Source organism: Mytilus californianus, unplaced genomic scaffold, assembly GCF_021869535.1.
Source record: "Mytilus californianus isolate M0D057914Y unplaced genomic scaffold, xbMytCali1.0.p SCAF_6, whole genome shotgun sequence".
In the NCBI taxonomy this organism is placed as follows: Eukaryota; Metazoa; Mollusca; class Bivalvia; order Mytilida; family Mytilidae; genus Mytilus; species Mytilus californianus.
The window spans coordinates 97,924,254-98,066,310 of NW_026262712.1; the positions used below are offsets into that span (position 1 = coordinate 97,924,254).

General features: G+C 33.0%; 1 protein-coding gene, 1 long non-coding RNA gene and 1 pseudogene across 2 annotated transcripts; all 3 read right to left on the reverse strand.

The window, feature by feature from the left end:
- Positions 1-6,424: 6,424 nt before the first annotated feature.
- LOC127706684 (rho guanine nucleotide exchange factor 39-like) lies at positions 6,425-17,614 on the reverse strand (annotated as a pseudogene).
- A 12,558-nt stretch (positions 17,615-30,172) lies between these two features.
- On the reverse strand, positions 30,173-37,646 carry LOC127705394 (uncharacterized). Its single transcript, XR_007983863.1, has 3 exons — positions 37,584-37,646; positions 32,812-33,150; positions 30,173-30,238 (listed from the first exon to the last, which is right to left on the reverse strand). It is a non-coding gene; the product is annotated as an uncharacterized LOC127705394 (long non-coding RNA).
- An 8,215-nt stretch (positions 37,647-45,861) lies between these two features.
- On the reverse strand, positions 45,862-95,834 carry LOC127705376 (peroxidase-like protein). The gene is made up of 13 exons (XM_052209680.1): positions 95,775-95,834; positions 73,820-73,998; positions 70,561-70,726; positions 69,276-69,478; positions 67,956-68,144; positions 57,152-57,203; positions 55,879-55,979; positions 54,152-54,253; positions 52,742-52,828; positions 50,399-51,116; positions 49,208-49,377; positions 48,025-48,127; positions 45,862-46,219 (listed from the first exon to the last, which is right to left on the reverse strand). The coding sequence occupies exons 2-13, from the start codon at positions 73,995-73,997 to the stop codon at positions 46,138-46,140; spliced, it is 2,151 nt and encodes a 716-aa protein (XP_052065640.1). The 5' UTR covers position 73,998; positions 95,775-95,834; the 3' UTR covers positions 45,862-46,137.
- Positions 95,835-142,057: the final 46,223 nt, after the last annotated feature.

Genomic DNA, 142,057 nt, shown 5'->3' on the forward strand with positions numbered 1-142,057 from the left:
ATATGCCGCACAGCCCTATATTTTGACCTTTGAATAAAATAGTAGTGCATATAAACTTTCCGTTCTGGGATATTATTTTTCACGAAACTTCATAGTAAAAGTGTCACAGTTTTAGCCGCAAAGGGAGTTCCTATGGGAAATTGCATTGTCTGTATTTACAGAATTGCAACCTATATAGGGTTAAAAAATAGAACATACAGAATTTCACAAAATCTGGTTTATCTCAGAGATTTTAAAGAATTTAACTCAAATATGAAGTTTTATAAATATTTCATGAAGATTGAGAAAATCCTGGGCCTTAACTATGATGACTCAGCATAAATTCACAGTTAACAGTATGCATGGTTTACTTAAAGCCCTGAATTCAAAATAAATTCATAATATATGCCTATTTGTAATTTAAATTGTTTAGAAGTGCTTATATTTACTCTTCGCAGTAATTGCAACTCATTGATCCTTCCTAAATATTTCTGGTGGGGTGTTTTTGTCCTGTCGATAACCCAAAAGTAAGCCGTAACGCCTAAATGTGCTTTTTTGTGACTGCGGCATAAAAAAGTACAAGCTAGAATTACAAAAAGACCTCAGTAAAACTTACAATAGTGTGTTCTATCCTAAATATGTAGTAAATATTCCACATTGCTAGAAACAGGGAAAAAAATTAGTAAATGTGAGGCCCCAGGAGCAAAACACAGAGAAAAATGCCTACCCCTGAGTCATAAAACAGATAATTTAACTTGTAAATGCTATGATTTTTTTATTTTAAAGGTCTTTTATAAAGTAAACAATAACTGTGCTAGGAAGTTATGCAAAAATCAGATGTAAGCAGTCATTTCAATCAAACCTTTAGTGAATTTATGCACCAGACTGATATCTTCATAAATACAACTTTTGCAAATATGGCTTTGTTTAAACACTTCTAGGACATATATTAACTAACTTATGTTAGATATATGGTTAGGGATGATACTGTTGTGACAAAAATTCTAAACTGACCATTTGAGGCAGAAATTGTGAACTTTCATTGACAAATAGGCATACAGTAAGATGTGGACTGGAGACACAGGCAGGATTGGATACTTTGTATAATCTTGAATGTTGGAATGCTTAACTACTAAACAATACATTTATAGTATTCTAAAATGCTTTCAATTTGTTATCAGAATAGTTTCAAACAGGTTTTAGACAGTTCATGTCAGAAAACATGCACATAGGGTAAGCTGGCAATAATTAGAGTCTTGTTTTCAAAATCTTTAAAAAATTGAAACAGGGGTAGGGGTATAAAATGTATTGTAAAAGGAGACTTAGAGTATATGCAGTGATTTCTTTAAGGCTATAATTCTGATAAATAAGTATTGTTGTGAGAAAAAGTGTTTTTAGAGAGTTTTCTACTTGAATAAATGTTTGTATAGGTTGCACTTTGTAAATACAGCTGTTTCTCAAACCACACCTCTTTTGGGGAGATATTTAATATTCATAGGTATGTTAATTTGTTAACGTACTGGTTCCCATTGATGATCTCTGTGTTTCATCTCATAGAGACATCACTTGGGAATGTAACCAGTATAGAAAAACATGGTAGCGGCTAAATTTTAATTCTTAGGAGGTCCAAAAATGGAGGTAAGGGTAGTATAGAATTTTATTATAAGTTTAAACTCTTAGAAGTTCAGGGCATATAAATGTTGAAAATATGCCGCACAGCCCTATATTTTGACCTTTGAATAAAATAGTAGTGCATATAAACTTTCCGTTCTGGGATATTATTTTTCACGAAACTTCATAGTAAAAGTGTCACAGTTTTAGCCGCAAAGGGAGTTCCTATGGGAAATTGCATTGTCTGTATTTACAGAATTGCAACCTGTAAATGGTTGTCTGGTACATCTCTGACTTTTTTGTTCTCTGTAACTGTTAGTATAATACACATGTGTTGATGTCTTTTCATCATTGGCTTTAGGTTGACAAAATGAATTATTGGTGACCTCTGCCAGATCGAGGTCATCCATCGTGACCTGCATGAACGTGTTTTCAGTTGATGGAGTGGGAGTAGTATTCCAACCATTGGTATCCTCAAATACTTCAGATGTCTGAAATAAATCAATACATAGAAGTGTGCATTCAAACAATAAATATTCTTTATCGGCAGGTTTTGTCAATCTTAATAGGACCTAATAGCTGAAAACCAAGAAATTACAGAGATGCATTTCTCTCATGTATCCTAGATTTGCACCATAATCTATAATAAAAAATATAAAAATGACTAGCCTTGACTACATGTCAATAGAATATATGTCATATGTAAGTTAGGAAATGCTAACCCTCGGTAGTACCTGACATGACTATATTATAGGATGTACTGTCCACATTATGAGTTTGTCTATTTTTGTATGTGTGCATGTTTATATTGCTACAGAAGTAAATATGGCTGCATTTTGGTACTTAAGGAAAGACATAAGAATAAAGAAGAGGTCTCATACATTATATTTGAAATGCTTCGTTTATATTAGCAAAGTCATTCCACAAGAAATACACAACAAGAAAATGTGTCCATAGAACACCATGCCTCACTCACTATATCACATTTCCATGTTAATTAATGAACCCCAAAAACTGGATGAAAACCCAAATTTGGAATGTATTTAAAAAAATTGTATAATGTTGCATTGAACCATGTGTTTCACCTGGGACTGCTATTGTCAGTGTAAAATTGTATGATGACTGATAAATATCTTAGTCCATTTATCAGTTAAATACAGGAAAATAAAAAGAATACAAAACTTCTTCAGATATTGTTTCTATATCATGAAGAATCTTCTATCAAATGTCTTTAAAATTGTATAGGATTTGACAAAAAAAAAGAAGAATCTCTGAAGTTTTGACAAAGATAAGTTTCAAGTTGATTTGATTACCACTTCCTAGTAAACTACATGAAAACCAAAATTTCAAACTGATTTGAAACAGAGGGCACCTGGACAAACACACAAACATGAAAATATTATGTCTTTATTTGTAATAAGCTAAAACAGGGGAAGTAACTCCAAAATTAATTTCTAACACGTTTACTGTTTGCTTGTCGCTCACAAGTTGAGATGGACGGCGTTTTTTGTGAAGGCATAGTTGTACTTTGATGACTTAAATTCTATTCTAAATTCATAAAAGTCTTCATTTATACACTCTTCTTGGAGATCGAAAATGCCGACCCAAGCTAAAAACACTCGCTGACACATTCATCAAATGTATGACAAAAAGGTACATTGTCTTAATTAAATTACCTAGTTATTAACACCTTTTAAGTCTTATCCACTGTAATTGATTGTAATGACATGATTAACCTGGGGGCAATCACCTGGTGTCATATATGTAATTTAACTTTGTGATAAGAAATCGATGAAACAAAAAACAATTTTACCAAAACGGCACAAGGGTTTTTGGGAAAAAGGCGTCAGGGCAGAAGGGCGCTGATGAAGGCACCCATGGCGCGACTGAGGGCGCCCTTCTATTTTGGGCTAACGAGACCACTGTCTAAAATACCAGATAACTGATTGACAGTAAGTGACAGTATATTGGCTTTACTTTGACCTTGATGATCTGACCCTAGCAACAAAAATTACCCTATTGTTTTTTTTTTTTTATTTCATTCACTTCTTTAATAATAACATATCTAATCAAATTACATAGAATTCTTCAACATCATAATGGTTTTTTTTTGTTATTCTGTAAACATTAAATATTTTTAAAAAAAATATAGTTAAAACTTAAATTATTTTTTTTATTGTGGACATATGTAATAATTATTTAGATAATAATACTTTAGAATAATGATATAAGCAGATAAGTACTAAAACTAAGTATTAAACTTCTTTGGCAAAATTTAATGTTTTATTTTGTTATATTTGGCACAATCACTAAACACCAAAATATCCAATAGATCAGGATGTTTAAGGGTTTATTATGAAATCTAAAGTTTACGGAGATACCTTATGTTTCTATTTAAACATATCAAATAAGGTAAATTAAAATTAATTGATAGATTTTCATCCCTGCCCGCCCCAATTTGATAATTTTTTTTCTATGCCTCTGCCATGGCGGAGGGGGCATTAAGTGCTACCCTTGTCTGTCCCGTCCGTACGTCCAAAAAATTACTTTCTCTATTCTCTAACTTTAGCTTGCCTCAACCAAATGTTATAAAACTTACACACAATGCTTATTACCACAAATAAAATTAAGAATGGAAATGGGTAATATGTCAAAGAGACAACAACCCGACCAAAGAGCAGAAAACAGCCGAAGGCCACCAATGGGTCTTCAATGCAGCGAGAAAATCCCGCACCCGGAGTTGGTAGATCAAATTCGAAATTGGGTGGCATAACTTTTACCGTTCATGAGTTATGCCCCTTTATAAACATAAAAATTGCTGAATTTTTCATTTCTGTTCTCTAACTTGAGTTTGCCTCAACCAAATGTATTGAAACTTATACACAATGTTTATAATCACAAAATGGTCTTACCTATGCGAATCCTGCATCTGTATGTGGAAGCTGACTCATGCATATTTACAAGCCGGGGAATCTGTGGCCTATAGACACATTCTCCATTTATTTAAATATTATTTTGTTCACTTCCATTACCGTTAACCGCCGATAATTTCATTTCATTCACAATTTCCTAATGCAAATTTCAGTTTTCTTCGAGTAATTTAACCAAAGAATTTAGTCAACATATTCTCTGGCACTTTGATGACAAAATTATCTTCCAAGAATAGAGATTGATTATGAGAAGGGCATGAAGTGTCCAAGAACGTAAATCCTTGTATGTTACAAATTTCAGTGATTAGAAAACTGTTTTTTTTATTCATACAATGAATTTGTATCAGGAAATTTGGACTGATATCCAAAGCGCAAGAATCATGAAACACATTGGTACAAAAAACATGACTGCAATAAAAATTGACACAAGCAAAAACTTGAGCAAACGAACTTGTGCAATTTCTGATGACTGTATATTGAGTACAAAAAGTCAGCCAACATACAAAATGTATAACAGAAAGCCCTTAGATTTACACCTAGGCTGTTGTTTTTTGTTGCCAAACAGCAAACACCCACTGTCCCCAGTCCCTCAATAGAGCCATTAAACAACTTCTTTTTGGTTAAGTTCATGTTTTACATTAAAATTGTAGTTATATTTGCACCTTGCATAAGAATCTTAAAGGCATCAACTCTAGTATTTTCAACACCGTTTGAGGTTATATTTCACTCTGTACTCATAATACTTGTTTTACATACTAATGCATATATGGTTCATTTTATGGGCACTACAAAGCATAGCTTAGAAAGCAAAATAAATTTGATGTAGATTGTCTAAAAGAGAGCATTTCTCAACGTTTTTGCTATTTATTGAAAATAGGTTTCTAAAGTGGCAATTACATGTAAAACAGTGATTGCCAATCAGAAATCTTTATGTAGAATTCCTTATATATACATGATATAAGCTTATCATTACCCTTGAATGCATATGAAGAAAACATTACAAAAGGTTTCGGAGGAAATGCAAACTAAAAAAAAATCCTCCCACCCGTACCATTTTTTTTTTAAAATCTGGATGAACATGATGAAAATCTACTAAATAATTTTAGTTGGCCTAAACAGATGCATTCTTTTTAGTCAACATCAATTTCATCTATAAAATTTGAAGCCACCAACCTGACTATATTCTGATTCAGACAATGGCCGCCTCGTCAATTTTTTCGACACAGGTGAACTGGAATCGGCATCAGATATGCTAGCCACACCTCTTTTCCTTTGACGGGGAGGTGGGTGTGGTGTATTGTTTTTGTCATTTTCTAATTTTCTCCTTTTAGGTGACATACAGCTTTTAAAATCAGGGAAAGTCTTTTTAAAGGGAGATAATCCATCAGGTAAACAGGGAGATTCTGGACATGTTGTTGTATCATCATTTACAGGTTGTAATTTAGCTTTAATCTACAAAAAAAAGCACATTTTCACTTATATATCCATAAGCTATATTGTAGAATTCTGTAACACATTTCAGCAACAAAAGAAATTTTTAGAATTTTGGACTGGAAAGTTATTGTTGAATTTTTCATATGATATGTACATGTAGAAATAATAATGTGGAAAAAATGTATTTCATTTCTTTGTTTTAAAAAAATCTACACACCTTTACAAGCCTATAAGAAATTTGTAAAATTTTAAAAACCTAAGGTTGTGTTACAACAATACCCCTTTAAAAAACACTAAGAATTAGTATCCCATAGACAAATAACAAGCATTTCAAAACATTTTCCCAGAAGTGCAATTTCCTCAAAGACAGTTAGAAATGAATAGGGGTTGACAGGCAGTGTAATTATGCATAGCCATTTAAAAAAAACCTCAAGGGGTTACAAACTGTATGAAAAATTAAAAAAAAAATGTCAAGACATTTCTCTATAGTTAACCTTTTTGTCCTCCATCTTTTCTTGTTTTTTCTGTCGCCATAGTGATTTTCCTCTCATTGGTAGTTTGTTGCTGCTGGGTTTTCTCAGAGTTGATCTGTTATTACATAATTTTCTACAAAACAGAAAATATTAACAATAATGTTATTATTCATTTCTCAACACTATTTTTGATAATATAACATTTTCTTACTAAACAATGAAATTTATCCATCTGCATGGTCTTATTTTTAAATATTAAAATTTAACTGTCTCCAGTGGATAAATATCATATCACACTTGATGCAGTGGTAGAATCTATACGTGTCTGTATTTTAAATGATTTTCACTTCTATACTGGAATTCAATATATCTGTTTATGTTATGCATTTCACAGGATCTTCTTTTTTCTTGCCCTGATATTAATGAAACTCATTATTCACTTATGACAGTAAGTATAATTAATTGCAGTTTCAAGAGTCGTAACCGTTTGCTGAACATTTTAAATCTCATGACATGTCTAATTATTCAACATTATTTATATTATATAGTGCTATTTGACCCTACGATATCTACTTGTTTGACATTTTGCAGATCATGTGATATTTGACCATACAATATCTACTTGTTTGACATTTTGCAGATCATATGATATTTGACCATACGATAACTACCTGTCAAATTTCCTTTCTGAAGTTGAAGGTTAAACTTTTTGCGACATTAGTCTTAAAAATGTCCAGCAAAGAGAAAATTGTGCAACTATTAAACAATAGATGCTGGACCTTATCTGCAAAGCTTTGGATGACAGATTTGGACCAACTGTATAAGATCCATTGTTGCTTGCTGCTGCAAAATCAGGACATTCTCAACAGAAGTGGTTGTGACCTGGAAGTTATCAAAAATGAATGGACTGATTTCAAAGCATACATCTACAGACGCAAATCAACAGACATCAGCACATTTTTTATTAATGACAATCTTAAAACTTGATTCAAGAATCTGTTGTTCTTGCTGGAGATCATCAGTCACAGATTTCAATATGGACTCAGTTTTCATGAGGTGGTGGTCTACAGGAAGACCAAAGCATCCTTGGTTTAACCCATACGACTGCAGAATGGATAGGTCTATAAGAGAACCCAGTGATTTGGGAAGGGATGATGATTAAATGATCGACACATAATAGTGACATTGAGTCAGAGAACTCAGTCTTGCAAATAATTTATCTTTCAGTCTGAAAAAAATAAAAGGATTTTAGAAATAGTATTCTTTATTTAGTTACAAATAAATTCATGTAGCATAACAAATTGCTCCCTTCATAAGGTACGCTCAAAGCTCAAATGTTATTGGTGCATATCATCAATATGTAAGATTTTCTATTTTGAATTCGGACAAGAGAGTTAAGAGTTCAGACAAGTTGATTTTCTTGCAACTTGTCCAAGTTAGAAAAAAATAATAATGTAGAGGCCTGCACCCACTACCAGACATTTTGTGGATCATGTGATACCTACTTGATAGCAGACTCTAAAGTTTCCACCCACTGCCAGACATTTTGTGGATCGTGAGATACCTACTTGATAGCAGACTCTAAAGTTTCCACCCACTGCCAGACATTTTGTGGATCATGTGATACCTACTTGATAGCAGACTCTAAAGTTTCCACCCACTGCTGGACATTTTGTGGATCATGTGATACCTACTTGATAGCAGACTCTAAAGTTTCCACCCACTGCTGGAAACTTTGTGGATCATGTAATACCTACTTGATAGCAGACTCTAAAGTTTCCACCCACTGCCAGACATTTTGTGGATCATGTGATACCTACTTGATAGCAGACTCTAAAGTTTCCACCCACTGCTGGACATTTTGTGGATCATGTAATACCTACTTGATAGCAGACTCTAAAGTTTCCACCCACTGCTGGACATTTTGTGGATCATGTGACAGCAACAGTAAACTCTCATCTTACATGCGATCTAAAATGAAGAAACAATTCAGCCATATCTTTAACATTAACTGACAGGTCAGAGAAAATATAAGATATAGATTTTATAAAATTTCATTATTTCATTATCAAGGTTTCCTGACCGCAAATCAAAATTGCCCCAAATATTTGAGGCAGCCAGAAATTTTCTAATTATAGGATCTAATTGTAGACAAGGGTTCATTGTCAGAGAATAAACAGGTCAAAATTTAGTACATCTTCTGTTTAATATAAATAAACAGACATAGCACTCTTTTGAAGCATAGAACATTAGTGACTTATGTTTGTGATTATGTCATTATTGCAACAAAAAAAAATTGATCAGAAAATTAACCTCCATTTAATAACAGGTTTCTACTAGCAAATGTTGATTTTTCAATGAAATGATAGGGAAAAAAAGCAAATTTTGAAAATTATTCAACATTTAATTAAACAAAATAAAATTTCATTACCTCTTTAAAGTTTGAATAGCTACAAAAACCCGGAATATATGAACATTTTGGAAACAGCAAGGAAAATAGTATGTTAAACTTTACTGTCAGCTCTAAACTTCAAATCACTTACTTCATATTGCCTATGAATTATTGAATCATTATCAACTGTAACATGTATGAAATATATTTGTTTAAAGAATTCAATAGCAACTTCCGACTATCTGTTTTACAAAAATCATACAATACCAACGTTTTAATGCAGATGCCTTTTGACATTTAATATATCAAATTGTATAAAAAAAACTTCCAATTATATCAAAATGTTAGATCACTAACTTTTAAAATATTCCTGAAATTGGGTAACTGTATTTAAGATACGATTCAGACTTTTTTTTCAGAAACTGGACAACTGCTTAAATTGCAAATGAAGACCATGTAAAATTTACTTTTTTAGTTTTGGATGAGGAGTAATGATTGTTATAGCTATCCATTATAAAGAAGCTTTAAATTAATATAAGGAAGATGAGTGTCTTGTAAATGACAAACAAACACATAAGAAGTTTTTTTTTGGTGTACAATTATCTTTTAAAGAAGTTTGAAGTAGTTTTACTCACAGAAAACATGCCTCCGGTTTCTGTCAGGCTAGTGTTACTATTCTTACTATGTCCAAACATTCTCTCTACTTGGCAGTGTTTTAATGGTAGTACACAACAACACGAGTAGGTATTGTTACCACTGTCTAAAACTTAGCTTTCCCATAAAGCAACATGTCAGAAAACAGGAAAAACATTCTGTCATGTGAATTTCCACCTTTTCTTGAAACCTGTCAATAAGTATACAAAGAAATATATTTATGTAATGTTCTGCAAGTTTCAGTTAATTTATCTTATCTTCAAGACTGTTATTTTTGTAATTATTCCTGATATTAGTTTTATGACCTGGCAGTTGTAAGTGTGGTTGTTCGGGGAAAAGTCTTTCCAAAAAGATTGTCTAAACCTTAATTTTGTTTTTAATCACATGAAATAAAGATAATTGGCAGAGTCATTTTCAGTGAAAATCTATTTGTCGATTAGTGTGGTTGGATATAGAAGGCTAACACTACCTCTACCTCAGAGTCATAGGTGGAAGTGAAGGAAAAGAGGTGAGACCTTAAAGAAATGTACTTTTTCACTTACAGTTCTACAATCTCTTTTTATGATATTACAATTTAGCCATTTTTATCCTAATATTTCTTTCCTTTAGTACTAATCCAATGGTTTATTTGATGACTTTAAATTTTATTTAACTAAATTATTTCCACTAGTCTGGCATTGTACTACTAATTCTTTCATCTATGAATGAAATACATGTATTGCCATTATATCAAAACACAATGTTACTGTTGCCAAATGCTACATTTTGAACACTTGGGCTACATTATAATCGTTTAGTGGCTTGAAAACTCAAAATCAAGAGCAGATTTAAATGAAACACCAAACAGTTTGTATCAGTCTACATAATAAAAGAAAGAGTGATGCCAAACAAAAGACATATTCCATGAAATGCTAAACTATATATTTATTTATATGCATATGTATTATCAGACCCTCCTTTAATTTACCCTTTTCAGTACTCCTTCTCTGAGAAACTCTCTACCTGGAGTCAGTATTTTAGGTGCTGAGCTGTCAAAACACTTCTGAATACTCAACATTTTCTGGAAGTTCTCATGTTGTTTTATATGTTCATTTATATTACTGGCTATTTCTCCTACCTGGTGAGGTGATTCTGGAAATAGTTTTATATTATATAGTTCATTATTTTAAATGTGGCATTTGAAATCATTCCAGTTTTAGGAGAAGGTATGTGTTGCTCAGTCTTTCGTTTTTAAAGTGTTTTGTGGTCTGTTGTTTGTCTTTACATAGTTTTTTTACCTTTTGTGCCATGCCCCTCAGATGTGAGACGACTACATCTGATTTACATAGAATAAATAAATATATTATCCTTTCACTTGTTTTAAAAAGAGCAGTTAGTTTTGATAAAACAGAAATAGTGTCATTATCTCAAATTTTCCAGATGCAGTGACACTTTCAGACGATGATTTATAGTTATGGATTAGGAATGAAATTTTAATTACTGCTATTTTTCTGTCAGCAAATTGATACCTTATCACTGTTTTTGTATGGCAATATGAATCACTGTACTATCTTGTCTTTTTCTGGTTTAATTGCCAAAACCTGAACTTTTTGCTGATAAACGATAACACTTCTATGTAAATTACCAGTCCTAAAAAAAATTTAAATGTTCAACATTTAAGACACATAATTTATGTAATCAATTACAAACAAGATGTTTCATTTCAAAAATACATTTTGTGAATAAGAATGACTTCAAAACAAAGATTAATTCATCACACAGTTGTATTAAATCATTTAGATTGTGCATCTTTTAAAAGTATGAGCATGATGAATAATTAACTTTTGAGATAATTTGTACTAAAACTTGGATTTGGGAGGGTTTGTGAATGCGTACAAGTCTTTTTCATTACCCATTATGTTCAGTTATTGGAGTGTAAAGCTAGTTATCTTGTTTTTACCTTTAATCTGTATATAATCATGATTTTCTTCTGTTGTACACTGTAATAAGTCTTCTAGTAACAGTCTATACCTGAGGAAAAAAATTATATAAATAACATAAGAGGCTCGTATCTGGCAAGACTCCTTTCCTCACTTTTTGAGTCATTAATCATTTGATCTTTCCAAAACATTGGTCTTATAGTTTTAGGCAAAAAAAACCCTTAAGACTTGCCCAACTAGAATGTAATAGGGTATTTACTTTCAAATTTCATTCTTGCAAGCAAGTTTAATAGATTTATATTTGGGCAAAAATTTTAGAAAAAGATATTATGACAAGAATCTGTTACCAAAGGATAACATGCCAAGCTCGCACTATTTTTCTTTGTTCAGTGAATCATGAAATATAGGTCAAACCCCTATTTTGTATATAATCAAAAAATAGATCACATCATAATGAACATTGGAACTAATTTTTCAAGTTAAAGTGACCACAACTTTATGGTCAACTACATCATCCAAAAACTTTAACTTGAGAATGAATTTATTCACACCATCACATTTACATGTTCACTGAACAGTGCAATCAGGGTAAAAACTGTAATTTGCCATATAAATTTTAAAGTTCATTTCATAATGAACATGTGTACTAAGTATAAAGTTGATGTGACCTTAAAATTCAAAGCATCTGCAAACTGGAAGCAGGCTTAATTAAGATCCAAATATCACTCACCTGTTACAACTCACAAGTGTCCAGCAGATGACCAAATATTAAGCCATTCTGGTCAGTAGTACTGAAGAAATGTGTGATGAAAAATATTTAGTTCATTCAACATATTATTTAAAGTATTTGGAAACAAATGTGCGACAGATTAGAAAAGTGGTCACACTTCACAACTCATCACTGTTAAGCTACTGACCAAATATGAAATTGTTCTGTTCAATGGTTCCTGAGAAGAGTATGAAAAAAATATCTGCTGTACAAACAAAAAAAAGCACAGACAAACCAATGGAAAATCTGATCGCAATATAGCCCCAAATTTTAGAGCGGGGTATTGAATATAGTTGCATATGGTTCTAAAACAGTAGAACTCATTGATTTGATGCAACTTCAAATATAGTGTCATATCCTAGAATCTTTTTTCCCAAAAAAAATTACAATTAAAATTGATGGTAAGTTATAGTCATTTTTCAAGTTTTTTATTTTTGGTTGCAGAAAAGATCACCTGGATGCTACTCCTATTAAGATAAGGTACCTTGGTATTCTCTGTACAGAAGTTATCAGTAAAGCATCCAGTTTGAGACCATTTAAATCTGAACGTTCTTCTTGAGTCTGAATGAAATCTTTAATTTCTGTGCTCTTCTGCAACCATTCCTGTTTAAAATATTATTCATTAAAAACATGATATGATATAATTTTTCCTAGTTGATGCGAGGTAAGTTAAACATTTATAAATATACGTGTACATTCTTTAAAAACATGATACTCCAAAAGGTCTGAGGACACATTTGTTGTCCTTTAACTTTCGATGTCTACAAATATAGTCCCTAGTGTAGACAGTGTATAACTTGCAATTTTTTTTATATACACTTTCCAAAATTATTACTTTATATTTTATGCAGGAAATATTAAGAAGGGGGATCAAATTACAGGTTAAAACAAATTGGGTAATGAATTTTTAAGTCAAGTAGTGATATGGTCTAGTTAAAAAAAAGTCAAAAGTAGTACACTACACAGTAAATCTTTTTGAGATAGAGCAGGTTCGATTTATTTAATTAGGATTTATTGTCTAAAAGAAATGCACTACAAAATATCTGTGTTCTCTGTCCAAAACAACCTAGAGAACTGTAATAGCAAGATGTTTGAATAAATTGTTTAGAATGTGAAATATTTCTGGCAATTTAATCTTTATAATAGGCCAGCCTATAATAGCCTGGGTCCCTAACCCTTAACTAAATTAAGGTTGCCAAGGCAGTCCAAGGCCTGCCTATAATAGCCTCATCTTTTACCTTTAACTTAAGTAAGCCTAAAAGGAACATTAAGGGCATATCTATAAATTAAGTTGTTTGAATAATGTTCTGGTTACCTTACCTGTAAAGCTGCCAGGACACTAAAGGTATGATTCATATAATGTTCTGGTTCTCTTACCTGTTAAGCTGCCAGGGCACTAAAGGTATGATCCATATAATGTTCTGGTTCTCTTACCTGTAAAGCTGCCAGGGCACTAAAAGTATGATCCATATATTTTCTGGTTCTCTTACCTGTAAAGCTATCAGGACACTAAAGGTATGATCCATATAATGTTCTGGTTTTCTTACCTGTAAAGCTATCAGGACACTAAAGGTATGATCCATATAATGTTCTGGTTCTCTTACCTGTAAAGCTATCAGGACACGAAATGTATGATCCATATATTTTCTGGTTCTCTTACCTGTAAAGCTTCCAGGGCACTAATGGTATGATCCATATATTTTCTGGTTCTCTTACCTGTAAAGCTGCCAGGGCACTAATGGTATGATCCATATATTTTCCTGGTTCTCTTACCTGTAAAGCTGCCAGGGCAGTTTCATGGTTGTTAGCATATGATGAGTATAACTTTAGAAATGGTCCTAGATAGTGGAAGGCCTGGCCTATAGTGGTTTGTTCCATATACTCTTGAAGTGTCTTGTTGACCTCCCATATCTGTTCTATATTACCAAAGATCTTACTGTGGATGCTGTCTGGGATTAAACAGTTAAACCTCAGTGGATAATCAAAATACTGAAATAGAAAAAAAACTTTGTGGAAAATCAATATATTGAAAAGGGAAAGAGACATAAGCAGAAAATCCAAGTACCCTGTTTTAACAATGGACAAGTCAATTAGTTTTAAATTATTTCTCTTGACACTCATCCCCCTCCTTTCAATCTTGATCAGTTTAATAACAAAGCTACATAGATATTTATACCATAAAAATCAGCTCGGAATAAGCACTTAAATCTATAACATGAAAATAGTAGACAATATTATCACAGGTAAAAGCAAAACAATACAATGAATAATACCTTATCAAAGATTGCTCCAATTTACTTAAAGCAGGCTCAAAATACCTATAAAACTGCTGATTTATAAATCATCCTGTCCTACAATCTTATATCAGCACCTATACTACAGAGAAGATTTCTTACATTACTGTCATGAATAGGAAAGGAAGACACAAAGTTATGCAATGCCCGAAGTAATTTTGTTCTTGTAAATCTTAGAGAAATATGCTTCAGACGACTATGATACCCATAAAGTGTTTAACATGCTCTTTGTTTTTGTTTAAAGTGTGCTTTTAATACATTTAATGGAAATAACACTTAAAGGGGCACTAGCTGTCAAATTCATGTTCACCGATTTGACTCAAATTCTCATATTTAATGTATAACAATGTAAAACATTTATCCAAATTATAAAAAGTCTAAGATAAACAATTTTCAGGGCATACTGTGGATATAATGTAGCTTCGTTTTGTGTGTATTTTAGTCTAGACGCCATCTAATTAACTGTCGAGTTGACCTCCCGAAAACCACAGATGCCCATATAAGGTATATAAACATAAATAAAGATACAAATAGATAGCGCAACTCGTGCAAATGGATTCTTCTAGGTCTCTTTGATTTCATTTATAGATTAATATATGTTAATCATCATTTTTACCTGTATAAAAATGAATTTTTTTGAGGATCGAATCAGTCAATTAAATGATTAACCTTTGTTTCACTTTCAATGTTGAATTCTTTTCCTTTAAATAATCAAACATGCACACAATTCATGCATTTTCCATCTTTAGCTCAGGGGTTAAATTGAAGTTCACATGAATACGGATTCAATGAGGTCGAATTATTTTTTCGCTATTTCACTTTCATTAATGATTGAACAAAAAAAAATCATATTTTATAATTTTTGTATATCTCGTATACGTAGCTAGTGCCCCTTTAATATGTTTTGTGTGTCAGTAGCGGTTTTCTGGATTAGTTGTCATACGCGATGCTCAAACCTAAACATTTGAAAACCAGGGATGTTTAATTACATCGGAGCTGTGTGACCAAAAGATACCTACATTGTGAAAAGGACAACCAAATTAACCTACTTTTATGTTCTTTTTAAGCTTCCTGAACTTTTAAAATCTCAACAGAACACAGTAAACATTATATCACAGTACATCTAATAATACTACTATTATATCAACTTTTTACCTTGTTCACTAATTCTTGATGATTCAGATATGTCTTTTCTGTTTCAAACAATTCTATTATCACTTTCTTTCTTCTTTTCTCTCTTTTTTCTGTTGTGACTATATCAATCCGTTCCTTGTTCTGTTGGGCTATCTCATTCAATACTGTTACAAAATAATCAAAATAGAGGACTATGCAAGTAATTGTTTTAGATTTTCATTTCAGGCCTTTTATAGCTTACTGTACAGTATGGGTTTTGCTCATTGTTGAAGGCAGTACTGTGACCTATAGTTGCTTACTTCTACATCATTTGGTCTCTAGTGAAGAGTTGTCTCATTGGCAATCATACCATGTATCTTTTTGTTTTTGCAAGTAATTAAATGACAACTCAACAATATCTCAATAGTTTGTCACTAACAATGACAATACAACATAGGTTAATCTCAATCAATCGTCATTATCATAATAGAATCTGTATAATTAAATAAATGACAAAAACATACTTTTTAGCAGTTGGGAAAAAAACATATAACAAAAAGTCATGTATACGTATTCAAAGTGCTGATCCTTCGTGTGAGTCAACTGTCAAACTTCTTAGCATTGACCTTGATTATGAGTTAAATTTTGATACTCATATCAGTAAAATATGCAGGAAGGTATCTCAGCAACTTAATATTTTGAAACGTTTGGGAACTTATTTGAACAAGCGTTAGTAAGCTAACTATATTCCATACATTTATTTTGAGCAATTTCAATTTCTGCCCTTTGGCATGGCATTTCTGTACTGAGAAAAATTCAAACAAATTAGAAAAAGTGCAAGAAAGAGCACTAAAGTTTGTGTATGAAGATCATTCAAGCTCATACCATCAGTTGCTTAAAAATGCTAAGATGCCTTCACTGCATATTGCAAAGATCAATGGCAATTGAAACTTTTAACATGTGTAGTTAGTAAATTAGCACCTGTCTGTTTACATGATCTATTAAATCTAAAAGATTGTAAATATTCTTTCAGATATAGTAATATACTGATATTTCAAATGTAAAATAAACACAGGTTGGTAAGAAAAGTTTAAGATTTGCAGCTGCTACTCTGTGGAACAGCCTACCTGAACATTTCAGAACCGAAAATAGTTTTTCACAATTCAAGAGCCTTATTCAGTCCTGGAATGGATTGGAATGCCGTTGTTCTGCATGTAGATAATGTATTATTTTTTAGTTTTAGCTCTAAATGTTTGCATTATGCCTTAAATTTTGCATGTGTGCTTTACTTTTTATTTTGTGCTTTAAATTATTTTTGATTCATTTTTAGTTGTGCTTAAAATTTAGTTGCTTTAATTTTAGTTATGCTTCAGTTTTAGCATGTTTAGATGTGTAGTTTAGTAGTGCTTTGCATGTATTTCAATATGCGTGTGCTGTATCTATGCATTGAAATATATGCTGCTTATATATCTTATCTGCATGCTCTCTGTTTTAATGTTATGTAAATGTTATTTATATTCAATAAAAAGCTCTCAAGAGTTTATGTTTGTACTGTCATAGGTGAACGGAATCAAAATAAAACTTTCGTATATCTAGATCCTGAATTTTAATAATAATCATTAGTGCAGTCTGTTTTATAGAATATATCTAAAATTTTACATTTTTAACTTCAATATAGATATTTTAAAGGGTGTACATGTCCTGTCATTTTCTTTATGTTTATATTCAGAATATTCAGAAAATTTATTCTTTTCTCTAAAGACATATCATTACATGGAACTTGACTATGCTAAGAGCTATATAAATTCTACATTGTACTTCCTGACTGCCAGGTGCACTTTGTTCAAAATAGCTTGTCACTGTCATAGTAAAACATATGCAATTTCAGTATTTAGCATAAAAATAGGCAACCTGAGCAATTTCCATGGTCCACCAGTTTCAGACTCATGATAAATTACAAGTCCATTTATAGGAGTAAAAAAAGGGTTTTTTTCCCAATTTCCATAGAAACAGTTTACCTTTGAACCTACTCCTTGTTGTCAACATTGTTCAGATCCAAGGCATCACCAGTTAACCTACAAAGTGAAATACAAAATGTCATAAAAAAATATTCTCTGATCCAGGATGATCCCAGACTATATATCAGGTTGTTAGTTTTCATTTTTGATTTGTTTCGGTGCCTTTTAAAGCTGACTATGCGGTAGAGGTTTTGCTCATTGTTGAAGGCTGTATTGTGACCTATAGTTGTTAACTTCTATGTCATTTGGTCTCTAGTGGAGAGTTGTCTCATTGGCAATCATACCACATCTTCTTATTTTTATTTATATATAGGCAGTCTGTTTTTATATGTCATTCAATATAAAAGAAAAAAAAATGTTTCAAGACCTAGTTCATGTTTTCTTATTGTATTACATGTTCAATTTTTGAGTTTAAGTAAAAGCAACAGTTCAACAGACACAGCAAACTATATTTATTAGCCCAAAATTGGACTTGATGAACCTTTACCCTCAGACTTTCTTTGTACAAGAAGTAAAAGATATATATATATATATATATGCAAAAGAATGGATACACAGAGCAATTTCCTTAAGAAATTTCCTTAACAAAAAAATAGAATCCCAGACATGCTAGTGGTTACCGAACACAATTCAGCTAGCTCTGGAGTGCCCAAAAAAAATAGCAATCCTTTGGTTCATATAAAGTTATAAAAAGAGTCCAAAAAGAAAAATAAAAGCAATGACATGAGACCGACACAAACATTGTGTCCTGGAGTTTTAGCTTATATGAATTGCTTTGTTATCGAGCCATTATTTTTTAAACTTTTCAATTTTTTACTCTGCTGACATGCTGTAAGGTGACCCATAGAGGTGCTTGCAACATGAGTTGCTGATGTTTTTTTTGTGAAAGTTTTATCTAAATTTTTTAATAAATTTATAAATTTTTATATAGGATTGCTAGAGATGTGAAATTTTGCTTGTTGCATGGATTTATCCAGGTGAGCATCAGATGCTTTGCTTTACTTGTTTAGTAAGGATACATTTTTATATTCGGTAAAAAGCTCATCAGAGCTTATGCAGACCTGCCAACTTTTGAAAATCTCCATGGGGGATTTAGTGCGCGTCCAGATTTTTAAAGGTTATAATTTTTGCGGTGATTCTGTGTGCACTGTTTTTTAATTCTTGAAATAGTCTCATATCTCTTCTTTTTTTTTTTGGTATACTGATTTTGAGCTAATAAGCCTTGATTTCTTTTATTTGCATGATTCTTGTACTTATTAATTGCGAAAATAACTTATATAAGTTATGAATAGAGAAAAATGGCATTAAAAATAAAGGATACAAAGTGAAGACCCATCAAGACCCCCCTTTTCCCCCTCCAAAGACCTAAACCTAAATGTTCTAAAGTTAGAAGGATGAAGACAGACTTTGAGTTAGTCTATCAGTATTAATGAGAAAAAGGATAACATTTATGTTATCTTTCTTTGTGATCAGAGGTGCTCTTTCTTCTTCTTCGTCTTCTTCATTATGTAGATCCCTCCAGCGTTGGGGCACACACAGCTAGCTGTGTTCCCTTAACGGATTAGTTTTTAAAAAATGTTAACGTATTCACAATTTGTTCTAAATTTAAAATGTTGAAAAGAAATCCTCCACCGGAACGTTGCACATGCACAAAATTTATTTACAGAAATGTACATATTATATACACGAATAACCCATACGTTCGCCAGAATGTAGATTCGATGATAAAAGCAATGTCTAGCTTAATAAAATCTATGAACAGTCGGCACTAGTTTGGCTGTTGAAGAAACTGGATAGAGTTTATGTGTTAAAAGACATCATTCATATGAAAGCCTAGTAGAATAAGTCTAAAAAACTATGCTTTTCGAAGATGTTAAAGATTGATATTTTTCTAGATAATGTTGACATCTCCGTTAATAAGCAATGATATATTTTATGCGTTATAAAAGTTAGCTCTACTCAGATTTAAAAAGTCTAGCTATACGCACATTCAGGCTTTTATATGTTGTATATTAGATTTAAGCAAGCAGATATTAATGCTGCAGATAGTTAAGCATATAGTTCACACTAAAGTTTTAAACGGCTACTATTTTACTATTGATAATATATATCACATAGACACATAGGTGGTAAATATTGTCGTTGGTGTCTTAATGGGGAGCTGTGAGAACCAGGGAAGCGTGATATCTCTGTGGATAATCTCTTTTTGTGAATTTCATAACAGTATATTCTGGACATTTTTTCAATCTTTCGAAGTATTTCTGGGTTGTTCGGTATAATGCCCAGATTTGCAAAGTTCTGACAGTCTTCTTTAAGTGTAGGTCTTCCGTTTCAGTTTTACAATTTGGATAAAACGGGTCTACTTCGGCCTGGTTAAATCAGCTGTGTCTATGAGCTTTTAATAGATAGGTTCCCGTTTACATGCGGATTTTTGTAATTGCTTTTCTGATGTCAGAGACTGATGAGGAAACTGTAGCCAAAACAGGATGTGTGAGTTTGAAATTGCTAAATTTTGTAGAGTTGATTTTTCTTCACATTCTAAGCGTAGTTTGTTTGTCCAATGTTTGTTTATTGCTGATTTTGTCAGTTTTTGCCATTCTATTTTTGTATACTTCTTTTCGAATAATTCAAGAAAGAAAGGTAGGTTGTACATCTCTAAAATTTCTGCTCATTTTGGTAAATAAGTTTGTTGATCTGCCGGACATATATTGACGCATAGCTAGTGATCTAATAGTTTCATTGTTGCTGTTGAGAACACCAAATAAGAGGCTAAGTTGTCTTTTTTGGATGTCAGCATTAAGCGGAAGAGTTCCCAGAAGTAGGTATACTGATGCACATGCTGTCCTTTTAGGAAGAAACTGTAGTTTTCTCAAAATATCGAGGTGGAAGCTTGATAGAAGCGTCATTTCTTTAGAGTTCACATGCAGAGTTTCAAGCCCGTATAGCAACCTTGGTAGGACGTATGCTTGATAGATCCTATATGATGATTTAGGGTTTAAACCATCTGAGCCATGTACACCGGTCTTTATGAGAGAATACAACGTTCTTCTTGCTAAACTGATGCGATCTTCTACATTTATTCTGGTTTCATCTTTTGTTGATCTTGTGAGCACTAGATGAGTTGTACGATCAGAACAATTTAAATCATTGTTCCCCATTTTAAAATCATCGCTATCTTTAATGATCTTTATGGTTTTTTTTCCCAGTCTTTATTATAACATTACTCTTTTGCGGATGGATGTTAAATCGATGATCTTTTGAGTAGTTATCGACAATGTTCAGTATTTCTTGCATTTCTACTCTATTGAGGGATTAAAGTACGATGTCATCTGCACAAGTAGGACATCCCACATAATTGTTGCCTATATGAGTACCTAGATTACGTTTTTGCAGATCTAGAAGCAGTTCATTTATGTAGGCCTTATATAGGTGAGTTAATAGGACACCTCCTTGACGCACGCCCTGGTTTATATCAAAGCTTGTACTTGTTTCTCCTTTCCATTTTACTGTTGATGTAACACCGCTATAGCTCCTCAATAATGTTCCACAAATTCAGATTTAGCCCGTAATGATATAGCCTGTCCATCAGTATTTCGAGACTAACAACGTCAAATGCCTTATGACTGTCGAGTGTTGTGACAAAGATGTTTGCTTTCCTGAGATCTCCGAGCATGCCTCCGAAAGTATTAGGGCTGCCATGTTTGGTGATAATCCTTGTGTAAAACCAAATTGTAACGGAGGTTGACCAGATTTCATTAGGTTGGCTTTATCCAAAATGATATATTCGAATACTTTTCCAATAACTGATGTAACTGTTATGCCACGGTAATTTTCGACTTCATAGAATGCTTTCCTTATTTTTTTTTTAAACCACTCCTTAGTACAAAAGGGCACATATTTATAAGATTTGCAGAAACTTTTTCAAAAGAACTATACGTCTATCTGGTAATACATTAACAAAACATGTCCATGCATTTTTGAATATACATAAACTTCAATCTTCTTTTTTTTTAAAAAAAATAAGAGAACCCTTCTTTTAGAAAAGATGTTCCAAATGTAATGAATTTCCCCCCTTTCAAGTTAAAAATGCTAAGTTTTTCTTTTATTCTTTTCTACCAGAGGAAATATATATATATGGATAGTCGACCTTTGCATGGAAAGAAACAAGTGCCTGTGAAAGGCTTGCAGAATTGGTACAACAAGCTTTCTCTGTAGACAACCACCAAATCCAAATTAAATCATTTGTTCCTGGTCAAGCAATGTTGCAAGGTTTCGGCTTATTTTTCCTTTGGGCTTACGCCTAACATACATTTTACCTATTCCTGATTCACTTTCCCTCCATCTTTACTTTAAAGGTAAGGGTTGGTGCAGATAACGTCGATAAGGATTCACACAAAAAAACAAGTCCTGTCGTTGTGCGTAAATTTAATGCTCATTTTTTATATCTAGGAAAAGTTGTTTAAATCTTCAAAAGACATTATAAAATTTACGTTTTTCAAGACGGTAACTAATGTTTTTGAGGAAATTTATTTGCATAGATATTCGTTCCAAATTTTGGAACGCATTTCAAAAGCCAGTGGCATGGATTGATGGAGTAAAGGAAAATAGTTCCGGAACTGAAACGATCACTGTACGGAGCTTGTACATATTTATAACTGTGAATGAAGCATGATCGGTATTAGTAAATGAGACAGAATCCTTACGAAACATAAGTAACAATACACTTGAGCCCAACACAAGACATTTACCGGAAGAAGAGTATATACAATCTGACTTGCTCTAAATCTACTCTAACTTGTGATTTTTCAACGTGCCTACTAATGTACGTGTGGGTGCTTGGTGTACATATATGTGTGAATGTTTATTTACATGGACACTCCACACCTGTCCAGTCTACATATATAAGATGGTAGGCGATATGACATTTTGTGGTTAACTGAAGTGTGTGCCCTTGAATCTGCGGATGATGTATAAACAAGATAAAAGAGACAACTTTCCGGATCCTTGTTGCCTTCACCTGTCTGGTACAAAAATCTTCATACCTAAAAATAAATAATAAACAGATTTATCATTTCTCAATTTGTATTCATTTTGGCTGATATGACGATAAGAACATGATTATATAAGATATCTTTTATGTTATATGAGATATCTTCTATATTATATAACATATCTTTTATATTATATGAGAAATCTCATATAATTTATAAGATATCTTACATAATATAGAAGATATCTCATATAATATATAAGAGATCTGATATAATCATGTTCTTATCAGAAATTTTATAAATTATATGAGATATCTTATATATTATATAATATATCTTCCATAGTATATAAGATATCTCATATAGTTTATAAGATTTCTTGTATACTTTATATGATATCTTCTAAAGTTTATAAGATATCTTATAAAGTATATAAGATATCTTTGTTTTAAATAAGATATCATATCTACTTTATAAGATAACTCATATATTTTATAAAATATCTTATATAGTTTATAATATATCTCATATAGTTTCTAAGATATCTTATATAATTTATAAGATATCTTATAAAGAAAATTATATGAGATATCTTATAAGAAAATTATATGAGATATCTTATAAAGAAAATTATATGAGATACATTATAAAATATATCAGATTACTTATACACTTTATAAGATATGACATTTTGTGGTTAACTGAAATAAAAAGTAAAACAACAAAAATACCGAACTCCAATGAAAATTCAAAACGGAAAGTCCCTTAACAATTGGCAAAATCAAAACCTCAAACACATCAAACGCATGGAAAACAATTGTTATATTCCTGACTTGGTACAGGCATTTTCATATGTAGTAAATGGTGGATTAAACTTGGTTTTTAAGTTAGTTAAACCTCTCACTTGTATGACAGTCGCATAAAATACCATTATATAAAACAATGTTTGAACAAAACAAACAGACATAATAGGTAAAAATGTCAAAAATAGGTGTACAGCAGTCAACTAAAGAGAAGCCTTCCCGGATCCATTTTGCCTTCACTTGACTAGTACAAAAATCTTCATGTTTCAAAATAGATAATAAACAGATTTCTCATTTCTCAATTTGTATTCATTTTGGCTGATATGACGACAAGATAAACTGTTATATATATATTTAATTAACTTCATTTTTCTCCAACTGGTTTTGCACCTTTGTGATAATCATGGATGATAATGAACATCTAGTTAATTAAAGGATGTTTAGTACATTTCGAACTTAAAATTTTTGTATGTATTATATATACACGTCTAAAAATGTGACAACTTAATGACATCGGATAACACGTGGTTATACAGGGCTAACACCATAATATTTATATAATTCGTCTCAAATTTAGCCCAACAATGTTACGTCTTCAAATTTGCGTTAGCAAATTTTTGTTCCTCCCTACATATGCCAATCTAGTGATGGGATACCTCGAGATTCAGATGTATAGGAGATTACAACGAAAATTTGGACATTTATTTTATAAATTTTTGATGGAAAATTGGAAAAGATACTTAGATGACTGTTTTATTTTATGGAATAACAGCTTAGATATGTTAATGAAATTCAAAGATTTGCTCAATGAAATAAACGAGAACATTCAATTTACTATGGAATACAATAGTAACAAATCACCGTTCTTAGACATTCTTATCATAAATAACGGAACAAACATAGAAACCGATATTTTCTATAAACCAATTGATTCCAAACAATATCTACTTTTTACTTCATGTCATCCATAACATACGAGAGTAATTATACCGTATAACCTAGCTAAACGCATATGTACACTCGTTTCAAATCCAGAATTAAGGGATACAAGATTAAATGAATTAAGATAAATGCTTTTAGACCGAAAATATCCGAAGAGAATAATTGATGACGGTATAACAAGAGCAAAATCTTTTAGCTTACAGGAATTAAGAAAAACTAAATAATATTCAAAAGAAAACGTTTTACCGAACATTTCAACTCACAATCCCAGAAATAACGAAGCGTTCAATACGATACATAATAATTTACCATTTTTACAGACCGATCAGAGGATGTTGAAATTATTTAATTCGCATAAAGTAATTAAAAGCAAACGGCAACCGAAATCATTGAAAAAGTTGCTGACCCGCGCCACATTCCAAACTGAAAATAGCCAATTATAAGTACAAAAATGTGGACGACCAAATTGTGAATCTTGTAAATACTTATCCGAAGGAACAGCATTCGTTTTTTAAATCCTGACACATTTTTAAATCAAGAACAGTTTTACATGTGCATCGGAAAACCTATTATATATCATAACTTGCAGTGGTTGTCAAAAAATTATATTGGACAAACCGGCAATACCATTAGAAAACAAATGACAGTACATAGACAGCAAATTCGAGTCCCGAGCACAAGAAAAATCCCACTTAGCGAACATATTGATTTATGCGCTGGATCAAATCATCCAAATTTCTTTATTTTTCCATTTTATCAGTGTTCAGATAAAGCAACGGAACCAATGAGAATAAATAAAGAAAATTATTTCATTAAGAAATACCATCCAAAATTAAATCGATAAAATGAGAATCCGGAAGGCGTTTCTCAGGTATATAATATACAAGGTTATAGATCCAGTCACCGTAACTCTCACCGAGCTGTGTGCGCATGCGCAAGAAACGCCCTCCGAATTTCGTACTTTCATTTTTGAAAAATCTTCTATTTGGAGATAGATTTGTACGCATTTATTTACTTGTATCGGCGAAAAGCTGAAGTGACCCTCTTTCCAGTCCCTAATAGCACACATAACGCATAAAACATTAAAAAACAAACATGCGAAAGGTATGAAAAATGTTGCATTGAAACAATGAAAACATACATCATATTTGAATGCAAGACAGTTTAAAGGAAGAGATGCATTCACCCCAACTCCCAACCCAACCCCCCAACCCCCTTTCCCTTTTCCACTACAAAATGTGCTCTGGTTCAACAGACCATAAATATCCTTCATGTGTAGGAGTCAGGTCAGTGAAGTGTTCTTAGGAGACGACCAGTTGATTTTCTTGGGGAGGCCAGGATGATTTTAAAAATGATTGCTTGGGGTCGTTCATTAGGGTAGTAATGGGTGTACCTTCATGACGAATATCGGTAAAAATTCCTGCCAAATGACGTTAACAGTAATTTTTGGTGCATGACGATAAAATGTACAGTTTCTTTTAGACGATGAAAAGAAATCTACTCACGTTATTTTTTCCCCAAAATAACTGTAATGATAAATATTTGAGATCTCTGACGAATAACAATAAGGATATTTTGACAAATCACGGTAAATTTGTAACCAATTTGAAGCTAACGGTAGCCGAAAATGAATCTTTGACGTCTGACGATAAAAGGCTTTACTACCCTTGTACATGTATTTGGGCTACCTTCATGACAAATAATGGTAACAAATCTTGTCAAATGATGTTAATGGTAATTTTTCCAACCTGACAATAAAATGTTCACTTTCTTTAAGACAATAAAAAAGTCAACGGGGACTTTGACAAATCACGTAAAATTATAACGGTAACAAGAATTATTTGGACCTCTGACGAATCACAGTAAGGATATCATATGAAAGTAAATTATCAAAACAGAAAAAATCTCTCCCCCCCCCCCCCCCCCATTATTTAGTAGATATCAATCACCACACTGTTTATACTTGTCACCGCGATGTATTTGATATATATATATATATATATATATAACTATTCTATTTATTTTTTATCACCAATGTATACATATATCACCACTGTATATATCTATCACCATTGCATACATATATCACCACTGTATATATATATATATCACTATTGCATACATCTATCACTACTGTATATATCTATCATCCCACCGCTTATATATCTATCACCACTCTGTATAATATTCATCTACTCACTTTATCTTTCTATCCCCACACTTTATAATATATACATCCCGTAAATATCCCCTCACTATATATCTATCACCTCACTTTATTTATCACTACACTTTAAATCACCAATGTATATATCCATCACCACTATATATTAATATCTCCACACTAAATATATTTATCACTACTCTACAAATCTATCACCACTCTATATATCTATCAATGTACTGAATATATATAACACCAGTGTATGTATTTATCACCATTCTGTATAAATCACCACTTTGTACAACACTGTATATATCTACCACCAAAGGTGGTTATGTTTATATCTATCACCACTCTGTATATATTTTTCACCACACTATATATATCTATGACTTCACTATTTATATCTATGATCTCACTGTTTATATTCATCACCTCACTCTATCTTTCAAGTAACTTTATATGTCTATCCCCACACTTCATATATCTATCACCTAACATTAATAATCGACCACCTCACTTTATATATCTATCACCTCACTGTTTTCTCTTTCACCTCACTATATATATGCATCACTACACTTTATATATCTATCACCTCACTGTATATCTACCACCTCACTTTATTTATATAGATTATAACATGGCATTTTTCATATCAGACCCCTTATCAGCCCGAGAGCCGACAGTCTCGAGGGATGATTTTGACCATGGGCTGATAAGGGGTCTGATATGAAAAATGACATGTTATGTTCTTTTTATCATATACTTCAGCAGAAGCCATACAGACATGAAAACGTTTTTAAAACTTTATAAAATCATTTATTGTATTATTTCTTTTGCTATTATTCTACTTAGCTATGTTTTTCACTTAAATGTACCACTGAGCTTTATTTTCCGAATTTGCAGAATGACGTCGAAATGCTTTGCGATTACGTTAAAGAAAGGCATGCGATAATAACCGAAAGCAGTTGATATAAACCGGAAACAGTTGATATATACCGGAAGCAGTTGATAACAAAAGTCATATCACACGGCTAAGACAATTCTTCAAACTTGTTGAATAAATATATGTATAAATTAGTTTTATCAAGGGGTACAATTATACCATTATTTTCTACAAGTTTATGATTAATTTATCTATCACATCACTGTTTTATCTATCACCTCTCTTTATATTAGTATCACCACACTGAATATATCTATCACCCCTATATATATCTATCACCATTCTTTAAATCTATTACTACTCTATATTTCTATCAATACACTGTGCATATCTAACACCACTGTATATATTTATCACCATTCTGTATAAAATCACCACTTTGTACAATACTGTATATATTTACAACCAAAGGTGTTTATATTTATATCTATCACCACTCTGTATATATTTTCACCACACTATATATATATATATCACCTAACTATAAATCTATATCACCTTACTATATTTCATCACTGTATTTAATTTATCTATCACCACACTATTTATCTATCACCTCACTTTATATTTCATCACCCAACTATATACATCTATCACTTCACTGTTCAAATCTAACACCACACTTTACATATCTATGATCACCATACTATACCTATTACCACACTTTATATATCCAACACCACACTCCCAATAGCTATCATCACAATCTGTATTTCTATCACCACACACTGTATATCTATTGTCACACTCTTCACACTATGTATTTATCATCACAATCTCAATAATAAATATGTCTTTCATTGTGCTATTTATATCTATTTACATACTCATTACATATTGTTTTTATTTATTAAAGTTTGAATACCTATATGTTAGCAAGTGAAAAATGGCTTTTATATATGTTAGCAAGTTAGCATGGGCTTTATATAATTGTTTGTTAATATGGTAGAATGTCATTTGATTTGCTGAATTTTTAATGTTATTCTTTATGGGTATTTTTCCAGATTGCAATTCTACAATGGAACTGAATAGATTCTGATGGAAAGGAAGTAGGAAAAAGGTATACATTGAAAAGAACAATGCTTTACATTTTGATCTTTTATTGCTGATTCATGAAAATATAACTGTACAGACAATCGATGTATCTGGAGGAAAGAATTGGATTGATCCAGGTTTTATTATTTACCAAATACCCAACTTTTGTTCATTCAGGTCTACCAACTATTCTGATTTATAGCGGATATCTCCCACGCTTGAATATATCAACCACCATACTGTATATATCTATCACAACACTACTAGTACATATAACCACACTTAATATAGCTTTCAACACACTATTGATACTTGTCACCGCACTCACTGTATATATCCATCACCACATTGTTTATATATCTACCACTACACTGTTTAAACCAATCACCACACTGTTTATATCTGTCACCACACAGTATACATATATATCACCACATTGTATATATCGTATCACTATTCTGTATATCCTTCACCACTGTATTTAGAAATCACCACACTATATATATGTCCTCACTTATCACCACTCTTTTTCTATGTATCACCACTTTATCATATTTATATTTATATATTACCACACTGTATATATCTGTCAACACCTCATATTGTTTATATATATATATAATTCGTCTAAATAACTCTATATATATCTATCATCATTCTGTATCTATATATATATCTATCACCACTCTGCTCATATCTATCACAACCTTCCATATATATATATATATATATCATTAATCGAATATTTTTAAGGATTTGTGATTCGTTAAAACTTGATCACATGTACATTTGTATTTGCTCAGTTTGCACGCCAATACTGTTGTGTTTAGCTTTTCGTAGGTCAAAAACAGCATATTGCACAGGGCATACAGCATGTTACTAAAAATAGATTCTAGAAATCCCCAATTTTACATTGTTCATACAATAGTTGTTGATTAATAATATAACAATTGTATCCTTTGGTTGAGGTCAATACGATGTTATATCGACCCAGAGAAGCATATCGACCTCGGACTTCGTCCTCAGTCAATATGCTTCTCTTAGGTCTATATAACCTCGTATCGACCTCATACAAAGGCTATAATTGTATAATATATATATATATATATATATATATATATCAACACACTGATTATATTTATCATCACTCTGTATATATTTTTCACCAGACTGTATACTATTGTTGTATATTCTATAAGTGACGGAAATATCCTGGTCAATATATTATTTACAGTGGAAGGAGATATGCAGATATGCAATTTCCACTGATATATGTTTGTATAAACTTGTAAACTTATAATGACTTGATGTAGCAATTATCAAATTTATTATTTATATTTGGATTTTTTCTTACAGAAATACGAAACAAGATTTTTTAAAAAGGCATTTAGAGGTAATTGGTGAAATTGGAGGAAAAGAAAAAGGTACATCTTATTTCAAATAAAATAACGAGTGTATATCAAGTGCCACATTCTCTGTATCTATTGCCATGGTCTCTATATCTATTGCTACAGTCTCTATATCTATCACCATACTCTCTATATCTATCTCTACAGTCTCTATGTATATCATCACATTATATACACCTATCACCTTACTTTAAATATCAATCACCACACTCTATAATTACCACAATACTCTCTATATCTATCCCCACAGTCTCTATGTATATCACCACATTATATACACCTATCTCCTTACTTTTCGTCTACTGAAGTTGTTGTTACATAGTTTGAAAAGCAGGATATTTTTATGGGTTCGTCGGTGTCTAAAAAACAAAGACATTCTAAAGACATTCATCATTGCCACCAGATGGAGAGTGAAAAATAAAACATGATAGATCAATTGAACAAACAAAAAAAGTAGAAAAACAATTCAAATATACATTCAGTCAGAATGTTATGTTCAGTTATTGTCTATAAAGAAATGTAAAGATTTTCGTATGTCTTGTTCTTCAGGACATAATACATTATTGCTGAATATTTTGTAGCCGAAAACATGATGACCCTGAAATATTTTGCTCTGGTCATTATTTCAGGATAAAGTAAAAGATAATAATCCTTTGCCGTTTCTATCTAGAGTTATCTAACTGCATTTGATAGAAATATAGATTGTTTCGTAAAATTTTAAAGACTGATAATAATAATAATAATAATAACAATAATAATAATAATAATAATAATGATAATGATAATGATAATGATAATGATAATAATAATAATAATAATAATTCACTTTTAGAATAACATTTGAAAGGACTTATAAGTTTACATGGATCGTATCTATATTAACGGGCTGTATTGACAACATCACCGTAAGATAAGGATGTGATAACCCGTTTGTAATAAGGCTGAACAAATATACATTTTTGTTTAGGGACCAGCTAAAGCCCGCCTCCGGGTGCGAGATAATCTCGCTGTGATGAAGGCCCATTGGTGGCCTTGAGCTATTTTCTGCTCTTTGGTCGGGTTGTTGTCTCTTTGACACACTCCCCGTTTCCATTCTCAATTTTATTATTTGTACAGCCAAACTTATAAACCAACTCTTTGTGTCAATGAAATAAAACAGTAAAAGTTTAAGATTGTTTGTTGTAACTAACACGGACTTACTTATTTAGAAAGGAGGGACGAAAGATTACAGAGGGACAGTCAAACTCAAAGATCGAAAACAAACTGACAACGCCATGGCCAAAAATAAAAAGACAAACAGACAAATAATAGTACAGATGACACACCATAGAAAACTAAAGACTAAGCAACACGAACCCCACCAAAAACTGGGGGTGATCTCAGGTGCTCCGGAAGTGTAAGCAGATCCTGCTCCACATGTGACACCCGTCGTGTTGCTTATGTTATTACAAATCCGGTAAATAGTCTAATTCGGTAAGTCACATTCGTGAAAAGGGAAGGGTATTGTAGTTACGACATAAGGAAAATATCCGATATCATCTGTGAAACGGTTATTCCATAACGGTCAACCAACTCGTGATGGCTTCCGTAAAATTTACGAAGGGATGAATTCAACTTCACCATTTGGAACTCTTGGTTTAATAGCTTCCTTGTGAGCAGCAATCCTCTATAAAGGAAATCATGATAGGAAACACAAGCCCGAGAATAACGTATAAATTTGGAGATATATACTCCGTATGCAGGCGCTGCTGGAATGTTGCTACTTAGAAATGGAAAGTTCACAATTGGGAAGCTGAAATCATCTCTTTTGTCGTAAAGTTTTGTTTTCAACCGACCCTCATTGTCAATTTCCAGATGTAAGTCAAGATATGAGGCAGACTTAACTGTTTCTGTAGTATCCTTTATCTCTAGTTCGATGGGATAGATTCGTTCAACATAGTCACCAAATTTTGAACTATTTAGTGAGAGAACATCATCTATATAGCGGAACGTAGAGTTAAAGGACATTGCTAACTTCTTATCTTTCTTCCCAAGAAGTTCCTGTATGAAGTCAGCCTCATAATAATAAAGAAACAAGTCGGCAAGAAGAGGGGCACAATTGGTTCCCATTGGAATTCCGACAGTCTGTTGAAAAACACGTCCTCCAAACGTAACAAATATGTTGTCAATCAAGAAATCAAGCATCTTGATAATGTCAGTTTCAGAGAATTTTTTGTTTGAATCAGAGTGATTCTTTACAAAGTAGGATTTATCCCTCCCCAAGACAAGATACTTGTATCTACGTTCGCCATTCTTTTTAGTGAAACAAAGTAATACCAACTCTTTCAATTTGTCTTTTAGTTTGGAATGGGGAATACTTGTGTAAAGTGTAGAAAAGTCAAATGTTTTAATGCTATTGCAAGATGAGAGAGTCTTAGATTGTATGTACTCTAAAAGATCTTTGGAATTTTTTAGTATCCACATCTGATTCACGCCACCTCTAGAATAATAACTTTGGAGCCCGGCTTTGATTGCTGATAAAATAGGTGTTAATAATTTAGAAAGAGGTTTCGTGGAGCACTTGGAAGACCCAGCAATATACCGTTGTTTGTAAGGACACTTATGTAGTTTAGGTATCCAATACAGTGATGGAAGATCCAGTTCTTCATCTTTGATTGAAATTCCAAAGGAACATAGAACAGATAGGTGTTTAACTTAGATAACGTTAATTGAAATCTAAAATATAACTACAGACACGGACAAAAGCTAACGAGTAGGATTTATTAGTTAAAATATTGATAAAGGAAAGTTAAAATATTGATGAAGGAAAGTTAAAATATTGATGAAGGAAAGTTAAAATATTGATGAAGGAAAGTTAAATTCTTGATGAAGGAAAGAAGCACTTTGATGATTGGGTTATTGTAACTGGTTTTTTTTAAATATTTTTATTTACCAAAATATACCAGTGCACAATATCTGGTATCTTTGGGTAGTAATTCCTTTCATAGGCTTATCTGTATAAGATTATTATCCTGAAGATCCAATGATCCTACTACTCTACACGACATATGGTTACTCGGTCCATTGTCTTGTTTGGCGATAATCTTACTTCCACACCAGTAACCACCCTGAATAGGAGATTGAAGGAAGTTGACATTCGAGAATACAATCTTCTGTGCTTGACCTCTCTGTGCTACACATGAACAAACCTTGTCTGGGATAGTATTAGCAAAGTATCCTTCTAAAACTATACGCACCCCTTCTGCTTCGCTGTTGGTACAGAACGTTGCCACTGAAATATTTAAATTTTGTCATTTTTTTTAAATTTTTGATATTCAAATAAAAAAAAAAAGATTTATACGCCATTGTTTATATTTGTCTGTTTGAAAAGATGCATGGTAGGTTTATGATTATTAAATGATGAACCAATAAAATGTCGCTTTAAAATCAGTCGGGTCCAGGACCAATCCAGTATATCTTATCAAAATCCTTCGTAATTAAGTCCATTTTTTATGTACAATGTGTATCATAACTGTTTCTTGTTACGGAATATATTTTTTCAGCATTTATTTTCATATTTTGTTAAGAAATTTGCACTTGCATGTTTGCAGTATAATTGTTGTGTGTGTGTGTATTTTTAGAATAGAAATCCAGATTTAGTCTGTGTTTCAAATATTAAAGGAGGTGTTTCGGTTATGGTCATGAGACCTAGGCTTATCCTCATCAGGTATCCCTAGCCTATATTTTTCTTTCTTGTAATATTTAGAATGGTTCCAATTTGATTTCCCTTATGGGGATACGACACCTGTTCATACGTTCTAGTTCGTTTCTTTCTTTTTTGTTTCTTTCTGTTTTTTGTTATTTATTTCTCTCTTTATTTTAGCTGTTCTGTAATTTTATTGTGTGTGATATTTTTATCTTTTATTTGATTTTATACGACTATATCATTTTCCATTTTAGAATTCGTTAAATATTCTTTTAGATTTTTATGTCTTTTGTACCCAATAATCGGTGGTTTTGGAAACATAGTTTTTGTATTTCTGTTTTGTTCGATTAGGTGCCAATGTTTCCTTAAAGCTCTTCTGATTCCTGTAAATGCTGGGTTAAATCTTGTTGCAAAAACGAGCGGTGGAGCCGCTTTCTTATTTTTATAATTGTTTTTCAAAGTTTGTTTCCTTTCTCGTTTTGTTGTATTAGTTATAATGTTGTCAATCTCATTTTCGTAATGTCCTCTTTTAAGAAGTTTAGACTTAAACAGTTTAACTTCTTTATTGAAGTCATTTAGGTTATTGCAAGATCTTATAAAACGAATAATTTCTGCAGTAATGAATCCTTTAAATACGGATGTAGGGTGGGTTGATGTTCGTTCCAGGTATTGGAAATTATCAGTTGGTTTTCTATATAGTTTGACGTCTAAAATTTGCTTTTTTTCCCATCGTTCACCTTTGAAGACAGTTATGTCTAGAAACTGTATACTTTCTGATGATATCTCATGTGTAAATCTAATTAATGGGTGAATAGTATTAGCGATGTCGAAGAAAACCATAAGATTATCTTCACTGGAATTAAATAGGACAAAGCCATCGTCCCGATAAATTGATAAATGAGTGATATTGTTTTTAAACGGGAATAACTCAAGTATTTTTGAAATTATTTCAAACATTCTAATATCAGCTAAACTAGGACTCATTGGGTTTCCCATAGGAATCCCACATCTCTGTTTGTGAATATTTTGTCATTAAATTCAAATTCATTATTTGTAAGTACGTAATTCAACAGCTCGAGTATTTAATTCTTAGGTGGCAGAGGTATATTATATTTAATTTCGAGCATTTTTGGCCATGCTCTATCGACCGCTTCAATTATTTCTTTGTGTGGGAGTGAATTGTACATACTCGAAATATCAAAACTGCATAATATGATATTTTTAGGTACTCTTACACTTTCAATTTTGTTGATAAAAGCGCTCGTGTCCTTTGTATATGTCCAAAGTGTGCTTACAACTGGTTTGAGAAAATAGTCTATAAATTGACCAATTCTTTTAACAGGACTGTTGCATAACGATACAATTGGTCTGCCAGGGATTTGAACTTCATTTAAGTGTTCACTGTTTGCTTTTATTTTGTCTCGATCAGTTTGATTTAATTTGTGTATCTTTGGTAGTATATATAATCTTCCTAGTCTTTTATTTTCGTATCTTGTTAAATACTCATATGTAGTGTTATCAAGGTAATTATTATCATGTAATTTTTTCAGCATTCCATTTATAGTTTCTGAAATATCTTCTGTATGACACTCCTGGATTGGTTCATAATGTATGTTGTTATTGAGTAAAACCATTGCCTGTTTAATGTATAATGTCTTATCAAGAACGACTGTGGTTGAGTTTTTATCAGCTTTTTTAATTATAATATTTTTATTCGCTCGTAAATTGTTTAAAGCTATTCTTTCCTTTTTACTTAGATTGTCTCTAATTTTGTTCATTTTCAATTTGCTGAGTTCCACTTTTGTCGCAAATAGATAATTTTCAATTGAATTATTTGCATGTTTCGGTTTATATCCCGAGTTTCTCCTGAATGGGTGGTATGTATATGTATATCAAAATCAATCGGGTCCAGGACCAATCCAGTATATCTTATTATAATCCTTCGTAATTAATTCCATTTTCTATGTGCATTAGAGTAATTTAGAGCTGGTAAACTCAGTGTATGATAAATATTTCTGGTTATGGAATACATTCTTCTGCATTTATTTTCATATTTTTCTAGAAATTCACACTTGCATGTTTGTAGTATAATTATTGTGTGTGTATTTTTAGAATAGGAAACCAGATCAGGTCTGGGTTTCTAATACTGAAAAGGGTGTTTCGGTTATGGTCATGTAGAACTAGGCCTATCCTCATGAGGTATTCCTAGCCTATATGTTTCCTTTCTTGTAATATGTAGAATAGTTTCAATTTGATTTCTCTTATGGGGATACGACACCTGTTTATACAATCGTTTTTATCTTTTTTCTTATTTCTGTTTTTTTTGGTATTTTTTTCCTCTTTTTATTTAAGCTCTTCACAATTTATTTATTGTGCATGACATTTTTATCTTTTGTTTGATTTTGTCTGTTTATATCATTTTTCTTCTTTGAATTCGTTAAATACTCTTTTAGATTTTTATGTCTTTTGTATGTAAAACGTTTGCTCACTGCTTTTAATACTCTATTTGAGAGATTAAATATCTGTTTTTGTTATTCTATTTGAGAACAAATTAGTTATTAAAGCAGTCTCTATTTGAGAGATTACTTTATTTTTGCTATTCTATTAAAGCAGTCTCTATTTGAGAGATTACTTTATTTTTGCTATTCTATTAAAGCAGTCTCTATTTGAGAGATTACTTTATTTTTGCTCTTCTATTAAAGCAGTCTCTATTTGAGAGATTACTTTATTTTTGCTATTCTATTAAAGCAGTCTCTATTTGAGAGATTACTTTATTGTTGCTATTCTATTAAAGCAGTCTCTATTTGAGAGATTACTTTATGTTGTTATTCTATTTGAGAATAACTTGTATTATCAATCTCTATTTGAGAGATGATTATTACTGTTTCTTTACAAAAACAAGACAAAACAGTCCTTTACTTCCTATGTTATAGCGTTAAAATAGATCCTGCACTGTGTGATAGATAAGTATGTGTATTTTATCAGTCAAATATTTCTATCTAATTGCCTCCACGTGATTACAAGATCTCGTATGCTGATTAGTTGATTCTATATACGGCACAGATACATGCACGTGTATTGTTGACCTCACCTAACCTAAACTATATCTTAAAATAGTTCAGGAGTGCCCTTAACAGATACACATAATAATGTATTATTTTCTTCTTCTGGATCGATATTACTAATGAAAATAAATAGAAGATCCTTTACATACATTGTATATATATATATATATATATATATATATATATATATCGTATCTCTTTTAAAATAATAGTATTATTTACTGGTCAGTTCAAGAATTATAGTAAGATAGTTATAGTCAATTAGTATTTTTCATTTAGAAAAAAAAAATTATTTGTCGGCTGTTGGACATGTTATTATTGTAATATTCTTATATACAGGTGGTCGAATCCCCATGAGAATCAAGTTTTTAAGAGAAAATTATTTAGACTTTTGCTGTGAAGTCTGTATCTTAATTTTTATTTATCTATTACTAGACTATGTCTTTGCAAGCGGAATGTTCCCCGCCATATATTACTTTACTGGTACTGCTGTCGACCGACTTTAAATTTCCCAACTGAATATTACTACAATTTATCAGTTGTTACCTCTCCGGAGGCGCATTTCAACAATTAATTTCTGATCAGTGATGCTCGAGGCACTAATACTTGAAATACCAAACCTCATACAAAGGTTGCAGAGCTGATCAAAGCAACAAGAACAACCTTGAAGCTTAACCCAGACAACGAGTAAGAGCGTGAGTGAGATACATTCCTTAATTTATATTTCAACAAAACAATATCCGTATTTTCCGAATCATCTAGTGAAATTTGCTTAAGACTCTTTATATGAGGTGAATTCTAGAAAAAAGCAATGCAGTGAGAAATCTGAATAATCCACTGGTTTCCAGACACATAAAGAATTATTAGTTCTTTTAGGGCATTAGATCTTATATACTTTGTTTGAAGATTTTATGAACGAAATAGAATATCATCTATGTATTCACTGTAGCTTACCTGGAAGGTTCTCAGAAACTGATGCATTAGAACACTTGGCATACTCTTGGACAGTTAAAACTAAAAATAAAAAGTAAGACTTAGTCATGGGCCACTTGTAATTGTACTCGTGGATAGATATAACTGGTATGTTTATGTAGTATCTATTAGTATTTTTGCTTTGGAACGGTATTGATTAGTAAAAAAGAAGAAGATGTGGTACTGTATGTTTACCATTGTGACAAATATCAACCAGTCAGAGATCAAATGACGTATATGGTAGCAATTTAGGACTGTATATGTTTTTGTTATCTATTACAACTAAATTTAATTATTTTCCCGTGCTGATTCTGATCGTTCTATCTCTATGTATATTTGTTATTTCACTGCTTGAGATAAATCGGAAGAGGTTATAATTGCAAAAAAAGCAAAATGTTCATGCGTTTGTTCCAAATAAGAAACTTGACTCATTAAATTCATTTTTATATTATGCATTTTAGTATGGTTTTCGATATTGAGGACATTTCTCAGATTGTCTCTGTTAAATCGAATTTAAGGTTAAACTTTCCTTCTTTGAGTATTATGTGCTTTATAACCAGTGTCATTATTGATGTTTTATGTTTTATGCATGCATCGAACTAGCCCAATGAATATTCAGAAACACTTAAATATTGTATGACAAAATAAAATTAGCTTTCACATACAATAAGTATTAAACTCACAGGGAAGTGTGTTTATACGAATAGTTTTATAGTTTTTAAACTGATTAAATGTTGCAGTATTTGCATTTTTTTGACAATATTGCGGTAATAATTTTTTCCTTTCTGAACTAAAAAAGTTACAGACTAGAATATAATGGTACTCATCACCTATTTCATTTGAGTCACATACATTACAGGTTCTTTCGTCTCTTTGAATTTTATGCCATCTGCCCGATTCAATGGGCAAACGATGACAGCCACATCTGAATTTACATAAAAAATACATCAGATATGAGGGTAGTATCGGACAACAAATAACGTTCAAAACAGAACTCATTTTTAAATATTCTATAGCAAATTGTTTTACTTGAATTAAAAATGTAAGACGACCATTCTTGCTTAAATTGGTCTGTAAGTCTAAGTTCTACACAGTTTTCTATCCAATCTGTGGAAAAATGAGACTGAGATCTCCATACATTTGATAGAGCACAATTATCAAAACTACTTTTAACAAATATCAACCATTTGCTTTCAAAGCCATAATTCTCAAAATATACAAACAGCAATTTATAAAGAATTGAGGAAAATTCTTTGAGTACTTTGTGCTTTATAATCAGTGTCATTAATGATTGTTTATGTATTATGCATGCTTCGAACTAGCCCAATTAAGATTCAGAAACACTTAAATATTGTATGACAAAATAAAATTAGCTTTCACATACAATAAGTATTAAACTCACAGGGAAGTGTGTTTATACGAATAGTTTTATAGTTTTTAATAATATCACTTACAAAATTCAATTGTGATATAAAATAGCTGATGTAATGGATACTTTTAATAACAAAAAGTTAACCAATCCTTAAGATTACTTTGACCAATGTCAGATTTAAAAATATATCTAGAGGTTAAAAATAATAAGTTCGGAGGGAAATGCATTTGAAAATATTAAAAACAACTAGTTAAATCGTTCAAATTATAATGGCATATTGTTATTCTAAACTGGTTCCCAAAATTGATCGCCCTGCAGATCATAAAAAACATTTTATTAAAATTAAGTTTGTCAATAAAGGTTTTGATTTTGTAAATATTGCCGGTATTTTTAACGACCATTCTGTTAAAGAACAAATTCCTGGATATTTTGATAATACTGAACTCCCTCTTATTTGTTATATTTACCAGAAATCTACCCGGAAATGTGTGTTTAATTATAGCCAAGTCTGTAAAGATATAAATATCAGTGAAAATACACCTACGTCATGTAATTGTAGTAATTCAGAATACACTTATGGCCCCATTTCCCATGTTATAACAGGAGACCTTAACATCGGTCACGACCGAGAGTTAAAATCATTCCTCAGTAAAGGACCTAAATATCGTCCCCCGTCAATTATTAATTGGAATGAGTGTCGTAATATCATCAACGACTCACTTCGTGCTTATTGTTTGAAATGGATAAAACGGGAATAAAGCTGACAAAAAATCTTTGGACTCTTTTTTCAATTCAGTAATGAAGATAGTTGATATACGTATACAACATTTTAAAGAATATTTTACTCTTAACAACAACCATAAAAATCCTATTTCTCGTATCAAACATAAACTAAAAGAACTAGCCAAGGAATTTGTTTTTGTCCCGGCTGATAAAGCTGCTAATAATATTATTATAGTTTGACGTAAATTTTACATTGAGGTTCTGCAAAAGGGAATCACCAATTCACCAACATTCCAACTGACTTCAATTTCAGAAAACGATATCTGTAACAAACATAAACTATTAGCTACTTCTTTACAAGCAGAACCAAATACAATGAAAGTCCCAACTATGTACTGGCTTCCGAAGCTACACAAATCACCTTACAAATATAGATTTATTTCGTCTCAAGTCATTGTTCCACTACTTAATTGTCTATTCTCCTTACTAGTTCACTTGGTACAATAAAAAATCTGATAATAAATTGTTCAAATAAAGCCTTTGAAAATAGTGGAATTAATTACTTTTGGAGTGTCAAAAACTCGTTGGAAGTAATTGATAAATTGCATGCATATATTGGTGATTTTGAATCGGTTCAATGTTTTGATTTTTCTACCCTATATACCACTTTTCCTCATATTCTTATTAAGAAAAAATTTACACACCTAATTAAATGGGCATTTAAAAAGTCGGAATGCGAATACATATGTTCAAACTCTTTAAGGTCATTTTTTAGTAGCAACAAACAAAAGAACTATGTCAATTGGACATGCTTTGATACTATATCTACCCTTGAATTTTTACTTGATAACATTTTTGTTCGCTTTGGAGATTCCGTGTATCGTCAAGTTATCGGAATTCCAATGGGGACTAATTATGAACCACTTATTGCGGACCTGTTTTTGTATTGTTATGAGTTACAATTTAAGACTAAAATCAGCAAAGACCCATCGAAACAACATCTGATACAAAAATTTAACAATACTTTTAGATATTTGGATGATATATTGGCTCTCAATAATGACGACTTCAGTATGTATACTAAAGAAATTTATCCTGTTGAACTTACTTTAAATAAAGCTAATACTAACAATGATCACTGTCCTTTCCTCGATCTTGATATCTATATCATTAACGGGAAGCTTAATACAAAAATTTATGCTAAAAGAGATGATTTTTCATTTCCTATCGTTAATTATCCATTTTTAGATGGTGACGTTCCCTTGTCACCATCTTATGGTGTTTATATATCTCAACTTGTACGATTCGCTCGTGTATGTAACAACGTATTAGATTTTAGCGATAGAAATTTATGTATTACTGAAAAATTATTACACCAGGGTTTTCGATATCATAAACTAGTCAAAACATTTACTTAATTTTATCATCGGTATAAGGACATCATTCGTAAATATAACTCAACATGCAGATATCTTATACGTTCGGGTATTTCACATCCAATCTTTTATGGTGATATTCTTTACAAAGCACAAAAATGTCAGTATTCACCTCAAAAGCTAACAAAACCTTTAAATAGACTTATTAAGAAGGGATATAGTTACGATACTGTTGTCAGGTCATTATAGATTGCATATTTATTTTGGCTTTAATATTAATTCACTTATAGGGTCTTTGCATCGGAATTAAACACATTTATTCTAAAACCAGTTGTTGGCATGACACGGGTTATGTTCTTCTCATATATTTTATGACGGTATAATACTAAACCCCTAACAGGAGGGATTGTGCCTGATATTCATATGATGAAGACATAATCTTGTAATCAGTTTAATTGAGGTCTGGAGCTGGCATGTCAGTAACTGCTAGTAGTCTGTTGTTATTTATGTATTATTGTCATTTTGTTTATTTTCTTTTGTTTCCTATTCTGACATCGGACTCGGACTTCTCTTATACTGAGTTTTACTGTACGTACTGTTGTGCGTTTGTTTTTTTCTACATTGGCTAGAGGTATAGGGGGAGGGTTGAGATCTCAAAAAACATGTTTAACCCCGCCGCATGTTTGCGCCTATCCCAAGTCAGGAGCCTCTGGCCTTTGTTGGTCTTGTATCATTTTTAATTTTAGTTTCCTGTGTACAGTTTGGAGTTTAGTATGACGTCCATTATCACTGAACTAGTATACATATTTGTTTAGGGGCCAGCTGAAGGACGTCTTCGGGTGCGGGAGTTTCTCGCTGCATTGAAGACCCATTGGTGGCCTTCGGCTGTTGTCTGCTCTATGGTCGGGTTGTTGTCTCTTTGACACATTCCCCATTTCCATTCTCAATTTTATTATTTTTTAAATCTTTTAAATCACTTTATGTTCAAAAGGGTCTTTCTTTTTTTCTCTTTTTAGATGGGAATTTACTCGGATACCGGGATAACCACCGTGCAGTTCTTTCCGGAAGTTGTGCATTCTGAAGCGACAAAACGATAAGTTGAGGGGGCCTATATATTATATTGAAAATATATATTATACTGGAACACACCCGCGATATCGCGGTTCCGTGACTGAATTAAAGTACCAATGCATTATTTTTAGCCTGGATTTTTAGTTTTAGTATTGTCATTTGGTAAAGTCTTGCTGATTGCAATGTTTACAGTTTTCTCTGCTTCCAAAATCTTTCTGTTTGAACCCGTTCTGGTTTTCTCACTACAATACACTTACTATAAACTTACTATAAACTGAATTTAATTTTTTAAATGATAACCAAAGTTGATATTGGTATTGGCCATTTAAGTATATAAAATATCTTCAACTTTTTTTTTAATTTGAAGTATCATATGATTTCAGAAAGATACAATTTACATTTAGTTTATCATTTCTTGATCATTTCTTTATACTTTTACAAGATACTACTATCTTATTTCATGAAATAATATCACGTTTTCCTGCATTTTTTTATTTGTTGTTTTACTTTAATTAAAAATGTCAGACGACCATTCTTGCTTAAACTGGTCTTTAAGTCTAAGTTCTACACAGTTTTCTATCCAATCTGTGGGAAAATGAGACTGGGATCTCCATATATTTGATAGACCACAATTATCAAAACTACTTTTAACAAATTTCAACCATTTGCTTTCAAAGCCATAATTCTCAAAATATACAAACAGTAATTTATAAAGAATTGAGGAAAATGTTTCCTCATCACCATTTACTAATCAACACCAAATTTTATCATTCACATTTTAAGTGTGAGTAAAATCGGAAATCGTCCAAGTTCTCCATAAATAATGCTACTTGGTGTTGTCTGCTTTAGGTTTAATAGGATCTTGCTAAATCGCAAGTGTACTTTTTCTAAAATATCAAAATTTTCAAAACCCCAGACCTCTGAACTGTAAAGTAATACTGGTAAAATGGCTTTATCAAACATATCTAATTGACATTCAATTGATAAATTATGTCCTCAACATTTCTTTAATAAACTATACATTGCTTTTGTTCCCTGATCTCTTAAATATTTTCTTGTAGTTAAAAATAATTCACTTCTAGCAAAAAATACACCAAGATACTTGTAGTCTTTAACAATTTCTATAAACTGTAAATCCTTGCTTGATTCTGATAACAGAATCGTATCGTCGCATACAAAAACAATAGAATATCTAAGATAAATCATTAACTCATTTTCTATGTCGCAATGTTTGTTTGTATACATGTTTATTGTTTATATGTTTTAATTGATTCGGAACATTTATTAAAAAATATATTATATATTTATTAAAGCTGGAACATAAGATATGGACTCAGTATACTGTTCCAAAATTAAAGAATATGTTAATGTGTTAAAATACCAGGGGACATGAACAACCATAATCAAATAAAACAGACAATACCATGGCCAAAAGAAAGAAGACAAATAGTCCATAAAACACGGATCACAAAACTAACGATTGAGCAACAAAGACAAAAACAGGTGTAAAAGTAGGTGCTTAGGAAGGGTATACAGTTCCTGTATCATTAGTAACACTCGTCGTGTTCTCATTGCATATTAGGTTAACATTCGGTCCTAAGTGGAAATTGATGGTGGTAGAATCTAGGTAAATAGGACGTGATTGTGGCCAAGCCAAGTGGATCATATCCGTGGCCATCTGTGACACATTTATTTTATAATGGTCAACTAATTTTCAATGAAACTTTCGAATGAATATTTTGAAAATAGCAATATCTTAAAATAGGACAAATCATGTCTTTTTTACATACATGTACATAGATGTGGAAAATACATTTTATCTTAAATAATTGCTGAAATATGACAGTATTAGTATTTCAATCCAAGCGCAAACATGCATGGTCACTTGCACATTTCCAACCTGGCAGTAAACCCATGCTTAAGAGGAGCGCCTTGACGTTTGGCATTGTGGGATGTATAAATACGCAGCCACTTTCGGCTGGAATACAGACGATCAATTCAATATATCGTATATTGATAGGGCCTTGATCTCTCTCCGTAAAAGAATCATTCTAACAATTCTTTGGGGAAACATTTGCCACTGGACATTCAGGAAACATCAATACGTCTATTGTAAGTAATTGAACTGATTGTTTTATATTGACCACCTATAGATAAAATGTAGATACATACACTAAACATCATGATTATTGATAAAACAGTATGGTCATTTGGGTTCAAAATTTATCGAAAAATATCTGTTGATACATTTATATCTAATATGTAAATAAGAATAAAAATAAATTTAATGTTGTAATTTTGTTTCACAATATGACAATAAATTAGCACAGAATAGTTATATTTATGCTAAGAATGTTTCTCATTACAACTTATGTTAAGGGAACCAAAATCATTTTTTGAAACAGTGAATTTAATTATAAATGGTCTTTGAAATAAAAGCATGTGCACTAGCAGGTTGATGTATACCGAAACAGTTTTAATAAATCGTTTTTTTTTTTTTTTTAAACTGTTGGTATCTGCTCAGTTCTTTGACAGTCAATCGTAAATAGTATAAGTAAAGTTTATTTGAAGTGATTGATGTGTTCAGTATATATAAACAATGATGTTTTCTATTGTCAAAGAATTGAGTATATTCGCCATAATGATTCCACAATCTCACTTCATTGTTTTATATCTAAATGAAAACTGTCCTTTATTCAATGGTTAGATTTTCTTTGGTTTAGTGTCATCATTTATTGTGCTCTCTTTGTAATATGAAGGCACTTTCATAATGTCATTTAAATTATAATAGGTCCAGGTATAAACTGTTAACACCGGGAACTACGACAACAGGATATAATAGGTCCAGGTATAAACTGTTAACACCGGGAACTACGACAACAGGATATAATAGGTCCAGGTATAAACTGTTAACACCGGGAACTACGACAACAGGATATAATAGGTCCAGGTATAAACTGTTAACACCGGGAACTACGACAACAGGATATAATAGGTCCAGGTATAAACTGTTAACACCGGGAACTACGACAACAGGATATAATAGGTCCAGGTATAAACTGTTAACACCGGGAACTACGACAACAGGATATAATAGGTCCAGGTATAAACTGTTTACACTGGGAACTACGACAACAGGATATAATAGGTCCAGGTATAAACTGTTAACACTGGGAACTACGACAACAGGATATAATAGGTCCAGGTATAAACTGTTAACACTGGGAACTACGACAACAGGATATAATAGGTCCAGGTATAAACTGTTAACACTGGGAACTGCGACAACAGGATATAATAGGTCCAGGTATAAACTGTTAACACTGGGAACTACGACAACAGGATACAAATCTCGCGCTATACTTATATTGATTATCCACAAGGTTCCTAACTGGCCAGTCAATAAGCAGTCATATATTTAGAATTTGTCCATGATGTCTGATCTTTGTCTTTTGGTCTTTTTAGCAATTGATATAGCGGAAGGTCGATTAAGAACTTATTATCTAAAGTGTGTTTTTTTTGTTTTTTGTTTTGGTTGAAGACTGTACTTTGACTCTGGGCATCTATTTATGGGAAAAGAGTTAAGGCCAAATAGTATTAAAAATGTCTCTGGTTTTCATTGTTTCCTGATGCTGTACTACGCTATGGTACGACATTTAATGGACTGCCTTATTGATTGTAATAATATGAAAGTCAATAAAAACAATAACAAAAATAAGCATTTATTAAAGGATTTAATGATTAGTTATAAACCTCTCCATCAAATTAAATATATTTGTATGAAAAACATATACTTTTAAATTGAAACAATACAACTGTGTTGTGTCTCCCCTTAATAGAAAAAGTAATTCTTTTATACATATTTATCAAATTCATTATGTTGTATAATTGTAAAAATTAACACACCGTCAGCCTATAAAATCAAGGATTTAATCATAGAGTATATAACTAGACAGTAGCTGGACTCTCACTTTAACATGAGGTAACGTGAGTATTATTTCTTTTTATGGATAACGATTTCCCGCCAGAAATTCAAATCGAGATTTGGAAACATTTCAGGCCCGTGTCGTTGTGGTCTGAAAATGAAAAAACACGTACAACTATTAATATGTATAAACATAATGTCTGAAGATAATATTTAAAAGATAGCATATGGAATACTTAATAATCATCGTTGATAAATGAAGAAATTATTAGGAAAATAAGGTTCAAACTACCTCAGGTACAAAATAAGGCTATTCTTTTTATATCCCTTTTGATCATATTGCTCGTCTTTGTATTGGATTTGGCCATTCCAGTTAATTTGACTCGAGCGCCACTGAAGGGGCTTATGTAGACGAATCGCACTCCTGGCGTATCAAATTATAAGCCTGGTATCTTTAATGAGTTGGGTTTTTTTAAATATTTAGATTTGAGCGTTCCCGTAGAAGGTTAATTTAGAAAAGTTATGAAACGTTTGAATTCTACGTTATCGTTCCATTGTTATCCACTAGACCTACATTTAAATTCTACAATATCGGTCCCTTGTTATCTACAGGACATATGTTTGAATTTACTATATAGTTTCCTTGTTATCTACTAAACATACGTTTGAATTCTGTTATAATTTCCTCGCTTTCTACTGGACATACGTATGAATTCTACCTTATCATATAGAATAAGTTCTGCGTTATCATTCCCTTGCTATATACTAGACATACGCATAAATTCTATGTAATATTTCCTTTGTTATCTACTAGACATACGTATGAATTCTACGTTATCATTACCTTTTTATCTACTATAAATACGAATTAGTTCGGCGTCATCATTCCCTTGATAACTTTTAGACATACGCAGGAATTCTACGTTATCCTTCCCTTGTTATCTACTAGACATACGGATGAGTACTACGGTATTATTCCCTTGCTATTTTCGAGACAAAAGGAGGAATATTACGTTATAATTCCCTTGCTATCTTCTACACACACATATGAATTCTACGCAATCTTTCCCTTGTAATCAACTAGAAATGCGTATGAGTTCTACATTATCGTTCCCTTACTATCTGCTAGACATACGAATGAGTTCTCCGTTATCGTTCTCTTACTGTCTACCAGACACACTAATGAGTTTCTACGTTATCGTTCCCTCACTGTCTACCAGACACACTAATGAGTACGCTGTTATCGTTCTATTTTTATTTACTAAACATACGTATGAGTTCTCTTGTATCATTCCTTTGCTATCTACGAGATCCACGTATGAATTCTACTTAATCCTTCCCTTGTTATCTACTAGACGCATCAGTTATACGTTATCGTTCCCTTGCTATATACTAGACATACGTATGAATTCTACGTAACTTTTCTCTTGTTATCTACCAGATATACGTATCAATTTTACGATATTGATACATTACTATCAACTAGACATACGTTTGAATTCTACCTTATTGTTCTCTTGTTATCTCCTGGGCATATGTTTTAATTCTACCTTATTGTTCCCTGTCTCTCTACTAGACATACGTTTGAACTCTACCTTATCGTTCCATTGTAATCTACTAGACATACGTTTGAATTCTACCTTATCGTTCCCTTGTTATCTTCTAGACACACGTTTGAATTCTACCTTATCGTTCCCTTGTTATCTATTAGATATACGTTTGAATTCTATTAATGGTTATCTTTCTATCTACAAGACAAGTGTATTATTCCCTTGTTATCAACTAGACATAGGTATGCATTCTATTTTATCATTCCCTTGTTTTCTACTCGAAATACGTATGAATTCTACATTATGTTACATGTATCTTACTATCGACTAGATATACACATGAATTTTATGATATTGTTACCTTTCTGGCTACTAGACAAACGTATGAATTCTACGTTATTCTTACCCAGATAATGGCGAGACAAAAGCATTGTACTGCATACGAGACACTTGCATGTTTCTTATAAACAACGATGAGAGTGTCTGTTGTTTAATGGTGTTAATTTGACCTATAAATGTAAAGATAAGTTGTCAAATTGTGTTATTAATAAGTTGACCTAAGATGTAATAATGACTTGTTAAATTGTGTAAATGTGATCTACAAATGTAATTATGAGTGTCAAATAGTGTTAAGTTGACCTACAAATGTTTATCCTAAATTGTCAAATTGTGTAAAGTTGACCTACAAATATAATTATAAATTATCAAATTGGGTTACGTTGACCTACAAATGTAATTATAATTTGTCAAATTGTGTCAATGTGACCTACAAAGGCAATGACTAATCGTTTTACACCAAGTGTAGGTGTAATACTACCAAATCATAGTACGTCACATCTGAAAAAGGGTCGAAAAAATATTCCCTTGAATTTGAAAGTTGTAGCATATTAATCCTACATTTCATTGCAGTAATAAAATTTCTGAGTCATAAACATATATCTTGGGTGTTTCAAAGCACCATTATTCTTTTATTTGGTGTTTCTATAGAATATTTTGGAAATTTGAGGTTACATGGTTACTAAAGCTTGTACACAGGAAAAAAGGGGTGAAATTTGATTGGTTAACTTCCAGTGATGGTTATTTTCTTATATGCAATGAAATGTTATGTGAAATTTTGTCTACAGTACTGATAGGATTAATTTTTACTCCTGCCAAGTATTTATTTATTTCAAACAAAGATAAATTCTGCACAATTTTTTGAAAAGTGCAAATTTAACAAAGACTAATAGGGGAAAATCAATGGTGGTATTACACCTATTAGTAACATGATATATTGTTTTTTTTTTATTTATTTTTTTATGTACTGTATTCTTAGCTTTTTTTATAATGTTAGTGAAGTCAGCTCAGGGGAAAATCGAATGCCTGAATATATGTCAACCAGATCTTCTACCAATCTAATGTTTTTTTTCAGAAATACTTTTTTTCTTTTTGTAAGTAAAACCAGTAAAACGTACTGTTTTCTTGACTTTTCATATTAATACTTTGTAATTGTTTTTATTTCAGATCATTTTTTAATTACTTATTATCATTGGGTATGTTGGTTTATATGTATGAATCATTTCAACATTCAATAACTCTTTAAAGTTTACCTGGTGTAAATCCTATATGTTTAAAATCATTTTCATAATAAAACCGATCTCCAACTTTGTAATTCAAAAACTGTAGACTGAATAGACACTGAAAGGTAGGTCCTAACAGTGATCCAGGCATTGGTATTTCTGATAAAGCTCCGGGGAAAATGTCAATATCATTCGGATGGCTATAATAAAAAACAAACATATGTTATTTTAAGCAAAGAAGGGCCAATTTCCCCTGGATTCGTTTCATTCAGAGTGCCAAAGTCTATAATTCATCAAATCTTACTGAAAACGGAATATACTTTAAACATTATTACATATTTCCACAGATGCTCAAATTATGTCAAAATTGATATTTTGAGCTGTCTACATACGTTAATAATTTGGTGATCTGTTTAAAAATAGCCCATACTATTGTTAGGACCTAAGAGTCCACACATGAAGCTCTGATACAATGAATATAAATAAAGATTGAAACACTGTTTGAAGATGACCTGGAAACACTTCCTTAAGATGACCCTGCTGTGAAAAAATACAGGGAGAATTGGCCCTGCCTCTTTTTTAAATGATCATTAAACTCTATGTAGAACACCAATATAAAAATCAGGAGATGTGGTATGATTGCCAATGAGACAACTATGCACCAAATTTCAAATAAAGTGGCTGTAACCAATTATAGGCAACCGTACGCCTTCAACAATGAGAAAAACCCATACCGTACTTATTGTATTATCACATTCTTAATACGAAATAATAATGTTGAACAAAATATAGAGATTTCTCTCAGGGACATTCCGATTCTTATCCAAACTCTAACCTTTGTCTCCATCTTTCGTTTTTAATTTGTTGGAATGTGTTATTATTTCTTAAATAAGCACTTTAAAAACCTTTATAATTATGAATATATATATTTTTTATTATTGCTATTATTATAATTATTATGTATTTAAAATTATACTAATACAAATAAGTGTACATGTAGTAAATTGTTTAATACTAATAAATACAAATTATTTAGTAGAAATACACTTGCAGCATGCAGATCAAAAACAAACTCGAACCTCCAAAACCCAACAAGAGCACTATTAAGAATGGATATTTCAGAATTTAACGGAAATTAGAAATAACTTGTCATTCTTTTTGACATAACAAATTTGAAATGTTTACTATATTTTTTGTATAAATCAAATTAATAAAAATTACCTGTAAGACATTTGAAGTGCTTTAGCTGATCGTGGGTCATGGTCTATCAGACCCATTGGTGCGACCCCGAAATGAAGTGCAGGTTTAAGCCCACAAAATTCTCTCCATTTATTATATGGTGCAATACCGTGATCTCTAGCGCGCTGCATGTTTAATGCTGGTAAATCAAATCCGTTTCCGGGCTCAGTCTCGAAAAGTCTATCCTTAACTGCATTTGTAATGAAACTATCTGGCGCTCCCTGGAACATTGTACACATCCATCGTGCTATGCCATCCACACCATACAAGGGATTATTTCGTATTAAACGTGTGTTGAAAAATTCGTGAACAACTGGCGTTTGACCTCCATGTGCATAATCTGGTGTCATAAAACCAACGAATGTTTCAATTTGAGTATGTCCCATTCTAAATACGGCTGCAGCAAATACATTTCTGGTTGATCCATCAACTTTTGGGTCGTAAACATTATTATATCCTTTAGCTGTACTTCTTATTCCATATTTTGTAACTATTTCCTCTCCAAGGATGGCGGGTAAGTATTCGTTGTATATTATATGTTGGTACATACCAGCTAATATTTTTTTCGTTTCCTGATATATTTTTTCGTCTCCCCAATGAGGATTTATTTTTTGGAATTCTCGGGCTATCCTGTTATGTTCTCTCAGAAATAGAACGTGAATAACATTTAATGGTGGTGCATCTGAATGCCTGTGATCTCCTGTAATTAAATATATACATATGTATATATATATAGCAACATGATTTCGAATTTTCGGAGCTAATTACAATACAGTTTAGACGAGAAAAAGCAAATGAGCCAATTGTTTGAAATAAATATCTTAAAGACTATTGTGGCATGCAAAATGTGATCCTGTTGTTTTGAAATGCATTTATTTTGTTAGGTATTTTCTCAACAATTACCTTAAAAAACATAATAAATATTTCAGAAATATCAAATCCCCCATTTACGAATATTCCTGAACATAATATATATTTTAATTCAATCTGTCCAAATATATAATGTCTTCAATCATCGTGCAATCACTGTGAAAACGTTTTCTATGTTGAAGGAAAACCATTTGATTTACACGTAACACAAACTAGACCCCCATTGTAGTAATCAGACAAAAACGACAAAGCTTTACACATGGAAAACATAACAAAAAAATAAAGCGGCAATCTGCCTAAGAATCAGGTAGTGGTGAAAACTTGACAAACAAAAACCCGCTCAAGTTTACATTAATTTAATTTCAAAATGTATAATGGTGCATGGATTTAACATTTGTTTTCTTTTCCTGTTCTGGTATTTCGAGATATATATTGTGGATGAAATGACTAGTAATTAACAATAACTAAGGGGAGCTAACTCCGTAATTTGCTATCATTCTAATCACAAATTATCTAGAGATTTCTCGAATTATCAGACACGCAAAAACGAAAGACCTACCATTTCTAACTCAGGATGACAGTAACTTCAAAATAGGAGGGTTGGTTGGCCGGTTTTTTCGGCCATGTTTTGATATTCTTCTAAATTGCCTGATTCTTACCAAAACTGGCACTTAAATATGTTCAAAATAGGAAGTGCACATCACTGCGATCAAATGCGATAACTGTGCAAAGATTAAACTTGATAATGTTGAGAAAAAACTGTTTGAATCACAGCTGACACAAGTTAGTTATCCTCTATATGTTTCTGGCGGACGCCCGAACGGATCATAGCGGCTATCACACAAACTTTATCCTCTAGCATGTCTAGCGTCGCGGGCAAAAAAAAACAAATGTAGGTTTTACTCTAGGTTTGTTTCTAGTTTGCCACCTTGAAATCTATTTTTTATCTACTACAGTATGCAAATTTTGAAAGATATATAAAAGAGATAACTGTTCATGTGTACAATGTATTGAGATTTAATACTTATTGATATCTTTAACAAGGCACATTATACATGGTTGATTTTATAATTTCATGTCAGAACGTTCTTTGTACTTATCAGACATGTACTCTAGTATGCATGTAACATTGGTCAACATATTTAAAATGTGGAGGAATTTTAATAAGGGGCCATTCTTATCAATAAAGTCTAGAATAGTGGTATTGTGTATGAATAAATATGACATAGAGTATGTATGGACGTGACAGCAATTAAACAAGTCGCACACAAAATTCTAATGCGGTCACTTTTTTAAAATGTACGTAGATACCAACAACTTAGCTCTTCCCGGTCAAAAACAAAGAAGTTTGTGAGTTTAAAACGAGTGAATGAATCTATTAGATATTTCAGTTGAATAAAAGTTTTGATCAGGACTCAGGTGTGTAAAATGTCACGTGACTTCATTAGAGATTACCTGCTCTGAAACAAACTTGACCTTCAACACAATCTAGACCAGGTGGTCCATCAGGTAACAAACCTCCGGCACCTTCCTGCATTTCACCTGCAAAAAGTCCAATTTATCAATATAATCCACTTATTGGCTGGTTATGAGGTTACTAGTATGTGTGTATGTCCCTTAGATATGAACTTTATAATAAAAAACATAAAATAAACTACACATATCACATGACCCCCTTCCCCCTATCCAAAGTCACATAGACTATCTTGTATTAAAAATTTCATGAATAGTATTACCGATAATTAAAGTGTTCGCAACGATCATACTTGTTTTATGTTGTAGTTCGCAACGATCATACTTGTATTATGTTGTAGTTCGCAACGATCATACTCGTGTTATGTTGTAGTTCGCAACAATCATACTTGTGTTATGTTGTAGTTCGCAACGACCATACGTGTGCTATGTTATAGTTCGCAACGATCATACTTGTGTTATGTTGTAGTTCGATGTTTCAGTGTTTTATCTTATCACGCGAAAAAGTTCAAGCAACGCAAAAAGTCAATGCAATATGGAAAAGACCGTCAGATCTACACTGTTTATATTTTTCTTTCTTTCGAGGTTTGTTTGCTTTTTAAAGATACAAACATCCCCCATCTCTCGTGATTGATTAATTGATTGTCTGATTGATTAATTATTGTTGCTGGCTTTAAGTTCATTGCCACATATTTCTTATTAGCGCTGAGAACAAATAAAACAATAAATTTACAATACATAAAATAAGTAATTACTATAAATATGGGCCGAGTAGATGGAAAGCGGGAAATTTGGATTTGAAATCAGTCGCTTGTCTTATGTTCACTGTAAGATTGATAAGCATAATAATAAGGAGTTGTCGTAAAGGACTTATTATTGAACATTCTATAAATTTTGCTACGATCTTAGTTAGTGATTTCAAGAAGACGTACGAATAATATCTGGTTTTCTCTTCAACATGTTTATTTATGAATCTAAAAAAATCTTCATCTTGTGAAAAAAATAAAAAGGCGTTCATTTCTCTTTCTGTTGAGGCATTATTTCCTTTTCAATTCACGTTTCCATCGCGAAAGAATGCCACATCTAACACGAAAATAAAACGTGTTCTTCCTACTTGATAAGATAACAGCAATGTATCGAAAGTGTGGAAAACAAACTTCAGAATCACAAAGGCTGCAGATATACTCATTAAATACGGTGATGCAACAAGTATTGATTGATTGATTGGTGTTTTACGCCCAAATCATTGCCACTGACGAATATCAAATGTTTTATCGCAACTTTTTAACGTCACAACAGATAGCGTCTGCCGGTACAGACCAAACGTGATTGTAATTCAAAATCCTGGAACTCAAAATTTGGTGTATCATGACTAAAAAAAAACTGACTCACCGCCGTGCAATGTACGTAGATCTCTCATGGCCTGGATATTACTACCATACACCTGTGATAAATCTAAGTAAGACGTTTTCTGGTTCATCTGGTGACGAGGACCTGTATATACATATATACATTGTACATTAATACGTCTTCTTTGCTGAAGTTTAAACAGAGCTTGTGTTGGATTATTTACTTCATACGGTTGTTCCAATATACATATTATAAATATTCCGAATGTTTTGTAGTCAGAATACCATTTTTTTTAAACCTAAACGTTGTGACAAAACTATCACAACAGCATAAATAATGATGGATATCATTCCAATGGCGTAACATTATTATACACTAAGACAAGGAAAATAATGTTTTATTCCACTACCGATCAAAAGTTTATTATCTATTCTATGGCAATTTTTTTTTTGTTTTGTTCTTAAGTCTGAAATAGTTTTGAACACGATAATGACTATACTTTCGCTATCAAAAAATGTTCAAAACGTTATGTTCATAAACTGCGAGTAACGTCGCTCGAGGTAGTCGAGGATGTTCAGAGAGGAATATGATACGGATACTCAGAGGGGAGTATGAAGTTTTGTTCAATGTCACTTGTTATAGTCTCAACAAATCAAAATGTTGATTTTGCCGTCATTTTTACATACAGTGGAATAAAATGATGATACTACCACATTATCCTTTGAAAGTGAAACGTCATTTACATCATGTTTGTGTGGCTCAGTCTTTAACTTTCTATGTTTTGTTTTGTATACTGTTCAGTTGTTTGTCTTTTGGTCTCTTTTCGTTTTTTGCCATGGCGTTGTTAGTTTATTTTCGACTTATGAGTTTTAATGTCCCTTTCGTATTTTTCACCCTCTTCATAAACTTATAATAGTATTTTATATAATTTGTTTTATCATTGCATTTTTAAACATCTCATTGAAGATAAATACCCTTATATTTTAGTACGTGAAAAATATTTTGATATAAGAAAAAAAAATATAAAACCATTTTATTGGAAAAAAAACATCTTGTTATAAATATATACAACTATTGTCTGTTCATAACATTAAAGAGCTTAACAATCTAGCTAAGTAAATACCTTTATTGAACTGATAAGATTCGTTATTCTTAATATAAATGCTCATATTTCATTATTTATATTATTTGTTGTCATTTTCCGCCGATGATTCAAACTTGTTTGTAATTGTAAAACACATGTGTAATTAATCACTGATGCTATTATATTTGTAAATGTAAATTCTATAAGCTGTATTGCTTTTGAATAAAAGACTATTATTTACGTATGTGCTTATGGCTCTGGTCAGCTGGCTGTGGGTTAAGATCATTACCTTAAGTTGAATATATTCATATCTATATAAGATTAGTTATAAAAAAATAATTGTTTTAAATTACTTTGCTCATAGTGGGACCTTTAATTGGAATAAAAATATCTTATTTTATCTTATACGTACCATCACAGACGAAAGACCCCAAAAGAAAAGATTGATTTTCAGCTTAGTTGAATTCAGTGCCCCCCAAAAAAGTTTGCAAAATGAAAATGAATAGACGTTAATTGTCTGTGCAGGTCGTGTCATACATACAAGCTAATTTGCCATATTTGAAGATCGACTGAGTATTTGGTATTGTGCAAACTGTAAAAAACTTTGTATATTTCTGTTTGCCCCTATTTGATGCTTGATTATAAGCATAAACACACTGAAAACTTCCATAATGTAAATGTATACCTGGACCACAGCCTGTAGTTGGTGCTGCTTCTGAACGTACAAACTCCATACATGTATGTTTGAATTCTCCAGGAGGGGTAAAGAACGGGAAACATTCGGGTCTAAAACAAATATATAGATTATAAATGTAAAAAAAATCTTTAAACCTCCTTACAGACAGAGAGAGAGAGAATAACAATACATATATTTTTTAAAAAGATCTAGATTTACCAAACTTTCTTTTTTGTTTCGTACCACATAAATTTTCACCAGTACATTATTAAAGATGTTGACACCGGAACAAAAACAAATACAAGGAGAAGGATGTGTATATACATACAACATATTTTAGGAATGGTTTATTAAAGTATCGCTAAGATACATTTAAGGTAACGTGTTTTTGTTGTTCATGAAGGTGACAATTCTTTGATGGTCTTTGATAAATTCATTCCACTGTTTTATTCACTCTAAATGTCTATATTTGACTTTCCGTTTGGTTGTTGTCTCGTTGATGTATATTTTATTCATATTAGTAGTGTTGATAATTGCTTCATCACGTCGGTAACTGTCTAATAGTTGACTGTTTTTTACCACTCAATCTATATAGCATTCGGACACTTATCATGATAGATACAAACATTCTTCATTTCATGTTTTGAAGTTTAAATTGAATGTGTTTCATTCCTCGATATTCTATAATCATGAAAGCTATATTGAATTATAGTTTACGGGTGTCACAAGCGGAATCTAACTCCTTCTGGAAAACCTGAGATCAGCATCGTTTTTGTGGAGATGGCGTTGCATGCTTAGTCTTTAGTTTTTATGCAGTGTTTGTAGACTGCTGTTTGTCTTTTCGTCGTTTTTCGTTTATTGTTATGATTTTGTCAGTCGACTCCTTTTTTAACTTTGCTTTAGTTGTTTGTACTTCTGGTACAATAAAAAGATTTCTGCCTTTAATATAGTTGAAGCTATCACATCTAGAGGGTTATTTCCCTTCAGGCTGATTACTTTTTATATCAACTGATTGTAGATTACTTAATCTGCAAATGTTTAATGAACATTCAAGTCGAGACAAATTTATGATTAGGGTTCCAGTTTGACCCTACAATAGCCCTTTGGACCACTTTTTCTAAGAAGATATGACATGTGTTAATGTATTTCGTCGGGTTTCAGTTATTTTACTTTGATCCAATGGGCTGTTTTCATGATGGTGGCTAAGCCTCTGAATATATTTATCTTGATGGCAAGGAACGTAGTGTTCTAGATGATTCATTTCAAAGAAAGATAATCTTACCTGTTGACAGGTTGATCACCGTTACAACATACCATCTGATCAAGACCCTCACCTGTAATACGAAATAACTGGTTTTAAGATGCTATATGTGCAAAATTTTCTATACATTTTAATCCAAAAAAATTATATGCACTGCAGAGAAATGTCCGACTTTAGAAAAAGCGGTTACTTTGTTATGATTGATTGACTTTTATTTTCTTAACCCTCAGAGTCAAATATTCAGGATCAGTTTATACATATTCATGATCAATTTATTCATATTCAGTATCAGTTGATACATTTTCAGGATCAGTTGATACATATTCAGGATCAATTTATACATATTCAGGATCAATTTATTCATATTCAGTATCAGTTGATACATTTTCAGGATCAGTTGATACATATTCAGGATCAATTTATACATATTCAGGATCAATTTATTCATATTCAGGATCAGTTGATACATATTCAATATCAGTTTATACATATTCAGGATCAATTAATTCATATTCAGTATCAGTTGATACCTATTCAGTATAAATTTATACATATTCAGGATCAGTTGATATATTTTCAGAATCAGTTTGTACATATTTAGGATCAGTTTATACATATTCAGGATCAGTTTATACATATTAAGTATCAGTTTATTTATATTCAGGATCAGTTGATACATATTCAGAATCAGTTTATTTATATTCAGGATCAGTTTATACATATTCAGTAGCAGTTTATTTATATTCAGGATCAGTTTATACATATTCAGTATCAGTTTATAAATATTCAGGATCAGTTTATACATCCTATTTTGAAGTTAACCTCATCATGAGTTAGACATGGTAGGTCTTTTGTTTCTGCGTGTCTGGTAATTCGAGAAATATCTAGATAACTTTTGGTTAGAATGATAGCAAATTACGGAGTAAGCTCCCCTTAGTTGTTAATTTCTAGTGCATTTCAACCAAATTATATCTTGAATTACCAGAACAGGAAAAGGAAACGAATGTTATATTCATGCACCATCATACAATTTGAACATAATATAATGTCAACTTGAGTGGGTTTTTGTTTGTCATGTTTTCACCACTGCCTGATTCTAAGGCAGATTGGCACTTAAGAGCGTCTGGATTGGAGGTCTTTTGATTCTGTATTCCTTAATTTTTAGGAGCATTTTTCTTTATCTTTGAAAATAAAGCGTATTCTGTTAAATTCTTATCAAAATTATATTTAAGTATTTAATTTATCTGTAATTATATGATTTCTTAATTTTTTTTTACAGTCATTCTTTTTATTTTTGCACCCCATTTTTCCCAATTCTTAGTTTCTTCCCCTCATTTTTCTCTATTCATTAATTTGTTGGACTTCTTCTCTGGATCTTCACACCCTTTATAGGGTAACCATACTTTCGTATGTCGAACAGTTCCACCACCAAAAATATACAACATAATGAAAATTAAAAATCACAACAACAAAAAAACATTATATACACTATTTACATCGGGAAGTTTAAAGTTTTTATGACTTTTTACATCGGAAAGTTTAAAGTTTTTGGTCTTCTGATAATAAATTTAGTATATTTATAGGGATAAGAAAAATTCACTTTATATTTTTAAAAGATGATTCGCAAAAAAAAAATTATTTACTGTGAAATATATGAATTCACCTAATATATTTTTTTAAATAATTCGCAAAAAAATTATTCACTGTAAACTATGAGAGTTAATAGAAGAATTATGTTTTCAAAAATATTTTTAAAGATAATTCGCAAAAAAAATATTTACTGTGAACTATTAGATTTAATAGAAGAATTATGCTTTCAAAAATATAATTTAGTACATAATCAATTATTCATTTAATTATTCATTGCTGCCCCTCCCATCCTTGCACCTACTCCCAGGCATCCTATTTCCTTGCTTGGTCTTTCATCGCCAGTTGATATCGTGCATTGTGTATGAGGAACACTAGCCTTCTTGCTTGAAATTCTATTTTAGACATCAGGTTGGATGTGATTCTATATCTCTTTTGTATTTTAGTAATGTCCATTTATACTTGTATTGTCATTTCACTTGTAAGTTCTTCTTCACGCACTTCACCATTTGCGGTTAAGAGGTTCTTAATTGTTTGTAGATTTGGATCTCGCAAGTAATTCCAAGCTTCACATTGTATAAGCAAATGTGCTAATGTCTCTTCTTTACAATCGCAAGCTATACACTGATCTTCAGTTCCTTCTTTTTATCTTATATCTTAGTGGTTGAAGTATATAAGTACCAGTTAACAGTCTAGTCTTGGTAGGTACTCGCTTGCTGTCTCTTGGAGATTGGTGCTTGATTCGCAATATTGGATGTATTTTCCTTGACATGAATAAATCACTGTTAAGGTATCGAAGGCCGGTATAGAGCTTAGCTAGGGATGTAATTCGCTCACTCCAGAAGGCATTGATTCCTTTTCTGGTTTTACTTAATAGTTCTTCCTTTTTCATCTGAATATCTAGCCACTCAATTGCATTTCCTAGATCGTATTTTAGCACGACTATACGTGTTTTTCTCATTATTGAAGGCCGTACGATTGCCTATAATTGCTTACATCCACTTCATTTGAACGTTGGTAGATAGTTATCTCATTCGCAATCATACCACATCTCCTTATTTTTATAAGGAGTTGAAGGGCACTGAACACTCAAATTTCCAAAACGTTATACCAGATTCGGCTACGGCTATTTATGCCTGGGGTGAAAAACCTTTTTTGTTTTACTAATTAACAATTAATAAACAATTAATAATCAGGAAAATGTTTACAGTTACCTGTACAGCACAGCAGACGCACCTGTTTTCGCACAGAGACAAATCTTTTAGATTTTATAGTGTTTAGTTCCGCACAGTTTTAGAAAACTTTTATCATGGAGTTCTACAACATTGCACGAATCTTACCATGAGGGTTTAGACATTTATTGCATTGTCAAGTGATCATTTTGATTTGACTTTTTTTTTATCACACATCTTTGCCCTGGAAAAAATGGCCGCCATTATTTTTTAGAAAAACTTTAACCCTGTGCCTCTACCTTACACATTGTACTTTAGTAGTGCAACTAAGTCGATTTTGGTATATAATATAGACAATTTATAAATTTAAACCAACAAATTTGTATTATTGACTTTCCAGTTTTCAATCACGAAGTTAAACCCGTCACCCAACTGAGCCTTCCAACGGTGGGAATTTCCACGACGCGTTGGCTCTTTGGGCCTTTAGTTTTTCGCTCGTAGTTATACTCATCTGATAAATGACTTTGGCTTACAACTTATACAAATCCTTAATACACTGCTTGGAGTACACTACTGACCTGCTTTGCATCTTCATTTAATGTATATAAACAGTGCCTCATAGATACAAAGTTAACATCATTATTTCTTCCTAATATTCATGTCGGAAAGAAAATTAAAGAAATACTTAAAAAGAGCATTGCCTCCTATAATTGGGAATAAAACACTCACACCAGTTGTCCTAACTGATAATAAAGGCTTTGGTTTATGGGATCAAGTGTATACTCAGATAGAATTAGAGATCAGATGGTGGTGTAAATCTTCACGCATTTCACAGCAGGGCTACACTTGGCTTAAACAAAATATAGCACAACAGATTGACCGCATAGGCAATATACACTTGTACGTCTGGCTTGGTACCTGCGACCTTACAAAATACGACGGCAAATTCATATCACTTTCTACTGAGCAAAACATCATTCAGCAAACCACTGATACTTAATAGTAGAATTTCTAAAATCAAATCCAGGCTGTAAAGTAACCTTTCTAGAAATTCCGCCATGCTTAATAACTGACTTCAATGGTTACAAAAAAACACGAAAATCCGTCAAGCTTTAAGAATCAAGAGGAACACTTAATCAAAAACGTTGAGGAATTAAATAACAACATTCGATATATCAACTCTACTTTAGACACATCCTCGCCAAATTTTGCCATAGACATCAACCATCATCACCAAGAAAAAACCTCAAAGTCCAAAAAAATAACCCTTAGAGACAACTACATGTTCAAACTCTACAGGGACGGAATTCACCCAAAACAGACGTTGTCAAAAGTCTGGCTTACGAAACTGGCAACACAGATACAAAGACAGTGCTGGTGTTGATATTATAGCCAACGGTGGGAATATCCACGACGTGCTCCCTGGCTCAACCTCTGCATCTGTAAAACGCTCAACATTTCAGCCTCCACGGATCTTGGCTATTCACATATTTTGGGGATTTTGACTTGCATTGCTCTCACCTACCGCATATAATAATTGCTTCACATGACTGCTCTCCTGAATCATATAAATACATATCTGATGCCTAATCCGTCACCCCATAGAGCCTTCCAATGGTTGGAATATCCACGACGCGTTGGCTCCTTGCGCCTTTGGCTTTTCGTTCGTAGCTATACTCATCTAATATATGTCTCTGGCTAACATCATATACAAATCCCTTATACACTGCTTGGTGGATTACACTGCTGATCTATCTGCTCTGCATCTTCATCCAATATTTGGATATATATTCTGCCTCATAAATAAACCTGCTTGCACACCTCCTTTCTCCTCGTAGTAACTCTTCGGCCGAACAATAAAGATCAATATAAATTAGTATAATGGCTTCATCAGAAGTTCAAACAAGACGGATTACCCGTATGAACTCAGACGGCAATCTACACCTCTCAAACCCAATATATAAAGACTATGTTATAGATAAAACCAAAGCCATTCAAAGAAAAATTGATGCCTGTTCGAAACCTCACATTGAATCAACAATGAAATCTGGAAATTATCTGGTATTGGAATTTAGTAAAGCAGCTTATGAGTATGCTAGGCAATGTATCATCACAATACTTGATTGTTCTACACAATATGCTGGAATGGTTAGACATAGTGAGGAAACATCTGGTGCAAAGGTTGACACATGTATTAAAGTATTTAATCGCAAAACAGATAATTCACAGGGCAAGAACCTAAAATTCGTTGTTAATCTATACCATACAAGTTCAACAATGGTAGTTAATGGCTCTAGAGTAGATCTTTATTTGGCTGATATTCACGAACTATTATGTGATGAACTCTCCAAAAAGGGACACATGCTTACATCACTAAATGATAACATTACATCTACAATTTCAAAATTCATCAGTACAGTGCCAAATCTAAAACAAAATGTTGCTGTGGCAAACACAAACTGTTAGGACAATTTGGATGATCTAGCTATCACATTTAGAAATGATGAAAGCAAAGATTTAGATGAGGATACAGCAGACATATGTCCAATCTGCAACAAAATATCTCTTCTAGAAACTATTGAGTGTAGTGAATGCTCTCTATGGATACATTATGAATATGCAGGACTCTCACAATCAGCTGTTAGTGCACTAAACTCATCAGACTTTGTTTGTGCACTATGCACTGACAACATGCTGTATGAGTTAGACACAACTGGTGGTACCAAATCACAGAATCTGCATTCCGAAATGAACTCTTTAGTAGTAAATGACACATCTCCTGATACCTGTGTGCGACCTCCCTCGCCACCTACTAATCTACCAGAATTTAATAAAAGTTCTGGAACAGATGTATCGGATGGAACTACATTGGTAAAGGAAATTTATAACCAACACGATACTGTTGATCAAGCCAACACTGCAAAGGATAACCATTCCCAGCATACCAGCAACCAATGCTATGGAGCCACTCCAAAAAGTAAACCCAATTCTGAACCATCTTCGTCAGACAACATGCAGAAAAAGTCCAAACGACAGACTATAAGAACAGTGAAACCTAAGATCAATAATGCTGAAGATAAAGCATACATAATTGAATTGGAAAATGAGATCAATAAGCTAAAATCCACTATTGAACTGCAAAATAGCCTGCGTCACCAAAATGAACAAACGGAAGGGGCATCATTCAGCACGAATTCTACACAACAACCATCAACATCAAATCATCTAAACTCTAACCATCATAATAATAACACTGAAGAGCAAAGGTTCAGAATGATTGAGATGCAGATGATGCAGAACATGTCCAGGAACAACATGCTAGCAAATCAACAAATGCAAACAACAAATGGTACAGCAACAACAAATGATACAGCAACAACAAAACATGCAGCAACAACAGTTTATACAGCAACCACCATAACAACCAAATCACGGCTTCTCCATGTATCCACACATGACAATACCAAGGCATGTTCCACCACCTCCAGGCTTTGTTCCAAATATTATACCAAATGTTCCAGTTGGAATAAATCATCATCCTCTGCAATATCAGCACCCACTCTACACACATTATGGTGCACTACAAAATTTATATCAACAACACATGCATCAGTCTTCTCAGTACCAGCACATACAGAGGGATATTAGAAACAATATGCCACCTCAAGCAAGACCAGCAGAATTCAGCAGAAACTCGGAACGCCAACCACACAACTGTAACAGACATCACAACAGGACGAACCATGCTACACCCAAAATTCCGCCAAGATACCACAGTGTAAATATGCATCAAAATTCTGTAGAAGTGTCCAAAAATCAGACCACACAGAAGTGTCCAAATGTGCATCAATCAAGTACACAGGAAGCTCAAGATAGAAAGAACTGCTTAAATCATCCATCAGGCACTCCATTATTTGTTTCACCTGGTGACATTCCGTGCAATAAGATTTCTGCATACCTAAATCTGCAAGAGAACCAACAACAGGCACTACCAACCTCGAACTACAGTCAAAACCATGCAGGACTGTCTGTTAACACCTGTAAGAGCTACCTCCCACCAAGCAAATTCAGACAAGTCTTTTTTAGAAGTCGACCAAATCAACCCACCACCAGATCAAGGCATAGTCAGAATCGCACAAAGCCAGTGAAATTAAAAAAGAAAAACTCGACGGAAGAAATTATCAAAGATTATCTATCCTTAACCACAACTAATATAGAAGGAAAAGGAAATTCATTTTATCTAAATACATTGGAAACGTCATCAGATATAATCTGCATTCCGAAACACTCGTTGTAGGAATTTCAAAAACAAATTTTAGGTACTGTGTTACCAAATATGGACATGTATATAAGGTGCATTGACACCAACGAGGAAATCGATAACTTCAAACTGCCAAGAGAGAAAGGGGGTGTTGCAGTAGCTTGGAAAAATCATCTGACGCCATCCTCTCTTATCTGGAATATACTGAATGTTTTGATGTCATTAGTTCTATCCTTTCAACATATTCAGCAACTCATAGAATTATCATAGCGTGAGATTTCAATGGGACTTTAAAGCCGCCTAGAAACTATAACAAACATGACAGACTACTACAAGCGTTTGTATACGAAATAAACTTAAAACAGTGCTGTACTGACAAATCAACTTTCTTCCACCATTCTGGACTGTCCTGTTCTCAAATAGACTATATTTTAGACAATACCACCTCTACAATTATATCCAACTATAAATCACATGATGGATGTCCCTCCAATACTTCAAGTCATGTGCCTGTCAGTGCAAAAATTGAAGTCAAAACTAACATAAAACATAAAATAGTCAAACCAAACTTTGCAAGACAATTCAAACTTCAATGGAAAGATCTAGACTCTGAAACCTTTAATGCTCTGATAAACGAAGAACTTACTCAATACAAGATAGAAAGTCACTCTTTGGAAGAAAACATTCAATTTCTGTGCAACTGTCTAAAAAAAGCGGCTACAGTTGCCGTTCCATCAAAAATCATCAAACTGAAAGGTCTAACATTTAAGGCATCACCCACAACTCTCAGCCTACTTCAAATCTGTAAGGGAAAATATCATCCTTGGAAATCACACGGAAAACATGATGACCACTTTAAGACAGACAAAATTTTGGCTCAACGCAATCTAAGATAACAAATGAGGAGAGAACAATACATAGATGGGGCACAATTTTCTAAAGAAGTGATGAACAATCCATGCAATGAAATGTTCCATAGGCTCATTCGTCGTCATAGAGGCAACAGAAACAAGGATTCGATGTGCATAATGGAAAATGGTGAACTCCGGTACTCTGCCACTGAACAAACACAAAGCTTCTCAAAATATTTCGAGGACCTGGCTGTCCCCAAAGACAAAGGATATGACCCAGAATTTCTGTAGACCTCTGTAATGACCGGAACAATCTCATCCAACAACTTTGCGAACAGGAAAATATTACAACGGAATTCAGTACTCAAAATACCTGCGATGCCATTAAGCAGCTTCATTCCGGCAAGGCAACAGATGAATTAGGTCTCGCTGCTGAACATTTTAAAAATTCTCCAGCATTCAAACAATTTCTCACAGACTGTTTTAATACTATCATGAAAGATAAACTTATTCCACATATATTTAAGTCTGGCATTGTAATACCTGTACTAAAAAAAGGGAAAACTCCAATGTTGATGGACAACTACAGGGGAATTGCCGTTACACTTGTTGTTTCAAAGCTTTTTGAATGTACCATACTGCCATCGCTGACTCATAATTTCAATTCACTTCAATTTGGATTTACAAAGGGCATGTCTGTGCTTATGGCTGGGCTAGATATCACTGAGGCTAGAGCGGAAGTAAAACATATCACAATTGAACTTCTGTATCTGGTTACTGTTGACAGCCAGAAGGCATTTGATGTATTGGATCATATAATAATGCTGGACGCACTACATGATAACACACAAAACCATCCCCTGTGGACTGTAGTAAAAAACCTATACAGTGGTCTGGTCTCGAAGGTTAAATGGAAAGGAAACATCGGCGACAGCTTCCATATTCACCAAGGGGTACGCCAGGGTGGCATTCTCTCACCTTTTCTGTACAAAGTATATGTCAACAATCTCCTTGAGGATTTTCAATCGCATAGTTTAGGACTTAAAATCGGCACACATTATGTTGGCTGTCCGGACGATGTAGCCTTCATTAGTAACTGCGAACAGGAATTGCAATGTATGCTCTCCGTAACCAATCATCATGTCAACCAGTCTAGAGTAACCATCAATCCTTCAAAGACTAAGGCAGTCATCTTAAATAAACCTAAAAATATTTACAGATCTGATTTACAATGGACTTTAGGCAACAACTCTATATATCCTTCGGAAGATACTACACACCTTGGTCTAATAAGAGCAGAAATAGAGGAAAATGAATTAAATATTGACGCTCGTATCAGCATTGCTAGATGAACTATGTATTCCGTGATGAACACTGGTATGCATGGTACAAACGGCCTTAATCCGCAAACATCATACAAAATTTCTCAGAGCTACGTCTTTCCTCGTCTGTTGTATGGTATGGAGATTCTACCACTTAACCAGAAGTAATTGGACATCTTGACACGATTCCATATAAAAACTTTAAGAAATGTCCAGTCAATGCCTACAAGAACAGCTACTGGAGTTGTATACCTCCCCTTAGGTGCACTAACAATTGAGGCTGAAATTCATAAAACAGGATTTGGTAGACAGACAACTAATTATGAATTTGGATAATCATCATAGTTTCTTCTGTAAGGTCGCAGGTACGTTAACTTTGTACGATTTGCCAAGCATGGATTCACTAAAGCAACGGTAATCGTCAAAATTATCATGGAAATCTTCTGTGAAACTGGCTCTCCAAAATTATTGGTCTATATTTTTTCTCAAAGAAATCGAATCAAAAACTACTTTGGTACACTTAGATAGAACCGTCCTAAAAAATTGGATCTGTACACCCTGTTTGGACCAGCTTTTCATCAACTTTTTCAGTTGTTATAAAAGGAGCAATAAAAATACGTCTTTTAACTAGAACTCACCTTTTTGAGTCAAATAAAAACAAATTTAGTGGTGGAAGAGAGTCTTCTTTATGCAGATGCTGTGGGACATCAAATGAGGACTTAACACACTTTTTACTTCTCTGTCCTGCATTACATCAGCAGAGAAAAGAAACATTCTCCAATCTAAAGGCGTTAGTGATCTCCATTATTGGTATTTCAGGATGAACCGCAAAGTTAAATAAACAGTCAGATATAGTGAAATTGATTATTGACAGAACGTTTTTGTTGCCTGGAATTAAAAGTCGAAGCGATTTAGACAAAATTCAGAAAATGTCTAATGATATGTGGTATAAGCTGCATACCCAGAGAACTTGTATTTTACAAAAAACATAAGTTCGTCCGACTAACTGTTAACAAAATGAAATCGTGTATTGAACATTTGTGATATTAACTGTTTTGTACATATGTGTTAAGGTAGAGGCAGTGGTGTCCCGCTTTTTATTGTATAAAGCTTAAGTGTTTTTTTTAGATTTTAATCCGTGAACATTGGATTTTAGTGTATATACATTGTTATACCAGAAACTTTTATATGTGCGACATAAACTCTTTTATAACTCCTCATTCCGGAAATTATTCCACTGAGAAGGTGTTCCATGATTGGAAGTTATTACGTATAGAAGAAGAAGAAGAAGAAGAAGAAGAAGAAGAAGAAGAAGAAGAAGAAGAAGAAGAAGAAGAAGAAGAAGAAGAAGAAGCCTTAATTTTGTAACGGTTAGTTAGATATCTTACACCTCTACAATTACTGTATAATCGGTCATTTTTCACCTGAAATTGTTTTCCTTTTGAAATGACCCTATAGCACAAGTAACTGTAATTATATTTTGTTGTGGTCTAGTTCAGTTCTGATAAAATAATTATTATGCTTCTCACATGAGACCTTTCATTAAAATGCCATTTCACATCAGCACTATTTTTCCTGTTTTAAAACTATTACGGATTCTATTCCGTAGACTGTTCTTATCTTATAACTCACCTATTAGAATTGGCGTTGATATAACATCATGATCTATGAACTGACCAAAATGTGTGAGAGCGACAGTGTACTTCTGACTTCTGGGATGATTTACACCCGAACCATGGACGTTATTACTGATAAGTCTGGGGCTCGGTAGGGGGTCACCTGTAACGCTGAGAATTCTTGGTATGTGTCCTAAGTTGTGTGCTGAAAACATAAAACTGTTTTTAACTGCAAAACACTATCATAACATAACAACAACACGATAAGACATAATGAAATAGAGGAATGACATAGCATAATATAACATAAAATAGCCATGACATAGTATAATATCACCATGACATGATATAGCATAACATAAACATAACATAACATACCATACCATAGCCTCGACATAACATAGCATAACCATGACATGATATAACCATGACAAAATATAACATAACATAAACATAACATGACATAACATGACACGACATAACCATGACATAACATAACATAACATAACAGCATAACCATAACATAGCATAATCATGACATAGCATAACCATGACATAACATAATCATGACATAGTATACAATAGCCGTGGCAAAGTATAACATAATATAGTATAACATAAACATGACAAAGTATAACATATCATAGTTTAACATTACAAAACCTTTGACATTAGATAATATATTTGAAATATATTTACAAAACAATACTTAAATTTTACAACACAATGAAATATGACAAGAAAATTAGAATAAATCAGTTAGGAGTAAAAATCAATTATTGTTATTGTTGACTAATTCAACATAATTAATATTACATGAATAAATCGAGATTACATGGTTGTCTTAAACTCGATCTGCAAAAGTCACAAGGACTCAGTTATGAGTTTTTAGTATATGGACATGAAAGTATACTGTATACTGGCAGTAAACATGCAAGTCTTTGTGTTCAATGCGGATAAAAATTAATGCAACTAAACAGAAAATACGATCCGTTAACTGATCGAGTCCCTGTGGTACAAGTTTGTTAATGAGACATATAGATGAGTACCACATCTATCCGTTAACCGAGTCCCTGGGATACAAGTTTGTAAAAGCGACATATAGATGAGTGCCACATCTATCCGCTAACCGACTCCCTGTGGTACAAGTTTGTAAATGCGACATATAGATGAGTACCACATCGATCCGCTAACCGAGTCCATGTGGCACAAGTTTGTAAAAGCGACATATATATGAGTACCACATCTATCCCCTAATCGAGTCCCTGTGGTACAGGTTTGTAAAAGTGGCCTATAGATAAGTGTACTATACACCTGTTTTATCTGTAAAACTTACAATCTCCATATTTTGGTGGCAGAAATCTTGCTTGTGGTGTGATTGCTGTACCCCATACTGGATTATGTAAGTTGTTACACGTGCCATCAGCTGTTCTGTATTTTTCAAATGGGTTACAAACAATATGTCGTTTGGGACAATATGGTTCAATAAATTTGTGGAATAATGGAAGGATGTCTGTTGATGTTGCAGGTCGCTTTAATCTAAAAAAAAACTCTTGATTTATTTTTCAAATCGTCACTGTCATCGACATTATAAATTTAGCTTACATGCAATATCTGCAAATGTATCGCACGGATTTATAATGTATTTATTGCTTAACTAATTGGTCGTTAATGAAAATATATACTTTGAAAATAAAGCATATACCTGTTTTTTTGTGTTTTTTTTCTATATATATATTCTACCTTTGCATCAATTCCTCTTAATATCAAACGTTTTAAACGAAACATAAATGCTTTCACAATAAGTTTAGATTCTGGCCAACATTGAAAAAGATTTTGGTATTGTCTTCTGTCGCAAAAATGATGCCATCGACACCACTTCTTTGCATGCACAAATACAACTGGAAAGTATACAACTTTATACTTTTATACTTTATTTTATATTTTTTTAGCGTTTTGAAATTAGTTGGAATGCTGTAAAATAGTTTTGCTGAGAAGTTATCCAAATGTATGTACATGTATGTAATGTAATAAATATTGCAATGAAAATACCCTTACTTTGGAATACATAACAGTAAAAGGACACGAATGCCACCACCAATAGTATCGAACAAAAACAGCAATAAATCGAACTTTTAAGAGTTGTTAAGCAAAAATATGAGCACATAAATCAAATATTAAGACAGTTCGGGATAAGATCCTATTTGACTACTACAACTTGTTTTAGTAAAAACAAATATCTGATTGATGTGCCTGCTTAATGTACCCAGAGATATATACAAAAAAAGATAACTGAAATCTGAAATTTTATTGTTCCTCTTTTGCAATGGTTCTAACTTTTTTTATGTTTATTGATGATAATGTCGTTGGAACATAATGGTCGAAAATATCACATTTCCTCCAGTGAGGCTTCTGACAAGTAATTTGGTAACAATCGATAAAAATTTCATAATTTTTTGTAAGAGTAGGAAAACATGGATATATTGATCTAAGCCAATGAGGCAGCAACCCTAATGTACAAATACAAATTTCGTACAAATAACCAAAAACATCTAGATGTCAACATATACCTTATTGCACCTTGTGACTGAATACTTCATGTAGTACTATTTATCTCTCACCTTTCTTCAATTTTATAGGTAGCTGTAATTGCAATTTCTGCAGCTTTACCGAATGCACCTTCAATCATCATATCTTCGCTTCTTCTGAGAAAAGTATACATCATATTATTTGGCGTGGATTGGGGTGGTTCTTGTCGCATAGTTTGATGGCTCATTTTCATTTGATCTGAACAAGAAAATTTTCAGAATATCAAAACAAAGATTTAATTTATTCTAGATGATAAAGATTTAGCACTTGATGAACTGTTAAATGTGTAATTATTTTAGTGAAGTCAGTTAATGCTTTACGATGGATCATCACTACAAGTTTGGTAGATTTTGCCACATTTATAACAAAATGAACGAGAAGACATTCCAAATAGAAACAAATTTATATTAGAAGAAGAAATATACTGGTCTGTAAGTAAAAAAATTCATCTTGGATCCCAATGTTCTCTTAAAAAATGCAGTTTTGTATCTAAATTGTCTTCAAAAAGCAATGTTCAGTAATTAATAAAATTTAGATTTTTTAATAAATGTGAAAGTGTGCATTTTGAATTATATATTCTAGGCATAATATATAGATTATTCCGGTCCAACGGCTAAGTACAATACATTGGCATAGTTGATCACTTTATAGTATAAACATGAAACTTTGAACAGTGTTTGTTATGATGCTAATGAACATTTTTAGATATAGATCCATCGAAAAAAAAATCCATTATGGCCGCCAAATTAAAAATGCCGCCAAGCTGTTGTTTGTTTTATTTTAAGATTTTAGTCATGTGAATGAAAACAACACAGGGACCATAGTTTGATGTCTCGATGGTTGAATATTTGTGACTTGTCTCACCGTTTAGTAAGTTTAAAAAAGAGAGGCGAAAGATACCAAAGGGACATTTAAACTCATAAGTCGAAAATAAACTGACAACGCCATGGCAAAAAAAAGAAAAAGACCAGCAGACAAACAACAGTACATAAAACACAACATAGAAAACTAAAGACTGAGCAACACGAACCCAACCAAAAACTGGGGGTGATCTTAGGTGCTCCGGAAGGGTAAGCAGATCCTACTTATCATACCATCGGGTACTTATATATTTATTAGTATACATGAATAATATTTCTTCTGTTATGTAGAACAATGGGAAATCTAGTACTTAAATATATTGCCCTCACAAACACTGACAATTGGAACTCTTAAATGTTATTAATGTTGTAATAAGATCTTTGAATATTGTTTTCATTGGCACTAACATCGATTTTATCATCAACAAATTAAAACATAACTAAATTTGCATTCTTTTCGAATGGTTTTTTGGGGATGTATGTATACACATCCACGTTTATTTTCTATTTAGAAATTGTTTTATCTATATATAACATCATACATATTCATTATAAGGATAAATCTTAACTATCCTACTGCCTGTCGTTACTTTTATTTCGTCATTGCACAAGTCATGTCTTCTTTGACTGTCCATGGCGTTAAAAGACTAAATCCCTGCCTGGGGTGTGTTTTAATTGATTTTAGTCTCTGATGCATGATTTTTTTATTATTGATTGTTTTTGGCTTTTAACTAGCTTTCAGTAACTGCGAGTACTCTCAAATCGTACTTTCGTGTTAATTTGACCTGTTGACACAATTTGTAATGCATTTCTGTTATTCAATGTTTACTTATTTTGTGTTATATCTCGTATTACTATTTTTAATATGTACCACCTTTGATAAGTATTATGTATGACGATAAATTTTCACTTCTGTACTCGTTCTATGAACAACAAATTTATTTTGTAAAAAATGTTTCTGTACTCTTAACAACAAAATTATTATATTTAAATTTAACTGTGTACGTTACTTTATTTAACACCATTTTGTCCTAGGTTAAAGTTGTCTTTTTGACATTGATACATCTTTTTTTATTTATATTGTGTCATAGATCAAATCATTCGTTCAGTGTATATTTACTTGTTTTTGTGTCTTTTGATCGAGTTAAGCCATTTCAATTGATATTTTATTGTGTGTCTTTTTATGTTGTAATGTTGCACCACTGTTTCAGGTTAGGGTGAAGGTTGGCGCCTGTTAAAACGTTTAAACAATCTGCATTTTTTGCACCTGTCCTACGTCATGAGCCTGTTGTTCAGTGGTTGTCGTTTGTTAGTGTGGTTCATAAGTGTTTCTCGTTTCTCGTTTTTTATATAGATTAGACCGTTGGTTTTCTTGTTTGAATTGTTTTACACTAGTCATTTTGGGGCCCTTTATAGCTTTCTGTTCGGTGTGAGCCGCGGCTCCGTGTTGAAGGCCATACTTTGACCTATAATTGTTTACTTTTTACACATTGTGACTTGGATGGATAATTGTTTCATTGGCACTCATACCACACCTTCTTATTTATATTGACACTTTCTCCGAAATGACGCTAATCATTTTTATGTTCGGAAGGTATCATTCTAGTAAAAAGTAATAATGAAAGCAAATTAAGATAAAGACAAAATTAGCCTAAATAATAATGTTACCATTTCCCTATTAATATAGCAAACGACGATTACAGAATGTAAAACGAGTTGTCTGTAAAATCATTTTAAAACGTTGCAATTTCATAAATTTCACACGTCTGTGTTAATGTTTGAAGCTAGAAAATAGAAGTTCAGGAAAAATTTGTCGCAAAGAGATTAACACTTTTGAATTTAAATTCTTACAGACCTTATCCCGATATAGGCCATTGTAGCAATACATACATACAATGTGTATGTGTGCAAAAATTGAGACGACCTTATTTAAAAACTGTTCAAGGAATGGTTATATCTTATAACGGATAACTATTTTTGTTCCTAATAGTTCCTTTTCTTTTCTTTTTTAACATGAGCAGACATAACTTTTAAATCGTTATATTCACACAGACCGTATTTCTATATTGTAAGTTCCTTTGACAATGAGCAGACAGGTGTGCTCGAAAACTTAGTTGAGGGAAATAGAAAGTGCTAGATTAAATTCAAATTTTTCAATTTGAATTGCTTGGTTTTAAGGGAATACCTGTAACTTGTATTCAGTGTGTCTGATTTCGAGTCTTCTTGTATGGACATTTTGTGTCTATAATAGAACACCTCGACCAAATAAACATCCTACTTTTTCAAATCGGTTATATCAAGTAAAGCAAAACTATACATATGATGATGAATGATGTTGAGACAATTAATCATTTATTTATTTTCTTATGAGATTCAAATATCGTCAAGTTACCCTTCAATAAATTTTGTTTACATTCTTTTTTTAACTTACTTTCCATCATTTGTCTATTTTTCTGCATATTGACCTCGGTAGCAGCCTCGTTGATGAGTTCCCTGATTGTATCTGCCAGATTGTGCGGGGTTAAGACAACTGGTACATTGTTGAGTCCTGCTACATGTTGACAGTGACACATAAATGTTATGACCCAAATGAGTTTCTGTAAGGTCATCCTGAAATATGTACGTTATACAAATGAGTTTCTGTAAGGTCATCCTGAAATATGTACATTATAAAAATGAGTTTCTGTAAGGTCATCCTGAAATATGTACATTATAAAAATGAGTTTCTGTAAGGTTGTCCTGAAATATGTACATTATACAAATGAGTTTCTGTAAGGTCATCATGAAATATATGTACATTATACAAATGAGTTTCTGTAAGGTCGTCCTGAAATATGTACATTATACAAATGTGTTTCTGTAAGGTCATTCTGAAATATATGTACATTATACTAATGAGTTTCTGTTAGGTCATCCCGAAATAAGTAAATTATACACATGTATTTCTGTAAAGTCATCCTGAAATATGTACATTTGTACAAATGTGTTTCTGAGAAGTCATCCTTAATATGTACATGTGTACAAAAAAAGTAAAATAACAAAAATACCGAACTCCAAGGAAAATTCAAATCGGAAAGTCCCTTCTCAAATAGCAAAATCAAAAGCTCAAACACATCAAACGAATAGGAAACAACTGTCATATTCCTGACTTGGTACAGGCATTTCCTTATGTAGAAAATGGTGGATTAAACCTGGTTTTATAGCTAGCTAAACAGCTCACTTGTATGACAGTCGCTTAAAATTCCATTATATTGACAACAATGTGTGAACAAAACAAACAGACATAATAGATACAAATGTGAAAAATAGGGGTACAGCAGTCAACATTGTGTTATAATCTTAATCACTATAAAAACAAACAAATATGTCAACAAAGAAAAACAAAATGGCATATAGACAAAGCACATAAGCAAAAATGAATGTGTTTCAATCATCAATATAATAATATGAAGTTTGACATGGTTGCCAATGGTAACGATCCTTGGGTCCTGACATGCGTAATAACATACCTTCTGATGAATTGTGAAATTATTTAGATAAGATTCCAACTCCATCAAAAAAGTTGACCTTAGATGGATTATTACCTCAGGCAAAGCTGACCTAAAATGGACTGCTTCCTTTGGCAAAGTTGAGCTAAAATGGATTGCTTCCTCTGGCAAAGTTGACCCTTTGATGGATTATTACCTTAAGCAAAGTTGACCTTAGATGGATTTGACTATTCTTTTTATTTTATTAAGGTCATACAGCTTCTCACGTACTCAAATAGTTATACTAATACATAATCTTCCTTGTGTATATCATCTATAACATTTAATGGTGTGTGAAATATTGTTTTGTTACCACATTAAAGTAAGGATACACTTTAATGTGGCCTCAAATATTATTCCAGGGTGCATTGTTTTAAAAAGAGATATTCGCAAACATGAATATTCCCACTTTAAAGAAGAAAAGGAACTTAAGCATAAGTCGTGTGTTTGGAAATTACATTCTAAGCACATTTTATCTAAAAAAGGGATCTCCTTTAATTTCAACTTGAAATATGTCTACCTTTTTATCGAAGAACTGTGGCATAGCATTGAAAAATACATATGTAAAGTTAATGAGAAAATCTTCCAAGATTCCAATATCTCATAAAATGTGGGTTGGGCGATCAAACTCCCATACCATGTTTTACAGAACTGAAGATGTATTTAATTAATAATGGTAATTCTACCTTAGAACTCCATATTTCTGAAGAATATACCATCAATAGGAATAATCAATGTATCAAATAGTTTTAACCGTAAATTCAGGGGGGAGATGAAAAAAAAAAACGTGTTAAGGATGTAGTCGGGTCAGGTTTAGGAATATTTGTAAGATGTTCAGACTCCTTGGTTTTTTTAATACGATACAGGGTAAACTATTTTGGCCCATATCACCCACTTTTATTTTCATAGAGGACTTCAATAGCTCGTAAAAAGGTCATTACCAAAATTTAAGCAGATTATAGATTTTTTTTTTCTGATTTGAGACCCAAATTACGCCAATGCTAATTATAAGGTAAAAGTCCAAGTCAGCCTTTTCCCGCCATTTAAAAAAAATCAAATATCTCAAAAAGGAGTTCCATAACCTATCAATGTTTTTAGCTTATTTTGTTCCTTACCTAATGTTCTTCTGACCTATAGTATCAATTTTAAATTCTTGATTTTTTTAATTTCACCTAAGTACATCCTTAAATAGGGAATAATGTGCTTTTTGAGTTTGGTCAACTATTTTTTTCTGAGCTCGAGGGATGAAGGAAAATTTCCCTTAATCTTATTTCACACAAGGGCTGTTTTCAAAAATCCTTTTAATCTTTACTTAGATTAAAAGTTTCATAGCTCTATATGTCTACTTTGAGGTTCTAACGTTATCATGGCATATTTCTAAACATGTCAACACATTATAAACTACTGAGGATAGTTTACAACCGCAATTTTGTGAGATTTTGGCTAATTTTTGAGTATTTATCCCAAATATGGATAAGAAAATTATTGTAGAAGTAAAGTTATATATTGTCTCTAGGGTTTAAATTAATTCATTTTGGTAAGAGATGTCCTTCGATGCAAAATTTTACAGAAACTTGTAAAATTTTTAATTTTTCAATTATTTTATTCAAGCGTCACTGATGAGTTTTTTTAGACGAAAAGCGCGTTTGCCGTATACATTTTTAATCCTGTTATCTATGATGCGTTTATTTTCAATTTTGTATCAAATTGTCTTCAAAAGCAACATGTATCGCTAAATATGAGATGGTTTTATTAAATTTTCATATTTAAAAGAAAACGATTTCACTTTAATATTGTTTAAACATAGACTGTAAAATATCATGCAAATACTAGCATATTGTAGATAATAAAAGGCAACATGTAAGAGGACAAAAATTACAGGAACCTTATTGTTCTGAATAGATAGTTTTTGTCTAGATACAAAAATATAACTGTAACTGGTAGCTTATTGATCTAATTAGAAAGATCTTGTTTAGACATCAAACCCTGCACTTTACCGAAACGTTATTGGTCTGTGTAGATAAATCTTGTCTTAATACCATAATTTGTACCAAATCTGCCCATGAAGATATTGCCTCTGAACAAAAACTATAGCAACCTGCACATTTGAAAACGTTTGTCATTAATATGGGTAAATACTGTATTTCTACCTGACCATGTACCACGACCTTGTCATTAATGAGTAAATGCTGCCTTTCCAACTAAACCTGTACCACGACCTTATCATTTATATGTATTATGGGTGAATGCTGTCTTTTCACCTAAACCCCTACCGCGATCTTGTCTTTTATATGGATAAATGCCGTTTTTCCACCTAAACATTTACCACGACCTTGTCATTTTATGAGTAAAAATCTGCGTTTCTAACTAAACCTGTAGCAAGACCTTGTCATAAATATATTAGATGAATTACGCATTTCCACCTTAACCTGAACCACGACCTTGTCATTTATATGGGTAAATGCTGTTTTTCCACCTAAATCCATACCATGATCTTGTCATTTATATGAGTAAATTTTGCCTTTCCACCATAACATGTACCACAACATTCTCGTTAATATGGGTAAATGCTGTCTTTTCACCTAAACCTAAACCTGTACCACGACCTTGTCATTTATATGGGTATATTTATTTTGTATTTACATTGTATCATAGATCAAATTTATTTGTTCAATGTATGTTGTGATGTTACACTATTGTTTCAGATAAGGGTGGAGGTTTTGGTACCATTAAAACGTTTAAACCTGCTGCAATTGTTTGCACATGTCCTCAGTCAGGAATCTGATGTTCAGTAGTTGTCGTTTGTTGATGTGGTTCATTAGTGTTTCTCGTTTCTCGTTTTTTATATAGATTAGACCGTTGGTTTTCCCGTTTGAATGGTTTTACACTAGTAATTTTTGGGGCCCTTTATAGCTTGCTGTTCGGTGTGAGCCAAGGCTCCGTGTTGAAGACCGTACTTTGACCTATAATGGTTTACTTTTATAAATTTTGACTTGGATGGATAGTTGTCTCATTGGCACTCATACCACATCTTCTTATATCTATATATGTCGTCTTTCAACCTAAACCTTTACAATACCTTGTCATTATATGAGTAAATTCTGCCTTTCCAACTAAACATGTCACACCAACTAGTCATTAAAATGAGTAAATGCTGCCTTTCCACCTAAAGCTGTACCAAGACTTTGTCATAAATATAGGTGAATGACGCCTTTACACCTAAACCTTTAACCACGACCTTGTCATTTATATGGATAAATATTCTCTTTCCACATAAATCTGTACAACGACCTTGTAACAAGGGTGAATGCTGCCTTTCAAACTAAACCTGTACCAAAACCTTGTAATTAATATGGGGAAAATGCTTCCTTTTAACCTGAACCTGTACCACGACTTTGTCATTATAAAGAGTAAATGCTGCCTTTCCACTCCAACCTGTACCACGACTTTGTCATTATAAGTAAATGCTGCCTTTCCACTTCAATCTATACTACGACTTTGTCATTATAAGTAAATGCTGCCTTTCCACTTCAATCTGTACTACGACTTTGTCATTATAAGTAAATGCTGCCTTTCCACTTCAACCTGTACCACGACTTTGTCATAATAAGTAAATGCTGCCTTTCCACTTCAACCTGTACCACGACTTTGTCATTATAAGTAAATGATACCTTTCCACTTCAATCTGCACTACGACCTTGCAATGATATTAGTTAAACACAGCCTGGAAACTCACACTTTACTATGTACTTTGTCTTGTCATTATAAGGGTAAATGCAGAACTTCTTTATATCAAAATTCCTTCTTACCGTCTGTTATTCGTAAATAGAATAACCACCCACAACTTATAAGATGTAATGCTTAAAAAAATACACTTAAACATTATTTAGAAAGTCCATTTATATTTTAATATATGTTGTAGAAAAGACCTGAAGCTTCATGCCAAACACCGGTTAAACTGCATTGGCTAAAATGGATATATTTCCCAGAAAAAAAAATTGTTCCTTCCAACCCCAGTATATGTGGTTAGGTTGAAAATAACAAGCACTTCCTTCTAGAATGATAAACCTATAGATTAGGTAGGGGACAAACCATTTACTCTCTACCAGGAAATGTTAATATGAAACCTTATTATCAGGTAATGAGCTCAAAGTGATAAGGAAAAACGGAACTGTTTTTGCAGTTGTTAAAAATTATATTTTGAAAACAGGGAGTCTTTTGATATCTATTGATATATACCCGAAGCGCTTTTCTGGATTGACCTTCATCAGGAACGTTCAAAGCAGAATATTTGAAAGCCAGGGATGTCTAAGAACCGAAACAGCTGAAGCGCTATATGACCAAAAAGGACCTGAATAATAACCAGATGTTGCCTGAGGGAGTTGAAACCTTAGTTCCTTAATAATTTTTAAATTTAAAACTTTGTATTTGAACTTTATTTTGTGGAACATGGTCATGAATATATGTATTCACAGCTAAGAACACAATTTGTAATGAGTTGATCAATTTTTTTACCGTATACATTACAATTGTAACGTGTTTCTTTACATCTTGTTAAGGGAGACGAATTTATATAAGTTTTTCTTGTTTCCGAAACCTATATTTCTGTTTCATGAGTGTCATTTTAGCACTTTGGCAAAATAAGATAGTATGTAAACTAAAGGATAAACATTGCCTTGTTATAAACATGGTATATGTTGGCTTGCTATCTAAACCTGGTATCCGACCATGTCATCATGAAGGGTACATTTATGTTAATGTTGGCTTGCTATCTAAACCTGTTCCACTACCATGTCATTATAAATGGTATATATTGGCTTCCTATCTAAACCTGTCCTCCGACAATGTCATTATAATGGGTAAATGTTGGTTTGCTATCTAAAAAGTAAAATAACAAAAATACCGAAATCCAAGGAAAATTCAAAACGGGAATTCCCTTATCAAATGGCAAAATTAAAAGCTCAAACACGTCAAACGAATGGAAACAACTGTCATATTCCTGACTTGGTACAGGCATTTCCTTATGTAATTCTCCGACCATGTCATTATGAAGGATATATGTTAGCTTGCTATCTTAACCCGGTATCCGACTATGTCATTATCAAAGCGTAAATGTTGGCTGGCTATCTAAACCTGTTCCTCGATCATGTCAATATAAAGGGTAAATGTTGGCTTGCTATCTAAACCCGGTATCCGACCATGTCATTATAAAGGGTATATGTTGGCTTGCTATCTCAAACAGACTGTTCCCCGACCATGTCATTATGAGGGAAAATATTTGCTTGCTATCTAAAACTGGTATTCGACCATAACATTATGAAGAGTATATGTTGGCGTACTATCTAAACCTCCTCCCCGAGAATGTCAATATAAAGGGTAAATGCTGGCTTGCTATCTAAACCCGGTATCCGACCATGTCAATATAAAGGGTATATGTTGGCTTTCCATCTAAACCAGACTGTTCCCCGACCATGTCATTATAAAGGGTATATGTTGGCTTGCTATCTAAACTAGACTGTTCCCCGACCATGTCATTATCAAGGGTAAATTTTGGCTTGCTATCTAAACTCTGTATCCGACCATGTCATTATGAAGGGTATATGTTGGCTTGCTATCTAAACTAGACTGTTCCCCGACCATGACATTATGAAGAGTATATGTTGGCTTGCTATTTAAACCTCCTCACCGAGAATGTCAATATAAAGGGTAAATGCTGGCTTGCTATTTAAACCCGGTATCCGACCATGTCATTATAAAGGGTATATGTTGGCTTGCTCTCTAAACCAGACTGTTCCCCGACCATGTCATTATAAAGGGTATATGTTGGCTTGCTATCTAACCCAGACTGTTCCCCGACCATGTCTATCAAGGGTAAATTTTGGCTTGCTGTCTAAACCCTGTATTCGACCATGTCATTATAAAGGGTATATGTTGGCTTGCTACCTAAACCAGATTGTTCCCCGACCATGTCATTATTTAGGGTATATGTTGGCTTGCAATCTAAACCAGACTGTTCCCCGACAATATCATTATTAAGGGTATATGTTGGTTTGCTAACTTAAACCGGTATTCGACCATGTCATAATAAAGGGTATATATGTTGGCTTGCTATCTAAACCTGAACCCGGCCATGTCATTATCAATGGTAAATGTTGGTTTGCTATCTAGACCTGATCCCGACCATGTCATTATGAAGGGTATATGTTAGCTTGCTATCTAAACCCGATATCAGACTTTGTCATTATAAAGCTTAAATGTTGGCTTGCTATCTAAACCTGTTCCCCGACCATGTCATTATAAAGGGTAAATGTTGTCTTGCTATCTAAACCTGTTCCCCGACCATGTCATTATGAGGGTAAATGATGGCTTGCTATCTAAACCATGTCATTATAAAGGGTAAATGTTGGCTTGAGATCTAAATCCGTTATTTGACCTTGTCATTATGAAGGGTAAATGTTGGCTTGCTATCTAAACCCGGTATCCGACCATGTCATTATGAAGGGTTTATGTCGGCTTGATATCTAAATCCGGTATCCGACCTTGTCATTATAAAGGGTATAATTATGTTGGCTTGATATCTATAACTGGTATCCGACCATGTCATTATGAAGAGTATATGTCGGCTTGATATCTTAATCCTGTATCCGACCATGTCATTATAAAGGATAAAATTATGTTGACTTGATATCTGAATCCGGTATCCGACCTTGTCATTACATAAAGCGTTAATGTTTGCTTAATTTCTATCTCTACCTGTACCACCACTAATGTCATAATACAAGGTTATAGTTGACCAGCTACTTAAACTAATTCTATACCAAGACTCTTATGTCATCTCTGAAATGTTTATCCATCTACCTAAATATTTTGTACTAAACCTGTCTTAAATTATAAAGAATGATACTATGCATGACTTAAAGAATACAACTGTTTTTCCATTCATTCCATTTTTGAAAGTAAAAAAAATTAAAGTATACCTTGAAGAAGACAATAACTATATGCTATGGCATACACTGATTCTCATATCCAAATACAAGAAGACAACAACTATATGATATGGCATACACTGATTCTCATATCCAAATACAAGAAGACAACAACTATATGCTTAGGCATACACTGATTCTCATATCCAAATACAAGAAGACAACAACTATATGCTATGGCATACACTGATTCTCATATCCAAATACAAGAAGACAACAACTATATGCTATGGCATACACTGATTCTCATATCCAAATACAAGAAGACAACAACTATATGCTATGGCATACACTGATTCTCATATCCAAATACAAGAAGACAACAAATATATGCTATGGAATACACTGATTCTCATATCCAAATACAAGAAGACAACAACTATATGCTATGGTATACACTGATTCTCATATCCAAAAAAAAGAAGACAACAACTATATGCTATGGTATACACTGATTCTCATATCCAAATACAAGAAGACAACAACTATATGCTACGGCATACACTGATTCTCATATCCAAAAAAAAAGAAGACAACAACTATATGCTACGGCATACACTGATTCTCATATCCAAATACAAGAAGACAACAACTATATGCAACGTCATACACTGATTCTCATATCCAAATACAAAAAGACAACAACTATATGCTATGGCATACACTGATTCTCATATCCAAATACAAGAAGACAACAACTATATGCTATGGCATACACTGATTCTCATATCCAAATACAAGAAGACAACAACTATATGCAACGTCATACACTGATTCTCATATCCAAATACAAGAAGACAACAACTATATGCTATGGCATACACTGATTCTCATATCCAAATACAAGAAGGCAACAACTATATGCTATGGCATACACTGATTCTCATATCTAAATACAAGAAGACAACAACTATATGCTATGGCATACACTGCTTTTCATATCCAAATACAAGAAGACAACAACTATATGCAACGTCACACACTGATTCTAATATCCAAATAGTGTTTGATGTATTTACATATTCTTTTTATTTTCGAAAGATAATTTGCCTTCTCTATCGTATTACAATAGTCATGTTTAAAGAAAAACAAATAAGCAGTATTTAATACTAAAACAATAAACGGAGAATTGTGACCGGATCCCACAGAAACAATAATGGGGCTCGGCAGTCAACAAATAAAAAGTGTACTAAAACGTAAATTGAACAGTCATGTCTAAAGGAATATTTTGTTGTCCCGAGGTTAAAATAAATGTTACTGCTCTATAACTCTTGGTTTTGATAGTCCCAAAAGAAAAGGTAGACTTCTATATAAACTCATCATAGATATTTTATTTCAATGAAAATCTTGTATATTGTTGTTGGGGATCTTTCATCCGAGTAATTTGGAAAGGGGGTTACGCATAAAAACATGGACTTTTCTGTATCTATACAAATAAGCGGGCGGGTGTATGAAATTGTGAACTGCATTTTGCTTGCTTAGTCTACATATCTTAATATGCTCGTATATACGGTATTGTTTAGGTTTTAATGGACAAAATCATTCATATATCAATAAACTACTGCAACAGAGAAGTACTTATTATTAGGTATACAAGTTAGATATTAAACCTTAATTGTACTTTCGTTAACCAGATTTTACTCCGTGTATATACTCTATCCAGTAGAAGACAGATCATGATTTGTAAGGGACAGCAATGACTCGAAAGAATACTAATTTGCTGCAATCAAAATGTCATGGAAAAGAAGTTATATTAAAATATTAGTTCCGAATGAAAGAACTATTCTGGAACATTATTTTCACGAGGATAAATATAACAACAATATTTGTTCTTAACAGGGTAGACAATATTTGTTCAAACATATATTGTGGCATTAATTATAACAAAGTTTCTAAAAACACCATATGTTAGACAAGTCAAAAGTGTATATATTTATATGTGGCGTTTTATTACATTATTGTGAGCTAAATCTAGGATAAACTTTGCCATATGTATTTGTTTCAAATAGGCATTTAATAACTTGTCATGTAAGGCTATGAACGCAGTCCATCATGTATAACCACGTGATAAATAGTATATGTAAAAGTCAAGTGCCATCGTTAGATATAACATTAAATCTTAAAAAATTGACAAATAACATCACCGGTACCAAATTTATTGCACCAGATGTTCATTTTGACAATAATTTTCCCTTCAACGATGCTCGAGGCCAAATAATTTAATAGTTTAAAATCTTATGCAAACGTTGAAAAGCTTATAAAACCAAAAAAAAGGCACAAATTACAGCCAAATTCAGACAAGGAAATAGAGCTATGTATGGGGAAGATTTGTTCCTTTATTCAAAATTAATTCGAAAATTTATGACAGCAAATTTTAATAGGAAAATATCCGTATTTTTATGACAGCAAATTTTAATAGAAAAATATCCGTATTTGCATGCCAGTACCGAACGAAGTACTGGCTACTGGGCTGATGGCACTCTCAGAAAATAACAGTTCATCAGCAAAGTTATCGACCCATTGGTAGTAATAACATTCACGGTACTAACTGTGGTGCATCAGATGCGAACTTAAACTAGTATCTAAACAATATGTCATACGCTTTAGTATTTGTTAGCTGTAGAAAAACTTCGTAATTCATAAATGCTGTGTATCATGCTCCGCTACTCTAATTATACAATTGTATATCGACCTTATTCGCTATCTATTACTGTTTTTACATGTATGTGCGTATAGTGAAATTTGGTGTATATTTTGTTATATGCCTATAAGCTGTATTTCTTTTGGAAATAAAGAATTATTATTATTATTATTATTATTAGAGTCCATAAAGATTGTGACTAAATATTAAAGAAACTACGAAAATTCTAGCATCTTCAACAAATTATCTAAAAGACAAAAACTTAAGCATGAACGTAAAGACAAAAACCTAAGCATGAAAGTAAAGACAACCATTATCGGTGTTGATTATTTCAGACTGAAGCATCAAAAGGTATCAGGTAATATTTAGACAGTTAGTATAGCACTTAAACTGTCAGTTACTGAAACCTCGATAAATCGAATAACCAAATTTAACATGAAATGATTTAGAAAAACTGTTCTGGCTTAACTCTGTACTGATGTAGTATAACTGATAACTAAAACACAGATAAAAATCACAAAATACATATGAATATTTAATAAATCAAAGAATTCCTGCGGACACTGACAACAAGTTTCAAGTACTAACAATGAGGTAACACTAAAAATGTTTAAAAAATTTAAACTGTATCCAAAATGAATAGAATAAAACACATTGGAATAATGTTCCAGTACAACGATAATGTTACTGAAAGTTAAATATTTTTAGCCTGCTGATCAATTGAAACTCATTATAATTTTAAAATATGTTAATAATGCATTGAAACAGACTAAAAAGTCATAAAAATAAGAAAACAAAATGTAGTAATGTAATTAACAAATACAAACACATAATTATCTATTCCTCTTGCAAAACTGTCTGTAATATCACACGAGACAATAAGAAAACGCCAAATGACAAAACCGAGAATCGAACTTTGTCTACAAGTTATATTTCCGACGCTAACTCTGTACCTCAGGAACATCGAGTGTTTGTTTCTTAGAGAACTTGTTGAAGATGACAGGTCGTTCGTATTTTCCTTTCGCTCTATTAGCACAACTTTTATGGACTCTACAAATTGATATATTGTATAGACACTTGTCTTTCTCTGAAAATCGTATTTGTGAAATAATTCATGAAAGCCGTAGATTTGTTTTCATTTAACCATGGGTTGGGCATTTATATTCGATTATTTTATTCAGAGCGATAGCCAGGGGTAAATTACGAATATAAATGCCCAACCCATGGTTAAAAGAAAGCAAATCTACGGCTGATATGAATTATTTCCGTTCTAAAAGGAAATATACGGCAATTTTGTGAACCGTGAAAGTCCTATACACGATACTGTTTTGGCTATTCCGTTTTACCCCCATATAGTAATATTAATAATATTATACTATTCAATAATGATTAAAAAAAACTCACATTTTCCTTAAAATTGTTCTTTCTATCTATTTTTATGACATTCTGAGGCGTACAAGTAGCCTGAAAACGCCCAGTGTTTATATTTGACGCCGGAAGCATACATATGACGTCATCTTGTTTAGTTGCAAAAGACGATAACATCATTTCGCGGGATTTTCGTTTTATGAAATTTTACACCGAAATAATAAGTGAAATGGACTGATTTGTTTATTTTGCATTAGAATAAAGATAACCGTATTGTATTAGAAGCTTGGCCTACGTAAAACGTGGGTTAAACTGTTGAAAATTGAGATTACCTGGTCGAATTAATAAGGTGGGCGTTACACGGAACAATCAATTTTGTGTAAGAACGCGCTTGCGATAAACGTAGATATACTGTGATTATACTGGTTGACGATATATAGGTCGTCATATTAGAAATAACATTTAATAATTTCAGACACGTTCTATTTCAAACTCATTTTTTTCCAAAATATGCTAATTTTATTGATAAATGAATATAGTGATATTGTTGCCACTAAAGATACAAAATGTCATTTTAAATATAAAAGACAACTTTCCGTTTTTAAATAAAAAAAGTTTTAACAAAAATACCGAAATCCAAGGTTAATACAAAAAGATGAAGTTCATAAAACATGACAAAATCAAACGCTCGACTATATCAACCAATGAAACGAATGGAAAACAACTGTCAACTGACTTGGTTCAGTCATTTTCTGAAGAACATTTGTGGTTTTATAGGTATGTAAACCTCTAAATTGTACGACAGTTGTTTATAGTTCCGTTATATTGACAAAATTGGGTGAGCAATCCAAACAGACAAAATTGGTTAACGTGATAATAATTGGGATCCAGCAGCCAAATCTTTTTAAACATACATCACAGACATACAAACACAATTGACTTAAAATGCGATCAAACATACAAATAAATCTGACAATGACGGCAACACAAATAGTTTTTGTACTTGATAATGAACATAATTTCATATTCACTTTCCTAACAATTGGGATTCAGCATACAAAACTGTGTAAAATTATTGAAATCTATACAAGAAGCATCACATTCTCTCTTTACCCATTAATAGTCAAGTAACATAAAAAGTAAAATAACAAAAATACCGACCTCCAAGGAAAACAGACATAATAGGTAAAAATGTCAGAAATAGGGGTACAGCAGTCAACATTGTGTTATAATCTTAATCACTATAAAAACAAACAAATATGTCAACAAAGAAAAACAAAATGGCATATAGACAAAGCACATAAGCAAATATGAAAAACAAGAATACAAAAAATGACCATAGCACAATAACACAATGACGGGATGTATAAGAACCGAGCCACGCCAAAAGGATATTACCAAAAATGGACTAAACAGTAAAGGTTAATAATTTACAAAGACAAATAAAAGAGCACTATAACACGTAATTAAGATGATAAACAACGTTAGTACCTAGAATCTATACTTCAAGACCATTATGTATCATTTGTGAAGTTGATACGGGATATTTATCAACAAGGTCTTGGTATCTTCCGATGAACTTGTTTAGGAAAAGGACGAGACGTTCTTTGACATAGCCCTGGTTCATGTGATTCCCTTGGATTTTGTTTGCTTCCTTGATTTGTCTCTTCCAAATTGATTTACGAGATTGTAACATGGTTAATTACTGTCACCTTAATTTATGAAGATTTTCCACATACCTCTGTCACCTTGTTTTACGTTATACAGATCTAGACAAAGAGGGATAGACACAAATGGTAGATATTTGTTTTGGGAATACAACTGAAACGAATATAAGAATACATAAACAGTTATGGATGAGATAGTAATATTTTTGCAAACCAGCAAGAGACAAACGCTTTAAGATGATAGGATTAATTATTTAAGATATAAAAAAAATAATTTTAGTTGTAGAAACAGTTAAGTATGCGTATGCAATATATTTGAAAAGGATTCCAGGAGACACAATGATCTGGGTGACCTAGATTTGTCTTTGCTTTATGATTCTTTTCCCTGATGTTGACAGAGATATATCAATTAATTATTTATGCTATGTTCACATTATACGGAATTCATTAATAGGATAGTGCTCCTGACATAAAACCTTCGCCAAAAGAATTTTGAGGACCAACGACAGAAATCGACACTAGATAAATTTTACGGTCACCCTCACGATTTGGTTGACCAATACAATGATTAACAACATACAAGCAACATCTTTCGCGGTCTTTTGTTACGGCTATGGTCGTCTGATCTGTAAATTTACCGAAATTGACCTTTTAACTGAGTTTGGATTCGCAATTCTTTTGTTAGTTTCTTTATAAATTTTGTTTTGGGGGGTCGCATTGATTTATCTTCTTAATGCATTTAAATATCGATAAACTACTGTTACTTCTTATTCATAGCTCTTAATTTATAGTTCTCTCTAATGTCACCTTAAAAGGGCAGGAGTCCATGAATCCCCGCAAAACAGTGTTTTAATTTCAGCTCCGGTTCAAAGTAAAATATTAATTTATATTCCTGTGTTTTCTTAGCAGGTTCATAAACGCATAGCACAGCACATGCACAAACAATTTAAAACCAAAGTAAAGCGTAAGGATTTTATGTTTCAATAGTATCCCATGAACCACGAAGTAAGTGAGCTAACACTTGAAGAATGTAAGGGCTTTTTCAGCCAAATAAAAAATATATTCCTGCACATCAAAGATAAACGTTTCTTGCATAAGATATAACCTTTGCTTTTGTAAAACAAAATTATAAAGATTATCAATTGTGTGATTGAAAAGCTTCTATGTTGAAAAATGCATGGAAAAATTTGAAATGTATGATAGTACAAGGAATACTTACAGTACAGTTTAGGAATTGTAAGTCATCGAGAATGATGGCTGAGGGAGAACTTTTGGATTTACTGTAGAAAGTTGATAGAGCGAAATGAATTTGACTCGAAAGGTAAGAAAATAAAGAAATGCCTGTGCCGGTTTGGGAGTGTGCTAGTTGTTTTACCATTCGTTAAATATGTTTGGGCTTTTGATTTTGACATTTGATAAAGCATTTTCCGTTATGAATTTTCCTTGGAGTTTGGTAATTTTGTTATTTTACTTTTTATTGCATTGAACTCGAATTCGATATAATCTTCAAGACGTGAATTAAGTTTGTCTTGAATATAATACATGAAATATTTGCTACATTTTTTGTACTAGGCGTTTACGCAAAAATCAATCGACAAATTCTCCAGTGTAAATTTGACTAAACATGACCAAACATTTTCCCTTGGTTTTTTTCTCTCAAAATAGTCTACAAGAGCAATTCTAATCATTGAAATTTTAACGTTATGCGCATATCGACATATGGGATATTAATGTTAAATTCCTTAAGCAAGATTCCATTGGGTTCAATAACTTTCGGGATTAATCCCGCGACTGAGTGGACCAAATTCAGGGGAATAAGCATGCACCGTTTAATAATAAAACTTCTTGTCGAAAAATAAAATCGACATAAAATTACATTTTTTACTTAGTTTACTTTACAAAAATGTGGTAATAAATTCTTATTAGTACGGCGGGCAGGCTGACGGGGTATCGGTCGGCACAAGCTTTTTCATTCATTATAGATTGCGAACCGTTCAAACACTGGTTTTTAAAATCAATATTGGACAAAATAGATTTGCGATGTCTAACTTGATTACAGTACACAGTACACAAAGCACAACATAGAAGAATTGGAAGAATAAAAAGAATCGATAAAAGATGTAATCATAATAATAAGTCTTTGCTGATGTCCGTAAATTGCAGAAAAATTAAGGGAAAATGCATGTTTTCAAACGTTTGTTTTTATGAAAAATAATGTTTAATTTTGGAACTAATAACTTCCCGTACTGTAATCTCCGAAAAATGTAAGTTATTGTACCTTTAATGTTCCATGGAGATCTGGTATGATTATGACAACTATACACCAGAATCTTGCTCTGATATTAAATGTATGGTTTAAGAATGACTAATAGTCCATGATAATAAGTTGGGCATTTACACAACAATTAGGAATGAGACAACATTCATTTATCGACCCATTTTCTAGGGGACACTAGCATTTCTATGTAATGATCATACAAATGCAGTTCAGCATAGTACACCTTGTATTAAACAATGATAAAGGAATAAATGGAGTATATGATTTAAACAGGACAAGAGGTTAAGTGTGGAATAATCTGGAGTTGAAAGAAAAGAAATGGTTCAAAGGGAGACAAACTGTCTCTTTCAAATATATATGTTCATTGCATCGATCCTGTAAAGAAATTCGAGGAAAAACAAACTGTTCAGGGTAATAGACTGTTTAATTGATAACACGGAAATAAAGGACTCAAAGAAAAATTTAACGCAATCTATTACGTCATATTGCGCGGCTGATAGTTTTAATACTGCCTCCCGTTTTCACATTTGTTCAAAAATAATAAATTTCAACATCATTAGGACTCTAGAACAGGTATGTATCTCGTTCGAAGGGACGTTTCGTTGAACCAATGAGACAATGTAACAGCAACCTAACAATACGATAAAACTATACAGACGTTTAAAGATCAACATATGGTTTTCATACCCACACTAACTACTTTTCATTGAAACTTAAGACTCATCCTCTCATATTGAACAATTTATCTTAAGTGTAGTCCTTTATATTTATAATCATAGTTAAATTTATTAGATATATATAAATCATCAATACAACTGACACAAACGATTCTATGGATATAAATAAATCATAAGTAAAACAGACGCAAATGATCTCTACAGATATATATTAATCAAAAGATATTCAAAATCGTCTCATATCGTAACATGGTTTTCAAAGATAAGCAACCCCAAGGGACGGCTGGGCTATAGAAATATGGTCGTCCTTGGTCTTCTATCGACCGGCAGTAAAACAGTTGGTAAAGCGGGACGTTCTTTTGGCTGTGCTGAATGCAAAATTTCGCAGCCACTCCGGTTAGAAAGGGGACGTTATATCCTATGCCTCTTGAAGAAGGAGTACAATGCTCTCTGTACGTAAAAAACCCTTGCAACAACATTTTGAGGGGTCCGTATGTGGCCTGTTGCATTGCTTTATTTCTGTCCCTATCCAATTTACCCGCATTTTCTAGTGGCATTCCAAATTTCCCACCCTCCTTCCCAGTAGATCAATCCCCTATTACATGACCTACCTATTGTATACTGTTTATTTGTTCTCTTCCTGAAAATGCGTTTAGCAAACAGTAATCAATCAATGATATGCAAGTGTTATTCCTATATGCTAACTCCAAACTGATAAAAATGTAGGAAATTTTAAAAGATCATGATCGACAAACTTCTAAGTGGTCAAAATATACACAGTAAAAATGATAACAACGAAAGAGGTGAATTAATACTGAATATTCATAACCAAGAATTCTTGCAGAGACATTTTGTCAATTATACGTTACATGCAATCCATTATTATAACTGCCGAACAGATGCTTGTTTTTCAGGTGTTTTTTTTCAAGTGTTCATTGTAACGCGATTTCCCGCAAATTGCGTAACACCTCATTTGGACACAAAATGTCACGGCGGGTCACATATAATAAAAAAGATTATCATTAGGGACAAATACATGGGATCGAGTTTAAGAAATATAAGAAACTGCAAATATGAATTAATTGTATGAGTTTTTTTTTTTAATATCTGGCTGAAATACATTTTAAAATCAACAGATGGACATCATTCTAGTATATTATTTTAAAAAAGAAACTTTTTTTACAATGGAAAATAACAAAAAGTGAGATGTGTATTTTATGTAACCTAGAAAAAACTAAACAAATTGTTTAATCGTTCATATTTGATGTCATTTTGTAATCAAGTCTACGATCTCTTAAAAAGAGTTTAAATAATTTACAACACCTTATATTTGGACATAAAATCCCGCAGCAAGTAATACTTTTTGATTTGTCTATTTAGAATTTCAATTTTTTCTGATCTTTTTGCTTCGCCGATATACACGCCATCTTGAAATAATTACATAAAGATTTTGATTTGCTTTATGATTTGGCTGAGATACAGCAACAGCTATTGGCTTAAATGAGATAAAGAATTACAGACTTTTCTCGTCTCAGGATAAGACATCGAATGCCGGAAAATTAGCTATGTGTTTTTCAGTTCCGATCAAGTGTTATTAATTCGTGTTCGTTTTATTATGCAAATATTGCACACTGAAATTAAATACTGAAATATCAATTTTTAATACCTGTTTTTTGCTTTGTTAATCTGTAATATGCACGATTTTATTAGCTAAACAATGTTCCTATACAATGTTTACAAACATGCATTATCTGTATTTTATAACTTCTGCCAATCTTTGAAATTTTAACGTTATGCGCATATCGACATATGGGATATAAGGGTTAAATTCCTTAAGCAAGATTCTACTGGGTTCAATAACTTTCGGAATTAATCCCGTGACTGAGTGGACCAAATTCAGGGTGATAAGCATGCACCGTTTAATAATAAAACTTCTTGTCGAAAAATTAAATCGACATAAAATTAATTTTTTTACTTAGTTTACTTTACAAAACCGCGGGAATCAATTCTTGTTAGTACGGCGGTCAGGCTGACGGGGTATCGGTCGGCACAAGCTTTTTCATTCATAATAGATTGCGAACCGTTCAAACACTGGTTTTTAAAATCAATATTGGACAAAATGGATTTGCGATGTCTAACTTGATTTATCAGGGTTTGCTGTAGTTTAGCAGTCTTTTGTTTTAAAATAGCGGCGATGATACCAAAGTGATATTCAAACTCAAAAGTCGAAAACAAACTGACGATGCCATGGCAAAAAACAAACAAAAAAACGACTAAAAGACAACAGCACACAAAGCACAACATAGAAGATTGGAAGAATTAAAAAAATCGATAAAAGATGTAATCATAATAATTAGTCTTTGCTAATGTTTGTAAATTGCAGAAAAATTAAGAGAAAATGCATGTTTTCAAATGTTTGAATTTATGAAAAATAATGTTTAATTTTGGAACTTATAGCTTCCCGTACTGTAATCTCCGAAAAATGTAAGTTATTGTACGGTATGAAATAATCACTGAGTGGAAGTTGTAGTACAGGCTGCCTCCTCCCCTAAACATCTTTACTATTTGTAGAACGAAAAATGTTCACAGGCAAACACATGAAACCATGCCTGAGTAGACCACACAAGCCACCAACACACCACTCCTACCACCGAAACTTATGGACTAACTGCTTTACAACATGATTCAGTTTGGTCGTTCGTTGTATTGATCCCATTTTGTAAACTTTATTGGATTAGGTTACAATGAGAATATCACCTTTGTACAGAGTATATATATAGCTATAGACATTGTACCTCATTAAAATGTTAGGACTCGGTAAATATTCAAGTTCATTATTTATAAGAATACATTTGGCTTTTCTCTAGGCCTTTTACGGTTTGATCTGATCTTCAATGTTTGTATAAGAATATGGATTTTTATATATTTTGGTCAGGAGCATCACCGAAGAGAATTATTTGTGGAAATGCGCATACCAATGCAGTTCAGCATAGTACACTTTGTATTAAACAATGATAAAGGAATAAATGGAGTATATGATTTAAACAGAACAAGAGGTTAAGTGTGGAATAATCTGGAATTGAAAGAAAAGAAAAGAAATGGTTCAAAGGGAGACACACTGTCTCTTTCAAATATATATGTTCATTGCATCGATCCTGTAAATAAATTCGAGGGAAAAAAACTGTTAAGGGTAACAGACTGTTTAATTGATAACACGGAACCAATGAGACAATGTAACAGCAACCTAACAATACGATAAAACTATACAGACGTTTAAAGATCAACATATGGTTTTCATACCCACACTAACTACTTTTGATTGAAACTTAAGACTCATCATCCTCTTATATTGAACAATTTATTTTAAGTGTAGTCCTTTATATTTATTCATCATAGTTAAATTTATTAGATATATATAAATCATCAATACAACTGACACAAACGACTCTATGGATATAAATAAATCATAAGTAAAACAGACGCAAATGAACTCATAGATATATATAAATCAAAAGATATTTAAAATCGTCTCGTATCGTAACATATGGTTTCAAAGATAAGCAACCCCAAGGGACGGCTGGGCTATAGAAATATGGTCGTCCTTGGTCTTCTATCGACCGGCAGTAAAACAGTAGCTTAAGCGGGACGTTCGTTTGGCTGTGCTGAATGCAAAAATTCGCAGCCACTCCGGTCGGAAAGGGGACGTTATATCCTATGCCTCTTGAAGAAGGAGTACAATGCTCTCTGTACGTAAAAAACCCTTGCAACAACACTTTGAGGGGTCAGTAAGTGGCCAGTTGCATTGCTTTATTTCTGTCCCTATCCAATATACCCGCATTTTCTAGTGGCATTTTAAATTTCCCACCCTCCTTCCCAGTTGATAAATCCCCTATTACATGACCTACCTATTGTCTACTGTTTATTTGTTCTCTTCCTGAAAATGCTTTTAGCAAACAGCAATCAATCAATGATATGCAAGTGTTATTCCTATATGCTAACTTCCAACTGATAAAATTGTAGGAAATTTTAGAAGATCATCATCGACAAACTTCTAAGTGGTCAAAATATACACAGTAAAAACGATAACAACTAAAGAGGTGAATTAATACTGAATATACATATCCAAGAATTCTTGCAGAGACATTTTGTCAAGTAATACGTTACATGCAATCCATTATTATAACTGCCGAACAGGTGCTTGTTTTTTCAGGTGTTTTGTTTTTCAAGTGTTCATTGTTCAGTGTTCGTTGATTTCCCGCAAATTTCAGGCAAATACATTTGAAATCAACAGATGGACATCATTATAGTATATTATTTAAAAAAAAAATTTTTTTTACAATGGAAAATAACAAAAAGTGAGATGTGTATTTTATGTAACCTAGAAAAAAATAAACAAATTGTTTAATCGTTCATATTTGACGTCATTTTGTCATCAAGTCTACGATCTCTTAAAAAGAGTTTAAATAATTTACAACACCTTATATTTGGACATAAAATCCTACAGCAAGTAATACTTTTTGATTTGTCTATTTAGAATTTCAAATTTTTCTGATCTTTTTGCTTCGCATCACGGTGCGGAGCTTTTAGTTTCAGTCGATATACACGCCATCCTGAAATAATTAGTTATCACATAAAGAACCTGATTTATTGCTTTATGATTCGGCTGAGATACAGCAACAGCTTTTGGCTTAAATGAGATAAAGAATTACAGACTTTTCTCGTCTCATGATAAGACATCAAATGCCGGAAAATTAACTATGTGTATTTCAGTTCCGATCAAGTGTTATAAATTCATGTTCGTTTTGTTATGCAAATATTGCACACTGAAATTCAATACTGAAATATCAATTTTTTAACACCTTTTTTTTTGCTTTCACAAATTGTTAATCTGTAATATGCACGATTTGTTTAGCTAAACAATGTTCCTATACAATGTTTACAAAAATGCATTATCTGTATTTTATAACTTCTGCCAATCTGGGAACACCTCTAGAGAAGCACACCTCGAGAGTCGTGTTTTGTAAATTTTTTAAATTTAAACAAGTAAATCGAAATTTTTTTTTAAAATCTTGGGTGTATAACGTACAAGACTGAACAGCCAGCTTAAAATTTTAGAAAAGTTCATCTTAATATATATACAAAAATTGATATTTCAAGTCTAAGACATCCATTTTATATCAATCAATATCTAAAAATACCACATTTCCAATACTAAATCAACAACCACATGCACACGTATTACCTTAAATTAGGATAGAGCGAACCAGTCCACAGCTTTTTAAAAGGCTCAAACTTGTCTATATTCAAGTCATATTATATATATCTGAGCAGAAAACAAAAAATGTTGATGTCTACGAAAGGTGTGTAATATAATAATAGAGTAGGCACAGTGTATATAAGCCAATAATAAGTCAACTGTAACTATCAATCAAAAAGGACATTTGCAATGGCTTATTTCAATGTGTTATCTTTTTCGGGGAAATCAATGAACACTGAACAATGAACACTTGAAAAACAAAACACCTGAAAAAACAAGCACCTGTTCGGCAGTTATAATAATGGATTGCATGTAACGTATTACTTGACAAAATGTCTCTGCAAGAATTCTCGGATATGTATATTCAGTATTAATTCACCTCTTTAGTTGTTATCGTTTTTACTGTGTATATTTTGACCACTTAGAAGTTTGTCGATGATGATCTTCTAAAATTTCCTACAATTTTATCAGTTGGAAGTTAGCATATAGGAATAACACTTGCATATCATTGATTGATTGCTGTTTGCTAAAAGCATTTTCAGGAACAAATCAGTCCATTTCACTGATTATTTCGGTGTAAAATTTCATTAAACGAAAATCACGCGAAATGATGTTATCGTCTTTTGCAACTAAACAAGATGACGTCATATTAATGCTTCCGGTGTCAAATATAAACACTGGGCGTTTTCAGGCTACTTGTACGCCTCAGAATGTCATAAAAATAGATAGAAAGAACAATTTTAAGGAAAATGTGAGTTTTTTTTAATCATTATTGAATAGTATAATATTATTGATATTACTATATGGGGGTAAAACGGAATAGCCAAAACAGTATCGTGTATAGGACTTTCACGGTTCACAAAATTGCCGTATATTTCCTTTTAGAATGGAAATAATTCATATCAGCCGTAGATTTGCTTTCTTTTAACCATGGGTTGGGCATTTATATTCGTAAATTACCCCTGGCTATCGCTCTGAATAAAATAATCGAATATAAATGCCCAACCCATGGTTAAATGAAAACAAATCTACGGCTGTCATGAATTATTTCACAAATACGATTTTCAGAGAAAGACAAGTGTCTATACAATATATCAAATTGTAGAGTCAATAAAAGTTGTGCTAATAGAGCGAAAGGAAAATACCAACGACCTGTCATCTTCAACAAGTTCTCTAAAAAACAAACACTCGATGTTCCTGAGGTACAGAGTTAGCGTCGGAAATATAACTTGTAGACAAAGTTCGATTCTCGGTTTTGTCATTTGGCGTTTTCTTATTGTCTCGTGTGATATTACAGACAGTTTTGCAAGAGGAATAGATAATTATGTGTTTGTATTTGTTAATTACATTACTACATTTTGTTTTCTTATTTTTATGACTTTTTAGTCTGTTTCAATGCATTATTAACATATTTTAAAATTATAATGAGTTTCAATTGATCAGCAGGCTAAAAATATTTAACTTTCAGTAACATTATCGTTGTACTGGAACATTATTCCAATGTGTTTTATTCTATTCATTTTGGATACAGTTTAAATTTTTTAAACATTTTTAGTGTTACCTCATTGTTAGTACTTGAAACTTGTTGTCAGTGTCCGCAGGAATTCTTTGATTTATTAAATATTCATATGTATTTTGTGATTTTTATCTGTGTTTTAGTTATCAGTTATACTACATCAGTACAGAGTTAAGTCAGAACAGTTTTTCTAAATCATTTCATGTTAAATTTGGTTATTCGATTTATCGAGGTTTCAGTAACTGACAGTTTAAGTGCTATACTAACTGTCTAAATATTACCTGATACCTTTTGATGCTTCAGTCTGAAGTAATCAACACCGATAATGGTTGTCTTTACTTTCATGCTTAAGTTTTTGTCTTTACTTTCATGCTTAAGTTTTTGTCTTTACTTTCATGCTTAAGTTTTTGTCTTTTAGATAATTTGTTGAAGATGCTAGAATTTTCGTAGTTTCTTTAATATTTATTCACAATTTTTATGGACTCTAATAATAATAATAATAATAATAATACTTTATTTCCAATAGTAATACAGCTTATAGGCATATAACAAAATATACACCAAATTTCACTATACGCACATACATGTAAAAACAGTAATAGATAGCGAATAAGGTCGATATACAATTGTATAATTAGAGTAGCGGAGCATGATACACAGCATTTATGAATTACGAAGTTTTTCTACAGCTAACAAATACTAAAGCGTATGACATATTGTTTAGATACTAGTTTAAGTTCGCATCTGATGCACCACAGTTAGTACCGTGAATGTTATTACTACCAATGGATCGATAACTCTGCTGATGAACTGTTATTTTCTGAGAGTGCCATCAGCCCAGTAGCCAGTACTTCGTTCGGTACTGGCATGCAAATACGGATATTTTTCTATTAAAATTTGCTGTCATAAAAATACGGATATTTTCCTATTAAAATTTGCTGTCATAAATTTTCGAATTAATTTTGAATAAAGGAACAAATCTTCCCTATACATAGCTCTATTTCCTTGTCTGAATTTGGCTGTAATTTTTGCCTTTTTTTTTGGTTTTATAAGCTTTTCAACGTTTGCATAAGATTTTAAACTATTAAATTATTTGGCCTCGAGCATCGTTGAAGGGAAAATTATTGTCAAAATGAACATCTGGTGCAATAAATTTGGTACCGGTAATGTTATTTGTCAATTTTTTAAGATTTAATGTTATATCTAACGATGGCTCTTGACTTTTACACATACTATTTATCACGTGGTTATACATGATGGACTGCGTTCATAGCCTTACATGATAAGTTATTAAATGCCTATTTGAAACAAATACATATGGCAAAGTTTATCCTAGATTTAGCTCACAATAATGTAATAAAACGCCACATATAAATATATACACTTTTGACTTGCCTAACATATGGTGTTCTTAGAAACTTTGTTATAATTAATGCCACAATATATGTTTGAACAAATATTGTCTACCCTGTTAAGAACAAATATTGTTCTTATATTTATCCTCGTGAAAATAATGTTCCAGAATAGTTCTTTCATTCGGAACTAATATTTTAATATAACTTCTTTTCCATGACATTTTGATTGCAGCAAATTAGTATTCTTTCGAGTCATTGCTGTCCCTTACAAATCATGATCTGTCTTCTACTGGATAGAGTATATACACGGAGTAAAATCTGGTTAACGAAAGTACAATTAAGGTTTAATATCTAACTTGTATACCTAATAATAACTACTTCTCTGTTGCAGTAGTTTATTGATATATGGATGATTTTGTCCATTAAAACCTAAACAATACCGTATATACGAGCATATTAAGATATGTAGACTAAGCAAGCAAAATACAGTTCACAATTTCATACACCCGCCCGCTTATTTGTATAGATACAGAAAAGTCCTTGTTTTTATGCGTAACCCCCTTTCCAAATTACTCGGATGAAAGATCCCCAACAACAATATATAAGATTTTCATTGAAATTAAATATCTATGATGAGTTTATATAGAAGTCTACCTTTTCTATTGATAAAACGATCTGTAACTTAAACAAGATAGGTTATATGCTGTGGAAGTTCCTTGATATTTAGTGTCTTGTGGACGGACAGAAATTCCTTTTTATATTCCTACCGTTGTTTCAATTAGCAGGCGTATAATAAGGATATTACCATCAGGAATCATTGTATAATACCAATTTTTGTGCACACAACACATAGTAACAGATGCGCTTGAGATGAATGGCTTGATAGCAAAATACATTAAATGGTTTTGGGACTATCAAAACCAAGAGTTACAGAGCAGTAACATTTATTTTAACCTCGGGACAACAAAATGTTCCTTTAGACATGACTGTTCAATTTACGTTTTAGTACACTTTTTATTTGTTGACTGCCGAGCCCCATTATTGTTTCTGTGGGATCCGGTCACAATTCTCCGTTATTGTTTTAGTATTGAATACTGCTTATTTGTTTTTCTTTTAACATGACTATTGTAATACGAAAGAGAAGGCAAATTATCTTTCGAAAATAAAAAGAATATGTAAGTACACCAAACACTATTTGGATATTAGAATCAGTGTGTGACGTTGCATATAGTTGTTGTCTTCTTGTATTTGGATATGAGAATCAGTGTATGCCATAGCATATAGTTGTTGTCTTCTTGTATTTGGATATGAGAATCAGTGTATGCCATAGCATATAGTTGTTGTCTTCTTGTATTTGGATATGAGAATCAGTGTATGCCATAGCATATAGTTGTGTCTTCTTGTATTTGGATCTGAAAATCAGTGTATGCCATAGCATATAGTTGTTGTCTTCTTGTATTTGGGTATGATAATCAGTGTATGCCATAGCATATAGTTGTTGTCTTCTTGTATTTGGATATAAGAATCAGTGTATGCCGTAGCATATAGTTGTTGTCTTCTTGTATTTGGATATAAGAATCAGTGTATGCCGTAGCATATAGTTGTTGTCTTCTTGTATTTGGATATTAGAGTCAGTGTATGCCTAAGCATATAGTTGTTGTCTTCTTGTATTTGGATATGAGAATCAGTGTATGCCATAGCATATAGTTGTTGTCTTCTTGTATTTGGATATGAGAATCAGTGTATGTCGCAGCATATAGTTGTTGTCTTCTTGTATTTGGATATGAGAATCAGTGTATGCCGTAGCATATAGTTGTTGTCTTCTTGTATTTGGATATTATAATCAGTGTATGCCGTAGCATATAGTTGTTGTCTTCTTGTATTTGGATATTATAATCAGTGTATGCCGTAGCATATAGTTGTTGTCTTCTTGTATTTGGATATGAGAATCAGTGTATGCCATAGCATATAGTTGTTGTCTTCTTGTATTTGGATATGAGAATCAGTGTATGTCATAGCATATAGTTGTTGTCTTCTTGACATATGTGATAATTGTACCTGATGACAAACATAGAATAGGTTATTATATCTTACTTAAAACATCAACTTGTATGTGACATTTGACACCTTTCCGTCAAAAAGCATTACATTTAGCAATTAATGAGAAACCACACGAACTATTATTATTTTATTTTTATTCATTCAAGGTATACTTTAATTTTCTTTCCTTTGAAAAATGGAATGAATGGAAAAACAGTTGTATTCTTTAAGTCATGCATAGTATCATTCTTTATAATTTAAGACAGGTTTAGTACAAAATATTTAGGTAGATGGATAAACATTTCAGAGATGACATAAGAGTCTTGGTGTAGAATTAGTTTAAGTAGCTGGTCAACTTTAACCTTGTATTATGACATCAGTAGTGGTACAGGTAGAGATAGAAATTAAGCAAACATTAACGCTTTATGTAATGACAAGGTCGGATACCGGATTCAGATATTAAGTCAATATAATTATACCCTTTATAATGACATGGACGGATACAGGATTAAAATATCAAGCCGACATATACCCTTCATAATGACATGGTCGGATACCAGTTATAGATATCAACCCAACATAAATATACCCTTTATAATGACAAGGTCGGATACAGGATCAAGATATCAAGCCGACATATACCCTTCATAATAACATGGTCGGATACCAGTTATAGATATCAAGCCAACATAATTATACCCTTTATAATGACAAGGTCGGATACCGGATTTAGATATCAAGCCGACATAAACCCTTCATAATGACATGGTCAGATACCGGTAATAGATATCAGGCCAACATAATAATACCCTTTATAATGACATGGTCGGATACAGGATCAAGATATCAAGCCGACATATACCCTTCATAATGACATGGTCGGATACCAGTTATAGATATCAAGCCAACATAATTATACCCTTTATAATGACAAGGTCGGATACCGGATTTAGATATCAAGCCGACATAAACCCTTCATAATGACATGGTCGGATACCGGTTATAGATATCAGGCCAACATAATAATACCCTTTATAATGACATGGTCGGATACAGGATTTAGATATCAAGCCGACATATATTCTTCATAATGACATGGTCGGATACCGGTTATAGATATCAAGCCAACATAATTATACCATTTATAATGACAAAGTCGGATACCGGATTTAGATACCAACCCGACATATACGCTTTATAATCACATGGTCGGATACCGGGTTGAGATATCAAGCCGACATATACCCTTCATAATGACATGGTCGGATACCCGGTTGAGAAATATCAAGCCGACATATATCCTTCATAATGATATGGTGGAATATCGGGTTTAGATATCAAGCCGACATAAACCGTTTATAATGACATGGTCGGATACCGGTTATAGATATCAAGCCAACATAATCATACCCTTTCTAATGAAATGGTCGGATACAGGATTTAGATATCAAGCCGACATATATCCTTCATAATGACATGGTCGGATACCGGTTATAGATATAAAGCCAACATAATTATACCATTTATAATGACAAGGTCGGATACCGCATTTAGATATCAAGCCGACATATACCCTTCATAATGACATGGTCGGATACCGGTTATAGATATCAAGCCAACATAATTGTACCATTTATAATGACATGGTCGGATACAGAATTTAGATATCAAACCAACATTTACCTTTTATAATGTCATGGTCGGATACCAGTTATAGATATCAAGCCAACATAATAATACTCTTTATAATGACATGGTCGGATACCGGGTTTACATATCAAGCCGACATATACGCTTCATAATGACAAGGTCGGATACCGGATTGAATTATCAAGCCGACATATACCCTTCAGAATGGTATGGTCGGATACTGGGTTTAGATAGCAAGCCAACATATACCCTTCATAATGACAAGGTGGGATACCGGGTTTAGATAGCAAGCCAACATTACACTTCATAATGACAAGGTCGGGGAACAGATTTAGATAGCAAGCCAACATATACCCTTCATAATGATATGGTGGGATACCGGGTTTAGATAGCAAGCCAATATTTACCCTTCATAATGACAAGCTCGAAGACCGGTTATAGATATCAAGCCAAAATAATTATACCCTTTATAATGACATGGTCGGATACGGGATTTAGATATCAAGCCAACATTTACCTTATATAATGTGATGGTCGGATACCGGTTATAGATAGCAAGCCAACATATTATACCTTTTATAATGACATGGTCGGATACCGGGTTTAGATATCAAGCCAGCATTTACCCTTCATAATGACAAGGTCAAATAACGGATTTAGATCTCAAGCCAACATATACCCTTCATAATGACATGGTCGGATACCGGGTTTAGATATCAAGCCAGCATTTACCCTTCATAATGACAAGGTCAAATAACGGATTTAGATCTCAAGCCAACATATACCCTTTATAATGACATGGTCGAGGAACAGTCTGGTTAAGATAGAGAGCCAACATATACCCTTTATAATGACATGGTCGGATACCGGGTTTAGATAGCAAGCCAATATTTATATTTATAATGACATGGTGGGGGAACAGTCTGTTTGAGATAGCAAGCCAACATATACCCTTATAATGACATGGTCGGATACCGGGTTTAGATAGCAAGCCAACATTTACCCTTCATAATGACAAGGTCAAATAACGGATTTAGATCTCAGGCCAACATTAACCCTTTATAATGACATGGTTTAGATAACAAGCCAACATTTACCCTCATAATGACATGGTCGGGGAACAGGTTTAGATAGCAAGCCAACATTTACCCTTTATAATGACATGGTCGGGGAACAGGTTTAGATAGCAAGCCAACATATATACCCTTTTTTTATGACATGGTCGAATACCGGTTTTAGATAGCAAGCCAACATATACCCTTTATAATGACATGGTCGGGGAACAGTCTGGTTTAGATAGCAAGCCAACATATACCCTTTATAATGACATGGTCGGATACCGGGTTTAGATAGCAAGCCAGCATTTACCCTTTATATTGACATTCTCAGGTAGGAGGTTTAGATAGCAAGCCAACATATACTCTTCATAATGTCATGGTCGCATACCAGTTTTAGATAGGAAGCCAACATTTTTCCTCATAATGACATGGTCGGGGAACAGTCTGGTTTAGATAGCAAGCCAACATATACCCTTTATAATGACATGGTCGAGGAACAGTCTGGTTTAGATAGAGAACCAACATATACCCTTTATAATGACATGGTCGGATACCGGGTTTAGATAGCAAGCCAAAATTTACCTTTTATAATGACATGGTCGAGGAACAGTCTGTTTAAGATAGCAAGCCACCATATACCCTTTATAATGACATGGTCGGATACCGGGTTTAGATAGCAAGCCAACATTTACCCTTTATATTGACATGGTCGAGGAACAGGTTTAGATAGCAAGCCAACATTTACGCTTTGATAATGACATAGTCGGAGACCGGGTTTAGATAGCAAGCCAACATACATCCTTCATAATTACATGGTAGGGGAACTACATAAGGAAATGCCTGTACCAAGTCAGAAATATGACAGTTGTTTCCATTCATTTGACGTGTTTGAGCTTTTAATTTTGCCATTTGATAAGGGAGAATTTTCCTTGAAGTTCGGTATTTTTGTTATTTCACTTTTAGATAGCAAACCAACATTTACCCTTTATAATGACATGGTCGGAGGACAGGTTTAGATAGGAAGCCAATATATACCCTTTATAATGACATGGTAGTGGAACAGGTTTAGATAGCAAGCCAATATTTACATAAATGTACCCTTCATATGCATGATGACATGGTCGGATACCGGGTTTAGATAGCAAGCCAACATAGACCATGTTTATAACAAGGCAATGTTTATCCTTTAGTTTACATACTATCTTATTTTGCCAAAGTGCTAAAATGACACTCATGAAACAGAAATAAAGGTTTCGGAAACAAGAAAAACTTATATAAATTCGTCTCCCTTAACAAGATGTAAAGAAACACGCTACAATTGTAATGTATACGGTAAAAAAAATTGATCAACTCATTACAAATTGTGTTCTTAGCTATGAATACATATATTCATGACCATGTTCCACAAAATAAAGTTCAAATACAAAGTTTTAAATTTAGAATTTATTAAGGAATTAAGGTTTCAACTCCCTCAGGCAAGATCTGGACATTATTTAGGTCCCTTTTGGTCATATAGCGCTTCAGCTGTTTCGGTTCTTATACATCCCTGGCTTTCAAATATTCTGCTTTGAACGTTCCTAATGAAGGTCAATCCAGAAAAGCGCTTCGGGCGCATGCATTGTTTTTTAATAAATAAGAATAGATATCAAAAGACTCCCTGTTTTCAAAATATAATTTTTAACAACATCAAAAACAGTTTTGTTTTTCCTAATCACTTTGAGCTCATTACCTGATAATAAGGTTTCATATTAACATTTCCTGGTAGAGTGTAAATGGTTTGTCCCCTACTTAATCTATAAGTTTATCATTCTAGAAGGAAGTGCTTGTTATTTTCAACCTAACCACATATACTGGGGTTGGAAGGAACATTTTTTTTTCTGGGAAATATATCCATTTTAGCCAATGCAGTTTAACCGGTGTTTGGCATGAAGCATCAGGTCTTTTCTACAACATATATTAAAATATAAATGGACTTTCTAAATAATGTTTAAGTGTAATTTTTTAAGCATTACATCTTATAAGTTGTGGGTGGTTATTCTATTTACGAATAACAGACGGTAAGAAGGAATTTTGATAAAAAGAAGTTCTGCATTTATCCTTATAATGACAAGACAAAGTACATGGTAAAGTTTGAGTTTCGCTGGCTGTGTTTAACTAATACCATTGCAAGGTCGTAGTACAGATTGAAGTGGAAAGGTAGCATTTACTTATAATGACAAAGTCGGGGTACAGGTTGAAGTTGTAAGGCAGCATTTACTTATTATGACAAAGTCGTGGTACAGGTTGAAGTAGAAAGGCAGCATTTACTTATAATGACAAAGTCGTAGTACAGATTGAAGTGGAAAGGCAGCATTTACTTATAATGACAAGGTCGTAGTACAGATTGAAGTGGAAAGGCAGCATTTACTTATAATGACAAAGTCGTAGTACAGATTGAAGTGGAAAGGCAGCATTTACTTATAATGACAAAATCGTGGTACAGATTGAAGTGGAAAGGCAGCATTTACTTATAATGACAAAGTCGTAGTACAGATTGAAGTGGAAAGGCAGCATTTGCTTATAATGACAAAGTCGTGGTACAGGTTGAAGTGGAAAGGCAGCATTTACTTATAATGACAAAGTCGTGGTACAGGTTGAAGTGGAAAGGCAGCATTTACTTATAATGACAAAGTCGTGGTACAGGTTGAAGTGGAAAGGCAGCATTTACTTATAATGACAAAGTCGTGGTACAGGTTGAAGTGGAAAGGCAGCATTTACTTATAATGACAAAGTCGTGGTACAGGTTGAGATTAAAAGGAAGCATTTTCCCCATATTACAACGTTTTGGTACAGGTTTAGTTTGAAAGGCAGCATTCACCCTTGTTACAAGGTCGTTGTACAGGTTTATGTGGAAAGAGAATATTTATCCATATAAATGAAAAGGTCGTGGTTAAAGGTTTAGGTGGAAAGGCGTCATTCACCTATATTTATGACAAGGTCTTGGTACAGCTTTAGGTGGAAAGGCAGCATTTACTCATTTTAATGACTAGTTGGTGTTATATGTTTAGTTGGAAAGACAGAATTTACTCATATAATGACAAGGTTGTGGTAAAGGTTTAGGTTGAAAGACGACACATATAGATATAAGAAGATGTGGTATGAGTGCCAATGAGACAACTATCCATCCAAGTCAAAATTTATAAAAGTAAACCATTATAGGTCAAAGTACGGTCTTCAACACGGAGCCTTGGTTCACACTGAACAGCAAGCTATAAAGGGCCCCAAAAATTACTAGTGTAAAACCATTCAAACGGGAAAACCAACGGTCTAATATATATAAAAAACGAGAAACGAGAAACACTTATGAACCACATCAACAAACGACAACTACTGAACATCAGATTCCTGACTGAGGACAGGTGCAAACAATTGCAGCAGGTTTAAACGTTTTAATAGTACCAAAACCTTCACCCTTATCTGAAACAATAGTGTAACATCACAACATAGAAAGACACACTATAAAATATCAATTGAAATGGCTTAACTCAATCAAAAGACATATTAACACCAGTGAACATACACTGAACAAATAAATTTGATCTATGATACAATGTAAATACAAAATAAATATACCCATATAAATGACAAGGTCGTGGTACAGGTTTAGGTTTATGTGAAAAGACAGCATTTACCCATATTAATGAGAATGTTGTGGTACATGTTATGGTGGAAAGGCAAAATTTACCCATATTAATGACAAGATCGTGGTAGGGATTTAGGTGGACAAACAGCATTTACCCATATAAATGACAAGGTCTTGGTTCAGGTCTAGGTGGAAATGCGTAATTCACCTAATATATTTATGACAAGGTCTTGCTACAGGTTTAGTTAGAAACGCAGCATTTTTACTCATATTATGATAAGGTCGTGGTAAATGTTTAGGTGGAAAAACGGCATTTATCCATATAAAAGACAAGATCGTGGTAGGGGTTTAGGTGAAAAGACAGCATTCACCCATAATACATATTAATGACAAGGTCGTGGTACATGGTCAGGTAGAAATACAGTATTTACCCATATTAATGACAAACGTTTTCAAATGTGCAGGTTACTATAGTTTTTGTTCAGAGGCAATATCTTCATGGGCAGATTTGGTACAAATTATGGTATTAAGACAAGATTTATCTACACAGACCAATAACGTTTCGGTAAAGTGCAGGGTTTGATGATTAAACAAGATCTTTCTAATTAGATCAATAAGCTACCAGTTACAGTTATATTTTTGTATCTAGACAAAAACTATCTATTCAGAACAATCAGGTTCCAGTAATTTTTGTCCTCTTACATGTTGCCTTTTAGTATCTACAAAATGCTAGTATTTGCATTGGTATTTTACAGTCTATGTTTAAACAAATTAAAGTGAAATCGTTTTCTTTTAAATATGAAAATTTAATAAAACCATCTCATATTTAGCGATACATGTTGCTTTTGAAGACAGTTCGATACAAAATTGAAAATAAACGCATCATAGATAACAGGATTAAAAATGTATACGGCAAACGCGCTTTTCGTTTAAAAAAAACTCATCAGTGACGCTTGAATAAAATAATTGAAAAATTTTACAAGTTTCTGTAAAATTTTGCATCGAAGGACATCTCTTACCAAAATGAATTAATTTAAACCCTAGAGACAATATATAACTTTACTTCTACAATAATTTTCTTATCCATGTTTGGGATAAATACTAAAAAATTTGCCAAAATCTCACAAATTGCGGTTGTAAACTATCCTCAGTTGACATGTTTAGAAATATGCCATGATAACGTTAAAACTTCAAAGTAGACATATGGAGCTGTGAAACTTTTAATCTAAGTAAAGATTAAAAGGATTTTTGAAAACAGCCCTAGTGTGAAATAAGATTAAGGGAAATTTTCCTTCATCCCTCGAGCTCAGAAAAAAATAGTTGACCAAACTCAAAAAGCACATTATTCCCTATTTAAGCATGTACTTAGGTGAAATTAAAAAAACCAAGAATTTAAAATTCATACTATAAGTCAGAACAACATTAGTTAAGGAACAAAATAAGCTAAAAACATTGATAGGTTATGGAACTCCTTTTTGAGATATTTGATTTTTTTAAAATGGCGGGAAAAGGCTGACTTGGACTTTTACCTTATAATTAGCATTGGCGTTATTTGGGTCTCAAATCAGAAAAAAAAAATCTATAATCTGCTTAAATTTTGGTAATGACCTTTTTACGAGCTATTGAAGTGCTCTATGAAAAGAAAAGTGGGTGATATGGGGCAAAATAGTTTACCCTGTATCGTATTAAAAAACCCAAGGAGTCTGAACATCTTACAAATATTCCTAAACCTGACCCGACTACATCCTTAACACGTTTTTTTCTCCCCTGAATTAACGGTTAAAAATATTTGATACATTGATTATTCCTATTTTTTGGTATATTCTTCAGAAATATGTGATTCTAAGGTAGAATTACCATTATTAATTAAATACATCTTCCGTTCTGTAAAACATAGTATGGGAGTTTGATCGCCCAACCCACATTTTATGAGATTTGGAAACTTGGAAGATTTTCTCATTAACTTTACATATGTATTTTTCAATGCTATGCCACAGTTCTTCCGATAAAAAGGTAGACATATTTCAAGTTGAAATTAGAGGAGATCCCTTTTTTAAATAAAATGTGCTTAGAATGTAATTTCCAAACACACGACTTATGCTTAAGTTCCTTTTCTTCTTTAAAGTGGGAATATTCATGTTTACGAATATCTCTTTTTAAAACAATGCACCCTGGAATAATATTTGAGGCCACATTAAAGTGTATCCTTACTTTAATGTGGTAACAAAACAATATTTCACACACCATTAAATGTTATAGATGATATACACAAGGAAGATTATGTATTAGTATAACTTTTTGAGTACGTGAGAAGCTGTATGACCTTAATAAAATAAAAGAATATTCAAATCCATCTAAGGTCAACTTTGCTTGAGGTAATAATCCATCAAAGGGTCAACTTTGCCAGAGGAAGCACTCCATTTTAGCTCAACTTTGCCATAGGAAGCAGTTCATTTTAGGTCAGCTTTGCCTGAGGTAATAATCCATCTAAGGTCAACTTTTATGATGGAGTTGGAATCTTATTTAAATAATTTCACAATTCATCAGAAGGTATGTTATTACGCATGTCAGGACCCAAGGATTGTTACCATTGGCAACCATGTCAAACTTCATATTGTTATATTGATGATTGAAACACATTCATTTTTGCTTATGTGCTTTGTCTATATACCATTTTGTTTTTCTTTGTTGACATATTTGTTTGTTTTTATAGTGATTAAGATTATAACACAATGTTGACTGCTGTACCCCTATTTTTTACATTTTTATCTATTATGTCTGTTTGTTTTGTTCACACATTGTTGTCAATATAATGGAATTTTAAGCGACTGTCATACAAGTGAGCTGTTTAGCTAGCTATAAAACCAGGTTTAATCCACCATTTTCTACATAAGAAAATGCCTGTACCAAGTCAGGAATATGACAGTTGTTTTCCATTCGTTTGATGTGTTTGAGCTTTTGATTTTGCCATTTGATAAGGGACTTTCCGATTTGAATTTTCCTTGGAGTTCGGTGTTTTTGTTATTTTACTTTTTTTGTACACATGTACATATTAAGGATGACTTCTCAGAAACACATTTGTACAAATGTACATATTTCAGGATGACTTTACAGAAACACATGTGTATAATTTACCTATTTCGGGATGACCTTACAGAAACTCATTAGTATAATGTACATATATTTTTAAGAATGACCTTACAGAAACACAATTGTATAATGTACATATTTCAGGACGACCTTACAGAAACTCATTTGTATAATGTACATATATTTTATGATGACCTTACAGAAACTCATTTGTATAATGTACATATTTCAGACCAACCTTACAGAAACTCATTTTTATAATGTACATATATTTCAGGATGACCTTACAGAAACTCATTTGTATAATGTACATATTTCAGGATGACCTTACAGAAACTCATTTGGGTCATAACATTTATGTGTTACTGTCAACATGTAGCAGGACTCAACAATGTACCAGTTGTCTTAACCGTGCACAATCTGGCAGATACAATCAGGGAACTCATCAACGAGGCTGCTACCGAGGTCAATATGCAGAAAAATAGACAAATGATGGAAAGTAAGTTTAAAAAAGAATATAAACAAAATTTATGGAAGGGTAACTTGACGATATTTGAATCTCATGAATCTCATAAGAAAATATATAAATGATTAATTGTATCAGCATCATTCATCATCATATGTATAGTTTTGCTTTACTTGATATAACCGATTTGAAAAAGTAGGATGTTTATTTGGTCGAGGTGTTCTATAATAGACACAAAATGCCCATACAAGAAGACTCGAAATCAGACACACTGAATACAAGTTACAGGTATTCCCTTAAAACCAAGCAATTCAAATTGAAAAATTTGAATTTAATCTAGCACTTTCTATTTCCCTCAACTAAGTTTTCGAGCACACCTGTCTGCTCATTGTCAAAGGAACTTACAATATAGAAATACGGTCTGTGTGAATATAACGATTTAAAAGTTATGTCTGCTCATGTTAAAAAAGAAAAGAAAAGGAACTATTAGGAACAAAAATAGTTATCCGTTATAAGATATAACCATTCCTTGAACAGTTTTTAAATAAGGTCGTCTCAATTTTTGCACACATACACATTGTATGTATGTATTGCTACAATGGCCTATATCGGGATAAGGTCTGTAAGAATTTAAATTCAAAAGTGTTAATCTCTTTGCGACAAATTTTTCCTGAACTTCTATTTTCTAGCTTCAAACATTAACACAGACGTGTGAAATTTATGAAATTGCAACGTTTTAAAATGATTTTACAGACAACTCGTTTTACATTCTGTAATCGTCGTTTGCTATATTAATAGGGAAATGGTAACATTATTATTTAGGCTAATTTTGTCTTTATCTTAATTTGCTTTCATTTTTACTTTTTACTAGAACGATACCTTCCGAACATAAAAATGATTAGCGTCATTTCGGAGAAAGTGTCAATATAAATAAGAAGGTGTGGTATGAGTGCCAATGAGACAACTATCCATCCAAGTCACAATGTGTAAAAAGTAAACAATTATAGGTCAAAGAACGGCCTTCAACACGGAGCATTGGCTCACACCGAACAGAAAGCTATAAAAGGGCCCCAAAATGACTAGTGTAAAACAATTCAAACAAGAAAACCAACGGTCTAATGTATATAAAAACGAGAAACGAGAAACACTTATTAACCACACCAACAAACGACAACCACTGAACTACAGGCTCCTGACTTAGGAAAGGTGCAAAAAAATGCAGCGGGTTTAAATGTTTTAACAGGCACCAACCTTCACCCTAACCTGAAACAGTGGTGCAACATTACAACATAAAAAGACACACAATAAAATATCAATTGAAATGGCTTAACTCGATCAAAAGACACAAAAAATAAATGGTAAATATACACTGAACGAATAAGTTTGATCTATGACAAAACATGAATAAAAAAGATATATGAATGTGAAAAAGACAACTTCAACCTAGGACAACATGGTGTTAAATAAAGTAATGTACACAGGTAAATTTAAATATAATAATTTTGTTGTTAAGAGTACAGAAACATTTTTTACAAAATAAATTTGTTGTTCATAGAACGAGTACAGAAGTGAAAATTTATCGTCATACATAATACTTATCAAAGGTGGTACATATTAAAAATAGTAATACGAGATATAACACAAAATAAGTAAACATTGAATAACAGAAATGCATTACAAATTGTGTCAACAGGTCAAATTAACACGAAAGTACGATTTGAGAGTTACTGAAAGCTAGTTAAAAGCCAAAAACAATTAATAATAAACAATCATGCATCAGAGACTAAAATCATTTAAAACACATCCCAGGCAGGGATTTAGTCTTTTTACGCCATGGACAGTCAAAGACGACATGACTTGTGCAATGCCAAAATAAAAGTAACGACAGGCAGTAGGATAGTTAAGATTTAACCTTATAATGAATATGTATGATGTTATATATAGATAAAACAATTTCTAAATAGAAAATTAACGTGGATGTGTATACATACATCCCCAAAAAAACCATTCGAAAAGAATACAAATTTAGCTATGTTTTAATTTGTTGATGAAAAATCGATGTTAGTGCCAATGAAAACAATATTCAAAGATCTTATTACAACATTAATAACATTTATGAGTTCCATTTGTCAGTGTTTGTAAGGGCAATATATTTAAGTCACTAGATTTCCCATTGTTTTACATAACAGAAGAAATATCATTCATGTATACTAATAAATATATAAGTACCCGATGGTATGATAAGTAGGATCTGCTTACCCTTCCGGAGCACCTGAGATCACCCCCAGTTTTTGGTTGGGTTCGTGTTGCTCAGTCTTTAGTTTTCTATGTTGTGTTTTATGTACTGTTGTTTGTCTGCTGGTCTTTTTCTTCTTTTTTTTTTGCCATGGCGTTGTCAGTTTATTTTCGACTTATGAGTTTAAATGTCCCTTTGGTATCTTTCGCCTCTCTTTTTTGAACTTACAAAACGGTGAGACAAGTCACAAATGTTCAACCATCGGGACATCAAACTATGGTCCCTGTGTTGTTTTCATTCACATGACTAAAATCTTAGAATAAAACAAACAACAGCTTGGCGGCATTTTGAATTTGGCGGCCATAATGGATTTTTTTTCCCGATGGATCTATATCTAAAAATGTTTATTAGCATCATAACAAACACTGTTCAAAGTTTCATGTTTATACTATAAAGTGATCAACTATGCCAATGTATTGTACTTAGCCGTTGGACCGGAATAAACTATATAATATATAATTCAAAATGCACACTTTCACATTTATTAAAAAATCTAAATTTTATTAATAACTGAACATTGCTGTTTGAAGACAATTTAGATACAAAACTGCATTTTTTAAGAGAACATTGGGATCCAAGACGAATTATTTTTACTTAAAGACCAGTATATTTCTTCTTCCCATATACATTTGTTTCTATTTGGAATGTCCTTCTCGTTCATTTTGTTTTAAATGTGGCAAAATCTACCAAACTTATAGTGATGATCCATCGTAAAGCATTAACTGTCTTCACTAAAATAATTACACATTTAACAGTTCATCAAGTGCTAAATCTTTATCATCTACAATAAATTAAATCTTTGTTTTTAAGCTTGTCTCACAGAAAACCATGCAAAATTTGAAAAATCGTCCAGGAGGGTGGTTAAAACCTTTCCAGCTAATGAAGTTTTTTGATATCTTAGGTTCAATGGAAACCAGAAAATATATTTTAGACTTCTCTGAATTGTGTCTATTTTTAGTAACATGCTAATTTGCATAATTGAATAAAATTAGCTAAAAAATACTTCAAATATATGTTTAGTTGAAAGTACTTTAAAAGTCACCAAATTAGTTCTATTGGGTTTCTAGTCATTTATATTGTGGAAATATATAAAAAAGATCATAAATTATGCATTTATAAAGCATTTTCTATTTTTTGCACACTTAAAGGGTGCTATCTTTAATGCCTTATTTTGTATATGTCATTTACTAGCCAAGTTCAAGTCACTGGTTTTCGAAAAGGTGAGCACATAAATACATGAAATAAATTTCTTTACACACCTTTTTATTGGATTAAACAAATATAAAAAATCCACCCATGGCAAATTAGTAGAAATAGCCTTATTTTTAACTCTAAAACCCCACCTCAGGCCTTTTCCCACATTTTTTACTAAACCAATTTTGGGTATATATCAAACAAAATATGATGTTATTATCATTTTAAATGTTCAATTTTGAACATTTCAAAGATTTTATTCAGATAAGATACTTTGCAAATGTATAACATCTGAATAAATAAGATATTGTAACTTTCGCTAAATAATTATTATCAAGAGTTATCTCTCTTTAAATTGTTCTCCATAAGACTATAAAGAAGGTAACTGCTCAGATGCAGACTTCCCTGACACTAGCAACTTAGCCTTCTTGTGTTAGTAGGACCTTACCTAAGCTCTTTGAGTGGCATAAAGATACATCACACTTTGTATTGGTGTCAATGTTGCAATATGAAGAGAAAATTCTTGAGTTTTCTCACATTTTGTCAGCTCAGTGCTTCTGCACGAAAATGTCCTGTCACTGAGTGTCAGATATTACAGAAACGTAGAGCTGACACAGAGAGATTATGTTGAGGTGAAGTGAAGAAGGAATTTAGTTTGCTGTTGCTATTATGACCACAACGAACGTCAAGTTTAAAGCAGGTCTTGGACTTCCGTACAGAAAACTGAACAGACACATACAGCATGTAAACTACAGCAGGTAAATATAACAAATGAATCATTGTCTGCATATACATGTATACTATTAAGCACTAAAGAAGGGTCTGCCAATACACACCCATCATAATCAGGGGGCTTCGAGGGGTTAGTATGAAGCCCCCCCCCCCCCTGTAAAACAAATAAGCACTGTGTAAGTCGATGTTCTGTTATGATTGTATTGCGAGTCAATGTTACCTCCCCTTGGAAATTCCTGGCTACAATATCTATAGTTTTAAGGAAATTTAACAGCAGGTGTAATCCTTTTACAGTTTAGGATTCCAGGTCCAGAGTCTCTGACGAGCCCAATTAAGAAAATCTTTCCCGGGGGGAGGGGGGGGGGGGGGTTCCCGGGTAACAGTCACCAGGGACAGTCTATACTTTGTTAGTATAGAAAGTCCTTGCAGTCACTTTTTTTGTGACAAATACATATATCCATCATGTATACATGTACATAAATATTAATGTCATGAATGTAATTTTGGCAAGATACAGTATAACCTGTGACTTACTCTTAGTAATGGCCACCATCTGCTATGTTCAACATCCAATGGTGACCATTTATTGGGGGTCATAAAACCTGGGATGTTGGCCATTTATGGGGGTCATAAACCATGGACTGGTGGTCAAGCTTATAAGGTTACCTGGGGAAATTCACTGATTTTTATCTATTTCAATGTATTTATTAAAAAGGTGTGTAAATGATATCCTGCATCAATACTTTACCTGTACAGGTAAACTGTTTTTTGTCCCATTTAAATTGCCTACATGTGAATAAGTTTTGTTTAAAGATTGAAATAGAATTTTTTTATTTATTCATTTCAAAAGGTTGGAAATCATCTACATGTATAGGTAACAATGTATTATTTTTTTTTACATGTGATTCTAATTTTCTTATTCTGTATTTTTATGGGATGCAAATTAATTCCCTTTCTCAATCAGTTTTAAGTGTTTATATTGCCGAAAATTCAGTTGCATCTTTTTCACAATGCTTAAAATGACAAAGGCAGTAAGGTGTTTTTATTACATTTTCCAAATTAACTAAGTGGGAAAAAATCACAGGAAAGAGCTACAATTCAGTTTATGACAATTTTTCCCTTTACAAGCGACTTACTTCTTTTTAATGTTGTTCTAAAATTGTTGAACAACTTGTATACAAAACTTCTTCTAAAAATATAATAATGATTAAATAATATAAATTCAAGTTATCTGTCAATGCTCCATGGTATTAAGATATATAGGTAAATAGACAGAAAGCCACAAATTAGAAAAGATAAAAAGTCAAGATAAGTTATTGACTAGCATTTGAAAACAAAACAGAGAATTCTTGAAATAATATATGTTTTAAGGGAAAAAATGATTGTACATGTATATCATGTACATTGTAGTCAATTGTTTATTTGCATGATTAAATGAATTATTATCAAATTCTAATCACAAGATTTGTGTCTGTAGCATCACTGAAGAGACTTTAATTTTCCAAATGCCCATCTGGTGCAGATAAGTTATAATAGTACCATACGTTTGTTCAGTAACGTTCTGTCTTACATTCAATATATAAGTATATCATCAAAATTGATAAACCTTCATTAAAAATGGTAATGAACGATTACCTGATCTCTGAATAAAGTGAATCTTATGAAAAGAAATCATTTGAAAAAAAATGTCTTGTATTTTTAACCAATTAAAAATATGTTTAAACTATGTCATCTTCAATTTGGCTAATTTCTGACAGTTAACAGCCAAAATTTTCTCCAGAGAAATTAAAGTGCACCTCTTTAGATTGGGACATTTTTATGGACTTAAATTAAATCATTTTGAATAATGAAGTAAACTCTTCAAAGCCCTTGATTAAAAATGAATTTAAAGAAAAATATAGTACTTTTGAAAGTAGAATAAAAAGTTATGATGAAAATAGTAAACTACTAAGTTAAGAATTAGTGACCATAATTTAGAAATAGAAAAGTTGATATCATAAAATTCCTAGAAGGGATAGAATATGTAAACTGTGCCACTTGCTGGAGGATGAAAAACATTTCCTCCTTGATTGTAAAAATAACAAAAAATCTAAGAAATAATCTATTTGAAAATTGTTTACCTTCTCCTAATTAAGCCTCTACGTCTCTTACTCAAGAACAAAAAGTAAAATAAATGCTAAACCCCTGTATCATGGAACATGTTAAAAATGTTGGCTCCTTTATAAAATAGTCTTTAAAACTGAGGGCAGAAACCTTACAATTTTTTTCCAAGTGTTCATTTCTTATAGAATTGTTATTTCTTTGCGTTATATTAATGTTTGTTTTTGTTACAAACTAATTATGTTTATATGACAATAAAGATATTATTAAATTTTGTTGTAATGAATACTTTGAAATACCAATAGAGAGAGAGACCTCTCATAGAATGAATACATTTTATTTAGATAAAGTCCCTAAGATAACCTTAAACATTTGTTAAACAATGTTAAATGTAGATCAGTATCTCTAAGTCTTAACAATTTTGATTTTAGAAAAATAATTTGAGAAACACCTTTTCAGAAGAAAAAGACAGGCATTGTGAAAGTTTGCAATATATATATTTGAAGATGAGATTCATTTATTCTCCACTTGTCAACAAATACATGTAAGAAATAACTTAAATTGAGAAAATTATCTAAATGGTACAACAGAAAATAAAAAAACAGTCATGGCAGTATTAGCTACATATTAAAACTAAGATCATGATAAAAAAAATTCTAAATATTATTTAGCCATATATGTTCAACTAGTTTTAATATTTCATTTATTTTTTTTATTTTCTTGTCATTATCACAGCAATTAAATTTGACACATTTATTTTACCTGAGACACTTTACCTGTAAGTTATTTAATTTTATCACTTAAATGCAATCATGATTTCCCACTACCCTTGACTAGTTTTTGATTAATACCTTGTGTATTAACTAAGCAACAGGGGGTATAATGATGGACATATAGGGCCATCATGGTGAACATAGTTTTTATGGCCACCATTAATAAGATAATGTCACAGATAGTACTGTATATAATAATACATGTATTTACATATATTTGCAATAGGTAATACTTTTTTATATGCTCGTTTATGGGACTTAGGGGACGACCATTTGATATTTTGGGGGGGGGGGGGGGGGGGGCAGGAGGATTTGTTTTGGATCGGTTATTTATTTTTGTAAACTAAGAGGACAGATTATCTATTTTCTGCACTATTGAAGCAAGATTTTTCATTTTCATTAAAGCAAGGGACTGATTATTTATTTTCACAACTATATTTATAATATTCGAAAACATACAATTTTTAAATTATTTGTTTATTATAAATAATACATGTATAGTCAAGTCATTATGTACCATTTAATCAGAATTAATTATTATCCTCTGCAGAAATGAATCTTCTATATTCCCCAATGCATATACATGTATTGCATACATACACAGTATTAAATTTTGGTTGTAACTAAGGCTCTTTTAAAAGTATTGGCAAACATGTTTTGCCGAGCGGAGCGAGGCAAAATTTTTTTTGAAGGGTTTTTGAACTGCTGAAGGCCCATGAAGCTATAGAACAAATGATGCAAAATCATGCTTTCTGGGTGTTCCCCAGACCCTTTCTTAAACTGAAAATGCAAGTTCTGTTTTAATAATTTTTTGACAATATTTTGGTCTCAAAGCAAAATCACGTTATAGATTCAGTGTAAGACTTAAGTTTCTAGAGACAACATCAAAAGACAAATATGCATGTTAAAGCAAAAATGTAATTCACATAGTTAAGTCTGTGGCTGCTGTGTTTTTTTAAACTCATGATCAAGTTAATAATAAAATTACTAAATTACAAAATGAATGCAACACTAACAGAATACAGAATGGCAATCAATGAACAAAAGACAAATAAATAAGAAACATTGATCCCGAAAAATCAGGGGCTACGTCAGAGGGAGAACAGAACTTGCTTCTTGCAAGGCACTCACGGTGAACACAATTTGATATGGAGACAAGCGTTTGGTTTTGAAATTTCCTACACGAGGCATTTGTCTCAATGTTAATTTAAGTTACGGGCCTTATTTAATAAAAGTGAGGTAAGTGTTCCTGAGACAATTAACCTCAAGTTAAATGAAACCAATTTTCTGACATTTCAAGTATATTTAAATAATATTTATACTTTTATTATTAAAAGATATGGGAAGTGTTTCCCGATTTTTTTTTTTGAAAAAAAAGATGAATTTATGAAGAATCTGGTGCCATCTCATACATTCGATTAGACCTGCTGAGTTATTTATTTTCAATACATTGCAAGTCAGGTAATTTATTTTCAAACTACCACTACAAAAATAAGGCTTCTTCTTCTTCTTCTATACGTAATAACTTCCAATCATGGAACACCTTCACACTGGAATAATTTCCTGAATGAGGAGTTATAAAAGAGTTTATGTCGGCCACATAAAAGTTTCTAGTATAACTATGTATATACACTAAAATCCAATGTTCATGGATTAAAATCTAAAAAAAAACACTTAAGCTTTATACAATAAAAAGCGGGACACCCCTGCCTCTACCTTAACACATATGTACAAAACAGTTAATATCACAAATGTTCAATATACGATTTCATTTTATTTACAGTTAGTCGGACGAACTTATGTTTTTTGTAAAGTACAAGTTCTCTGGATATGCAGCTTATAACACATATCATTAGACATTTTCTGAATTTTGTCTAAATCGCTTCGACTTTTAATCTCAGGCAACAAAAACGTTCTGTCACTAATCAATTTCACTATATCTGACTGTTTATTTAACTTTGCGGTCCATTCTGAAGTACCAATAACGGAGATCACTAACGCCTTTAGATTGGAGAATGTTTCTTTTCTCTGCTGATGTAATGCAGGACAGAGAAGTAAAAAGTGTGTTAAGTCTCATTTGATGTTCCACAGCATCTGCATAAAGAAGACTCTCTTCCACCACTAAATTTGTTTTTATTTGACTCAAAAAGGTGAGTTCTAGTTAAAAGACGTATTTTTATTGCTCCTTTTTAACATCTGAAAAAGTTGATGAAAAGCTGGTCCAAACTGGGTGTACAGATCCAATTTTTAGGACGGTTCTATCCAAGTGTACCAAAGTAGTTTTTGATTCGATTTCTTCGAGAAAAAATATAGACCAATAATTTTGGAGAGCCAGTTTCACAGACGATGTCCATGTTAATTTTGACGGTTGCCGTTGCTTTAGTGAATCCATGCTTGGCAAATCGTACAAAGTTAACGTACCTGCGACCTTACAGAAGAAACTATGATGATAATCCAAATTCAAAATTAGTTGTCTGTCTACCAAATCCTGTATTGTTGAATTGTCGCATGAAATAATGTTGTAAAGGAATGAGAGTTGTCTTTTATGAATTTCAGCCTCAATTGTTAGTGCACCTAAGAGGAGGTATACAGCTCCAGTAGCTGTTCTTGTAGGCATTGACTGGACATTTCTTAAAGTTGTTATATGGAAGCGTGTTGAGATGTCCAATTGCTTCTGGTTAAGTAGTAGAATCTTTATAACATACAACAGACGAGGAATGACGTAGCTCTGATAAATTTTGTATGATGTTTGCGGATTAACGCCGTTTGTACCATGCATACCAGTGTTCATAATGGAATACAGAGTTCATCTAGCAATGCTGATACGAGCGTCAATATTTAATTCATTTTCCTTTATTTCTGCTCTTATTAGACCAAGGTGTGTAGTATCTTCCGAAGGATATATAGAGTTGTTGCCTAAAGTCCATTGTAAATCAAATCTGTTTTAATTTTTGGTTTATTTAAGATGACTGCCTTAGTCTTTGAAGGATTGATGGTTACTCTAGACTGGTTGGCATGATGATTGGTTACGGAGAGCATACATTGCAATTCCTGTTCGCAGTTGCTAATGAAGACTACATCGTCTGCGCATGTTGGACAGCCAACATAATGTGTGCCGATTTTAAGTCCTAAACTATGCGATTGAAAATCCTCAAGGAGATTGTTGACATATACTTTGTACAGAAAAGGTGAGAGAATGCCACCCTGGCGTACCCCTTGGTGAATATGGAAGCTGTCGCCGATGTTTCCTTTCCATTTAACCTTCGAGACCAGACCACTGTATAGGTTTTTTACTACAGTCCACAGGGGATGGTTTTGTGTGTTATCATGTAGTGCGTCCAGCATCATTATATGAATCTCCACATCAAATGCCTTCTGGCTGTCAACAGTAACCAGATACAGAAGTTCAATTGTGAGATGATTTACTTCCGCTCTAGCCTCATTGATATTTAGCCCAGCCATAAGCATAGACATGCCCTTTGTAAATCCAAATTGAAGTGTCGACTGTTTGAGATTCTGAGTCAGCGATGGCAGTATGGTACATTCAAAAAGCTTTGAAACAACAATTATAACGGCAATTCCCCTGTAGTTGTCCATCAACATTGGATTTTCCCATTTTTTTAGTACAGGTATTACAATGCCAGACTTAAATATACGTGGAATAAGTTTATCTTTCATGATAGTATTAAAACAGTCTGTGAGAAATTGTTTGACTATTGCTGGAGAATTTTCAAAATGTTCAGCAGCGAGACCTAATTTATCTGTTGCCTTGCCGGAATGAAGCTGCTTAATGGCATCGCAGGTATTTTGAGTACTGAATTCCGTTGTAATATTTTCCTGTTCGCAAAGTTGTTGGATGAGATTGTGCCGGACATTACAGAGGTCTAGAAGTTCTGGGTCATATCCTTTGTCTATGGGGACAGCCAGGTCTTCGAAATATTTTGAGAAGCTTTGTGTTTGTTCAGTGGCAGAGTAACGGAGTTCACCATTTTCCATTTTGCACATCGAATCCTTGTTTCTGTTGCCTCTATGACGACGAATGAGCCTATGGAACATTTCATTGCTTGGATTGTCCATCACTTCTTTATAAAATTGTGCCCATTTATGTATTGATCTCTCCTCATTTGTTATCTTAGATTGCGTTGAGCCAAAATTTTGTCTGTCTTAAAGTGGTCATTATGTTTTCCATGTGATTTCCAAGGATGATATTTTTCCTTACAGATTTGAAGTAGGCTGAGAGTTGTGGTCGATGCCTTGAATTTAAGACCTTTCAGTTTGATGATTTTTGATGGAACGGCAACTGTAGCCGCTTTTTTTAGACAGTTGCACAGAAATTGAATGTTTTCTTCCAAAGAGTGACTTTCTATCTTGTATTGAGTAAGTTCTTCGTTTATCAGAGCATTAAAGGTTTCAGAGTCTAGATCTTTCCATTGAAGTTTGAATTGTCTTGCAAAGTTTGGTTTGACTATTTTATGTTTTACGTTAGTTTTGACTTCAATTTTTGCACTGACAGGCACATGACTTGAAGTATTGGTGGGACATCCATCATGTGTTTTATAGTTGGAGATAATTGTAGAGGTGGTATTGTCTAGAATATAGTCTATTTGAGAACAGGACAGTCCAGAATGGTGGAAGAAAGTTGATTTGTCAGTACAGCACTGTTTTAAGTTTATTTCCTGTACAAACGCTTGTAGTAGTCTGTCATGTTTGTTATAGTTTCTAGGCGGCTTTAAAGTCCCATTGAAATCTCACGCTATGATAATTCTATGAGTTGCTGAATATGTTGAAAGGATAGAACTAATGAAATCAAGACATTCAGTATATTCCAGATAAGAGTCTCCAGAGTTGTGTGTAGGCATATAGACAAATATAATACATAAGTTCAACGGAGATTTTAGTTAAATTGCTATTATTCTGTTGTTTCCGGATGGTATTTCTTGAACGGATGGCGTCAGATGATTTTTCCAAGCTATTGCAACACCCCCTTTCCCTCTTGGCAGTTTGAAGTTATCGATTTCCTCGTTGGTGTCACTGCTCCTTATATACATGTCCATATTTGGTAACACAGTACCTAAAATTTGTTTATGAAATTCCTACAACCAGTGTTTCTGAATGCAGATTGTATCTGATGACGTTTCCAATGTATTTAGATAAAATGAATTTCCTTTTCCTTCCATATTAGTTGTGTTAAGGATAGATAATTTTTGATAATTTCTTCCGTAGAGGTTTTCTTTTTTAATTTTGCTGGCTTTGTGCGATTCTGACTATGCCTGGATCTGGTGGTGGGTTGATTTGGTCGACTACTAAAAAAGACTTGTCTGAATTTGCTTGGTGGGAGGTAGCTCTTACAGGTGTTGACAGACAGTCCTGCATGGTTTTGACTGTAGACGTAGTAGCACGAGGACTGTAGTTCGAGGTTGGTAGTGCCTGTTGTTGGTTCTCTTGCAGATTTAGGTTAGCAGAAATTTTATTGCACGGAATGTCCCCAGGTGAAACAAATAATGGAGTGCCTGATGGATGATTTAAGCAGTTCTTTCTATCTTGAGCTTCCTGTGTACTTGATTGATTCACATTTAGACACTTCTGTGTAGCCTGATTTTCGACACTTCTACAGAATTTTGATGCATATTTACGCTGTGGAATCTTGGCGGAATTTTGGGTGTAGCATGGTTCGTCCTGTTGTGGTGTCTGTTACAGTTGTCTGGTTGGCGTTCAGAGTTTCTGCTGAAATCTGCTGGTCTTGCTTGAGGTGGCATATTGTTTCTAATGTCCCTCTGTATGTGCTTGTACTGAGAAGACTGATGCATGTGCTGTTGATATAAATTTTGTGGTGCACCATAATGTGTGTAGAGTGGGTGCTGATATTGCAGAGGATGATGATTTATTCCAACTGGAACATTTGGTATAATATTTGGAACAAAGCCTGGAGGTGGTGGAACATGCCTTGGTATTGTCATGTGTGGATACATGGAGAAGCCGTGATTTGGTTGTTATGGTGGTTGCTGTATAAACTGTTGTTGCTGCATCATTTGTTGTTGCTGTACCATTTGTTGTTGCTGCATCATAATTTGCATTTGTTGATTTGCTAGCATGTTGTTCATGGACATGTTCTGCATCATCTGCATCTCAATCACTCTGAACCTTTGCTCTTCAGTTTTATTACTATGATGGTTAGAGTTTAGATGATTTGATGTTGATGGTTGTTGTGTAGAATTCGTGCTGAAGGATGCCCCTTCCGTTTGTTCATTTTGGTGACGCAGGCTATTTTGCAGTTCAATAGTGGATTTTAGCTTATTGATCTCATTTTCCAATTTAATTATGTATGCTTTATCTTCAGCATTATTGATCTTAGGTTTCACTGTTCTTAAAGTCTGTCGTTTGGACTTTTTCTGCATGTTGTCTGACGAAGATGGTTCAGAATTGGGTAAACTTTTTGGAGTGGCTCCATAGCATTGGTTGCTGGTATGCTGGGAATGGTTATCCTTTGCAGTGTTGGCTTGATCAACAGTATCGTGTTGGTTATAAATTTCCTTTACCAATGTAGTTCCATCCGATACATCTGTTCCAGAGTTTTTATTAAATTCTGGTAGAGTACTAGGTTGCGAGGGAGGTCGCACACAGGTATCAGGAGATGTGTCATTTACTACTAAAGAGTTCATTTCGGAGTGCAGATTCTGTGATTTGGTACCACCAGTTGTGTCTACCTCATACAGCATGTTGTCAGTGCATTGTGCACAAACAAAGTCTGAGGAGTTCAGTGCACTAACAGCTGATTGTGAGAGTCCTGCATACTCATAATGTATCCATAGAGAGCATTCACTACACTCAATAGTTTCTAGAAGAGATATTTTGTTGCAGATTGGACATATGTCTGCTGTATCCTCATTTAAATCTTTGCTTTCATCGGTTCTAAATGTGATAGCTAGATCATCCAAATTGTCTTAACAGTTTGTGTTTGCCGCAGCAACATTTTGATTTAGATTTGGCACTGTACTGATGAATTTTGAAATTGTAGATGTAATGTTATCATTTAGTGATGTAAGCATGTGTCCCTTTTTGGAGAGTTCATCACATAATAGTTCGTGAATATCAACCAAATAAAGATCTACTCTAGAGCCATTAACTACCATTGTTGAACTTGTATGGTACAGATTAACAACGAATTTTAGGTTCTTGCCCTGTGAACTATCTGTTTTGCGATTAAATACTTTAATACATGTGTCAACCTTTGCACCAGATGTTTCCTCACTATGTCTAACCATTCCAGCATATTGTGTAGAACAATCAAGTATTGTGATGAGACATTGCCTAGCATACTCATAAGCTGCTTTACTAAATTCCAATACCAGATAATTTCCAGATTTCATTGTTGATTCAATGTGAGGTTTCGAACAGGCATCAATTTTTCTTTGAATGGCTTTGGTTTTATCTAGAACATAGTCCTTATATATTGGGTTTGAGAGGTGTAGATTGCCGCCTTAGTTCATACGGGTAATCCGTCTTGTTTGAACTTCTGATGAAGCCATTATACTAATTTATATAGATCTTTATTGTTCGGCCGAAGAGGTACTACGAGGAGAAAGGAGGTGTGCAAGCAGGTGTATTTATGAGGCAGAGTATATATACAAATATTGGATGAGGATGCAGAGCAGATAGATCAGCAGTGTAATCCACCAAGCAGTGTATAAGGGATTTGTATATGATGTTAGCCAGAGACATATATTAGATGAGTATAGCTACGAACGAAAAGCCAAAGGCGCAAGGAGCCAACGCGTCGTGGATATTCCAACCATTGGAAGGCCGTATGGGGTGACGGATTAGGCAGCAGATATGTATTTATATGATTCAGGAGAGCAGTCATTTGAAGCAATTATTATATGCGGTAGGTGAGAGCAATGCAAGTCAAAATCTGTTTTATTGTTTTATAAAATGACCATAAACCCACTTATTCATGGTATGGTATCAATATTTCTGACCTGACACTACGTACTTTTTATTGCTTAATTCTTTAGAATTTAATATGCAATGTTTCGGGTTCTTTCGGGAATGTTCCCAGGTAAACCCTCATCAGAGGCCGACTTTTATGTATTTATTTCGTATCTAGTATAGTAGATAGATGTGTGTCTGTTCCATAACAGTTTTTTTTATTTATTAACTACACGTGCATATTGGTCTACGTTGTAGCTAGTCTTTTTACAGACTGAAGAAACTGACCAAGTTGATCAACACTATTGTCCATTATTCATATATATATAATGAAAAGACTTATTGTCTTTATTTTTATCACTAATTAATTCAACATAAGTCTACACGTGATCTAGTAGAGATAGTATTTATCAATGTTATATTGTTGAATGCAGGGTATACTGGCATGTTTGTTTTATCATCTATATGATAATATACAAAAGTCTCCATGTTTCGCATTTGAAGAAGTTTGTGTAGGTACCCTGCCGGCCCTCCCCTTGGTTGATTATATAGCCCCCCCCCCCCCCCCCCCCCCCCCCCCCTTTATGAAAAGTTCTGGATCTGCCACTGTACACACTGCATGGCGCTCAGCAGTCATTGTTAATTGATATATCAACAGCACTGAGAACTGCATTTTGACAAATGTTTGATATTCTAATTTGTTCACATTACAATGTACAATGTATCAGGTCTTACAATAAGTATATTTCGTCGTGATGATAATAACTATTTGCTTTGATTCACATTCTCGAGATAATCAAGGTTTCCCATTTTCAGATGGTGCTGCTATTTTGCTAACCTTTTCAAATCTGAATGAGCTGATACTATATGTATAATCATCAATATACAATGGTGCTGAGTTTAATCTATCGGCTGTATTTGTAATATGTGATATTGGCAGATCGAACTGACTATGTAAAGGCTCTAGTTTATGACTAGGATGTGTTAACAATGATGGTGGTTGTTAAGGAAATCCAGATCCAGGATGTTAATCCAAAACCGAAAGGTATTTTACGCATATATATTAGAATTCATCCTCCTGAACATAGTACCCATATATAATAACCATACACCTAATCGCTTTATGGAATTCTGTCACAGCTGACCTGAGAATCTGTCCTGCTTCAACCATTGACATCATACTACAATCACTTTACCATTGTGGCGTCAGATATTTTGTATTATGACGTCAAAATTTTACATGAACCTTTGTGATGGCCAGTAATTGCAGACAAATAGCAATAAGTAGGATTCAAAGCAATCTTTAATAAATCAACTCTATTGAAATATTCTTATATATATAGATGATCACATGACATCATGAACATAAACGTCGCTTTAATTACTAGTGCCGAAAATAAATTTTTCAAATGCATCTATTGAAAATAAATTATTGCATGCCTTTCATAAGTTCTGCTTTGGACATAACTGAATAACAATGCCGAATATAATGGAAGCATACATTAAGGTAAATTTCTTTATTTTTCACATAGCAGACATTTCAGGAAGCAACAAGTCTGTAGGCTGACTGTATTTTATCTGAACAAGTTCATTTCTTGTCAACTTCATAATTATTTCAAACATTTTAATATATGTCATCCGAATTTGGTCTATTTCTTTTAGCTTAATATTCTTGCTTTTTCAAAGTCGTGTTAATTTATTTTTCAACTTCGCCCAGAAATATGCGGTTACCTTTAATTTCAGAAAAGGATTTAGGGAAAGGCAATCTGGGTCCCCCTTTTAAAACCTACATTTAATGTTAATGCAGACATATTACTTGTTCCAAACCAAACCTTGTCAAGTTTCGGGCCCCCGGGTACCTCTTCTTTCTATAATTCATCCTACATCTACTTTTGAATTTGTTGCTTATTTGTTATTTGGTCTATGAATATCTGTCTATATATTGACAAAAAAGTCAATGAAACCACATCTTGATGGTCCCACAAAAATGTTGATAATGTGTACATTTCATTTATTTTTCCTAGCTCCTCTCATATGATAGCAGTACCTTTTTTGTCACTATTCTGTGTTGCATCTAAATATTAATTGTAACACTTTAAAGTGACTGAACAGGTAAAACAAATACTTCTCAAGAAACAGAAAAAGAAGACTACTTGGAACTGCACCAGACTATATATGTATGAATAAAAACTCAGATCGGAATAGCATGGATGATATATTTATACATTTTGTACATCATTGTGAATAAGCAAGGAAAGCTATTAATAATGGTGCATTTTTTTAAAGTTTATTGGGTTTTTTATTCATATTCTGTTCGAATTTTCACACAATCTGTCAAAAAGGCAAAACTAACTTTCCTGAAACTTTCAAACAATATGAGAAGTGTTTCATTCACCAAAACACTCTTGCGATTCTGCAAAAAAAAATCATGCATGATTTTGTGAATGAAAGGGGAAAGAAGATCCTGACACAGCGCACCTGAGCATGTCAATTGCGAACTGACCCAATAATTTATATATCACGACCAGTCAACTGATACTGACATTATCAGAGAGTACACATCAAAGGAAAAATGCACAAATTACCGATAAATTGTTAAATATGATATCATAGAATTAAATATGTTTTATTACAAAAAAATGTGTTCTCAATCTTGTCGATAGATATAACAGAATGTCATATCAGTACCAAAGACAACTCTCCATCCAAGTCACAATTTGTAAAAGGAAACCATTATAGGTTGAAGTACGGTCTTCAACATGAAGCCTTGGTTCACACCAAACAGCAAGTTATATAGTCCATATCAATCATGACAATAAACATAAACAAACAAAACAACTATCGCTTACTAATAATCCTCACTATATGTATTACATGAACTTGTTTCCATCAGAAATGAAAATATGAATATTCCAACTAACAAAAGCATATGCTTACACATGCAACCAAATATAAAGCACTAAATGATAATACCTATATGAAGCTCTCATCTATAGAACTTACAAAAAAAATGTCAAGATTACAAACCGCAACAAAATAATAAAATATATAAGAAGCCAGTTGACAACATGTTCTAGAAAATTATTTGCAATTAATATTTCATTCCAAATCCATTACCACAAAACATCTTCTTACAGTTATACTACATCTGGAAATTAGTAATAACAACACTTAACCTGTACCTTCAAAACAAATTGCTTCTTCTAAGACAAAAGCCAGATGAGATATTCATCACTTGAAGTGCTCCAGCTAGAAATAGAAAGGGGCAGGGTGCCAGTGAAGGGCAGGGCACTTTTTTATGATAGGAAAAGGCACTTCTCATTTCTTTTGTCTACGTTTCTGTGTGTACCACGAGTTCACTTTTTTTTTTACTGTATATGTTGTTAATAAAGATGCATAAGTTGTTGTTTTGATTATTTACTCTATCAAATTTGCATAAGAAAAGTCATTCATACTACATGTTCATAAAACATGGCAATACACATTCATACATAAGATCACTATTAACCAAAAGAAGCGAAATAAACTTACTATTCTCCCCCCTTGGCATCAGAGAGGGGCGCAATTGAAGGCACCCAGGGCGTGGCTAAGGGCACCCTTCTAATTTGGGCTAAAGAGACCACTGTCTTCTATACATATAAGATGTAATATTCTCATATTCGAACGGCCAACTATAGTAGTCAGAGGCGGATTTAGAGAGTTTTTCAGGGGACACCCCCCCCCCCCCCTCTTTTCGCTGGAAAACTTTGGTTGATCATATACATGTAGCCTCCTTCAATGATAACCCTGATTCACCAATACTACAACTAAAATCAAAAACCAGGAGAAAAAAGACACTATATATTCTTATGCTTGGAGTGCAAGATTCCAATAAAAAACCCTATACCCACAAACCAACGATCTCAATACATGTATAAGCAGCTAAAATACGGCAAGCTTTTTAGAAAAGCTATTACGTGTGATATAAATGGTTTATTGTTATAAAATGGCCATTGTTATATTATAGTTCGTTTCTGTGTGTGTTACATTTTAATGTTGTGTTTCTGTTATGTCGTAGTTCTCCTCTTATATTTGCTGTGTTTCCCTCAGTTTTAGTTTGTAACCCGGATTTGTTTTTTTCTCAATCGATTTATGAGTTTCAAACAGCGGTATACTACTATTGCCTTTATTTCTTGGCGATCTCTGCCAAGTATTTGAATTTTATTTGAAAAATACCGAGCACGCAAAATAAGCATTTGAAAATCACGATGCACGTAAAATTAAATAAGCAGAACACGTTGAACGAGGCACCTGTCTTGCACGACTGAACGTCAAATAAAAAAGTAAAAACACGTTGAACGTACAATAAAAAACGGCGATCACGTTGCACGAAAATAACCCTTTACCACCCTCCGGTCGACCTGGTACATGTACTTTTTCTTTATTCATACATTTATTCTGGTACATTTCTAATGTTTCCGTACTAAGTTTGTGAGTCTTAGGAAGGAAGTAGGCTTTTGGAGTTTTAAATGTTTTACCTTCTTCTCGTATGAATTTAAAAGACATTTCGTCTATTTCATCATTTTCTTTCATATGGTATACCAATTTATTGACTATTTTTCTGGTGTTTTCTATGTCAATATTTATTATTTTAGTATAGTGAATTCCGTCATTTAATTGGGATTCGCCTTCAGTAAGATAATCACGTTTATTCTGTATTTCAGTCGTGTTATTTTTATCGGCTTTATGAATACATATAGTATTGTCGATTTTTAATTTCTTTATGCATTCACGTTCCGATTTAGACATATTGTATTTAATCTTCGGCATATATTTTGATAATTCGTGTTTTGAATTATCGCCAATGATTGGAACTTGAAAGTTAGACTTAACTTTGAAAGGGTGGTTTTTAGTTGCTACATTATATGCGTACATTAGTACCGAAATAATATTTCAGTCGCAAAGACCTCTCAAATGATTGAAAATTTTTTATCAATTGTCTGTGGTTACATTTGTTTGTAGGAACAACTTTTAAACCTTTTGCTATAACTTTAAATTCAGTTTCAGTTATATCTCTTTTAGATAAGTTAAGGACGAACTCTTTTTGAAAGTTTAGGTCCCGTTTCTTATTTTCAATAGTAAGATTATGTTTAAATCTTATATATTTATTCTTTGTTTTATTTCTGTTCTTGTTTTTATAATATCTTCTAGTACGACCCATGATTATCAATGGTGTCAGTGATCAATGGCAAGATTGCGCTTTGTTGAAATAAAGGTCATTATTAGAGCTTTTTATTAAATGAATGATAGATGATAATTATTACGGCAGTCAATCGAATTCTTCGATTTAGGAATATAGGCGTAGATAGGTATACACTTCTTATTTCTGTATTTGTGGTATAATTTATGTTCCCTTTGGAATATTAGCTAGTGACTTCTTTCTATTTTTCGCTGCCATGTATTTCATTTGTATTTATTAAAACACTAGTTGTAAGCTTTCTAAATCAGATACACTGATGATGATTTATTGTTAGTTTCTTGATGTCCAGTGGCACATATTTCATGTATCTTTAGGACGATGATAATGGGATGACATAAGTTCGTCTGCTAGTATAATAGTATAGCTTCCGTTGATATAATGATGTATGATTGATTGTTGTTTGTTTAATGTCCAGTGGCACATATTTCATGTATGTTTAGGACGATGATAATGTGATGACATAAGTTCGTCTACTAGTATAATAGTATAACTTCCACTGATATAATGGGGTATGATTGATTGTTGTTTTTTTAATGTCCAGTGGCAAATATTACATGTACGTTTAGGACATTGATATTGTGATGACTTGAGGTTGTTTGCTAGTATAATGAACAGATATATCATGTTAAGGAGGGGTATTTGCGAAAAATACCAGTCAAGAGAATGTTAAATTTCGCGAGCCGTAAGGCGAGGGAAATTCATTCTCAAGACTGGTATTTTTCGCAAATACCCCTCAAGAACATGCTATATCTGTTTAATTACACCGAATGTTAACGTACAAAACGCATTGATGATCGTGACATAAAACGCATTGATGATCGTGACATTACAAGCGTCCAGTCGGATAGAGTATTTTTTGGCAAATACCACGGCAGAGAGGGTAAAAAAGGCATATCCTTTTTGCATATACCCCGGCGCTGTTTAAAAATGAACGATATTCATTTGATAAAAGTAAATTGGTGAAAAATACACTGGCTATCAACCAATTAAAACCCAGGATTCTTACATAAGGTGTAATTATATTACAAACTTTCCTTGTTTATTGTCGATCATGTTAACTTGTTATCAGTTTACATGTTACCTTCTAGGGTTTTACATGACATAGCGATGAAGAATGGTTGTTTGCTAATGTAATAGTATAACTTCCATACTTCATTGACAATCATATTCATTTCATGATATGTGTTTGATTCTTGGGTTTGATATGGTATTACGATGAAGCATGGTTGTTTGCTAGTATAATAGTATAACTTCCATACTTCATTGACAATCATAGTTGTTGTTAGCTGTTCATGTTCCTTCTAGGGTTTTACATGATATAACGATGAAACATGGTTGTTTGCTAATCTAATAGTATAACTTCCATATTTCATTGATAATCAATATTTAAGTACTTGATCAGATGACTTTCATTAATCAATGATAGACAAAATGGAGTTGTGAAAACGTATAATTATGAACTGCATAGTATTAATACATGTATATACATAGTTTAAAATTCACAACAAGGTATGTTTATTCACTAGTGTTAGCGCCTTTTTATAAAGTCCTTGAATATACTCAGCAGGTCATTGTTTTTAGATTCATTGTCTCTTTGTTTTCTAGATCTGTTTTTTTTTAGTCTTATCCCGTCTCTATCCAGTCTGTATCCAGTCTGTAAAAAGACTAGCTACAACGTAGACCTACATGCACGTGTAGTTAATAAATTAAAAAACTATTATGAAACAGACACACATCTATCTATGATAACATTGCATATTTAATTCTAAAGAATTAAGCAATAAAAAGTACGGAATGTCAGGTCAGAAATATTGATACCATATCATGAATAAGTGGGTGTATGGTCATTTTATAAAACAATGTCCAATTGTTTCTAGTTAAGTGGTAGAATCTCCATACCATACAACAGACGAGGAATGACGTAGCTCTGATAAATTGTGTATGATGTTTGCGGATTAAGGCCGTTTGTACCATGCAGACCAGTGTTCATCACGGAATACAGAGTTCATCTGGCAATGCTGATACGAGCGTCAATATTTAATTCATTTCCTTTATTTCTGCTCTTATTAGACCAAGGTGTGTAGTATCTTCCGAAGGATATATAGAGTTGTTGCCTAATGTCCATTGTAAATCAGATCTGTTAATATTTTTAGGTTTATTTAAGATGACTGCCTTAGTCTTTGAAGGATTGATGGTTACTCTAGACTGGTTGGTATGATGATTGGTTACTGAGAGCATACATTGCAATTCCTGTTCGCAGTTGCTAATGAAGGCTACATCGTCTGCGCATGTTGGACAGCCAACATAATGTGTGCCGATTTTAAGTCCTAAACTATGCGATTTAAAATCCTCAAGGAGATTGTTGACATATACTTTGTACAGAAAAGGTGAGAGAATGCCACCCTGGCGTACCCCTTGGTGAATATGGAAGCTGTCGCCGATGTTTCCTTTCCATTTAACCTTCGAGACCAGACCACTGTATAGGTTTTTTACTACAGTCCACAGGGGGGTGGTTTTGTGTGTTATCATGTAGTACGTCCAGCATTATTATATGATCCACCACATCAAATGCCTTCTGGCTGTCAACAGTAACCAGATACAGAGGTTCAATTGTGAGATGTTTTACTTCCGCTCTAGCCTCAGTGATATTTAGCCCAGCCATAAGCATAGACATGCTCTTTGTAAATCCAAATTGAAGTGTCGACTGTTTGAAATTCTGAGTCAGCGATGGCAGTATGGTACATTCAGAAAGCTTTGAAACAACAAGTGTAACGGCAATTCCCCTTTAGTTGTCCATCAACATTGGATTTTCCCATTTTTTTAGTACAGGTATTACAATGCCAGACTTAAATATACGTGGAATAAGTTTATCTTTCATGATAGTATTAAAACAGTCTGTGAGAAATTGTTGGACTATTGCTGGAGAATTTTTAAAATGTTCAGCAGCGAGACCTAATTCATCTGTTGCCTTGCCGGAATGAAGCTGCTTAATGGCATCGCAGGTATTTTGAGTACTGAATTCCGTTGTAATATTTTCCTGTTCGCAAAGTTGTTGGATGAGATTGTGCCGGACATTACAGAGGTCTAGAAATTCTGGGTCATATCCTTTGTCTTTGGGGACAGCCAGGTCCCCGAAATATTTTGAGAAGCTTTATGTTTGTTCAGTGGCAGAGTAATGGAGTTCACCATTTTCCATTATGCACATCGAATCCTTGTTTCTGTTGCCTCTATGACGACGAATGAGCCTATGGAACATTTCATTGCTTGGATTGTCCATCACTTCTTTATAAAATTGTGCCCCATCTATGTATTGTTCTCTCCTCATTTGTTATCTTAGATTGCGTTGAGCTAAAATTTGTCTGTCTTAAAGTGGTCATCATGTTTTCCATGTGATTTCCAAGGATGATACTTACAGATTTGAAGTAGGCTGAGAGTTGTGGGTGATGCCTTGAATTTAAGACCTTTCAGTTTGATGATATTTGATGGAACGGCAACTGTAGCCGCTTTTTTTAGACAGTTGCACAGAAATTGAATGTTTTCTTCCAAAGAGTGACTTTCTATCTTGTATTGAGTAAGTTCTTCGTTTATCAGAGCATTAAAGGTTTCAGAGTCTAGATCTTTCTATTGAAGTTTAAATTGTCTTGCAAAGTTTGGTTTGACTATTTTATGTTTTACGTTAGTTTTGACTTCAATTTTTGCACAGACAGGCACATGACTTGAAGTATTGGTGGGACATCTATCATGTGTTTTATAGTTGGAGATGATTGTAGAGGTGGTATTGTCTAGAATATAGTCTATTTGAGAACAGGACAGTCCAGAATGGTGGAAGAAAGTTGATTTGTCAGTACAGCACTGTTTTAAGTTCATTTCCTGTACAAACGCTTGTAGTAGTCTGTCATGTTTGTTATAGTTTCTAGGCGGCTTTAAAGTCCCATTGAAATCTCACGCTATGATAATTCTATGAGTTGCTGAATATGTTGAAAGGATAGAACTAATGACATCAATACATTCAGTATATTCCAGATAGGAGTCTCCAGAGTTGTGCGTAGGCATATAGACAAATATAATACATAAGTTCAACGGAGATTTTAGTTAAATTGCTATTATTCTGTTGTTTCCGGATGGTATTTCTTGAACGGATGGCGTCAGATGATTTTTCCAAGCTATTGCAACACACCTTTCCCTCTTGGCAGTTTGAAGTTATCGATTTCCTCTTTGGTGTCACTGCACCTTATATACATGCCCATATTTGGTAACACAGTACCTAAACTTTGTTTTTGAAATTCCTACAACCAGTGTTTCTGAATTCAGATTATATCTGATGACGTTTCCAATGTATTTAGATAAAATGAATTTCCTTTTCCTTCCATATTAGTTGTGGTTAAGGATAGATAATCTTTGATAATTTCTTCCGTCGAGTTTTTTTTTTTTTTTAATTTTGCTGGCTTTGTGCGATTCTGACTATGCCTGGATCTGGTGGTGGTTTGATTTGGTCGACTACTAAAAAAGACTTGTCTGAATTTGCTTGGTGGGAGGTAGCTCTTACAGGTGTTGACAGACAGTCCTGCATGGTTTTGACTGTAGACGTAGTAGCACGAGGACTGTAGGTCGAGGTTGGTAGTGCCTGTTGTTGGTTCTCTTGCAGATTTAGGTTAGCAGAAATTTTATTGCACGGAATGTCCCCAGGTGAAACAAATAATGGAGTGCCTGATGGATGATTTAAGCAGTTCTTTCTATCTTGAGCTTCCTGTGTACTTGATTGATTCACATTTAGACACTTCTGTGTAGCCTGATTTTCGACACTTCTACAGAATTTTGATGCATATTTACGCTGTGGAATCTTGGCGGAATTTTGGGTGTAGCATGGTTCGTCCTGTTGTGGTGTCTGTTACAGTTGTCTGGTTGGCGTTCAGAGTTTCTGCTGAATTCTGCTGGTCTTGCTTGAGGTGGCATATTGTTTCTAATGTCCCTCTGTATGTGCTGGTACTGAGAAGACTGATGCATGTGCTGTTGATATAAATTTTGTAAATGTGTGTAGAGTGGGTGCTGATATTGCAGAGGATGATGATTTATTCCAACTGGAACATTTGGTATAATATTTGGAACAAAGTCTGGAGGTGGTGGAACATGCCTTGGTATTGTCATGTGTGGATACATGGAGAAGCCGTGATTTGGTTGTTATGGTGGTTGCTGTATAAACTGTTGTTGCTGCATCATTTGTTGTTGCTGCATCATTTGTTGTTGCTGTACCATTTGTTGTTGCTGTATCATAATTTGCATTTGTTGATTTGCTAGCATGTTGTTCATGGACATGTTCTGCATCATCTGCATCTCAATCATTCTGAACCTTTGCTCTTCAGTGTTATTATTATGATGGTTAGAGTTTAGATGATTTGATGTTGATGGTTGTTGTGTAGAATTCGTGCTGAAGGATGCCCCTTCCGTTTGTTCGTTTTGGTGACGCAGGCTATTTTGCAGTTCAATAGTTGATTTTAGCTTATTGATCTCATTTTCCAATTTAATTATGTATGCTTTATCTTCAGCATTATTGATCTTAGGTTTCACTGTTCTTATAGTCTGTCGTTTGGACTTTTTCTGCATGTTGTCTGACGAAGATGGTTCAGAATTGGGTAAACTTTTTGGAGTGGCTCCATAGCATTGGTTGCTGGTATGCTGGGAATGGTTATCCTTTGCAGTGTTGGCTTAATCAACAGTATCGTGTTGGTTATAAATTTCCTTTACCAATGTAGTTCCATCCGATACATCTGTTCCAGAGTTTTTTATTAAATTCTGGTAAAGTAGTAGGTGGTGAGGGAGGTCGCACACAGGTATCAGGAGATGTGTCATTTACTACTAAAGAGTTCATTTCGGAATGCAGATTCTGTGATTTGGTACCACCAGTTGTGTCTTACTCATACAGCATGTTGTCAGTGCATAGTGCAAAAACAAAGTCTGAGGAGTTCAGTGCACTAACAGCTGATTGTGAGAGTCCTGCACACTCATAATGTATCCATAGAGAGCATTCACTACACTCAATAGTTTCTAGAAGAGATATTTTGTTGCAGATTGGACATATGTCAGCTGTATCCTCATTTAAATCTTTGCTTTCATCGGTTCTAAATGTGATAGCTAGATCATCCAAATTGTCTTAACAGTTTGTGTTTGCCGCAGCAACATTTTGATTTAGATTTGGCACTGTACTGATGAATTTTGAAATTGTAGATGTAATGTTATCATTTAGTGTGGTAAGCATGTGTCCCTTTTTGGAGAGTTCATCACATAATAGTTCGTGAATATCAGCCAAATAAAGATCTACTCTAGAGCCATTAACTACCATTGTTGAACTTGTATGGTATAGATTAACAACGAATTTTAGGTTCTTGCCCTGTGAATTATCTGTTTTGCGATTAAATACGGTACTTTAATACATGTGTCAACCTTTGCACCAGATGTTTCCTCACTATGTCTAACCATTCCAGCATATTGTGTAGAACAATCAAGTATTGTGATGATACATTGCCTAGCATACTCATAAGCTGCTTTACTAAATTCCAATACCAGATAATTTCCAGATTTCATTGTTGATTCAATGTGCGGTTTCGAACAGGCATCAATTTTTCTTTGAATGGCTTTGGTTTTATCTAGAACATAGTCCTTATATATTGGGTTTGAGAGGTGTAGATTGCCGCCTTAGTTCATACGGGTAATCCGTCTTGTTTGAACTTCTGATGAAGCCATTATACTAATTTATATTGATCTTTGTTGTTCGGCCGAAGAGTTACTACGAGGAGAAAGGAGGTGTGCAAGCAGGTGTATTTATGAGGCAGAATATATATACAAATATTGGATGAAGTTGCAGAGCAGATAGATCAGCAGTGTAATCCACCAAGCAGTGTATAAGGGATTTGTATATGATGTTAGCCAGAGACATATATTAGATGAGTATAGCTACGAACGAAAAGCCAAAGGCACAAGGAGCCAACGCGTCGTGGATATTCCAACCATTGGAAGGCTCTATGGGGTGACGGATTAGGCAGCAGATATGTATTTATATGATTCAGGAGAGCAGTCATTTGAAGCAATTATTATATGCGGTAGGTGAGAGCAATGCAAGTCAAAATCCCCAAAATATGTGAATAGCCAAGATCCTTGGAGGTTGAAATGTTGAGCGTTTTACAGATGCAGAGGTTGAGCCAGGGAGCACGTCGTGGATATTCCCACCGTTGGCTATAATATCAACACCAGCACTGTCTTTGTATCTGTGTTGCCAGTTTCTTAAGCCAGACTTTTGACAACGTCTGTTTTGGGTGAATTCCGTCCCTGTAGAGTTTGAACATGTAGTTGTCTCTAAGGGTTATTTTTTTGGACTTTGAGGTTTTTTCTTGGTGATGATGGTTGATGTCTATGGCAAAATTTGGCGAGGATGTGTCTAAAGTAGAGTTGATATATCGAATGTTGTTATTTAATTCCTCAACGTTTTTGATTAAGTGTTCCTCTTGATTCTTAAAGCTTGACGGATTTTCATGTTTTTGTAACCATTGAAGTCAGTTATTGAGCATGGCGGAATTTCTAGAAAGGTTACTTTACAGCCTGGATTTGATTTTAGAAATTCTACTATTTCCTGATAAGTATCAGTGGTTTGCTGAATGATGTTTTGCTCAGTAGAAAGTGATATGAATTTGCCGTCGTATTTTGTAAGGTCGCAGGTACCAAGCCAGACGTAAAAGTGTATATTGCCTATGCGGTCAATCTGTTGTGCTATATTTTGCTTAAGCCAAGTGTAGCCCTGCTGTGAAATGCGTGAAGATTTACACCACCATCTGATCTCTAATTCTATCTGAGTAGACACTTGATCCCATAAACCAAAGCCTTTACTATCAGTTAGGACAACTGGTGTGAGTGTTTTATTCCCAATTATAGGAGGCAATGCACTATTTAAGTATTTCTTTAATTTTCTTTCCGACATGAATAGCAGGAAGAAATAATGATGTTAACTTTGTATCTATGAGACACTGTTTATATACATTAAATGAAGATGCAAAGCAGGTCAGTAGTGTACTCCAAGCAGTGTATTAAGGATTTGTATAAGTTGTAAGCCAAAGTCATTTATCAGATGAGAATAACTACGAGCGAAAAACTAAAGGCCCAAAGAGCCAACGCGTCGTGGATATTCCCACCGTTGGAAGGCTCAGTTGGATGACAGGTTTAACTTCGTGATTGAAAACTGGAAAGTCAATAATACAAATTTGTTGGTTTAAATTTTTAAATTGTCTATATTATATACCAAAATCGACTTTGTTAAACTACTAAAGTACAATGTGAAGGTAAAGGCACAGGGTTAAAGTTTTTCTAAAAAATAATGGCGGCCATTTTTTCCAGGGCAAATATGCGTGATAAAAAAAAATCAAATCAAAATGATCACTTGACAATGCAATAAATGTCTAAAACCTCATGGTAAGATTCGTGCAATGTTGTAGAACTCCATGATAAAAGTTTTCTAAAACTGTGCGGAACTAAACACTATAAAATCTAAAAGATTTGTCTCTGTGCGAAAACAGGTGCGTCTGCTGTGCTATACAGGTAACTGTAAACATTTTCCTGATCATTAATTGTTTATTAATTGTTAATTAGTAAATCAAAAATGGTTTTTCACCCCAGGCATAAATAGCCGTAGCCGAATCTGGTATGTTTTGGAAATTTTAGTGTTCAGTGCCCTTCAACTCCTTTTAAAAATAAGGAGATGTGGTATGATTGCGAATGAGATAACTATCTACCAACGTTCAAATGAAGTGGATGTAAGCAATTATAGGCAATCGTTCGGCCTTCAATAATGAGAAAAAAAACACGTATAGTCGTGCTTAAATACGATCTAGGAAATGCAATTGAGTGGCTAGATATTCAGATGAAAAAGGAAAAACTATTAAGTAAAACCAGAAAAGGAATCAATGCCTACTGGAGTGAGCGAATAACATCCCTAGCTAAGCTCTATACCGGCCTTCGATACCTTAACAGTGATTTATTCATGTCAGGGAAAATACATCCAATATTGCGAATCAAGCACCAATCTCCAAGAGACAGCAAGCGAGTACCTACCAAGATTAAACTGTTAACTGGTACTTATATACTTCAATCACTAAGATATAAGATAAAAAGAAGGAACTGAAGATCAGTGTATAGCTTGCAATTGTAAAGAAGAGACATTAGAACATTTGCTTATACAATGTGAAGCTTGGAATTACTTGCGAGATCCAAATCTACAAACAATTAAGAACCTCTTAACCGCAAATGGTGAAGTGCGTGAAGAAGAACTTACAAGTGAAATGACAATACAAGTATTAATGGACATTACTAAAATACAAAAGAGATATAGAATCACATCCGACCTGATGTCTAAAATAGAATTTCAAGCAAGAAGGCTAGTGTTCCTCATACACAATGCACGATATCAATTGGCGATGAAAGACCAAGCAAGGAAATAGGATGCCTGGGAGTGGGTGCAAGGATGGGAGGCGCAGCAATGAATAATTAAATGAATAATTAATTATGTACTAAATTATATTTTTGAAAGCATAATTCTTCTATTAAATCTAATAGTACACAGTAAATAATTTTTTTGTGAATTATCTTTAAAAATATTTTTGAAAGCATTATTCTTCTATGAACTCTCATAGTTCACAGTGAATAATTTTTTTGCGAATTATTTAAAAAATATATTAGGTGAATTCATATATTTCACAGTAAATAATTTTTTTTTTTTGCGAATCATCTTTTAAAAATATATAGTGAATTTTTCTTATCCCTATAAATATACTAAATTTATTATCAGAAGACCAAAAAACTTTAAACTTTCCTTTTGTTGTTGTGATTTTTAGTTTTCATTATGTTGCATATTTTTGGTGGTGGAACTGTTCGACATACGAAAGTATGGTTACCCTATAAAGGGTGTGAAGATCCAGAGAAGAAGTCCAACAAATTAATGAATAGAGAAAAATGAGGGGAAGAAACTAAGAATTGGGAAAAATGGGGTGCAAAAATAAAAAGAATGACTGTAAAAAAAAATTAAGAAATCATATAATTACAGATAAATTAAATACTTAAATATAATTTTGATAAGAATTTAACAGAATACGCTTTATTTTCAAAGATAAAGAAAAATGCTCCTAAACATTAAGGAATACAGAATCAAAAGACCTCCAATCCAGACGCTCTTAAGTGCCAATCTGCCTTAGAATCAGGTAGTGGTGAAAACATGACAAACAAAAACCCACTCAAGTTGACATTATATTATGTTCAAATTGTATAATGGTGCATGAATATAACATTCGTTTCCTTTTCCTGTTCTGGTAATTCAAGATATAATTTGGTTGAAATGCACTAGAAATTAACAACTAAGGGGAGCTTACTCCGTAATTTGCTATCATTCTAACCAAAAGTTATCTAGATATTTCTCGAATTACCAGACACGCAGAAACAAAAGACCTACCATGTCTAACTCAGGATGAGGTTAACTCCAAAATAGGATGGTTAGGTCGGTGGGTTTTTTTTTCGGCCATGTTTTGAAATTTTTCTAAATGCCTGATTCTTACAAAGACTGACACTTAAATGAAGTCAGAATCCATACTCAGTATCCGTTTCTAGTTTTAGAAAAACCCTACAAATAACAACATTATTCGTGTATACGGGTAAGGACAAATAACAAAATCATTTATTTCCTTCTGAACTACGAATTAAGAAAAATTGTGATACCTTCAAACTTTTCAATATCACACATGTCTTACTTGACAATTCATGCTGTCTGGGTTTTTTATACGCTGGTTACACTTTATTTGTATTATTTTATTTTTGGTCACACACCATGTAAACGGTTAAATATTACAAACCGTCCTTTCATTAAAAATAGAAAGTGCGATTATTCATTATCAATCAGAAAAGAAATAAAACTTGAACTTTGTGCCGTATTTGACAGATGACCAACCCTCAGCGGTAGTAACTTTTTGTCCTTGTTTTTTCAGACATGTTTATATTAAAGACGCCTTTCTCTTGATGACATAACATAACGTATGAAAAATGTAATTTTATGGCTTCAAATTAATCTTTCAATAATTATATATCACGTATACATAATTTGCATAAAAAAATCAGTTTGGAAAAAACTTTATTATACCGATATTTTAGAAGCGCGTCTGGCGTAACAAATTATAAACCTGGTAT

Coding starts and splice junctions, on each gene's coding strand:
- LOC127705376 (XM_052209680.1), bottom strand. CDS start 73,997: ATGACCTTACAGAAACTCATTTGGGTCATAACATTTATGTGTCACTGT. Junction 69,479..70,560: donor ACCTATAAAATTGAAGAAAG/GTGAGAGATAAA, acceptor GTTTTTTTTTAG/ATTAAAGCGACCTGCAACAT. Junction 57,204..67,955: donor ATCAACGCCAATTCTAATAG/GTGAGTTATAAG, acceptor TTCGTATTACAG/GTGAGGGTCTTGATCAGATG.